This window comes from Ostrea edulis, chromosome 8 (assembly GCF_947568905.1).
Source record: "Ostrea edulis chromosome 8, xbOstEdul1.1, whole genome shotgun sequence".
NCBI classification, from domain to species: Eukaryota; Metazoa; Mollusca; class Bivalvia; order Ostreida; family Ostreidae; genus Ostrea; species Ostrea edulis.
In genome coordinates this window covers 63754253-63898431 of record NC_079171.1, presented here as the reverse complement: position 1 = coordinate 63898431, position 144179 = coordinate 63754253, and the positions used below count along the sequence as shown (strand labels likewise).

Sequence of the window (144179 nt, the reverse complement as noted above, 5' to 3'; positions counted from 1 at the left end):
TGTTCCTGGTAGTGATCTGTCTGGTTTTTTACCGTTTCCGTTTGTTTTATCGCCTTTACCTTTTGGACTTCCTTTCTTTATGACATCCACTTTAATGTCGACAGTTTCCGTTACTTTTTTGGGTTTTTTGCTTTCTTTTTTTGGCTTGGGTGGTGCTCCCCCTCCCCCTGCCCCTGGCCCTACATCCATAATCGGATCAAAAGGGCCTCCTACTAGACCACCCAGTTCTTGAAGAGCTGTCGGATCTAAGCCCACAGGCCCAACACCTGGAGCATCTACTCCGATAAATCCCCCACCACCATTAGCTTCAAGTCCTGGGTCAATTAGTTCTGGTCCATTAAGATCTGGTATAGAATCCATTAACGACAATTCAGGCTCCAGTAAATCTGGAATTCCTTGGGAACCGTCAAGAGGAATATCCAGTCGGTCTATATTCTGTAATTGTGAGAAATCCAATGGAACGTTCGAATCCAGTCCTAATCCTACCTGTGCATTGCTTGGAAAGAGACGAAAATCTCTGTCCGTTCCAGCCACATCGTTTGAGATTCCCAAACCAACGTCGTTTGGAAATGCCCCTAAAAAGTCACCTCTAATTCCTGTTCCACCGTTAAGTCCTAATGCACTTCTATCATCTATTCCATTTCCGAAACCATTTCCACCTCGTCCTCCACCTAGTGCACCTGCACCTCCTTCAAAAGCACCACGTACACCTAATGCACCTGCACCTGCTCCAAAAGCACCATCTACACCAAGCGCACCTGCACCTCCTCCAAGTGCACCATTTCCACCTACACCTAATGCACCTGCACCTCCTCCAAGTGCACCATTTCCACTTACACCTAATGCACCTGCACCTCCTCCAAATGCACCATTTCCACCTACACCTAATGCACCTCCTCCAAAAGCACCATCTACACTTAGTGCACCTGCACCTCCTCCAAGCCCACCATTTCCACCTACACCTAATCCCCCTTGGGTTCCTAATCTGTTTCCAAAATCTATCCCATTTTCAAATCCTACTCCCCCAAGGTCTCTTCCTCCATTTCTGACGCCTATTCCGCCTCCAAACGAACCTGGTATCATAGATCCCCGACCATTAACTCCATCTAAGTCAAAACCAATTTCCCTTCTAATTGATGGTTGTCTAAATCGTCTTGTATCGACACCATTGTCAATAATATCAAATCCTCCACGGCGTCCACCTTGTCCAGAAATAAACCCCATATTGTCATTGTTCGGAAATCCACCATTTCCCTGAATCATACCACCAGGTTCACCCCTTCGACCGACCCAAAAATTTCCACGGTCCCCTCTAAATTCACCTGGAAAGCCCCGACTTCTTCCAAACCCTTTTGTCCCTTTTTGGGATCCTCCAGAACGAAAACCATTAAATAGTTTATCAGCAACACATTGGCAGTTGCATGACATAGGACATATTCCATCTGCGCAGGCGCTGATACACAGAACATCTGAGGCCAAAGAATACTCGCGAGCCATGCATCTAAGACGATGAGTTTTGTCACAGAAAGGTATGGCCGGCTTTTTCCCTAGCGGAAGTAAATTGCTTTTCCCTACAGATCTCAAATTCACTCTTGTATAGGGGAGACACTTGCATGAACAGGGTTTATAACATGGCTTTCCGTTTCTGCATATGCTGAAGCATTTTCCTGAACTTTTATGGTATGCAACTGGGGAACAAACCAAAGTTTCGTATTTCTTGCATCGGGTCGGGCTTGGCCTGAAAGAACGGACTTGGGATGGACGAAGTTGGAGAGGGATTCTCTGGATAGGAATCGGTCTGATCCCGATCCCTACTGACTGAAAGATAGAATAATGTTCTTTAATGCTTCTTTGATATAGCGTTTATGTTTTTAAGATATGAAAAAGTGGAGATATCGAACAGTGATCAATCTCATAACTCCTATAAGGAACACAAAATATAGAGTTGGGCAAGCACAAACCCCTGGATATACCAAAGGTATGATCAGATGCCTAGGAGAAGTAAGCATCCCCTGTCGACTGGTCACACCCGCCGTGAGCCCTATAGTTTAATCAGGTACATGGAACAATCCGTAGTCAGAATCTGTGTGCCAAGAACGGCCTAACAATTGGTATGAAACATGTCAGACAATGTTTGACCCAATGACAGGTTGTTTTGGCATACTAGATCGTAACAAAGAATTTGCGAAATGCTGACTTTAAACGAGACTGTTGAAACCCCTGTAACATCAACTTATTTGTCAGTAGCCTGCCTCGATTTAAAAAGTAATCATACGCAGAACAAGCTCTTGCGTACAGAATCATTTGAGAGATATAAACAGCATATGCAGGTGATAATGGTAAATACGGAACGTTAAATAAAATTGACAAAAACAGTCAAACAACAAATATCATAACTATTTATCAAACTAAGAGGTAAACTCAGAACAAATGTTGCATTTTTAACCTTTCTATCTACATAGATCCTAGTCGGTGTTAATACTCTTCAAATTGTTCGAAAAAGACTCACCCCTTTGCGGTAATATCGGTCTCCTTTTTGATAACCATTTCGATAACGAGGCAATGACCTTTGAAGATAAACATCTCTCCCAAAGAATTGTCCAAGGGATCTGGCATACGGTCTCTGCCGCTGATACCCGGAATATCCTCGGTATTTATTAATATACTGTTGGTACACGGATCTGCGGACCGGCCGTAAGCGGTAATTAGCATACCCAGAAACCAAAGTCGCGCTGAGGACTAAACAGATAAAATTCCTCACGTTCATGGTTACTGTGTAGATTGTCCGCACATCTGAGCCGATTCCCGCCACTGCGGCCTGTCTCTGCGGCCCCTGGGGACTTTATAGCCTGACCCGCAGAGTTAATGACCTGGTGTGTGGTAACGGTCAGGCCATGACGTGTGTGTATACACACCTCGCAGGAGACGGTGTGAAGCGAGAGGCAGCAGTTCTACACCTGTCAGCGCGATTCTCACATTGTCAGGGCAATATCTGAAGCACGAGCCAAACTACTGCTATAATATCGTTATACCATACTATTATACCACGAGTCAAGCTCAACATCTGTCAGCGCGATTCTCACATTGTCAGGGGAATATCTGATGCACGAGTCAAACTATATAACGTAATACAGCATGCGCATTACTAAAGCACGCGTCAAGCTTTAGAGTCTCGTTATACAACATTACTATAGCACGCGTCCAATACAACATTAGCATAGCATGAGTCAAGCGATACAGTGTTGGAAATTCGTTTTACAATCTTACCAGAATATAGCATGTCGTTTAAATTTTGTCAATTTTTTTTCTCTATCTTCAGTATTTTTGTTTTTTATTGCTTAAATATTTTTTTTAGTGAAAATTGTTTTAAGTTATATATATGCATATAAGACACTGATTCAGTTTACATGAGAATATAGTGAAGAAGTAATGTCTATCAATGTTTACTATATGGTAATATCCGTCGATATTGACTTTTAGTGTGATATCTATCAATATTGACTTTTAGTGTGATATCTATCAATATTGACTTTCAGTGTGATATCTATCAATATTGACTTTTAGTAATATCTATCAATATTGACTTTTAGTGTGATGTATATCAATACTGACTTTTAGTATGATGTCTATTGATATTGACTTTATAGTAATTTCCGTCAATATTGACTTTTTGTGTGATGTCTATCAATATTGACTTTTAGTGTGATGTCAATTAATATTGACTTTCAGTGTAATATATATCAATATTGACTTTTAGTGATATCTATCAATATTGACTTTTAATGATATCTATCAATATTGACTTTTAGTGATATTTATCAATATTGACTTTTGGTTACGTCCATCAACGTTGGTTTGTTTGGGGGGGGGGGGGGGGGGAGTTGTGTTTTGTTTTTTGTTAACGTTTCTATACTCACTGATGTAAATATCATGATTTTGATGGTGGTTTTTATATTTTGGGTTTTTTTTTTTCTTGTTTTCTTTTTTGAATATATATATATTTATGATTTTTGTAGGGCGGTTGTGTGTGGGGTTTTTTTTTTATTATTATTTTGTTTTTTTATTTTGGTATTTGGTTTTTATATGGGAAGGGGTTAGATCCTATTCCAGAATGTTCATTCAACAGATAAAAACAATCAGACTGAAATATGAAAAACAAAATAACCAGTATGTATACCTTTTATTCCAAAAGAGCTGTACAAGTACAAAAATAATATTCCCCTCATGAAATAGCTGTACAAGTACAAAAATAATATTTCCCTCATGAAATAGCTGTACAAGTACAAAAATAATATTTCCCTCATGAAATAGCTGTACAAGTACAAAAATAATATTTCCCTCATGAAATAGCTGTTTAGGTTGTTTGCACTGTTTTGTTTTTCTGTTTTTGTTTGTTTTGACCTTTTTAGTGGAGGTCATGAATAAGTATTCCCCGGAACACTGTAGATATTTGTTTGTAGTTATTTTTATTTTCTCAGATTAATGTTAGACACCAATGTTATATACACAGTTTTTTATGCATAAACCTTGTAATTTATAAGAGGTTAGCATTATTTCAAAATCAGTGCACTTTATAACGTGTGTCTAAATGTTAATTTCCAATATTCTGCTTTCACTTTTAAAAGCAACATGAAATCAAATGTGGATACTTGTAATTGCTACACGATAAAATACATGCCACTGTTACTGGAAATTTTCCTTAATGATTTTCAGTAAAATCGAGTCAGTATACAGGAAATTTTCATTTTGATAATTATCATAATTTTACATGATATTATATATTTCATATAATTATTCAGTGTGTGTGTGTGTGTGTGTGTGTGTGTGTGTGTGTGTGTGTAATGAAAGTAATTTCCAACTAAATTATATACCGAGTTTAATCCCATTTTTACAAACTTAAGACAGCGAATGTGAATATTAAGACCTAATTTCGGTGGAATAAACAGATAGGTAAACAAATACATAGAAAGCAATAGTTGCACGCACCTGTTGTCCGCTGGTTCTTACCGGACACCTATATCGCGCGTTAGTTAATAAATTTGATATTAACAGTAATTATTTGTATATTAATCATGTCATATTATGAGCCACCGATGGCTGTACGGACGTTTACATTCAGTGATAGAGGGATCCGAAGTTACCGGTGAGTCATCGCCGATCTACCATCATGATGGCGCTGTACGGCACGAGACGGAGAAGCTTCCGGTCTGTCGTATGTGTCTCTTCCGCCATGAATGTCTGTATTTATGGTCCCCATTAATGTGTACATGTAATTAGTACTCTATATATTCTTACAAACGAACAGTACATCGTTCATCGTTACACGTGAGTCATCTCGGTGTATGTATATATCGGCTCATACTCCCCGGTCTCGTTTCTAACGTAACAGTTACATATCTCTCATAAAGTTTTTGCACCATGGATAGTTTCATAATTTAAGGAGATGTATACTTCATCGTTATAATGGCTGATTTCTTTTAAAACATGAAAGAAAAATATAAATATTAGCAATATCTCATTCTGTATATTCCTTTTAAATTTGATTGACTAGTTGGGTAGCTCGTTCGGTTAACGTGTCGACTGCTGATCTGTAGATTGACTAGTTGGGTAGCTCGTTCGGTTAACGGGTCCAATGTTGACCTACAGATGGCGGTTTCGCGTCCGGCAGGGGTTTAATTTTTTTCAGATTACGTTCAGCTAAAACTGCATATCTTGACAAAATAAAGTAAATTTGAAAGTTTCCAATTTCAAAACACATTGGTAAATATTTCCACTTTGTATCCACATCAAATTTCTCTGATGTGTTAATCCTCCTAAAATTTGCTCTTGTGTTATTCCTCCTTAAGGACGTCAAAGGTCACGGATGAAATGAAACCCAGCATGTGAAATACACACCACAGATTGCACAACTCTTGTCAATCATTTACCGCTTTTTCTCCAACTAGATGTTCGTTATTCCAAACCACTATGCCACCAGCACGCGCAACAAACAATAGATATATTGAGTAGTTATAATGCAAGGTGAAGATAACGAACAGTGATCAATCTCATAACTCCTACAAGCAATACAAATTAGATAGTTGGGCAAACACGGACCCCTGGACACACCAGAGGTGGGATCAGGTGCCTAGGAGGAGTAAGCATCCCCTGTTGACCGGTCACACCCGCCGTGAGCCCCATATCCTGATTTCTCTCTTTGTCTCTCTCTCTCTCTCTCTCTCTCTCTCTCTCTCTCTCTCTCTCTTATGGTTGGAGTGCGTGGAATCGAATTTTATGTCATGGAATTCTGGGAATGTGGTGTTAAAGTAACATGACATTGAAAACAATGCAAAATTGAAAAGGAATACAATAGTTTCCTGAATCTTCATTTTTAACCAATATGTTTATATCCTTTATTCTATGAAAATTCTGAAAAAAGTAAATATATATCTTTTACGAAATTGGCAACAGTGGTATATACATTTGATTTTTGGAAATAGTTCATTTTTAACTCCATTTTAAAAAAAAATGAAATATCAATTTTAATTCTATATAATCTCTTTCCTTTACGCCGTGGTTGCAATTCGTTATTTCTGCAATCTATGAAGAATATTCAATATTTTATTAATGGATATAGAATATATTCCACGCGCGAGTGAAGATTGTTTTTATATTTTCACGAATGCGAATACATGTATTGTGTCTTACGAATGAAATGAATTCTATATAGTCCCCGAGGGTCTCTACAGCCCGGTAGCAAAGTACTTCGTTACTAGCTTAAAAATACGGATGTATATTTAATTGCTGTGATAAACTTTGGAAATTCATTTCAAAATTAAGGAGTATCTCTCCCTCATACATAGCTCTTATCCTTAGACAAATTTGTCTTCAGTCTTTAGCGCTCCGGATTTTTATTATTTTTTTTTTTTTTTAGTTCTTACAATTTATTGTTATTTCGTATTTCTAATATATCGGCTTGAACATCACACTGAATAGACATTATTTGTCGAAATGCGCATCTGGTGCATCAAAATTGGTACTGTATAAGTTTTACACCCAACAAATTCTGTTAAGTACATCATCTTTTTTTTTTTTTTTTTTTTTTTTTTACTTCTTTCAACTATTTCTCTATTCACGTTCAAAACAATATTCTGCAAAGTTATATAGTAATAAAAATGCAGAAAATATCAGAATCGATGCATTGTACATTTGAACAATGAAACAGTTTTAATTAAATTTGATTATTTCTTTTCCTCATGTTTTTCAACAGTGGTCAACAATAAATATATATACAAAAAAGCAGACTTGTGAGTTTTAACAAATAAACTGTCATGATTCATTTATTTGGAACCCTTTGTAAACTTTTACAATAATCACACGACGAGTATTCTCAGTTGTGCTCGAAAATTCATCGACGAAAAAAATAAACAAATAGGCCACGAGATTTCTAATATAAACCCGTTAGTTTCCGAAATTAGAAGTCATAAGGACGCATTTAATTAATTGTCTTAATTAATTGTCAGATTGGCCTGTTAATTGGTTCCATGAGTAAACAAGCCGATCGTGATGACAGATCTACTAACAAAATGGGAACATTTATTGCTTACTGATTATGCAAATAAATTCTCACTGACCAATAAATGACATCGTTTTATAATGACCTGATGAATATGTATAACAGTATTATTGTATGTTTTATGAGCTGTCGCCGTTACTAGTAGACGGATGTGGTGTTCAATCGACCGAGGTTTTCACTTTGTATTTATAGAAAGGACACGCGGGAAACATCCGTGTAGTTTCTTCACAGTTTTACTGCTGTTTTATATTAATATGGGCTGTTTCATTTTAACGTTGAGTGATTATTTTCTCTCCTTTTTTTTCCTTTTCTTTCTTTTTTTATTTGCTTTCTTCTTTTTTTTTTTTTTGGTGTGTGTGGATATATATGCGGTTGATAACATGAAAAGCGCTGATGTACATAAATATCAATTTGTCAGTACATTGTTTCGTGTTATTTTTGTTTCGTATATTTTTGGGGTTTTTTTAATTTTTGTTTTAGATTTTTATTTTTTTTTCGGTTTATTTCATTACTCTTCCTTTTCTTTTTTTTTTTTTTTTTTTTTTTTTTTGGTTATTGTTTTTTTTTTATTATATTTCTATTTTTATTTTATTTCATTTCATTTTATTACACTTCATTTGTTTATTTTCATTTATTTATTTTTTTTTTTTTTGGTTGATGTCGTGATATTTGTGTTTCCGTTATTAGTTTTTTGTATGTTTTTTATTTGGAGGGGGGGGGGGTGCTATTTCATTTTTTTAATCATATGTAATATTGTCAGGTGATGTTAATAAATGAATGATAAGGATCAAAATAATTATCTATGATTCCCTGAAATTTGTTAAGCGTTTTAAAATGACTGAGCAAAAACAACTGGTGCAGTCTACATGATACTGGTTTTAACCAGTTCTGTAACGCGAAGAATCTCTGCTTGGAGTGTTTTAAGAGTGGCGGAGACGGGGACAACAACGACACCCTCATGAATATGATGAATATGTCAATTTATCGTCTGTACATGTATTGTGGGGATACACGAATCACGGGAACATGAGTGATTTGTAAATCTCGGTGAAATTATACAGAAATGACCGCGTCTTTCCATCGTCAAGATACCCCCATGTTATAAACAGACCTGTTGTATGCCTTCACATTTATACAGAAATGACCGCGTCTTTCCATCGTCAAGATACCCCCATGTTATTAGCAGACCTGTTGTATGCCTTCACATTTATATTTACGGCAACACTTACTTTTATTAGAAGTGGTTTTATTATCGTAAGTTGAATGCAAAATTAAGGGATGGACAAACACGGACCCCTGGACACACCAGAGGTGGGATCAGATAAACACGGACCCCTGGACACACCAGAGGTGGGATAAGACAAACATGGACTCCTGGACACACCAGAGGTGGGATCAGACAAACACGGACCCCTGGACACACCAGAGGTGGGATCAGACAAACATGGACTCCTGGACACACCAGAGGTGGGATAAGACAAACACGGACCCCTGGACACACCAGAGGTGGGATCAGACAAACATGGACTCCTGGACACACCAGAGGTGGGATCAGACAAACACGGACCCCTGGACACACCAGAGGTGGGATCAGGTGCCTTGGAGGAGTAAGCCTCTCCTGTTGACCGGTTACACCCGCTGAGAGCCCTATATGTTGATCAGGTAAACGGAGTAATCTGTAGTCAAATTAGTATGTAAAGAACGGTCTAACAACTGGTATAAAATATAAAACAACACAGCATTCGACACAACGTATATTTCGAGAAAATTCGGCATGAAAAGAACCAAGAAGAATTTATATGAAACGCGTCAGACAACATTCGACCCAACGACGGTCTGAATTTACTGATAAGTTCGAAGAATTTGTGATTGCGTAATTTGTCTATACAGTGGCGGATCTAGAGGGTAGTTAATTTGTCTATACAGTGGCAGATCTAGAGGGTAGTTAATTTGTCTATACAGTGGCGGATCTAGAGGGTAGTTAATTTGTCTGTACAGTGGCCGATCTAGAGGGTAGTTAATTTGTCTGTACAGTGGCGGATCTAGAGGGTAGTTACAACCCCTCCCCTTTTGATTGAATATTTTTAAGGTCATTTTGGGGTCTTTAACTCCCTTTCTTGCAAAAGGAAGTGGGTGGGTGGAAAAAGTACAAACTAAGGTCGCAAACCCCCACCCCACCCCCCTTTGAAATTTTTCTGGATTCGCCACTTTCGATCCATGTACTTGTTTTGCTGGCTTCCATTAAAGGGATAGTAAAGGTCATTTTGTTCAAATATTGAAGGAATTAAAATGACTCCTACAAGTTATTTTCTGTTTAGAATAACAATTCTACTAGGCATTTATCTGCATTTATTTCCAAATCTAAAATGATTATAATCTTCAAATCACGCTCCCTGAATTTTTGCTTCCTGAATCAGCTGCACAAGCTGGCTCCTAGTGTAACATTTTGACAAGCATGCAGTCATTTCAAAGTTGAAATGCATCATTCAAATGTCTTTTTAAATCATATAAGAAAGGAATAAGATGATATGGGATACCTGTAAAGTGCGAAACGAAATCTACCGAAACGAAACGAAACGAGACCCACCGAAACGAAACGAAACAGATTGTATAACCGAACTCTTTTAATTATAATAATTAAAATGGTATCTTAGGCCCCTGTGAAAGTTACCACATATAAATAAAATTCGCCTCCCCTTTGATGTAGACTTTCGGTTTGACTGTTACAAAGTTTTAAAAGTTGGAAGGGGGTGGGGGGAGTAAGCACAAAGTACATATCCATAGTTGATTAAATGCCATGTACAATTAGTTTCGGATCCATAAATTTCAGAACCGAGGGTTACAGTCTCAGAGATCTGAGGAAACACACTATACGAGGGGTGGGGTCGCCGACGTTGGATCCGCCTTTGGGCATAGATACATTGTTTGAAGAAGCTGGTGTCTGAGAAAATTGAAAGCAGGGAGAGCTCTTAACCTCTTATTTTATCTCTAACTGCTGAGGTGCGAGTACTTTCAATAATGGAAAAACTCTATACATTTGGGGTGTTGCTAAGACGGGGAATTGAAAACGGGACGGAAAACAGAATTTTTTTAATGCAATAATATTAGGAGGAGGTCGGCATTTTGTAAACTGAAAAGGCTTATGAACAAGGGAATTTTAAGCAGAAATCACAAAGAGAACGGGAGGACATACTCAGAATCCACCGTTTGATATACTACATACAAATACACAATATCCACATGTATACATATATTTGTCTTTAGAGCTAAAAATACTGATACATTTATTTATGCCCAAAAGCGGATCCAACGCCGACGACCCCATCCCTCGTTTAGTATGTTTCCCCAGACTTCTGACCTGTGAGACTGTAACCTTCCGTTCTGAAATTTATGGATCCGAAGCTAATTGCACATGGTATTTATGTACTTTGTGCTTACCCCCTCCCCCTTTCCAACTTTTAAAACTTTGTATCAGTCAAGCCGAAAGCCTACATCAAAGGGGAGGCGAATTTTATTTATATGTGTAAACTTTAACAGGGGCCTAAGATACCATTTTAAATTATCATAATTAAAAGAGTTCGATTATACAATCTGTTTCGTTTCGGTAGGTTTCGTTTCGCTTCGGTAGGTTTCGTTTCGTTTCGGTAGATTTCGTTTCATTTCGGTAGATTTCGTTTCGTTTCGATTTCGTTTCGCACTTTACAGGTACCCAGATGATATGGGGTGAGGATTTTTTTTTTTTTACCAAATTGAGCTTTACCATCTCTCTAAATCTTGAAACCATCCCACTAATACACCCTGTTTTTCCCACAATGCACTTGATCTTCCGCTTCAGTGGTCGGCATCTCTCTCTAGAGAGACGACATTATTAACGTCTTCCTTGGAAGACGGTATCATTTTATGTTTTTTGTTTTGTGTTTGTTTGTTTTGTTGTTGTTGGGGTTTTTTTTGGGGGGGGGGGGTTGGGGGTGGCTTTTTTTTTCTTTTCTTTTTTTGCACACAAACCTTAAAATTAATCTTGATAAAATTTGGACAATTCTCAGCTATTTAGTGGTTTTTGTTTCTTGCTTTGTCAAAAATTAAACACGCTGAACATCTGCTTTGCACTGTTTTCTTGAGGTAAAGAAGAAACAAAGCTTTCTATTTTTAGTACAAACATCATGTCTACCTCAAGGTCAAACTAGAAAAAACATTGTATAGTAGTTTCTCGTAGGTGTTTTTTAAAACTTGATTCTACGTAATATTTACCGTTTTAGAAAAGTTTGATTATAATAATAAAATCAAAATATAACACTTAAAGCATATGATACATTTATATCAGTCTACTTAATAATGTTGTTCCTAAAGACGGCAAGCTTTGTTTAAAAAAGCCGTACTTGTTTTTATTCTCGTCTTCCAAGGAAAACGGGGTTATATGGTTTTTTAAGTATTTTACAGTCTTCGGACAATACACTTTCTCACCTTTGTGATTGGTAGAAAATGTATGATGTAAAAATTCTAATTTATTTCATTGGTTGAAATTCTGTACAATGCAATGATGATCTAACTTACGTACGACTTAAAAATTTTACAGGATTTTCAATCTTAAAAAGGAGAGAGAAAACGAAAAGACAGAAAAAAATTGCAATTTAATGAAACTGACATTTTAATCTTATACATAACAATCGAGGGGAACGTTGAACAATATTCAGTTAATCAATATATTTGTTCATATTGTGTTTTCAGTCCTGTCTGATACACTTAGAAGTACGCACATGTGAATAGCGAGGGATACATGTACAATAATAATTTGATATAGAAAACTCTATACTAGAATCTACATTATTTAACATTCACATTTAGAAAACTCTAGAATCTACATTATTTAACTTTTACATTTAGAAAACTCTAGAATCTACATTATTTAACATTCACATTTAGAAAACTCTAGAATCTACATTATTTAACATTCACATTTAGAAAACTCTAGAATCTACATTATTTAACATTCACATTTAGAAAACTCTAGAATCTACATTATTTAACATTCACATTTCCAATAGTTTTGCCTTTGATATCTTTACAATTTATAATGATACATGAAGCCATCATTTTCTCATGAATACAGTTATGAATAATGTGAGTTTGAATCTCGATAAATATAGCATGTCTAACGACTGGGAATTCCCACAGAAATGAAAGTAGAAAGTAAATGTATAAAAATAAATTTCATATTTAGAAATACACAATGGTATAATAAACTACCATACTTCATGAAGTATTTTCTAAAACAGTATTTCATTGTGCAAGGTGAAGATAGCGAACAGTGATCAATCTCATAACTCCTACAAGCAATACAAAACAGACAGCTGGGCAAACACGGACCCCTGGACACACCAGAGGTGGGATCAGGTGCCTAGGAGGAGTAAGCATCCCCTGTTGACCGGTCACACCCGCCGTGAGCCCCATATCCTGATCAGGTAAACGGAGTTATCCGCAGTCAAAATCAGTGTGCCAAAAACGGCTTAACAATCGGTATGAAACACCTCAGACAGCATTTGACCCAATGCGAGGTTGTATTGACGAACTAGATCGTTATAACGACCATAGAATTTGTGAAATGCTGACGTCAATCGAGACTGTTGAAATCCTTGTACCATAAACTTGATAACATGATAAGGGTCAAGCAGTGAACAGCGTCTATATATAAGCCTTCTCCTTTAAGGTACAAGGTGAAGTCCACATAATGATGTACATGAGAAATTACAATGTAGATATGAAGTAAAAGGATAATGTATCATTCAAAGTATAATGATTATATAAGGAGTAGGAACTCTTGATATGAATAATAAGCTAACAAAAGAGAAATGTGGGGGGAGGTTAGTGGGGACTAAGGTACTTACAAAAGACAAAAAGTGAAATCATATGTATTAAGTGCATTTTCAAAATCTTTGCTTCCCGAAATGTATTTCTGAAAATATTCAAAAATCTTTTTGTTATCTTTGAACTCAAGAATCTCATAAACACTCAGCAATAACTTTAATGATATGGGAACTTGTAGTTGCATCGGATTTATTGACTCTTTGCACTGAGAACTGAAGACATTTAAAGAAAATATGATAAGCATTTTCAGCAGGGTGACCACACAAATCACAAGTAGTTGCCATTGACATATCTATCTTCAATAAAATATCTAAGAATAAAGCAGATGTGGAAGACTCTGAGTTGTCTTTTATTTGGAGATTGTTGGGATATATCGAATCGACATATGAATGAACGTCGTCGATATATCTAAACGTCGAGTTGAAGGCCACAGCGAGAGATTTTCTCTTTCCAAGTGTTTGAACAAATTCTGCTTCATAAGAATACAAAAACAGGTCACCTAATAATTTAGCTAACAAAGGAGCACAATTCGTGTCCATGGGAATTCCAACAGATCACGGGATAAACCTCATCACCAAAGAAGATATTGTCAATGTGGAACTCATATCAACTTCCGAGTACTTGTGCTGGAATCAGAGTGGTGTTTAACAGGGTAATTTTTGAATGACTGATCACTAGGCATGAATATTTCCGTTTTCCATTTTTGTCGAAGAAGCAACTGTCTATGATGTCAAAATGCCTAGACTTTAATTGATCATGAGGAATGGTCGTGTAAAGTGTTGAAAAGTCATAGGTTTTGATGCTATTGAATTGGGAAAAGTTTTGCGATTTCAAGTTGTGGTTTCATGTTGTGGCACAATACGTTTGAAGTTTCTCCTTAACAGCAGTTAATAATTCCGTGAGAAGCAAGAATAAGGACTTGGTAGAACATTTAATGGGTCCTGCAATGTATATTTCTTTGTAAGGATTTTTGTGTAGCTTTGAAATCCAGTATAGGTATAGTACGGTAATTCATATTCATTTGTCTCATTGACTGGAATATTAAATAAGTTTAAAAGTGAAGCGTGAATTTGAAGAATTTCGTCTTTGGAAAGGGAACTTAAGTATAAGTAGGATTACCAAATTGGAATTAAGGCCAAGACAAGTTCATATAAAATCCTGTATAACAATGAGTCTTACAAAGAGAATGTTGTTACAAGCTTTGTCAGCTGGAAGCAAAACATATTCCACATAAAAGGTGAAGATAACGAACAGTGATCAAACTCATAACTTCTTTAAGGAATACGAAATAGAGATTTCGATAAACACGGACCCCTGGATATGCTAGAAGTGGTATTTGGTGCCTAGGAGGAGTAAGCATCCCCTGCCGACCGGTGACACCCGCCGTGAGCCCTATATCGTGATCAGGTAAATGAAGTAATTCGTAGTTAAAATCAGTGTAACCTATCTAATCCGTTTATCGCATCTGGTTTACTAAAGTCAGAAGAATAGATAGTACGCACTTTTGTTTTGATGTATCTCATACGGGATTTTGATTTTCCTCCTATACTTTTTAATCCATTCTGACAAGTTGTAAAGTTCTTTTTCATATTTAGCCCATGTTCTGGCATAATCTTTGATAGAATTCATAAGAGATGAAGTTCTGTCGCCATTTGAAAGATTGGGGCTCTTTGAATTTTGGATCTTTTAAAAATACTGATTTCAGGTACTCATGTTTAACTATATCGACATCAACAGTAATGACATCGGCAGCTGGACTATAGTTAAAAGAAAAACAATTAAGAACATATATGCAGGTTTTGTATAAAATGATCTATATCTTGGCACTGTAAAGTTTGTAATTAAAACTTTGGATGTAAAAGTAGAAGTATATATTCATCGGAAATATAGGGTGTAGAATTGAACTTAAAGTATGGTGTTATAAGTATGAAGATAACGAACAGTGACAAATTTCATAAATTTCATAAAGAATACAAAAAAGGTAGGACAAACACGGGTCCCTGGACACACCGAAGGTTAGAGGAGGAGGAGGAAGAGAAAGAGGAGGAGAAAGAGGAGGAGGTGGAGAAAGAGGAGGAGGAGAGAAAGAGGAGGAGGAGGAGAGAAAGAGGAGGAGGAGGAAAAAGAGGAGGAGTAAGTATCCCCTGTTGACCGGTCACACCCGCCGTGTGTAAACGGAGTAATGCGTACTCAACGCTAGTATATAAAGAACGGCATAGCAGTTGGTAGAAAATACGTCAGACAGCACGGGACCTAACGACAGAATTCGCGAACTGCTGACGTCAAACAAACAAGATCATTACAACGACCATAGAATTCGCGATCTGCTGACATCAAACAAACAAGATCATTACAACGACCATAGAATTCGCGAACTGCTGACGTCAAACAAACAAGATCATTACAACGACCACAGAATTCGCGAACTGCTGACATCAAACAAACAAGATCATTACAAAGACCATAGAATTCGCGAACTGCTGACGTCAAACAAACAAGATCATTACAACGACCACAGAATTCGCGAACTGCTGACATCAAACAAACAAGATCATTACAAAGACCACAGGATTACTGATCTGCTGCCGTCAAACAAGACCATATTACTGAGAATATGAAGAAATGTTTTTTTTCTTAAAATGGCAGAAACGTCATGAATGACTTTTATGATGTATGTCAGTGGGATACCAGAGAAAAATCGATATTTTAAAATTTTGAAATTGACATCTGTAACACGTTATCCCACTGAACTACCCGGCAATAGAGGTTAAACGGACAAGCTATATACGGCTCACCATTCCTATGATATCCTGTTATTCTTTCTGAAGGATGTTTTTCACAACAGAGAGAGCTGTCATATCAACGGGGAGTGAAAAATATGTAGAATAACATAATATCGAAATTTACTTTATTCTAAATGTGGAAAAATATACGCTTTTAGTCGAAAGTATTCAAGGAAAAACTTTAAAAGCCGCTGTCATATTCTAACTTATGACCTGTGGATCCGCTATCTCGATAACTCACCAGGCAATGAAGTTTATGAAGACACAAGAAATATGTCTCCGATATTTTCGAAAGGAAGTCGGCCATTATGACGATATATACAGTCTGTACCACATATATTGAAGTCGCTCATATTGAGCGACCTGTTATATCGAAGTGAAAATAAATCCCAGGTAACATTATTCATGTTTTGGAAATTCATTTCCAAATTAAGGATTATCTCCCTCACGCATAGCTCTTATCCCTAGACGAATTTTACTCCACTTTTTTTGGCACACAGTTTTTCACTATAACAGCTCTAAAACTTCATTGTGATTTCGGATTTCAAACATTTTCGTTGAGCATCACTGAAGAGACATTATTTGTCGAAATGTGCATCTGGTGCATCAAAATTGGCACCGTATTTTAAGTTTTACATAAGTAGGAATGGACTGTATAAAGCGATTGTGACCACTTGGAATTTTTTCATCTTGCATTTAATTCGTACATAAAAACCTGACACGAAAATAAATGGACTAAATCTTAATGCTTTTCCTTGCTTTTTTTCCACAGCACCACTAATATCCGTCATGTGTGTTTCTGTGTGCACATTTGAAAGTCACGTGGTTTGGATATTTTCGAAAATATACACGAACTCTCCATATCGAGTAAATGAAAAACAATTTAAGAAAAAATTAGTATAAACATCGCATATAGCCATAATTACAACGACCATATAATTCGCGAACTGCTGATGTCAAACAAAACTATATTACAGAGAGGAGGAAGAGAAAGAGGAGGAGGAGAGAAAGAGGAGGAGGAGAGAAAGAGGAGGAGGAGGAGGAGAGAAAGAGGAGGAGAGAAAGAGGAGGAGGAGAGAAAGAGGAGGAGGAGGAGGAGTAAGTATCCCCTGTTGACCGGTCACACCCGCCGTGTGTAAACGGAGTAATCCGTACTCAACGCTAGTATATAAAGAACGGCATAGCAGTTGGTAGAAAATACGTCAGACAGCACGGGACCTAACGACAGAATTCGCGAACTGCTGACGTCAAACAAACAAGATCATTACAACGACCATAGAATTCGCGAACTGCTGACGTCAAACAAACAAGATCATTACAACGACCATAGAATTCGCGATCTGCTGCCGTCAAACAAGACTATATTACTGAGAATATGATGAAGAAATGTTTTTTTCTTAAAATGGCAGAAACGTCATGAATGACTTTAATGATGTATGTCAGTGGGATACCAGAAAAAAATCGATAATTTAAAATTTTGAAATTGACATCTGTAACACGTTATCCCACTGAACTACCCGGCAATAGAGGTTAAACGGACAAGCTATATACGGCTCACCATTCTTATGATATCCTGTTATTCTTTCTGAAGGATGTTTTTCACAACAGAGAGAGCTGTCATATCAACGGGGAGTGAAAAATATGTAGAATAATATAATATCGAAATTTACTTTATTCTAAATGTGGAAAAATATACGCTTTTAGTCGAAAGTAATCGAGGAAAAACTTTAAAAGCCGCTGTCATATTCTAACTTATGACCTGTGGATCCGCTATCTCGATAACTCACCAGGCAATGAAGTTTATGAAGACACAAGAAATATGTCTCCGATATTTTCGAAAGGAAGTCGGTCATTATGACGATATATACAGTCTGTACCGCATATATTGAAGCCGCTCATATTATATCGAAGTGAAAATAAATCCCAAGTAACATTATTCATGTTTTGGAAATTCATTTCCAAATTAAGGATTATCTCCCTCACGCATAGCTCTTATCCCTAGACGAATTTTACTCCACTTTTTTGGCACACAGTTTTTCACTATAACAGCTCTAAAACTTCATTGTGATTTCGGATTTCAAACATTTTCGTTGAGCATTACTGAAGAGACATTATTTGTCGAAATGTGCATCTGGTGCATCAAAATTGGCACCGTATTTTAAGTTTTACATTGTAATTGTAATTGTAATTAAAAGATTTATATAGCGCCCTATCAACATTAGTTCTCTAAAGCGCTTTACAAATGTGAAAGAAAAGATGATATAAAATCGATGTGCACATACATGTAAATAAAATATTCATAGTGTCAGAATTAAAATACATAAACATTATTATTAATATATAGCGATATGATATGATTACCCTAATAACATATGAAGCAATTTAAAACAACCCTTAGGAATAATTAAATACATAAAAAGGACATAGGCATAATATCAAACAGCAGGTTGTTGTTTTTTTTTTGGTTTTTTTTTTTTGTTGTTAACAGCACTGTAAGAGCTGTATGTAAGAGCACTAATTATATAAAAATAATCACAAATTAAAAGCTGATCTAAAGAGATGCGTTTTGAGGTCCACTTTAAAATTAGACAATGAAGTACATTGTCTGAGTTTAAAAGGTAGGGTAAGTACATAAGTAAGAATGGACTGTATAAAGCGATTGTGACCGCTTGGAATTTTTACATCTTGCATTTAATTCGTACATAAAAACCTGACACGAAAATAAATGGACTAAATCTCAATGCTTTTCCTTGCTTTTTTTCACAGCACCACTAGTATCCGCCATATGCGTTTCTGTGTGCACATTTGAAAGTCACGTGGTTTGGATAATTTTGAAAATATACAAGAACTCTCCATATCGAGTAAATGAAAAATAATTAAAGAAAAAATTGGTATAAACATCGCGCTTAGCCATAAAACATCTTCATTTTGCAACAGTCGTAAAGTGACGGTATCTATTTCTCCATAGTCGCATCCTTAAAGGGTCAGTATCGCATCCTTAAAGGGTCAGTATCGCATCCTTAAAGGGTCAGTAGCTGTAAATTTGTCACCAAAAATTGAATTCAATGAAAATGGCTGTATTCTATAGATTGCAGTAATAACACCAGCATCAAATGATTTCAAACTTTTTAATCTCAAAGCAGGCACATGAGGTTGTGATAGGGGTGATTAAATAATTATTGCAAGATAATAATTGTTCCGTATATAATAATTCCTTTGCACTAAAAGCGGTTATCTAAATTAGATTTATTAGGTTTGTTTTGTTTTTGTACAAAATAAATGTTTTTATTGGTCATTACTATATATTCCTAGTCCATTGAGAGATTTTGAGAGAAAACAACGTTGCCATCACTTTCACAGCTAGTGTTTCTTCAATCTCTACTCTGAATGGAGACTAGAGAGGGTTGCCTGCATGTCATTCCCACCAATTCTAATTCAGACATCTCTTTCAGATAACACCTCATGCTCTAAACAATTAAGGTTACTAGATATATCAAGAAAATTGAAGATAACGAAGAGTGATCAATCTCATAACTCCTATAAAGGTTAAGATAACGAAGAGTGATCAATCCCATAACTCCTATAAGCAATACAAAATAGAGAGTTGGGCAAACACGGATCCCTGGATATACCAGAGGTGGGATCAGACAAACACAGACCCCTTGACATACCAGAGGTGGGATCAGACAAACACGGACCCCTGGACACACCAGAGGTGGGATCAGGTGCATAGGAGAAGTAAACATTCCCTTCCGACCGCGGACTAAGCAGACAAAATACCTCGCTTGATTTCCATACGTGTTCCTAATTGTTTGAAGACCATTGCAAACACAATCATTGACATTTTGTCGGTCATTTCGATTTTTTAGTTACCGTGGAAGCACAATATTCAGCTCGTCCTTCGTGCTCGGTAAACATCATGCTGCCAAGGTTACAAAACCACTGCACTGACCAAGAAAATGTCAATAACTGTTTTACTACATAAATCAAAACATCGAAACTAGCCATTAGAGAGAGCATTTGATATGAAACGCGTTCGTTGTTTAGAGACTACACTGTTTGTTGATTACAGACTCGAGTGCTTGTTGATTAGAGACACGAGTGTTTGTTGTTTAGAAACGTGAGTGTTTGTTGTTTAGAGACGCTAGTGTTTGTTGTTTAGAGACATGAGTGTTTGTTGGTTGGAGACGTGAGTGTTTGTTGATTAGAGATGCGAGTGTTTGTTGTTTAGAGACGCAAGTGTTTGTTGATTAGAGACACGCGTGTTTGTTGTTTAGAGGCGCGAGTATTTGTTGTTTAGAGACGTGAGTGTTTGTTGATTAGAGATGCGAGTGTTTGTTGTTTAGAGACGCAAGTGTTTGTTGATTAGAGACACGCGTGTTTGTTGTTTAGAGGCGCGAGTATTTGTTGTTTAGAGACGTGAGTGTTTGTTGTTTAGAAACGTGAGTGTTTGTTGTTTAGAGACATGAGTGTTTGTTGTTTAGAGACATGAGTGTTTGTTGGTTGGAGACGTGAGTGTTTGTTGATTAGAGATGCGAGTGTTTGTTGTTTAGAGACGCAAGTGTTTGTTGATTAGAGACACGCGTGTTTGTTGTTTAGAGGCGCGAGTATTTGTTGTTTAGAGACGTGAGTGTTTGTTGTTTAGAAACGTGAGTGTTTGTTGTTTAGAGACATGAGTGTTTGTTGTTTAGAGACATGAGTGTTTGTTGGTTGGAGACGTGAGTGTTTGTTGATTAGAGATGCGAGTGTTTGTTGTTTAGAGACGCAAGTGTTTGTTGATTAGAGACACGCGTGTTTGTTGTTTAGAGGCGCGAGTATTTGTTGTTTAGAGACGTGAGTGTTTGTTGTTTAGAGACATGAGTGTTTGTTGGTTGGAGACGTGAGTGTTTGTTGATTAGAGATGCGAGTGTTTGTTGTTTAGAGACGCGAGTGTTTGTTGATTAGAGACATGAGTGTTTGTTGTTTAGAGACGTGAGTGTTTTTTTTTATTAGAAACGCGAGTGTTTGTTGATTAGAGATGTGAGTGTTTGTTGATTAGAGATGCGAGTGTTTGTTGTTTAGAGACACGAGTGTTTGTTGTTTAGAGACGCGAGTGTTTGTTGTTTAGAGACGCGAGTGTTTGTTGAGTAGAGACGCGAGTGTTTGTTGTTTAGAGACGCAAGTGTTTGTTGATTAGATACACGAGTGTTTCTTGATTAGAGATGCGAGTGTTTATTATTTAGAGATGTGAGTGTTTGTTGATTAGAGACACGAGTGTTCGTTGATTAGAGATGCGAGTGTTTGTTGTTTAGAGACATGAGTGTTTGTTGATTAGAGACACGCATGTTTGTTGTTTAGAAACGTGAGTGTTTGTTGTTTAAAGATGCGAGTGTTTGTTGTTTAGAGACGTGAGTATTTGTTGTTTAGAGACGTGAGTGTTTAGAGACGTGAGTGTTTGTTGATTAGTGACATGATAGTTTGTTGTTTAGAGACATGCGTGTTTGTTGATTAGAGACGCGAGTGTTTGTTGTTAAGAGACATGAGTGTTTGTTGATTAGAGACACGAGTGTTTGTTGATTAGAGACGTGAGTGTTTGTTGTTTAAAGACGCGAGTGTTTGTTGTTTAGAGACGCGAGTGTTTGTTGGTTAGAGACGTGAGTGTTTGTTGAGTAGAGACGCGAGTGTTTGTTGTTGAGAGACGCAAGTGTTTGTTGATTAGATACACAAGTGTTTGTTGTTTAGAGACGTGAGTGTTTTTTGTTTAGAAACGCGAGTGTTTGTTGTTTAGAGACATGAGTGTTTGTTGATTAGAGACACAAGTGTTTGTTGTTTAGAGACATGAGTGTTTGTTGGTTGGAGACGTGAGTGTTTGTTGATTAGAGATGCGAGTGTTTGTTGTTTAGAAACGCGAGTGTTTGTTGTTTAGAGACATGAGTGTTTGTTGATTAGAGACATGAGTGTTTGTTGTTTAGAGACATGAGTGTTTGTTGATGAGAGACATGAGTGTTTGTTGTTTAGAGACGTGAGTGTTTAGAGACGTGAGTGTTGATTAGTGACGTGATAGTTTGTTGTTTAGAGACATGCGTGTTTGTTGATTAGAGACACGAGTGTTTGTTGTTTAGAGACGTGAGTGTTTGTTGTTTAGAGATGCGAGTGTTTGTTGTTTAGAGACGTGAGTGTTTGTTGTTTAGAGACGTGAGTGTTTGTTGATTAGAGATGCGAGTGTTTGTTGTTTAAAGACGCGAGTGTTTGTTGTTTAGAGACGCGAGTGTTTGTTGAGTAGAGACGCGAGTGTTTGTTGTTTAGAGACGCAAGTGTTTGTTGATTAGATACACGAGTGTTTCTTGATTAGAGATGCGAGTGTTTATTATTTAGAGATGTGAGTGTTTGTTGATTAGAGACACAAGTGTTTGTTGTTTAGAGACATGAGTGTTTGTTGAGTAGAGACGCGAGTGTTTGTTGTTTAGAGACGTGAGTGTTTGTTGATTAGAGATGCGAGTGTTTATTATTTAGAGATGTGAGTGTTTGTTGATTAGAGACATGAGTGTTTGTTGATTAGAGATGCGAGTGTTTGTTGTTTAGAGACATGAGTGTTTGTTGATTAGAGACATGAGTGTTTGTTGTTTAAAGACGCGAGTGTTTGTTGTTTAAAGACGTGAGTGTTTGTTGTTTAGAGACGCGAGTGTTTGTTGTTTAGAGACGCAAGTGTTTGTTGATTAGATACACGAGTGTTTCTTGATTAGAGATGCGAGTGTTTATTATTTAGAGATGTGAGTGTTTGTTGATTAGAGACATGAGTGTTTGTTGATTAGAGATGCGAGTGTTTGTTGTTTAGAGACATGAGTGTTTGTTGATTAGAGACACACGTGTTTGTTGTTTAAAGACGCGAGTGTTTGTTGTTTAGAGACGTGAGTGTTTAGAGACGTGAGTGTTGATTAGTGACGTGATAGTTTGTTGTTTAGAGACATGCGTGTTTGTTGATTAGAGACGCGAGTGTTTGTTGTTAAGAGACATGAGTGTTTGTTGATTAGAGACACGAGTGTTTGTTGTTTAGAGACGCGAGTGTTTGTTGTTTAAAGACGCGAGTGTTTGTTGTTTAGAGACGCGAGTGTTTGTTGAGTAGAGACGTGAGTGTTTGTTGTTTAGAGACGCAAGTGTTTGTTGATTAGATACACGAGTGTTTCTTGATTAGAGATGCGAGTGTTTATTATTTAGAGATGTGATAGTTTGTTGTTTAGAGACATGCGTGTTTGTTGATTAGAGATGCGAGTGTTTGTTGTTTAGAGACATGAGTGTTTGTTGATTAGAGACACGCGTGTTTGTTGTTTAGAAACGTGAGTGTTTGTTATTTAAAGATGCGAGTGTTTGTTGTTTAGAGACGTGAGTGTTTGTTAATTAGAGACACGCGTGTTTGTTGTTTAGAGACACGCGTGTTTGTTGTTTAGAGACGCGAGTATTTGTTGTTTAGAGACATGAGTGTTTAGAGACGTGAGTGTTTGTTGATTAGTGACGTGATAGTTTGTTGTTTAGAGACATGCGTGTTTGTTGATTAGAGACGCGATTGTTTGTTGTTAAGAGACATGAGTGTTTGTTGATTAGAGACACGAGTGTTTGTTGTTTAGAGACGTGAGTGTTTGTTGTTTAAAGACGCGAGTGTTTGTTGTTTAGAGACGCGAGTGTTTGTTGGTTAGAGACGTGAGTGTTTGTTGAGTAGAGACGCGAGTGTTTGTTGTTTAGAGACGCAAGTGTTTGTTATTTAGAGACACAAGTGTTTGTTGATTAGATACACGAGTGTTTCTTGATTAGAGATGCGAGTGTTTATTATTTAGAGATGTGAGTGTTTGTTGATTAGAGACATGAGTATTTGTTGATTAGAGATGCGAGTGTTTGTTGTTTAGAGACATGAGTGTTTGTTGATTAGAGACACACGTGTTTGTTGTTTAAAGACGCGAGTGTTTGTTGTTTAGAGACGTGAGTGTTTAGAGACGTGAGTGTTGATTAGTGACGTGATAGTTTGTTGTTTAGAGACATGCGTGTTTGTTGATTAGAGACGCGAGTGTTTGTTGTTAAGAGACATGAGTGTTTGTTGATTAGAGACACGAGTGTTTGTTGTTTAGAGACGCGAGTGTTTGTTGTTTAAAGACGCGAGTGTTTGTTGTTTAGAGATGCGAGTGTTTGTTGTTTAGAGACGTGAGTGTTTGTTAATTAGAGACACGCGTGTTTGTTGTTTAGAGACACGCGTGTTTGTTGTTTAGAGACGCGAGTATTTGTTGTTTAGAGACATGAGTGTTTAGAGACGTGAGTGTTTGTTGATTAGTGACGTGATAGTTTGTTGTTTAGAGACATGCGTGTTTGTTGATTAGAGACGCGATTGTTTGTTGTTAAGAGACATGAGTGTTTGTTGATTAGAGACACGAGTGTTTGTTGTTTAGAGACGTGAGTGTTTGTTGTTTAAAGACGCGAGTGTTTGTTGTTTAGAGACGCGAGTGTTTGTTGGTTAGAGACGTGAGTGTTTGTTGAGTAGAGACGCGAGTGTTTGTTGTTTAGAGACGCAAGTGTTTGTTATTTAGAGACACAAGTGTTTGTTGATTAGATACACGAGTGTTTCTTGATTAGAGATGCGAGTGTTTATTATTTAGAGATGTGAGTGTTTGTTGATTAGAGACATGAGTATTTGTTGATTAGAGATGCGAGTGTTTGTTGTTTAGAGACATGAGTGTTTGTTGATTAGAGACACACGTGTTTGTTGTTTAAAGACGCGAGTGTTTGTTGTTTAGAGACGTGAGTGTTTAGAGACGTGAGTGTTGATTAGTGACGTGATAGTTTGTTGTTAAGAGACATGAGTGTTTGTTGATTAGAGACACGAGTGTTTGTTGTTTAGAGACGCGAGTGTTTGTTGTTTAAAGACGCGAGTGTTTGTTGTTTAGAGATGCGAGTGTTTGTTGAGTAGAGACGCGAGTGTTTGTTGTTTAGAGACGCAAGTGTTTGTTGATTAGATACACGAGTGTTTCTTGATTAGAGATGCGAGTGTTTATTATTTAGAGATGTGATAGTTTGTTGTTTAGAGACATGCGTGTTTGTTGATTAGAGATGCGAGTGTTTGTTGTTTAGAGACATGAGTGTTTGTTGATTAGAGACACGCGTGTTTGTTGTTTAGAAACGTGAGTGTTTGTTATTTAAAGATGCGAGTGTTTGTTGTTTAGAGACGTGAGTGTTTGTTAATTAGAGACACGCGTGTTTGTTGTTTAGAGACACGCGTGTTTGTTGTTTAGAGACGCGAGTATTTGTTGTTTAGAGACGTGAGTGTTTAGAGACGTGAGTGTTTGTTGATTAGTGACGTGATGGTTTGTTGTTTAGAGACATGCGTGTTTGTTGATTAGAGACGCGAGTGTTTGTTGTTAAGAGACATGAGTGTTTGTTGATTAGAGACACGAGTGTTTGTTGATTAGAGACGTGAGTGTTTGTTGTTTAAAGACGCGAGTGTTTGTTGTTTAGAGACGCGAGTGTTTGTTGGTTAGAGACGTGAGTGTTTGTTGAGTAGAGACGCGAGTGTTTGTTGTTTAGAGACGCAAGTGTTTGTTGTTTAGAGACGCAAGTGTTTGTTGATTAGATACACAAGTGTTTGTTGTTTAGAGACATGAATGTTTGTTGATTAGAGACGCGAGTGTTTGTTGTGTAGAGACCCGAGTGTTTGTTGATGAGAGACGCAAGTGTTTGTTGATGAGAGACGCGAGTGTTTGTTGTTTAGAGATGCGAGTGTTTGTTGATTAGAGACGTGAGTGTTTGTTGATGAGAGACGTGAGTGTTTGTTGATTAGAGACGCGAGTGTTTTCTGATTAGAGATGCGAGTGTATGTTGATTAGAAACACGAGAGTTTGTTAATTAGAAACTTTCTCATCTTAGTCAGTGTCAATCGCTGTGTCTCTAATTCAGAGCAAATGTTAATCACGGCTCTGACGGATGTTAGTCACTGCTCTGGTGGATGTTAGTCACAACTCTGACAGATATTATTCATGGCTCTGACGGATGTTAATCACGGCTCCGACGGATGTTAATCACGGTTCTGACGGGTGTTAATCATGGCTCCGACGGATGTTCGTCACGGCTCCGACAGATGTTAATCACGGCTCTGACGGATGTTAATCATGGCTCTGACAGATGTTGATCATGGCTCTGACGGATGTTAATCATGGCTCTGACGAATATTAATCATGGCTCTGACGGATATCAATCACAGCTCTGACGGATGTTAACTACCGCCCCTCCACATTTTGCTTCAGAGAATACCAGTACTTCCACTTTATGATACAGAGAACATCGATGCTTTGAAAACATATAAATGCACTTTGATTTCCTACGGTAAACGGTATGATAATATAAATGTGCTATGCTATTTTTGTTAGATAGTTCATCACCACTACCAGAATTTAACATTGCTTCTGATTCAAACCTGTCACGGCGACCCAGTGGTTAGAACATTATATCAGGTGGTCCGGAGTTCAAGCCGCGTTCGCACCCTGGCCTCATAAAACCTAAGTATGTAGAACACATGCAGTCTGATTGGTTTATTTTGACTTTATTATTAAACATTATTTATATCGTATAAACAAAGATGCCGTTAAACATAATGCTATATTGAACATTTCTATCTTACATAAAATACTGTACAAAGCATGGGAGATCTTATCAGTTTTACTATTTACACTGTACAAAGCATAGGAGATCTTATCAGTTTTACTATTTACACTGTACAAAGCATAGGAGATCTTATCAGTTTTACTATTTACAATGCTGTACAAAGCATAGGAGATCTTATCAGTTTTACTATTTACAATGCTGTACAAAGCATAGGAGATCTTATCAGTTTTACTATTTACAATGCTGTACTAAGCATAGGAGATCTTATCAGTTTTACTATTTACACTGTACAAAGCATAGCAGATCTTATCAGTTTTACTATTTACACTGTACAAAGCATAGGAGATCTTATCAGTTTTACTATTTACAATGCGTTCCCTAAACCCAGTTGTTCTTGCACTGATAGGAATACGGCCTACAGGGAAATATTCGCCCCCGTTTTATTTTCGTCCGTTTCGCCCTCGTTATCACTGGGCGAATCTAAGAGTGGGCGGAACTGTTTTCTCTCATATCTCTCTTATGACATAACTATGTCTGGGCGAATTTAAAACGGGGCGAAACTGTCTGCAAGCGTGGAAGGGCAACCCTGCATACAGTAGACAAAGGTGTTCTACCCAGTTCACCCGTATCATACAGTAGACAAAGGTGTTCTACCCAGTTCACCCGGATCATACATGTCGGGGTATATTTTTTAACTTTCAGTATATATTTACAAAATTCAAGATGCAATTTTTCAATATCACTATCTTCATAACCCCATACCTCTGATTTATACATCAAGATGGGAGCATGCAATCATTGAATCAAACAATCGTAATAGTATATCTACAGGTAAACTTAATTAATACGTAATAGTATATCTACAGGTAAGCTTAGTTTGTTTATATTTACATAATACAGAGAACATGGCTTTCCTTGCTTGTTGTACAAGTCTGTCTTAGTTAGATTCAAAACAACCCTTTCTTGAAAATTTAATACCAAAATATTGAAATTCATCAACCACAGACAGTTGTTCGCCATTAAAATTAATATTGTCTACATTACGATTCTTACCCCCCCCCCCCCCCCAAGAAAGAAGAAAACTTTGGTTTTCCTCATCATGGACCTTCAGATTCCAACTCTGACGATGAATGAACATTGCATTCAAAGAAAATTGTAGTTGTTCTGCAGATTCAGCTCATAGTGCAGTGTCGTCAGCGTAAAAAACAATAATGTAGCTGCAGAACTGTCCCAATATTTTCTCAGAGAGCGACAGTTCTGCAGCTACGATACATATAGATTAAAACATCAAACACTAAATGTGCAGTGTTACAAATATGCGACCACTGTATGTGTGTGACATAAATTCAACTAGATTAGAAAACATGACATTGATTAGCAAACTCGACATTGATCAGAAAACACGACATTGATTAGCAAACACAACATTGATTAGCAAACACGACATTGATTAGCAAACTCGACATTGATCAGAAAACTCGACATTGATTAGCAAACTCGACATTGATCAGAAAACACGACATTGATTAGCAAACACGACATTGATTAGCAAACTCGACAAAAGCAATACGAGTTGTCGAACTTTACTTCAGATTGTACCAGCCATCACCAAGCTGTCATATATTCGGTAGTGGCGGATCCAGATGGGTATTCCGGAGGTCGGAATCACACACACACCCCGCCCTTTTGTCAGAAATGTTTGCTTATAAAGGGTAAAAATAACACAGTTTGAGGATGAAGTCCTCCCCCCTCCCTTTGGAAACCAAAATTAAAGGCAGAACCCCCTTTCAAAAATTTCTGGATCCGCCCCTGCAGTTGATGTAGTATTTCCTAAAAATTGACCGAATCCAATCACCTGGAATTTTCTAGAAATAATAACAACAATAACATTTTCAAAAATGCAAGGTGAAGATAACGAACAGTGATCAATCTCATAACTCCTATAAAGGTGAAGATAACGAACAGTGATCAATCTCATAACTCCTATAAAGGTGAAGATAACGAACAGTGATCAATCTCATAACTCCTATAAAGGTGAAGATAACGAACAGTGATCAATCTCATAACTCCTATAAAGGTGAAGATAACGAACAGTGATCAATCTCATAACTCCTATAAAGGTGAAGATAACGAACAGAGATCAATCTCATAACTCCTATAAAGGTGAAGATAACGAACAGTGATCAATCTCATAACTCCTATAAAGGTGAAGATAACGAACAGTGATCAATCTCATAACTCCTATAAAGGTGAAGATAACGAACAGTGATCAATCTCATAACTCCTATAAAGGTGAAGATAACGAACAGTGATCAATCTCATAACGCCTATAAAGGTGAAGATAACGAACAGTGATCAATCTCATAACGCCTATAAAGGTGAAGATAACGAACAGTGATCAACTGAAGTGAAAAATTAAAGAAAATCACAATCCTTACAAATCATACAAAGGCACAAAACTCCTGCAAGAGAAGCCAAAATAGATCAAAATTGCAAAATGATCTAGACTGATTTTATCTTGTTTAACGTCTCTCTCGAGAATTTTTCACCCATATGGAGACGTCATCAAGACCGGTGAAGGGTTTCAAATTTAAGCCTCTGCTCGGCTCTTACGGCCATTGAACAGTGAGAGTTCTTTAAATAGCGTGCCACACCTACTGTGACACGGGACATCCGTTTTCAAGGTCATCTCCGAGGACCCATGACTTTCACACATGTTGTCGAGCGTTTGGAGATCTGTCGCGGCCGGAATTCGTACCCCGGCCTTCCGCATGCGAGGCGAACGCTCTAACCTCTAGACCACCGCGGCGATTCTACATGAACAAGAGGGATTCACAAAAAAGCTATAGCAAGTTTCAGCTTGTTCACATACTAGATAAAACAACACCGCCCCCTATGCACGACGCGTACTATTCCCGGCGGAGAGAAACAATATTAATATGTAAATATGTTTATTTTGAAAATCAATAATATTGTCTGTTCTCCTGACTTTTCGTCTGTTTTTAGTTATTTATTTATTTCAAACACTTTTAACTCCAAAGCATGCACATGAATATGTAATCAAATCATTGTAAGACGATAATGCTTCCTTATATATTTCTTACACTAAAAGCGATTTTCTTACGTAATTTCATTTTCTTGGTTTTTGTTGAGTTTTTTTTTTTTTTTTTTTTTTTTTGTTTGTTTGTTTGTTTGGGTTTTTTTTGGGGGGGGGGGGGTTGGTACAGAATAAATGTTTGTATTAGTCATTAATATATATTCCTATACCATTGAGAAATTTTGAGAGAGAATAAGGTCACCATCACTTTCACGGCTAATGGCGCTTTAACGGACGTCGCAAGAAGACCAACGACAATAGATCACCTGAGTGACTCAGGTGACCAAAAAAGCCCCTCCCCCTCCCCCACCCCCGATTCTACATTCCTGGTCCTCTTAGGGACATGCAGCAGTGTAACTGTGATAAAAGTGTTAATGGACGGTAGTACACTCTCTTCTGCCATTCAGAGGATAAATATTCATAAACTTTTCCAATTTTGTATACTGGTTAATATACTTTTTGCCACCTTACTCACCGTTTGTATATATGTCTGAATAAGAAATATAGTACAGGCACATAAAATTAGGGGTGGCCGGGATGAGGGTTGGCAGCCCCCTCAAAGAAAGACATTTCATTGTTTATATTTATATTTTCATGCATTGTTTCAGAATATAAACTAGATCTAAGTACTGAAATATCATATGGTTGACCCCTTCGTTACGCTAATTGAAACAGCCAATGCATCCTTTGACCTTGCTAACGCTCCATATTTGGTAATGATTGCATAAGACAGGTGGTAGTAAGAAACCGGATCGAACTAGTTTGCAACATGTATTCATTGTCCTAGATGAAAGCAATGTCTATTTTAATAGAAATATAAGAGAAAAGATTCAGTGAATGTTAAATAATAGTATAGAATGATAAGAACGAAAGTTTGAAATGATGAATGTTGTAAATGATGAACGCCCGTTCCAATTTTTAGGATTTTTGAAGTTTGGGTAAAAGAACTTCTTCACAGTTGATTTCTTCTTTTAAAAAAGGCAACCTGCCCACCGACTGCCCTCCCCCTTCTCAGTTTGTAAAACAATGCTACGAGCCTGTAATAACGTGGAGGAGTTCAACCTATCCGCTTGTTAAGAAGCTGACATACACAATCTACGATCTGCCAATTGCCATCTTTCTGTGACTTTTCAATTTATATTATTGTTAGTAAAACTGGCACCTTCATTATATATGCTGGAAACACGAGAGCTACCATTTCTTGCTTGATCCAAGTACATGAGAGTCCTCAGGAAGGCAACACTTCGATTTTCCAATGAAAATGTCATTTAAGGTAATTCGACCCTTCTAGAATTATAGGTTCAATCTTATATTTAATTATTGATTCTTCAAATAATACATGTATTTTACTTACTTACTTAATCCTCTTCGTGCATGTCTGCACATAAGGCTGAAATCAGCTCCCGCCACACTTGTCTGTCTCTTGTCTTCGTTTCTGCTTCTTTCCAGGTTAGTCCCATCTCTTTCAACTCTCCATCTGTCATTCTTTGCCAGGTTTCTTTTGGTCTTCCCCTCTTTCTTTTCCCTTCAGGAGTCTATCTGAGAGCGACATTTGCTGGGCATACTTTGTTCATTCTCATGGCGTGCCCTAGCCACCTCCATCTGCGTTGTTTAATTTCTAATTGGATGCTCTTTTGAGATGGTTTACTCCATAGGTCTTTATTAGAGATCTTTTTCGGCCAATATATTTTGCAGATTCTCCTAAGGCAGGTGTTATGGAAGGATGACAGCTTCTTAAGGTCCCTCTGAACAAGTTACCAGCACTCTGCTCCATAAAGTAACATATGAAAATGGTACAATAAGTATGCTGCGGTTTTAATACTTTTTTTTTTTTATCAATTAGCACACATATATCTGTTATCAACGTCAGAAAATTGCAATTTTCCTTAAACAGCATTATTAAAATTTCACAAACACTGGTTAAAACGATATACAGTGAAACTTCTCCAAACCGGCCCCTCAGAATACCGGTTCTCCCTGAATATCGGCCGATTTTCAAAGTCCCGGCAGAAATCTTAACATTTCCTTACAAAGAAAGTCTTAAAAAACCGGCCACTCCTGAAAACCGGACATCGGCCACTTTTTAAAGTACATTTGTTAACAAACATGTGTAATTTACCCTTAACATACCGGCCACTTTTTGAAGACAAGAAAATCTTGGCCAAAGGTTAATTAAGATCGTCCAGGTGTGCAAATTGACTGACCGACTGGCCAGGTATGAAATTATCCATCGGAGGTGTGAAAACCACTACTGGCCTCTTTAATTTCTATTGTTTACCTGTGCTGTCAAGGGTGTTAATTGACACTTAGCTAATCCAAGAGACCCTTCCAAATTCTGTACAAAATGTAAAACACAGTTGGGAAATTATTGAATGAATACCGTATCAAACGCCATATTGTTTCACCATACTTTCGTATGGATATAAGCGGTAGTTAATAAAGAACAAACACATGACTGTTAATGATAATTATTAAAAGATAGATTAATTTTCTTGGTTTCCATAGACTTAAAATTCCAAAGAAATATTCAAATTTCAATTTCGTATTTACTACTGTACTTTTTAAAAACGTCAAAACAAAATTGTTAATGACATAAGCGATGAATGTAAACAGAGTTTTAATAGGTAAGAGGATTCCAATAATAGGCCTCTGTGTTTTCTTTATGTATCCTTTTATAGATTTTTAGTTGAAAATTAGATGATTTCAGCGAGAATATTTCTTGTAATTCATAATTATCTTTAGGTACAAGCGGACTAATTTAATCTCCACCGATAATTTATCATAGATCACCAGATAAAGGTGAACAGTACCTACTTTGTGAATATTGAGATAAAATGTCTATAATTGCTAAATTCTCGGTATACCGGCCATCCCTCTAAACCGGCCGTTTTTTTCGGTCCGAGAGCCGGCCGGTTTAGAGAAGTTTCACTGTAATAGTATTCATAACAATTTCCTGAATTTGTTTCTTTTAAAAAAAATATATACAAAATGTTTGTGAACAATAAAGGGAATCTATCACATAATGGGCTTGATAAAGGATTCTATGAAAACGAGAGTTATTGCCCTTGAATTCAATGTTTTGAAACATAAAATTGATTAGTCATTATGGCTTAGACTTCTAAAATATTTTATGGTTAACAAGATTTTTTACAATAACTATTGAAAAAGACTCCAATTTTTTTTATGTTGTTCCTGCCATGCATAAATCTTATAAATCATTAACTTCGCGAAATCTTATGACTTCACAGGAGGGTGGAACTACCAGGAGGGTGGAACTACGTTAAATTGGTATTTTAATCACTGGTATCAATGATGCAAAAATAGTTATCAAAATTCCAATGAATACTAATTCATTTCTCATAGACCTCAACACTAACCTTTGACCCTCTCACTAATGAACTATATCAAATTTAGACAACTGACCGCCAACATTCAATTCCAAATAACTTCACTCGTCATATTAGCCAATCACGCAACATCTATTTATACCCCTGCTGAATCTTGGGGGTAAACTGCGTCCGGGTTACGCATCTGAGGGTTTGGTCCTCTAATTAACGTATCGCAAAAACCACGCCCACCGTTCCGACAAACATGGCGAGTAAGGAATCGACACCGGCTGATCTGTGCGACGTTCCCGATGATTTTGCCGCAAAGTACTTGCCGTATGAACAACGGACAAATGCATTTAGTAAAGGATCGTCCTTGCATTCTCTCAAAATTTTCAAAAATCACTGTTTGGGGAAATCTATCGTAACTTGCGTAAGTCAGAGTCACCGCGTGCTGTCCACATCGAAGTTGAAAAAGACATGAAGAAAATTATAGATGTGCATTGCGATTGTAAAGCTGGGTAATCAATGAATTATATCTACGATTTTTTTAATTTATATTTTATGCTTACTTGATAACACCTTCGTTAATATAATTTTCCATTTATAAGTCTGTAACTGTTATTTGTAACTTCGACCGAATTTGTTTTCTTCGTCGAGTTCTGGTGGGAAATGTGCACATATTTTGGCACTGGTAATGATGATTGAGTCTTGGAAGATGTGTGGGTATAAAGATATTCCTGCAGAGCCCTCATCAACAAGTCCTCCCCAACAATGGGATAAACCAAGAGGCCCAAAAATTCAAGCTGAACCAGTCTCCCAGATTGTTATGTAGCAAGACCTGGTAATATTATAATTAAGACTACCCTAACGACAATAGGTACAAGGCAAATGATTCTGGTCAATAGTTACATTACAGGAGCAATGTAGACTCCTGAAATGTTATTTCTGGGAGCCCACAACAAAACATGCTAGTCCACATCTGATGAAATGTTATTTCTGGGAGCCCACAACAAAACATGCTAGCCCACATCTGATGAAATGTTATTTCTGGGAGCCCACAACAAAACATGCTAGTCCACATCTGATGAAATGTTATTTCTGGGAGCCCACAACAAAACATGCTAGCCCACATCTGATGAAATGTTATTTCTGGGAGCCCACAACAAAACATGCTAGCCCACATCTGATGAAATGTTATTTCTGGGAGCCCACAACAAAACATGCTAGTCCACATCTGATGAAATGTTATTTGACTTGAATCCACAATCTACAGTTCTGCAGACGACGTGCTAACCCGCAATCTACAGTTCAGCATCCGACGTGCTAACCCGCAATCTACAGTTCAGCATCCGACGTGCTAACCCGCCATCTACAGTTCAGCATCCGACGTGCTAACCCGCCATCTACAGTTCAGCATCCGACGTGCTAACCCGCCATCTACAGTTCAGCAGACGACGTGCTAACCTACAATCTACAGTTCAGCAGACGACGTGCTAACCTACTGAGCTACTTAGCTAAGCGATGAGTTTTCAAATGAATAGGCAAATATTGCTGATATTTATATTTTCATCCATGTTTTAAAAGGAAGCCAGCCATTATGGCGATGTAGAGTACCTCCTTAAATTAAACTACATGTAGTAAATAACCCTCGAAAAAGCGCCTGAACACTAAAGATATACAGTGTATAGTGATGATCGAAACCGATACAATTATGACCGATTTCTCTTCACAGAAATCACTCGCCATGTTGGCGAGCGAGACAGCAAAATTTATAGGCGCCCACACAAAATTTTATTCGCAATATTGGCGAGTGGGCGAGTGCCAAGTTCACCGTGGCCAAACGACATTTGGATACGATTGTATCCTGCGTAGGAAAGGTTTCCAAATGACATTTGACAGCGTTGAAGTTTAAACCCTGCATTTTAGCATCAATACACACAGGCAGTGGCCTGAAGCATGGGTCAGTATTACTAACCCCTTCCCCTTTCTGATTTTTTGCGGCGATAATTTCTCTCCGAAATGGTTGGCTTTTCTGTCTATCTCATTCCAATTTCGATTTATGTATTCCTGAATCCACTCCTTTTGTTAGCTTTCTAACTGTGTAGCTCAAGAGGCTTCGCAATCTCGAGATGTGTACTCGAATCTCGAACCCGACGTTTAATATAGGTAGTGACTGTTCCTCCGCTAATGGCCCCGCATTAGAAGTGAAGGGCACGGATCTTCCGGATATGACCTAAGAACAGCAGTTCCGGTTCTTTAGTGGGTACGATAAAGAACCCTCACTGCTACGGATTTGAGCACCATGCATACGTTCCGGGTTAGAATAGGTCCTCAGTACCCCCTTGCTTATCGTAATGTAGTAGGGTGTAGTTTTATTCATATTCATTTTGCAATGGTACAATAGGTGCATTTAATACAAATTAATCGCCATTCCTACTTAGTGGTGAGAGAATGAAATAAATCATTTCAATATATTTGAAAGTGTTTTTAAACTAAATTATCTCACTTGATCATTATATACATATTCATTAGTATCATTTATATCATCAACAATATACACTGTTCAGTGCTACATACATACATACATACAACACCCTTTTACTCCCTGGTTCTTTATTGTTTGTAACCAAAGTTCTCTTTGAGTTTTGGGGCATCTATACCTGTGTGGCCACTTACAGACATGTGATTAAGGTCAGGTGGTTATCTAAACCAATAGTTTTACTTATTTTATTTCCCGCTAAAAAGTCCCTATATAGTCTTTGTTCATACCAAAGTCAGACTTCAGACAACTCTCAGAGAGGAAGGACTGCATTTTATATTGAGCATAACTTCAAATAGAATTGAAGATATGGACATTTTGGACATATTACTAATATACTGAATTGAAACCTAGAGCTTCATTAATTGACTGATGAGAGATTAAGTACTACCTTGTTCCACAAACAGGTGATTAAATCACATCATGTTTTTATCCTTTATATATGTAATAGTTATCATTTTTATAATTCCAAAACGTGTCTAAATTTCTTATATCTAACGTAAATAATGTTACCTTTACTATTCAGTTATTTTCCTGTCCACTTAGGCATTATGGGATAGCGATTTCTTAGGCCGCGTATACTGTGACGTCACTGTAGAATGACGAAAAAACATAACGTCAAACGTAACCAACTTTCAAAACAAGAACGTAAACATCAAATTCATTACTTTACACAATAATTTGAACAAAGTATCCCTACTTTTTAATGATCTTTTGATCATTTTATGTTTAAAATAAAATCCATACTTTTATATTAATGCTTTTAATATTAATATCTTCAGACTTTTAACTGCGAACTACTTCTTTAGTGTAATTTGTCTACGTGATAATCGCGGACTCACAATATACAAATCTGTATATTGTGGTGCGTCACATAGGAGTTTGCTTTCCTGTGTTCGAATATTTCCACATTTATTTTGGTTTGAGAAAGCACGTGTATTTGGACAGGAAAAGGTCCTCCATTTTGACAGTTCTCTCGAAGTTATTTATAAACAACGTTTCTGATTGGTCAAGGGTCTTAGCTTTAAACGTTTCAGATTTCATGTTTCACTTGTTGGGCAGGGTATTGTGAAGTCGAGTTTGATTGGTTAAAGGGGATATAAAAACGTAAACGCGGCTTGTTTAACTTTACTTTTAGGTTGTGGTAAAGAATCTCCAGGTTCGACCACTTTTCTTATTCCCTACTAATATTAGCTAGGCATTGTGCGAGCTTTTGCTGCACGATTTTCTCGCCTAAATTTCTATTACTGTCCCGTTTTGACAATGAATTAAATTCTTTTTGATATTGAAACCCAACCTTAAAGTCTGGCTCAAGGTGAAGTAGATCTCTTACCTAGGGAAATATTATTTATTTTGTTAAATACGATTCTCTCTACATAGGACTTATAACTTATAGGTAGTAGATTCATATTGCTACATGAGAGATAGTGTAGGATATTTTTGACATTATTTTGAAGGTTCTGAATCACTTTGAAGAGTATGGAGGTCCATTAATGTACTTTATAGATATAGTTTGTTTTTCTTGGGTCTACTCCTTCCCTTATTCTCAGGTTATTTTTCATTATTTCCACTTGTTAAGTTCTTCTAAGTTCACAGTTGTTATTCCTATATTACATTAACTTTTGATATGTTAATAAATTGTAAATTAACTCTTACACTTGTGTTTTAATTCAAGAATTCTGGTCTCATAAGGGACATAGTTCAAGAATACACGAACCTGGGTTGACAAATATCTTGAACCATTCATAGTATTTATACTATTTTGTATATGCAGTGTGCTCTGCTTGTGTTAAATTCATGGGCCTATGAATATATTTGGAATTGAATTTAGTGACATTCTAAAATAAATGATTATAAGTTTGTGATGGCCCTGCAGAGTTCGATATAGGTAGGGAGCACTGTGGGTATACAAACAGATTGGTTCCGGTTACATATATATGCATGTGTGTTTGAAACCTTTATCTTTTTATTATATCTTTCTTGTTATGTTACAGGGTTTCTTTCTTTCTCTCTCTAACAGAAATCCTTATTTCTATTTGTGTCAATAAATGTAGAACCCAACCAGCCTAGTTGTCATCTTTCATTCGACCACAACATAAACAGGCTATCACAGTAAGAGACGACTAAATGGGGCGGTCCTTCGGATGAGACCTCAAAAACCGAAGTCCCGTATCACAGCAGGTGTGGCACGATAAAGATCCCTCCCTGCTCAAGGACCGTAAGCGCCGAGCATAGGTCTAGATTTTCCAGCCCTTCACCGGCAATGGTGACGTCTCCATACGAGTGAAAAATTCTTGAGAGGAACGTTTTAAACAGTACACGAGTAACCCGCACCTCTTCTGCAGTTAATTGTTCTCAGTATATCAACACGGTATTTAGACAGTTCTGTGTGGTGTCTAAGATTGTCGCTGCAGGAGTGTATTGTAATGTTCGATTCACCTCTATTTCACTTAGCACGTGTTTTTAAAATGTCAATATGTTTTCATGGCGCCTAATTAAGTCTGTGCAATCATCTCACCTGAATACAAGCTTCAAATTGGTCGCCATCATCGCCATTGCGTCTCTATGGAAACATGATTTCTACGATAGTTATCACATTCTACGGTGGAAATTAATCATTTATGTAGTACAGCATGTTATGTTAAGAGGACAGTAAAGATTTCCGGAACACCTCGAAACACCCGACATAAAGGGGAAACGTGTGGGAGAAAGTACAAAACCGGAATCAGTAAAGCGGAGCTCCGGAAATTGAAGTAGGACCATACTATTGTGAAAACGGCGATCCGGAAATCGTAGTGGGGCGAATTATAACTGAAAAAGGAGTTTCTGGATCTGAGTTAGAGGGGAACTGTCCGTGAATCCTGAAGTCTATATATTGAACCCCTGTGAAAGTTTTCCTGCAGACGGAGGACCGGAAATCGACCTGGACCGGAACGTGAACACATACAATCAGAAATCAAACTTTCATTACAATTTTCCGGTAAACAAAAACACTACATGTTGAATTAATTCAGGAAAAAAGTTTGGAGTGCCAGATCGAACAAATCCGTGTGACCACTACCTCAAAAAATCACGGAGCATCAAACTAGAGCGGGGCAATCAGAGAAAACGACACGAATACAGATTTAAACGGATCTCACCGGATTGGACAAACTCCGTTAGAAGAGGGAGGTCATACACAAATGATATTGAATTAAAGTAGGAAAGCGGATCCAAAGAGAGTGGTTAGAAATCTACTAGAACGAGGTCATATCGGGTTACTGAAAGATTGTACTGCATTTTGTCATTTAGAACGGTCTGGGAACTTCCTGTTGATTAACACATACGTCCAGCTCCGGAAAAAGTATTTTTCCAAACAGAAATTATTCATTAAAAGTGAAAATTGAAAAGTCGATATGAGGAACTAAAAAAATAAGGTTTATGCGAGTAAAAAATATATATCTGGAAACCATCAGATTTCAAGATAATTCAAAAAATGTAGAAATATTGTGCTGGAAAATTCAAAATCGGGCTCTGAAAGTAATATAATGTGTTTTCTCCTGTAAGAAACTGGTATCTTTACCGGGTATATCCTACTTAACAGCAATAACATATAAAACGAAAAAAGACCGCTCTGTAAAAGTTTTTTTTTATTCTTCATAATATAAAACAACCACTAAACACTCTGAACCACGTATGCTCTTATGTTCTTTGGCTGTGGAATAGCGTCATATATTACACGGTCTAGTGAAACGTTTATAAAGGGCACAGTCGGAAAAAAATATTCCATGACCTATCTCTCCCGTTGAATAACAATTTTATGTAGAAGCAATTAGATATTGACATTTCCGGTGCAAAATCGGTGGGCGAAAGGTCTTTTCATGAAAACTGTGGGCGAGTGATATCCACCAATCAGCGACTGTAGAATCTGCTGTCTCCGAACCTAAATAAATCACGATTTGTGACTTTCTTTTATATCTCGAAACAAAATTCTTCTGTGAATTTGAAATTTTTACTGCATGGAAACAGTATACTTCTGTAGATAATCTGACATTCCGCCTACATAGCATGGGAATCTGAGCACAAATAACGAGTTTCATCGTCACGTTCTGTATCAGTTGCACCTGCGGTTTTTTTTTAGTAGTAGTCCTCAACTTACTTCCGGTTTCGCCAACTTCCGTTTTCAGGTCATCCCAATGGCATTTGGAGGAGTAGAACCGTGCAGTCAAACCGGCTACCAGCGGATATGTGACGCAATTGATGCTATTTTCAGTCAACAACCATGTACCTACAATGGATTTCCAGACTTCTGGGGTAAGGACAATGCTATTTTATTTGAATTTCAGTGCCATGTTCTGATTGGGTGAAAATGTGCTCATTTCAACTTTATTGATTGGCTGTTAAGTTACACAGAGCACGGGGATTGGTTCGTGTGACATCACACGAATAATGACCCGCACGGTTAAGATTTCGATATCACAAGTAGTATACCTATTCAAATTTAATAATTTTATTTTTAAACTTTCAATATTGACCATTGAAAGATGTAATAATATGATGAACAATATTCTATAAATACCTGCTGAAAATTACATGCAGCTACCTGAAGATGTCTGTTAGACGGGTTATTTCAAAATCATTATCCACGAAACTTTTCTGGTCCTCTGTCTGATGATTACGTGTTTGATACGTCATATCTAATGATATAATACTATAGAAATTAACTAAAGTGAAGATAACGAACAGTGAGTCTCATAATTCCAATGAAGGAAAAAAATTATGGAAAGGGCAAACACAGAGCCTTGGACATATCAGAGGTGAAATCAGGTGCCTAGGAGGAGTGAACATTCCCTGTCGACCGGGCACACCCGACGTAAATCTTTATCAGGTAAACAGGGTAATCCGTAGTCAAAATCCGTGTGTAAAGGATGGCTTATCAATTGGTATGAAACACGTCAGACAGCTTTTTAACCAATGACAGGTTGTATTGGCAAACTAGAAGGTTATAACGAAATACTGGCTTCAAACGAGACTGTTGAAACCCCTATACAATCTGCTTATTTGTCTGTATCATACCACAATTTCAAAACTGATCATATGCAGAACATGCTCTTACCCAATGACAGGTTGTGAAACTATAAAGCTAGGGCCTTAACCTCTCTCTACAGTAAACTGGATGCTTTCCTTTGTTAACAAGATGATTGGTTGTTGTTTTGTGTGATGTCATAATACACATTTCTGTATATATTAGACCACGCCTCCTTACTGAAACCTTAACTGGGCTGCGTTATTAACAAGACAGTTTTGGTGACGATCTCTTCTTTCATGTGAAGTAATATCTACGATATCATGCAAGGTGAAGATAACGAACAGTGATCAATCGCATAACTCCTATAAGCAATACAAAATAGATAGTTGGGCAAACACGGACCCCTGGACACACCAGAGGTGGGATCATATATGATCAATATTGATTTCACATCTCGATCAACCGTGGTTTATTTTGTCAGATTTCAAGCCCGAGCGATGGTTCGATTGGCTTCGTATTGTGGGGATGATGAATAATTAAGAGGTGGACGGGGTTAGAAAGTATTCGAATAGTATTCAATCTGACGCTTCCGGGCGAAAGGAGAAAGCCGAGAATTTTATTTTAACTTCTTGATTTCTGAATGATTTAATGAGTATCAAGCTAATCGGTTTGTGAATTCGTTGGTAATGGTGATGAGGGAAATTAGGTTAATGGGGATATGAAGTGAAGTGAATCATTTTGTAGAGAGCGACTGTTTGTATCGGACGTCACACAATACCCCCCCCCCCCTCACACCCCAACCCCCTTAAAAAGGACAAATAAGATAAAGATGATAAAAATAATAGATATTTGATATGTTGATGAAAGCGTTTTTAATTTTCATAAATATTTTTATTTAAAAAACTAGAACGGCTACCTGAGTTGTTTAGGCAAGTTTTTTTTTAAAGATATCATGCATCAAATCAGATCGAAATTTAGACTCTAGAACAAACAAAACAGTACTTTTTAGCATTGCGTTTTTAGCTCACCTGAGCTTTTCTGATCAAAATTTGTCCGTTGTCTGTCGTCGTCGGCGTAAACTTTTCACAATTTCATCTTCTTCTCCAGAACCACTGGGCAAATTTCAACCAAACTTGGCATAAAGCATCCTTGGATGAAGGGCTTTCAAGTTTATTCAAATGAAGGCCTATGCCCCCTTCAATGGGAAATAATCACAAAAATAGGATAGGGTCATTTAAAAATCTTCTCAAGAACTAATGGGCCACAGGATCTGAAATTTACATGACAGCTTCGTGACATAGTGCGGATTCACGTTTATTAAATCATTACCCCTGGAAGTATGATGGGGCCACAACAGGGGATCAAAGTTATACATACAAATATATAAAAAAAAATCTTTTAAAATGGGCCAAAGTAGTTTATATTTGCATGAAAGCTTCCTGACATAGTGCAGATTCAAGTTTGTAAAAATCATGCAACCCCCTCCCTCAAACCCACCACCACCCCGCAAAATATATAAGGAAAATCTTTAAAAATCTTCTTTTCAAGAACAACTGGGCTAGGAAAGTAGAAATTTTCACGAAATCTTCCTGACATATTGCAGATTCAAGTCTGTTAAAATCATGGTCCCCGGGGTCGGATGGGGTCACAATAGGGGGATCAATGTTTTAAAATACTAATGTATATAGAAAATCTTTAAAAATCATCTTCTCAAGAACCATTAATGGGCCAAAGAAGTTTACGTTTACATGACATAGTGCAGATTCAGTTTGTAAAAATCATGACCCCCCAGGGGTAGGTTGGGGTCACAATAGGGACCAAAGTTTTACATGCGGTGCCGTATATGAAAAATCTTTAAATATGGGCCAAGGTGACTCAGGTGAGCGATGTGGCCCGTGGGCCTCTTTATCATTTACAGCTTGTATTACTTTTTCGATGGTGAAACCCTGTTTCGTACGAGGTGCTTAAACGATGCATTGCATACACTTTTAATGTAATGAGCCACCCTAGTGTTATATATTATTCGATTCATTGATTAATAGTATCTTGCTTAAAACGTCTCGCTCGAGAACTTTTCACTTATATGGAGACGTCACCAAGACCGGTAAAGGGCTTCAAATTTAGGCCTACACTGTATGCTCGACGCTTGCGGCCATTGAGCAGTGAGGGTTCTTTAGCATGCCACACCTACTGTGACACGGGACATCCTTTTTAAGATCATCTCCGAGGACCCGTGACATTCACACCTGATGCCGAGTGTTTGGTGATGGAACTGTCACTACCTGTTTTAACGACATAGCGCGTTTCGTATGCTAGCCTATTGGAATCGGCTTCCGATATCGGTCTCCACACGTTCCGCCGACCGACCAGATCAGATATCGGTCTCCACACGTTCCGCCGACCGACCAGATCAGATATCGGTCTCCACACGTTCCGCCGACCGACCAGATCAGATATCAGTCTCCACACGTCCCGCCGACCAGATCAGATATCGGTCTCCACACGTCCCGCCGACCAGATCAGATATCGGTCTCCACACGTCCCGCCGACCAGATCACATATCTCCACACGTTCCGCCGACCAGATCAATGATCATGATATATGGAATGAGAATATAATATAAGAAATATATATACAGGTTATGAAAGATCTTAAATACTTTTGGGACATATTGTATAAGTCATATATTTATTAAGAGTAGGCCAAACTTGCAGATCAAGGTAACAACATCACACACTATTTCATCACATGAAAGGCTTTTCCGTTAAAAAAAAAAGTATGCACAAAATATGAAAGCCGCAGCTTAAATAGTTCAAGAGATATTTTTAAAGATTTTCCCCATATATCAGCATATAACAATTTGACACCTCCCCCCCCATTGTGGCTACACCCTACCCCCGTAGACCATTAATTGCACAAACTTGAATCTACTCTATGTCAGGAAGCTTACATGTAAATCTGAATATTTCTGGCCCAGCAGTTTTTGAGAAGATTTTCCCTATATATACTCCAATGTAAAACTTTGATCCCCTATTGTGGCCCCACCCTAGGGGGATGAATTAAACAAACTTCAATCTGCACTATATCAGGAAGCTTTCATGTAAATACCTACTCTTCTGGCTCAGTGGTTCTTCAGAAAAAGATATTAAAATATTTTCCCAATATACTTGCATGTAAAACTTTGATCCCCTATTGTCGCCTCATCTTACTCCCGAGGGTAATGATTTTAACTTTGATTCTCCATTGTGGCCCCACCCTACATCCGGGAAATACAATTTTACCAAAATTGAATCTGCACTATGTCAGGAAGCTTTTGTGTAAATTTGAATTTTCTGGCCCAATGGTTCTTGAGAATTTAAGATTTTTAAATAACCCCCTATTTTTGCGTTTTCGTGATTATCTCCCCTTTGAAGGGAACATTGCCCTTCATTTGAAGAAACTTTAATTCCTTTCACCCGTGGATGTGTGTACCAAGTTTGATTGAAATTGGTCCAGTTGTTCCAAAAAAGAAAATGAAAATGTGAAAATTTTACAGACGGACAATGGGTGATCAGAATAGCTCACTTAAGCTCTCAGCTCAGGTGAACTAAAAAAAAAAAAGAAAAGAAAAAAAAAGAAGATGGTTTTAATATGAAGCTGTATGTCCCAATCACTGTAATAATATCTTAAATCATTATTTCCATATTGCCCTTGGCAGTTGCATTGTGGGAATGAGTGTGTGTGTGTGGTGGGGGGGGGGGGGGGGGGTATGACAGGTGCATGCTTGATTTTTTCATCTGAAAGTATGCAATTGTAAAAATGCTGCAAAAATTTAGATATTTTATATATTCATATAATTAAACATGATATATGACAGCGAGAATCCTCCTCCCTTTATTTACTATTGATGTAAGTCGACCCCGACAGGTATATCTATATTTCTATAACAATAATTCTTATATCAATAAATAAATATATCAACGGCTAATAAGAGGTATCAAAATAACTCATTGATATATTTGTTATAATGAAATGTAAAACGCCCACAAGTCCGTCTGGATGGCTGTAGTATCAGACCCGTGTGGATGGCTGAAATTTCATTAGTGTGTGTGTGTGCGGGGGGGGGGGTGTTAATGTACAATGCACCGGGCCAGGGAATTGTGGCTTTCGTTACTGTCCCGCCCAAACATGCACACGTGTATCCTTTTTTATTTATTATGACAGATCTGAAAATTGTGTACATTTTTATGTATTGATATTTCACCCATTGATAGCTAATGGTGGATACTGGAGTGGATCAATACCTATGCATCATGCAGGCGCGGATCCATACGACCCCCACCCCCCTTTTACACACCAATATTCTTCTACGATTTGTCAAAATCCCACATTTCATGCAATTTCACTAGGATGTAAAATGCTACACTTAGGACTCTTGACAAAGCTCGGAAAGCCCTCATATTTTTTTTTTTTTTTTTTGGGCCAAGGACAGTTACACCACCACCACCCCCAAAATATCTCGATCTGCGCATGGTGTAGCCGACTCGTCATAAATATCCTTAGTGATCATATAATCGCTTGCATATCTATTACATATACAATGCAACCTATAGAGCTCCGTGTCCCTCCCTCTCACTGGGTTAGAGGGGGTGGGGGGGGTGGGGGAGGGGTCTCGCGTCGAGCTGTCTAGTACAGAACAGATGGACACGTCGCCGCTTTTAGAAGTCTCAAATGTGCTCCTGTGTCAAGTGCACAGAGATAGTGAGATAGAAAGGAACATCTACGGTATAGCATCTCCCCATAAAATAATGAGATCCACTCCTCTACCGGCAGCTGCGACACTTTTCATCTCGTTTAATCTCCTTATCATATAAGGTCACTCTAGCGATCTCGTCCTCGGGTGATTAATTGTGTCCAGCTAAACATATTACTTCTTACAATAAAACACATACGTCATAAACTAGATTAGCAATGTAACGTTGCTTAATCCTTGCAATCAATACACCACGAGAGTTGAATACCCTAATACACAATGAGTGAATGACCCGAAAACCAAGGCAAACCTTCATGTAACTTTAACAGCGCCACCTATAATGTAAACCGCCGACGGACAACTCTAAAAGATTACAACATTTCCTACGCAACATATAGCACTGAAATAAAAATTAATTTGTAAGAAGAAAATATTAGAAAATCTTACGTAAAATACTTTTTCCTTAAAATTGCATTAATTTTATGCCCTTTTCTGAAATGAAATGGTTAGAACGTGGGAGAACTTCATTTCATGGCTTCGAACTATTTATGCTAATTATTTAGATATCACTACGCCTGTGACCTGCTGGCACAATTTGTGTCTATTTTTGGACGTCGGACGGATGTATGTGTGTGTGATCTGTGAATTTAGGTCGAAGTAGGTTAAAATAGGGAAGTTTCATGAATGCTGTGGCAAAATTATGTCAAACGAAATGAAAGGTAAGAGGCGGTAAAATTGAGTAATAGGCACGGGAATTTTAGATATGAGCTTCGTTTGTGTGTTTATGCATACGTGTTTGAGAAAATGGCGCTAAATTTTCTCAAGCCATGTGTCGTGAGGGAGTTAAAAAACGCATACATTCTACAAAAACAAGAAATGCACAATTTTCGTGCAGATTTCAATGCAAGATTTTAATAATTGTTAAATATGCATGACGCCACGGAGTACCTGAAAACAGGTTCGTAAATGAAACAACAGGTGCAAAATCGCGTTGATTCATCGCTATCTCGACTGCAAAACTTGCTTTCGACACACCCCCCTTCTCCACGCGCTTTGGTTGTTACGAAGTTGATGCCGTCGAAGATGATTGATGCCAGTTTGTGTGCATTTTCTGTTTACTTTAGGGAGACCACCACACCAATGTCCAACGAACGTCGAAATTGTGAATGGTGAAGTTGTAAACAGTCCGTTATTTACTCAGATATGGTCTAAATAGAAATGACCTTTGATCTCAGACGAGTCCATCTACCGAAATTGGGGGGATAAAGCTTTGGTGTTTTATTCCGAAGCCTTATGATTTCTTAAAGTTCAATTTGGTAATATTGTCTTCAACTGGATAGTTGTGTATTTGCACAGTTCAGGATTTTAAAATGTTTAATATGTGTTTGAAATTTCAATTATATCTCGGAGGTTGAGTGGGGGGGGGGACTCTGGCTCCGGAGCACCTACCTATAATGTGTAATGCTGAAACAGTATTTTGTTACAGTTTATTTAATTAGCGCTTTTTTATATTTGTGGGTCTATTCTGCTAGCCAACACACTGAAAAGAAAATAGCTTATAAAACCTAGCTGGCTCATCAGAGAAGATGTAACAAACACAAGTCCTGTTACATGCACTCGATTAGAACCCCTCTATCATATATATATATATATTACATGCACTTGATTAGAACCCCTCTATCATATATATATATATATTACATGCACTTAATTAGAACCCCTCTATCATATATATATATATATATATATATATATATATTACATGCACTCGATTAGAACCCCTCTATCATATATATATATATATTACATGCACTCGATTAGAACCCCTCTATCATATATATATATATATTACATGCACTCGATTAGAACCCCTCTATCATATATATATATATATTACATGCACTTGATTAGAACCCCTCTATCATATGTATATATATATATATATTACATGCACTCGATTAGAACCCCTCTATCATATATATATATATATATATTACATGCACTCGATTAGAACCCCTCTATCATATATATATATATTCTTTACATGCACTCGATTAGAACCTCTCTCTATTATATTATGTTTTAATTCTTTACATGCACTCAATTAGAACCCCTCTATCATATATATATGCGTGTGTGTATATTTATATATATTCTTTACATGCACTCGATTAGAACCTCTCTATCATATTATGTTTTAATTCTTTACATGCACTCGATTAGAACCTCTATCATAACATTACAAATTCTTGACAGCTGTTAGTGTATCATACATCATGTATCAACATGACTGTATTGTGATACGTATTGTATCGCGAGGTAACTCATGATACTCGAGTCTAGTTCTTACTCTGATACTTGAGTCTAGTTCTAACTCTGATACTTGAGTCTAATTCTAATTCTGATACTCGAGCCTAGTTCTAACTCATGATATCCGAGCCTAGTTCAAAGTGTAGCCCGAAGAAATACGTAACTTCTAAGAATGCAGTGTATGCGATGGTGCTGCTTGCCCTAGCTCTGGGCAATGGGTTGATGCATTCGCTTGCCCTAGCTCTGGGCAGTGGGTTGACGCATTCGCTTGCCTTAGCTCTGGGCAGTGGGTTGATGCATTCGCTTGATTAGTAGAACACAGGTCCAGTGTTTGATTCTCAGCTGTAATAGAATGTGGATTTTTCAGATCTTTGGATCTAAAAGTTGATTCTACAGAAAATGTCATGGTTAAACAGGATGGAGATGAGTGCTCACCCACACGACGATGTGATTAAAAAGAAATCTGATTCTGATTGCCCATTTGGCGACCATGAAATTCTGACAGTAATTTTTCCTGTTTTAGTTCCTAGTTCTATGTTTATACTTGGTTCTGGCTAGGAGGCGCACAAGGCCGCGACACAATCTCTCTCCAAACCACTCTTTGTACCATCTTGACCTCATTCCAGCTTCTCCATCCTGCACTCCTTCTTCCTGCTTCTTCTACTGTCCTTCTCCAGTTTGTTTTCGATCTCCCTCGTACCCTTCTGGTGTCCATCCTCGTGCCCTTCTGGTGTCCACCCTCATGCTGGCTCACAGTTGTCACCATCCCTCTGTAGTCCTATTCAGTCAAAGTCAGTCGGATGCTCCTCATCACAAATCTCTAGAACTTGGATAAGATGCATGACCTCCACCTTCTGTATCCAACATTACACGAATCTTGACAAGTGTTTTTCTCTAGTTTGAGAAACACTTCATAAAGTGCTACACCAAAATTTTATTGTATCATCTAAAGCACCCTCAGGCCTGTCGATTATTATTTATTGGTTAGTGACATTTTTCACAGAAATACAGTTTAAGACAAACAGATAACAAACTTTTAAGATAAGTAGTATCCTTCGAACATTTTTTTTTTATTAATGAAATTTTACTTTTAACGGTTTAAATGCATTTTATATGCATAAGCATGACAATGAATGTGCAGTGTTTATTTGTAGAGTCCAGAGTGTGGTCATGAAATGAATTTGTGTACATCGGTAACTTCAAAGCATGAATTGGTGGTATACATACATACACATGTGTGTATATTATATAGTACAGAACAATTTTTTTTAATTGATAAAACATGTAAGATTATAGACTCTTATGAGTAACCATGAAATATAAGGTGATTCCACCTGAGGGTTGCAAAAAAACTGTGAAACCCGAGGCTTTGTTCAAGGAATGCGTATTTTTGTCAAATTTTGTGTCCGATCACATACACCTGCAGATTATCAGGAACATTACACTCTGTCATTTTTTGTACAAGAGATCTGTGGACGCTAGTGTTCGTCAGTCGAGGTAAGTTGCAGGCTAGTTGTGTATTGAATATTACGTCATGGAATATGAAAGATTAACGTCACGTGATATGAAAGATAGAAATATCTTTCATACCTTTCTTTTATAGAAAATCTGTATCTAACAAATGTAGATCGTGAGAGAGAAAAAATGTAATTTTGAATTTGGCACTTAAAAAATTTTTAGACTGGGGGGGGGAGGGGGGGGAGAGAAAGAAGGGGAGTAGAGACACTTGTCTCTAATTTCATCCATGGTTAAAAGGTTGCTTTGAACAGGGTAGTAATTAACTTCGAAATAATTATTTATTAAATGATTGATCAATATATTATTATTACATAGGACATCTTGTCTCTCAATCTTGTGGACCAGTAGAAAGCCAAATTTGGAGGCGAGGATGATTTAACTTGGGTGCACATGTTCCCAATGATAAGAGTAGTAAATATATCCCACCCCCTCCTCTACATCCCACCTCCTCCTCTACATCCCCTTCTACATCCCAACCCCTCCTCCACATCCCCCTCCTCTACATCCCACCCCCTCCTCCACATCCCACCCCCTCCTCCACATCCCACTCCCTCCTCTACATCCCACCCCCTCCTCTACATCCCACCCCCTCCTCTACATCCCCCTCTACATCCCACCCCCTCCTCCACATCCCCCTCCTCTACATCCCACCCCCTCCTCCACATCCCCCTCCTCTACATCCCACCCTCTACATCCCCCTCCTCTACATCCCCCTTCCTCTACATCCCACCCCCTCCTCTACATCCCCCTCCTCTACATCCCCCTCTACATCCCACCCCCTCCTCTACATTCCTCCTCCACATCCCCCTCCTCTACATCCCCCTCCTCTACATCCCCCTTCCTCTACATCCCACTCCCTCCTCTACATCCCTCCTCTACATCCCCCTCCTCTACATCCCACCCCCTCCTCTACATCCCTCCTCCACATCCCCCTCCTCTACATCCCCCTCCTCTACATCCCACCCCCTCCTCCTCATCCCACCCCCTCCTCTATAAGCTCACAACTGCATCGTCAAAAATTCCCTTTAAATATGAAATGGGTATTAATGTCTAAAAGCAGAATAAAACCCTGATCACTGGTGAAATCACACTCCATATAAAGAGATACTGTATAGTGTAAAGTAAATGAATTTTTGGTGTAGCAAGTCACCCTAAGTACTTATAATTATGTATTTTGATTTTTAATTAAGTTTGTGACTGATGAAGATATACTGCATACATCAATTAAAATGGAGGAGTAAAGTTAAAATCACACTAGGTAAACAAAAAGTAAATGTAAGTCTGATACACCGGAGAATTTTCTTTGATAAAGAAATAAATGTACTGTTGATACCTAAAACAATGATGAAACCCAAAGCAAACAAATGAATTATTTATTGTTTCCAGTCGAGAGGTAATATTGCCATCATGTTTCGGTTGTTGAACCTTGTCTTGATAGCTGGCTATTGTAAAACATGCAGGAGAGAAATTATTGATCCATAGAGAGAAGAAGGCTTCTGAAAAGTGCGCGGTTGATTGAACCCGAGTCAGTGACTCCTCGGTCATTGACCAGCTCCTGAGTGGTTTTTCTCTGTGAATGTGACTATTGAGGCTGGAGAGTGTGTATTCGGTCTGTTCGCATTCAATACACACAAACTACACAATGCCATTGGCAGTTTCTTTTTATTTTTGAATTTTGAACTGAAATTAAACTGGATGGATGTTTATACATAAACACATTGTTTTCACTTGGGATTATTTTTTCACTTGGGATTATTTTTAAACATGAAGTTTTTGATATGTTGTTGAAAATATAGACCTATAGATTAACTGTGCATGTATTGGTCAGGACCGGGAATATGTGTGTCTATAAGTGCATGTTTTGTAACTGTTAATAGCAAAGCTTGGAAGAAAGAAAGGATTTTTCAAATGGTAGATTAAAGACATTGCTTTTAAAAAGGAAAATGATATTTGAGGATTTTAATTGGCCGGAAATTCCGACAGAAGTGTGGAATTATATATTTCCGCAAAATCCGAGTAAGTAATGTTTTTATTTTTTTCTTTCTATAAATTTGTTTTCCTTTAGATTTTGTGACATCACAATACCTGTAGACTAGGTCTTTAAGAAGGAAAGTAAAAAACAGAAACATGGAGAATAATCCGATATAGAGGGGAGGGTGGGTGTCTGTTCCCATTTATGCTTTAGAGTGTTCATTTCAGTGTAGGGAGTAGTGAGGGCTTTAGAATGTTCAGTGTAGGGAGTAGTGAGGGCTTTAGAGTGTTCATTTCAGTGTAGGGAGTAGTGAGGGCTTTAGAATGTTCAGTGTAGGGAGTAGTGAGGGCTTTAGAGTGTTCAGTGTAGGGAGTAGTGAGGGCTTTAGAGTGTTCATTTCAGTGTAGGGGGTAGTGAGGGATCTGAGGACAGTGTCAATAGACCTAGTGTGAAAACAAATTTATCAGCAGTATTCTTTCCACACACCCACTTGGGTCATCAATCTTCCTAAATTGGGTCTGATGAAAGAAATGAATCCCCATTTCAGTTGGAAATTTCATGATTGGTTGTTTAGAAATCCCCAATTTTGAGACAATGAAAGTAAAGATGTGTTTCTCAAATGATCAACTAGTGTCAAAATACAGAAAAATACAGCAATTCCTAGAGTACACTTTATGTAGTGTGATGGGGGGGTTGTTGACAGAATGAACACTTGTAATGAAGTTAGCTCGAGTCTGTCTTTATTTAAAGAAAATTAAACACAGCACTTAACCCAAACAAATATGAGAGTGATTGTATGTTAATTTAAATATTCCCAATCCAAAAAAAAAAGAAATCCAATATATTTCCAAATCTAAGTACTGCCCCCCCCCCCCCCCCCCCCCCCCCCCCCCCCACACACACACACACACACACACACACATCTGCTGTTCATAATCTTGAAACCTGTGTTTGATAATGTTCCTTACAGCTCTTGTATCCAAAGTAAACGGTGTCCTTAACAAGGGCGGGCTGATCTTGTATAGCGTGACCTCGCACATGACCTCATAGTACACACCACAGTACATGTGTAGCAGTTATATGCTTGTTAGTCCTGTAAGCTTACATGGGTTTTTATTTTTTTTTTTTCCTGCTATGCTAGCTATTTTCATAACATGATAAAACAACTGTTACAAAGAAAGCATTTAAATATTCTTATTTTCATCCATGTTTTAAAAGGAAGTCGGCCATTTTGACGATGTAGAGTACCTCCTTAAATATCCACTAGAGTTACAGACTTTTCTAATGCTTCGTCCACAAGAACCCAACCTACCTACCCTATTTCTGAAACAGCGTGTGAAACCACGTGATTAATTTTTGTGTGGCTCTTCACTATATATAATGGTGATAAATCTGTACAGTGGTGTACAGGTCTGAAACCTGCTCTTCTGGATTATAGCAGAGCTGATGATGCCTGTAGAACATACTACATAAGTACACCTGTCCACTGTTACCTGTCCACTGTGACCTGCCCACTATTACCTGATTAACAAAAATGAATGGTGACTGGGAGTTTTATAATTACTCATATGTATGTGTTATCAAAGTAGGGTTTTCTTCTACAGTAGGAGAATTGGACCGCTTGGATTCCTTTTCAGTTGGAAAAATGGCATCAAAATAGAGCATACTGGGAATTTTCTCTCATGTCAGCAAATGGCATAAACTCCGAGCTGTTATGTTGTTATCAACTTTTAATTCCCCCTCCCCTCTTCGGTTCCACCCATGAGAGGGGAAAATCCTGGATCCACCCACATCTTTCACACGTTGAATGTATCAGTATAGCAGTGTGGTTGGAATGAGTGTCAGTATTTTTCTACCCATGTTTACGGAGCATTGCAATCTACTATAGCATGTAAAACAGAGATAGTTATGAACATTACAATCTACTATAGCATGTAAAACAGAGATAGTTATGAACATTACAATCTACTATAGCATGTAAAACAGAGATAGTTATGAACATTACAATCTACTATAGCATGTAAAACAGAGATAGTTATGAACATTACAATCTACTATAGCATGTAAAACAGAGATAGTTATGAACATTACAATCTACTATAGCATGTAAAACAGAGATAGTTATGAGAGACCGACGAAGCTTATTTACACCTCGTCATGTACAAACACGGAAACAAGACCATTACAGACAGACAGCAGAATACAAATCTCTATGATTAGAATAGGAATTTATACAAGGTTTTCTCCTGTGGATGAAGGGTGGCCATGTGGATGAGGGGTAGCCATGTGGATGAGGGGTGGCAATGAACTAGGCCTCTTCATGCTGGAAATATGTAGCCATGTCCTCAAAACTATGCTAGCCATATTCTTATCAGTTTGGTTTAATCCACTAAGTGTTCAAGGACAGGGCACTGAGGAATGAAATTGTAGGGGTGGATCATGGTTTTTCTAACTTCAATCTCATGGCATGTGTGGAGAAATAGTTATTTTATCTATTCTGGGATACCGGAGTACTTAGAATGACTGTGGAAGGGGGGTAGTCTAGAAATATTTAAAAATCGGGGGATCATTTTCTCCATCTGTATTATTCAACGCTCAGTTGAAGGGGGGGGGGGGGGCAAACAGGATTTTTTTCTTCTTTCTGTTATTCAAAATTCACTGTTGAGGATGAAGAAAACACCAAACTTTATTCCTACCGCCAACAATTTTGCCGGCGATGATTTGATTGGATTATCTAAAATTCATTCTGATTTGACCCCATACGTGAAGTCGTCAGGTCTTTATATCATGCAGTGACATCAGAGTATCGGAGCAGATAGAAGATCTTGTTTTAATTAGTTGTTGATTTAATTATTGTTTTAATTAACTGTTGCATGAAGGACAGCCAGGCTGTTTTGCTTGATTTGTGATGTAGTGGTACAAGTTTATGAAGTTTCATTTTTTCTTGACAGACTTTTCTGCCACATCCCTTGACCAATCCTCGCTTTCCTCCCTTGACCATGGTTCAGTGAACATGTCCTCAGAGGGCATGATGCAGATCATCCCACCCCCAGCGGTCAGCGTGAATAAATCTCCACATCGAGGTCCACTGGACAATCTCAAAAGTGAGTATGATAAACAGGAATCATATCAAAGTTAAGCTTACAGCTTACAATGGACAGTCTCATAAGTGAGTATACATGATAAACAGGGATCGTTTCAAAGTTGAATTTAACATTGAGAATCTCAAAAGTGAGTGTATTAAAAGATAAATTAAAGTGTTCAAAGTTGTATCAAAGTGAAGCTTGATAAATTTACATGTACAAGCTCAAAAGTGAGTAGATATTACGGTAAATTTTTGAGGACCATTTCTCAAAATGGAAAAAAAAACTTGGCCATGGATAAAAATTTGAAATATAAAACGTGATGTACATCTCATGTTGCTGTGGTTTCTGTACCATTGCCAACACGCGTTGTTTTCCTTGAGATGTGTTATTTATCTGTATTTTACTGTTTGTTATGAAGGTAAGTAAACAATAGACCTGTCACCTGCCCGGGGACAAGTGAATAAAAAAATGTTTGTCTCTCCCTGAAGTCATTAGGCTGAACTGACATTATAACAGGCTGTAAACTGCTGTTACCATGGTTACAATGGCTGTAAGCTTTGTATATTTATACTGACATTATAACAGCTGTATACTAATGTTACAGTAGATGTAAAGTTTTTATATATTTATACTGACATTATAATGGCTGTTACAGTGACTGTAAATTGCTGTTAACATGGTTGCAATGGCTGTAAACATTTTACTTTATTTGCAGTGATGCCAGGCTCTGATGGCCACACAGAAAATATGATTCATGGCAGCCCCCCTCAGAAAGCCAAACTGGACAGCAGTCGGAAACCCTCAGAGACCACCAAAGGTAACTATTTACACTGGACAGCGATCTGAAACCCTCAGAGACCACCAAAGGTAAATATTTATACTGGACAGCGATCTGAAACCCTCAGAGACCACCAAAGGTAAATATTTATACTGGACAGCAGTCTGAAACCCTCAGAGACACCAAAGGTGAATATTTATATCGGACAACGGTCGGAAATCCTTAAGAGACCAATGTTTTCACATTTCTCTTTATTTAATCGCACTCCCTCCCTACCGTTATACCCCAAGACAAAGCGGTGAAATTCTTTTAAGTGTATTCCAACCAGATTACAGGGTTCGAAATTAACTTTTTCAAGCACTAGTCCGTACGAACTAGTCACTATTGATGTTCACTAGTCCACAAAGCATGTCACTAGTCTGTCATATTAATATACTAAATGATCTTCATTTTTTTTAAATAGTAATAATTAAACCAAACACATCACAGTTGCAAGCAATTCAGTTTCTGACACCTACAGAAGAGAAAGACCACCATACTTTATTTTGCATTCAAGATCCATAGAAGCATACAGTAACCTCCGAGTTAATCCTTTTATAAACGTCTATAACTACATAAGTGCGTTCGAGATCGACATTCCTGTTATTTTCATGCTCAGTTCTTAGAGTCACAGGTGTTTGAAATTTTATCAATAAATTCAATAAAATTCACTCGATTGACCAAGCCATGAGCTTACGAACTCCTGTGTTAGAGTCGTGAATGACGAGAACATGTGCGCACAAACGTGCATGTTCTTAGACCACACTATTTGCAGTTCTTGAACCTGTTCTAGTGATGCATACTCTGCGTTCGGAATCGACAGGAATTTGTGCTCGTTTGAAGAACGGCGGTCTCGAACGCACTCCATGTGTTTGGAAGATCAGGATGTCATAGTCATGCAAACACTTAACCATGCAGGTAATCGACCATAAGTTCAAACATCTAAGAGACTCGGACAAATCTTGCTAAAATCTTAACCAATTCAAGATTGATTTCCAGATTTTCACTAGTCCGTACGGACTGGTGCTATAGAGAATTTACTAGTCCGACACGTTTTTTACTAGTCTCGGACTTACGGACATGAGGTAATTTCGAACCCTGGATTAGACTTAATCAATATTTTAAGGATGTAGTGACGTTGATGTTTTTCGTGTTTCAGCTCAGATCGAGGTTATTGCCTGTAAGGAAGTTTAGTTAGGATGTAGTGACATTGATATTTTTCGTGTTGCAGCTCAGATCGAGGTTATTGCCTGTAAGGAAGTTTAGTTAGGATGTAGTGACATTGATATTTTTCGTGTTGCAGCTCAGATCGAGGTTATTGCCTGTAAGGAAGTTTAGTTAGGATGTAGTGACATTGATATTTTTCGTGTTTCAGCTCAGATCGAGGTTATTGCCTGTAAGGAAGTTTAGTTAGGATGTAGTGACATTGATATTTTTCGTGTTGCAGCTCAGGTCAAGGTTATTGCCTGTAAGGAAGTTTAGTTAGGATGTAGTGACATTGATATTTTTCGTGTTTCAGCTCAGATCGAGGTTATTGCCTGTAAGGAAGTTTAGTTAGGATGTAGTGACATTGATATTTTTCGTGTTGCAGCTCAGATCAAGGTTATTGCCTGTAAGGAAGTTTAGTTAGGATGTAGTGACATTGATATTTTTCGTGTTTCAGCTCAGATCGAGGTTATTGCCTGTAAGGAAGTTTAGTTAGGATGTAGTGACATTGATATTTTTCGTGTTTCAGCTCAGATCGAGGTTATTCTTTGAATGTAATGACATTAAGTGACGTTGATGTTTTTCGTGTTTCAGCTCAGATCGAGGTCATTCCCTGTAAGGTGTGCGGGGACAAGTCCTCAGGTGTGCACTACGGGATTATCACCTGTGAAGGCTGTAAGGTAACAATTCATTTCATTGTCATCTCTAAATATATATGTGAATGGTAATTTTAATTTTACAATCATCAGATTTATTTTATTTTAACAATTATCAGATTTATTATAAATGTGAATGTTAATATTATTTTAACAATTATCAGATTTTTTCTGAACAGTATTTTTTTTAACTATTATCAATATGTGATCTTTTAAGTGGTATTGACTCAGTGATTTTGTGATTTTTATTTTAGGGATTTTTTCGTCGAAGTCAAGCAGGTCCGGTTAATTATCAGTGTCCTAGAAACAAAAACTGTGTCATTGATCGAGTGAACCGGAACAGATGTCAGTTCTGTCGCCTTCAGAAGTGCCTGGCACTAGGGATGTCTCGGGACGGTAAGTAGACCGTGACTAGTCGCTGAGTGTTGTCTGTTTTAGGACATAATCGCGATAATCCAGGGTGCTTGATAAGTGAATTGAACTGATGAGGAGGGGTGGTATTGATTTTGGAGAATGCACGAGGAACTACTACTTTCACTACTTCTGTCCATCAGACTTTTGCTCAGATTGGAGAAGGAGTGAGATACCTGTTGTACATATAGACGTACTTAGCTTACATTAAAACACGGTTACAGAGAACACTCTTATAATGAATTCACACTTACATTAAAACACGGTTACAGAGAACACTCTTATAATGAATTCACACTTACAGTAAAACACGGTTACAGAGAACACTCTTATAATGAATTCACACTTACAGTAAAACACGGTTACAGAGAACACTCTTATAATGAATTCACACTTACAGTAAAACACGGTTACAGAGAACACACTTATAATGAATTCACACTTACAGTAAAACACGGTTATAGAGAACACACTTATAATGAATTCACACTTACAGTAAAACACGGTTATAGAGAACACTCTTATAATGAATTCACACATACAGTAAAACACGGTTACAGAGAACACACTTATAATGAATTCACACTTACAGTAAAACACGGTTACAGAGAACACACTTATAATGAATTCACACTTACAGTAAAACACGGTTACAGAGAACACTCTTATAATGAATTCACACTTACAGTAAAACACGGTTACAGAGAACACTCTTATAATGAATTCACACTTACAGTAAAACACGGTTACAGAGAACACTCTTATAATGAATTCACACTTACAGTAAAACACGGTTACAGAGAACACACTTATAATGAATTCACACTTACAGTAAAACACGGTTACAGAGAACACACTTATAATGAATTCACACATACAGTAAAACACGGTTACAGAGAACACACTTATAATGAATTCACACTTACAGTAAAACACGGTTACAGAGAACACACTTATAATGAATTCACACATACAGTAAAACACGGTTACAGAGAACACACTTATAATGAATTCACACTTACAGTAAAACACGGTTACAGAGAACACACTTATAATGAATTCACACTTACAGTAAACCATGGTTATAGTGAACACACTTATAATGAATTCACACTTACAGTAAAACACAGTTACAGAGAACACTCTTATAATGAATTCACACTTACAGTAAAACACTGTTACAGAGAACACCCTTATAATGAATTCACACTTACAGTAAAACACTGTTACAGCGAACACTTATAATGAGTTAAGGCTTATAGTGAAATGATTTTCATTCTCTGTAATTTTGACACTTATTCAGTATTTTATATAATGACTAATTGGATAAATGTAGGATGACTTACATTTTGTAATGAATTAAAATTGTTCACACACCCCCCCTCCCCCCCCCCCAGCTCTTCACTATAAGTATGTTGTACTGTACAATTGAATATGAATTATTTTATCCAAGAAAAAGTTGAATTTAAGTGTACAATGAATCGTCATAGCTTGAGATTTTGTCCTGATGACGACACTGTTTAACCTCTGATTTTAACAAGGTGGAATTTTGTGTTACAGCGGTGAAGTTTGGTAGAATGTCGAAGAAACAGAGAGAAAGGGTGGAAGATGAGGCAAATTATGTAAAGCAGTCACGCATGAACGGGTACGATACCACGTGTGGAATGCCTCCTAGCAACAACAACAATCAGTTTTCTATGTAAGACTTGTATCCTAGCAACCCTCATGTTGTTGTATCCTAGCAACCCTCAAGTTGTATCCTAGCAACCCAAAAGTTGTTGTATCTTAGCAACCCACAAGTTTAAGGCTTGTATCCTAGCAACCCACAAGTTGTATCCTAGCAACCCACAAGTCATAATCCAAACAGCTTTTAAGTTAAAAGTTGTAACCTGTGTCCTAATCTCCTGAAGTCATAGAAATGTTGAACGCTGTGACAGATCGAAACCGTAAATGGTATGTACACAAACTTTATCTTAGAAATGAAACTCTCTAACTGATAACCAAAATATTAAACAGAGCACATATTCTTTCCATGCATATTCTGTAAAGTAAGGTAGGGGGTGTTAAAAATGGGAATTTGTTTTTCACATTTCATTTGATTTCTCATGGGGAAAAAAATCAATGTGAAATGAATTAAACTAATGTTTTCTGATATATATCTACATTAGAGGAGAATTAAACACCAAAAGAAAAATAGGGGCAATATGCTTGTTATTGAGCTACAAATGTAAACTTTAAACTAATTTGCACAGGTTAGAAATTCCTTTTGAGGTATTTAATAATTACTGCTTGTTGACCAAGCAACACATATTGCTACATTATAAATGTAATATAGATATGAAAAGGTTGTATATTAGTTAGGGATTTTTTAGGGTCTGCAGGGGGCCGAAATAAGGCCCCATTCCCAATGCTAAAAACCAGGTATTTTTCCCAATTTTTTGCTTTTAAATTCCCAAACAATGAAAACGTAGCAGGGTAGCCAAATCGTTCATAAATCTTCTTCACAGGCCCACAAATTACAATGTTTGCTTCAAAATTGTTAAGTAACCCTAATTTTTTTGCCTTTTCTTATTTGAATGAGGTAAGCTTTGACCAAATTGTAAGTCAGAAGGAGTCCAATTAAACCTTAATGCACTCTGAATTGGTTTTCTCCCGACTTCTTTGAAACATTTTCCCCAATTTCAAGCAAATTGTTATTTTTCCCAATTGGAAAGGCCCAGACCCTTGAAATCAAGACCTTAAAAACCCCTGCTAGTAGATAAAAAACTTCAAATGTACAAAATTTCATCATATAGAAATGAGTTTTTTAAAGTAGTCTATTTAAAGTATTATAAATTCCCCCAAATAGATAGATAGATTTTAAGGAGTGGCTAAACAGTTAAAAAATTAGAGAAACACTCTATCTGACAGTTTGGAATGGCTACCTGATGAAGTTTGCATATACATGTACGTAAACATTTCTATGTGAAATTATTGATCATGTCTAATTAACAATCTCGGCCAGTGACACCAGGTGTTAATATTAGTGGGATGTAGAAGATAACATATCTTTCTAGGGGAGGTAAAACTTACCTGTAGCAGTCGAATTTATTATGTCGACTAAATGTTAGGTATATTGTGAGCTGACAAGATTCAGCAAATCACAGAGTTAAGAAGTCATCATGGAGATCATGGAAATGTAGGCGGAAATTAAAACAGAAAGTGAAAATAGACAAATGACTGTACGTTTAACTGTTCTTAGAATCAACAGTCTTTTATTACAAGATTTGATTTGATAGAGTTGTAAATAACCTAGGCTACAACAAATCTGTGACCTTTTTCTCAAGAAATCTTGTGATGAGTGTCAAAATTTAGACAGACTATTATTTTTTGATATCTCGCATCTTAGCAGATTTTCTGAATCATAAATTATATTTACAGCTTACCCTGGAAACAGAGATTTCGGGAACATATAGTTTGTGGTCTGTCTGTTTGTCTGCTAAGACTTGAACCTTAACCATAACATTTGAATAGGTGGTGGTAAGGCTTTCAGATTTCACATGTGTATTCATTGTGACAAGACCTTTGTTTTATTACCAAAATTGTGACCTTGATCTGGGAGTTTGACCCACTTTTGGAAACCTCTTAACCTAGGCCGTTATCAACTATGCAGCCATACGGGGCCTCAGAGTTTCAGAGACACATTTTGTTGATGTTTTTTTGGTGTTTTTTTTTTTTTTTTACTTTGTGATGTGTATTGCATTGGAAAGCAGAAGGAAGTTTGTTTCCTTCATATTAAGATACAGTTGAACTTGGGTGTCTTGAAATCGATATTTCAAATACTATGGATATGCCAAAGTGAGTTAGAAGTCCCATGTGTAGTTTAACCTCAGTATTTCCAACCCTTGGATATCTCGGAAGATTTTTCTTTGTCCGGTTGTGTTTGCAATAAGAAGGTTTGACTGTACTTGTGAGAAATGAAATTGATTTTTGTGCTGGCCATCATGTGTGTTTCCCCGTTTCTCTCCCACATAGATCTATTAGTTCCCATATTAACACTGCAGCTGTTGATTTGTAATCGACCCACACAAAGCAACCCACATTTTTCCTGCTCCAAGAACACCTGCAAAATGTCTTGAACAAGATTCAGAAGATTTTCTAGATAATTAAATTACATGTATTAGCCCCCTAGCAGAATGTAAAACTGTTGTGTATTGTCAAAAAACTGTACAACATGTACTTTGATATGATTGATTCATTGATATGGTTGTGTGATGGACAGTTTATAGAAATCAAGAAGAAAAGATGGACCTCATATATACTCTCATTGGTTTACGGCACAACTACCGTGGTCAGGCTTATTGCCAGATTTTCAGTTAAATAACCTAAATTGTCAAACTTGTTTTTCATATTGGATATAAGAGACTTGTTTTTATATTGGACATGAGAGACTTGTTTTTATATTGGACATGAGAGACTTGTTTTTATATTGGACATGAGAGACTTGTTTTTATATTGGATATCAGAGACTTGTTTTTATATTGGACATGAGAGACTTGTTTTTATATTGGATATAAGAGACTTGTTTTTATATTGGACATGAGAGACTTGTTTTTATATTGGACATGAGAGACTTGTTTTTATATTGGATATAAGAGACTTGTTTTTATATTGGACATGAGAGACTTGTTTTTATATTGGACATGAGAGACTTGTTTTTATATTGGATATAAGAGACTTGTTTTTATATTGGATATAAGAGACTTGTTTTTATATTGGACATGAGAGACTTGTTTTTATATTGGACATGAGAGACTTGTTTTTATATTGGATATAAGAGACTTGTTTTTATATTGGACATGAGAGATGTGTTTGGTTCAATATTTGATCATGTTACAATATTTGATCATGGTACAATATTTGATCCCTGTTACAAACTGTTATTGGACAGGAACCTTTGACATACCTATATAGGTCAGTGCAGGTGTATATATCTATTTTTAGATACAATGATTGTCACCTGATGTATACCTCTAATGGCTACGCCTACACCCTCCCTTCTCCAGCAGCCTCGGAGAGTCAGCCAGAAACCCCCGTCTCCCCGGAACCCCCTGCCTACAGCTCTCCCCAAGTCACCTCTCAGCCCCATCCGATCGCTCTCCTGAGGGCCGTGGATCTGATGGATCCAGGTAAGTGTTGAGGACGATGACACATATATACTTGCACATGTTACTGTAGAATCATTTAAATTCATGGGGGCCAATTTTCATGGATTGCTGAATTTTTACGGGTTCGTGGGGACGTAATTTCGTGGATTTATATATTTGTAAGAAAGATAACTCTGGAATGTAATTATGATTCTTTATTCGTTAAGGATGTAAATTCGTGGGTGAGGGGTACCCACGAATTCCACGAAAATTGAGCCACCACGGAATCTAATGATTCCACAGTATTTTACGTGAACATGCCACCAGAAAGAATCGATGCATCTTCCATTCATTCGATTCCTTTGGGTTCAGGTTGATGTTTCTTTGTCAAGTTCAGTTCATAAAAAGTTGCAGTCAGACACGAAAAATACTTGTTTTGGTTTCTTTTCTTTTTTTAAGTATTTTCAATAAAAGCCTGTAGAAGATATTTTGCCGGCTATAGGATTTCCCATCTATTAAGTGTAATGAAATGTGTATTGAAAATAGTGTGCCGAAAGCCTACCTTGCAGTCAAACACCTAACAGTACAAGCTCTGAATTGACACTGATTATTAACTGGTTCCCATTGGTCAAATTTACCTTGATGAAAACACTGCTATACCCACGAGACAATGAATCGCTATAATCTTCTTCGCATTGATTGATTGTTTAACGTCTCGCTCGAAAAAAATTTCACTCATACGGAGACATCACCAAGAACATTGACGGGCTTCAAATTTAGACCTACACTTGGCACTTACGGCCATTGAGCAGTGAGGGTTCTTTAGCATGCCACAACTACTGTGACATGGGACATCCATTTTAAGGTCATCTCTGAGGACCTGTGACATTAATAATAATAATGTGCGGCATTTATATAGCGCATTATATAATTTGTAATTACTTTAAGCGCTTTAACAATGTAAAATGTAAAACATGATAAGATTAATCAGAGCATAAAATATAACATCCAAATAAAATAAAACAATTTAAACATTACGATTTCATGTGACAAACCAGCCTTTACTTTAAAAAAGAATATATTACAAAATATGGTTATAAGATTTCCTAAAAAGATATGTTTTGAGGTTTGTCTTAAAACTTTTGACAGTGCCACACGAACGGATGTCTATCGGTAAACTGTTTCATAGTGTGGCAGCTGTTACATCAAACTTTCGATCTCCATAGGTCTTTGTACGAACGCGGGGTTTTTCTAGCAATCGTGACATTCACACATGATGCCAAGCGTTTGTCGATGGAACTCTCACTACCTGTTTTAACGACCTACATCTGTTGCGGCCAGGATTCGAACCCTGGCTTTCCGCATGCGGGGCGAACGTTCTTGCCTCTAGACCACTGTGGCAGTAATCTTCATAGGAGTATCGTAATATTCTTATGTAATATTGAAGAGGGGGGGGGGTTGCTTCAGCTCCAATATTTCAAAAATAGGTAAAATACACGGGGTACTTAAAGCTTCATTCATTTAGAAAATCATGCAGTAAGATAACTTCTCTCTCTTCTCTTTCTCTTCCCCCTCTTTATCAATCTCTCTCTCCCTCTATATATTTTCTCTCTCCCTCTCTCTATCAATCTCTCTCTTCTTCTCTATATATTCTCTCTCTCAATTTTAAATGTGTTTGACATTACTTTCTGATCTGAATCATGAACATGTTTGACAGTGATGCTTGATCTGAATCATGAACATGTTTGACAGTGATGCTTGATCTAAATCATGAACGTTTTTGACAGTGATGCTTGATCTAAATCATGAACATGTTTGACAGTGATGCTTGATCTAAATCATGAACATGTTTGACAGTGATGCTTGATCTGAATCATGAACATGTTTGACATTACTTTCTGATCTGAATCATGAACTTTTTTGACAGTGATGCTTGATCTGAATAATGAACATGTTTGACAGTGATGCTTGATCTAAATCATGAACTTTTTTGACAGTGATGCTTGATCTGAATCATGAACATGTTTGACATTACTTTCTGATCTGAATCATGAACTTTTTTGACAGTGATGCTTGATCTGAATCATGAACATGTTTGACATTACTTTCTGATCTGAATCATGAACTTTTTTGACAGTGATGCTTGGGAAGGCTGTGACGGAGGCTCACATGAGGACGTGTCTATACACTAAAGACCAGATAGAGCATATTAAATCCAGCATGACCCCTCAGGACATTATAGAGACCTTCAAATCTATGGTGAGTAGTACTCAGGACATTATAGAGACCTTCAAATCTATGGTGAGTAGTAGTCAGGACATTATAGAGACCTTCAAATCTATGGTGAGTAGTACTCAGGACATTATAGAGACCTTCAAATCTATGATGAGTAGTACTCAGGACATCATAAATACCTTGAACTCGATGACCCTGTAAATACAACATACATGTCATAGACACCCACAGATCTATTGTAAATGAATGCATTAGTTATATCAGTAACTGTAAATTTATACCCAGCATAGCGCATCAACTGTAAATTTATACCCAGCATAGCACATCAACTGTAAATTTATACCCAGCATAGCACATCAACTGTAAATTTATACCCAGCATAGAGCATCAACTGTAAATTTATACCCAGCATAGAGCATCAACTGTAAATTTATACCCAGCATAGCACATCCAACTGTAAATTTATACCCAGCATAGAGCATCAACTGTAAATTTATACCCAGCATAGAGCATCAACTGTAAATTTATACCCATCATAGCGCATCAACTGTAAATTTATATCCAACATAGCGCATCAACTGTAAATTTATACCCAGCATAGAGCATCAACTGTAAATTTATACCCAACATAGCACATCAACTGTAAATTTATACCCAGCATAGAGCATCAACTGTAAATTTATACCCAACATAGCGCATCAACTGTAAATTTATACCCAGCACAGCACATCAACTGTAAATTTATACCCAACATAGCGCATCAACTGTAAATTTATACCCAACATAGCACATCAACTGTAAATTTATATACAACATAGCACATCAACTGTAAATTTATACCCAGCATAGCATATCAACTGTAAACTTCAATCCAGTATAGTATCAACTCTTCATTTAGACCCAGCATAGTAGGGGCCTCCGTGGCTGAGTGGGTAGAGCATCACACTCAAAATCACACGGCCTCTCATCTCTGGTTCGAATCCCACTCACGCCGGTAAGTGAGAAAGTTTCCCTGTTGCGGAAGGTCGATGGTCTCTTCCCAGGTACATTGTATCTGGGTTCTCTCTTCCACCAATAAAAACTGGGCGCCACCAGATAACTGAAAAATTGTCAAGTGTGGTGGAAAACATCAATCAATCAACCCAGCATAGTATGTCAGTTCTTAACTTCATGAATTGTTGAATCTATTATACCACCATGTGACTTACTAGACACCTGTAAATTTAGGATTTTGAAGTCCCGAGGTTACAGTCTGATGAAGACTGCCTTGTGGTCTTAAAAGTTAAAAATAGAATTGATCAGGTGATTTCTATTTTGAACAGACGCGGAGCCAGTTGTGGGCAGAGGTGGCAGAGAAAATTACGATTGCAGTGCAACAGATTATCGAGTTCGCCAAAATGCTGCCGGGATTCATGGACCTTTCTCAGGACGATCAGATCATGCTGCTGAAAGCAGGTCAGAGGAGGATCTAGTTATTTATTACTTGATTCATGTATTCTTTAGGAGTGGATCAAACAATTGATTTAATGTAGTAAACAGCAGGAAGGATTCGGGGAAATTATTTGAACGTAAATATTGAAAGTTTTCTATATTTTGGACCATAATTTATATGTGCTGTAAATGATGTGTGTAGATTTTAAATGTCAGACCTAGGGATTCATACCATTATACTGTGTATAGAATTTAAATGTCAGGCCTAGGGATACATATACCTGTATACTGTGTATAGAATTTAATGTCAGGCCTAGGGATACATATACCTGTATACTGTGTATAGAATTTAAATGTCAAACCTTGACATTCGTCTCTCGGATTTTTGTGTGATTAACGTTTTTTTCTGGTCTCTGATGACGTTTTTTCTGTGATACAGGGAGTTTTGAGCTGGCTTTAATCCGAGCCTGTCGTGTGATTAACGTTTTTTCTGGTCTCTGATTGACGTTTTTTCTGTGATACAGGGATTTTTGAGCTGGCTTTAATCCGATCCTGTCGTGTGATTAACGTTTTTTCTGGTCTCTGATTGACGTTTTTTTCTGGTCTCTGATTAACGTTTTTTCTGTGATACAGGGAGTTTTGAGCTGGCTTTAATCCGAGCCTGTCGTGTGTATGATGAACAGATGAACAGCATCGTCTTTGGAAATGCCGTAGTACCTCTTTCAATCTTCTCTGCGTTCAGTAAGTATGACATTACAATCAATCTTCTCTGCGTTCAGTAATTATGACATCATTATCAATCTTCTCCGCATTCAGTAAGTATGACATCACTATCAATCTTCACCGCGTTCAGTAAGTATGACATCACTATCAATCTTCACCGCGTTAAGTATGACATCACTATCAATCTTCTCCGCGTTCAGTAAGCATGACATCATTATCAATCTTCACCGCGTTCAGTAAGTATGACATCACTATCAATCTTCTCCGCGTTCAGTAAGTATGACATCACTATCAGTCTTCACCGCGTTCAGTAAGTATGACATCACTATCAATCTTCACCGCATTCAGTAAGTATGACATCACTATCAATCTTCACCGCGTTAAGTATGACATCACTATCAATCTTCTCCGCGTTCAGTAATTATGACATCACTATCAATCTTCACTGCATTCAGTAAGTATGACATCACTATCAATCTTTTCCGTGTTCAATATGCCATCACTATCATATCACTATCACTCTTGTCAGCGAGGATCTTAATTCTTAAATTTGAAGTAGATAGCTAGCCCCATTCCCAATGAGAGAAAAGTTTTTAGCTTACCTGAGCTGAAAGCTCAAGCAAGCTTTTCTGATCGCCTGTTGTCTGTCTGTAAACTTGTAAAAAGTTTATTACTAATTACATTATCTTTAAAAATCTTCTTCTCAAGAACTACTGGTCTAGGACAAATTTACATGAAAATCTCATGACATAGTGCAGATTCAAGTTTTTCTCAAAATGGAGGTATGCTGTTCTACAGTAAACAAATTACAAATTATTACTTCATTTTGAAAAGAAATCCAAAGCGGTTTATAAAATTACGTAAACTGCCCAAACTTACTTTATATCGTATAAAACAAATAAGAATTACATTTCATTTCTTATAATCTAATTTAGTAAATTGTGTTTGATATTTATTTGATGAATAATTCTAAAAAAAAAAAATATCAATTTTATATGATGCGGACCAATATCGCCGTAGCAACAAAATGGAAACTGAACGTTCAAACGTATTGTAACGTCATATAGCGGGACTATAGGGGAACTTTGTTTATACGACAGAAGGAATGTTGATTAAGTGAAATGAACCAATCAAATTGCGCGTAACAAGTAAAATTAAATTATTTGCACTTCTTTTTTCAGATGAAGAGGAGTGCCATTTACGGGAGCGAGTATTTGAGTTCGTTCGGACCATAATGCACATGAAGCTGACAGAGAGTGAGCTGGCGTTATTTAGTGCTGTCGTGTTAATCAGGGCAGGTTAGTGCAGGACTCTAATCTTAAGGAGGGATGACACATTAGAGAAATTAGTACAGAACTCTAATCTTAAGGAGGGATGACACATTAGAGAAATTACTACAGAACTCTAATCTTAAGGAGGGATGACACATTAGAGAAATTACTACAGAACTCTAATCTTAAGGAGGGGTGGCACATTAGAGAAATTACTACAGAACTCTAATCTTAAGGAGGGATGACACATTAGAGAAATTACTACAGAACTCTAATCTTAAGGAGGGATGACACATTAGAGAAATTACTACAGAACTCTAATCTTAAGGAGGGGTGGCACATTAGAGAAATTAGTACAGAACTCTAATCTTAAGGAGGGATGGCACATTAGAGAAATTAGTACAGAACTCTAATCTTAAGGAGGGATGGCACATTAGAGAAATTAGTACAGAACTCTAATCTTAAGGAGGGATGACACATTAGAGAAATTAGTACAGAACTCTAATCTTAAGGAGGGATGGCACATTAGAGAAATTAGTACAGAACTCTAATCTTAAGGAGGGATGACACATTAGAGAAATTAGTACAAACTACTAATTAACACACCAAAAATCCCAATAACAAAACTGTCAAATCCCAACAACAAAATTACATCTCGACAAACCTATCAAATCTTGATGATGTATGAAAATTAACCCTGGCAAGTGGCAAATTAAATGTTAAAGCCAGGGTATTGAACATTAAAACCCAATGAACTAAACATTAAACCTAGAAGAATTAAATATTAAATCCTGGAGAATTTAACATTGAAACCTGGAGAATTTAACATTAAACCTTAGAGAATTTGAATGACACCACAGCTTTCACTTACTATGGTTAAAGAAACCTTGGAATGATAAAGGGATAGAATTTGCAGTTAACCTTGGTCATAACTTTTGAATGATTAGTGATAGGGCTTTCATATTACACTTGTGTATTCCTTTTGACCAGACCTTTCTTTTGGTACCAATACAGGGGATGCTTACCCCTTTTAAGCACCTGATCCCATTTCTGGTGTGTCCAGGGGTTCGTGTTTGTCCAACTCTATTTTGTATTGTTTATAGGAGTTTTGAGATTGATCACTGTTCGTTATCTTCACCTTTATAGGAGTTATGAGATTGATTACTGTTCGTTATCTTCACCTTTATAGGAGTTATGAGATTGATCACTGTTCGTTATCTTCACCTTTTATAACATTTTTGAGATTGATCTGGTAATTAGCAAATGTGGGGGAAATTACATGGAGAGAAATAATTTCTTCTGCTATTAGGTTTAGGGTGAGAAATTTATTTTGTGGATAAATGTATGTGTCCGGTATTCTCAACAGTGATGTCGATCTTGCACTCACTTTGCTTTGAATGCAGTTCTAGAAACCATGTTTTGAACAAGGTGTTGTAGATACTGTAGAATCAATAGATTTCATCGGGCAGAGTAAGGTGTCCCATCGATTTCAAACCACAACATGATATACAGTTATATGACATTTCCCGGTACAGAAACAATATCCTTGAAATTATAACAAAGCAAGGAAATTTTAACAATCCACAAAAATTGGTCCCCATGAATTTGAATAATTTGCTAGACAATTTTACAAATGTACAGTTGAAGTTCGGTGTCCTGAACACTGATATGTCGAATACCATGGATATGTCAAAGTGATTTGGAAGTCCCAACCACTTATGCTTTAAGTATTTTAACCTCGATATCTCGAATCCTCGGAGATCTCAAAGTTTTTTATCGGTCCCATCAAGTTCGAGATAATGAGATTTGACTAGATATTCTATGCACTTTTTTTTTATACAGGTCATCATACAATTTTACAAGTAGATATTCCATGCACTTTTTGTTTTATACAGATCGCCCTGGATTGAAGGACATTGCCGATGTACAGAAACTGAACGAGAAGGTTCTGACAGCATTAAAACAGGAGTTAAGTAAAACCCACACAGACGAGAACCTCCTGACGCGTTTAATGCAGCTGACATGGAGTCTACGGCAGCTCAGCTCGCAGCATATAGTGCTTCTTAATAAATACAAACAGGCTAATCCCGATGTAGAGTTCCCTGCCCTTCATAAGGAACTCTTCAGTGTGGAAGGTTTGGAAGGTTCATAGAGTCCTTTCTGAAAGAATCAACATTGTTCATTGAGGAGAGTGGGTTTTTTTTTCTAAGTCGACAACACATTGCTTATGTTGTTTGATGTTTCAAACAGAGTTTTAAGATTCGTGTCGTGCTTTGTTTGAATTTTAGGGACAGCATTGAAATAAACATCCTTTTTTATGGATGGTATGTATGTCATTTGAAAAAAAAAATATAAGAAAATATGGTCATATTTACATATTTAGTTATGATTGTTTTTACATCCGATTTTGTGCATGTAGCATGCTCACTATTGTAACACATCGCATCTATACGGAGAGAAGTTAATTCTTAACATTGGGCCAGTTAGAATTAATTGATAGATTATCATCACCACCCGCCCCTCAAAAAAAAGGGCCCACCCCGATTTTTTTTATTTTCGCAAAAATTACGATTTCAAACAATCTTGCTTCCCAGTGATTAAAGTCACAGAATGTTGGTTTTGTATCTTCTACCAAGGATTCCTTGAATGTTAACTTGATTAACACTTTGTGTGGTGCCTTCTGTCATTAATTTTTTTTTCTCGGGAAATATAAATTAAAAAATAAAATCCTCCAACCCGCCCCATATTTTTTTTTTTGTGACCCCAGATGATAATCTACTAATTAAGTTGAATTTGCCTTACAAAAGTTTCTTCTGATTATTGCCCAGTTCTAGCAGTGTATCGGGGAAGCTCGTTATGAACAAGTCGTGATGAACAGTTCTAAATCAGCATATAAACTATAAATGTTCAAGTCGTTAAAGAAATTTTTATTGTTGTGAACAGTTTGTAGCAAACACGATGGAGAGAGAAAAGTTTATTGTGAATACAACTTGTATCATTGCAAATTTGGAAATTGTAGAAGAAGAAAAAATGAAATAGAATTATATCGTGGCATGAGTTGGCCGGAGAAACTCGGTGACGGCTGTTGTGTGGGAAACAATATGTTATGATTTCTTTCCCGCAACTAAAATGATTTTTATCTATATCAGTATTTTTTACTTTTTAAGAAGAACGCATTACATGCAGAGTACCAACAGGCTTCCATTTCAGATCTGAAAATTTAGAACATTGAATTTTCAAGTGAGATGCAGTAGTGAGTTGAAGTATTGATTTAGTTTAAGGAGTCAATTTAAGCCCCTTTATCCCCCTCAGGAAATATTTTAATGATATATGATGTGTTTTTTTTGTTGGTTTTTTTTTTTTTTGTGAAGGAAAAACTTGTTTAATGCAGGAATCAAAAGAAGCTTGTTGTTTTAAGTTTTGTGTCTGAATTTTTCACCTTATTTTGGGATGAGAAAGGGTGAGTCTATCTGCCCGTGTTTCTCAATGTTGTTTCTGATGTTCTTTGTGTGACGATCACCAGCGTTTGAAATATTCTGTGTTAGTAAAACGAATTTCTATCAGAAAGCTTTCAATTTACACATCACAGAAACAAATTGTATTTTTTTTTAATGCACTAGTTTGACAATTTTAAAAGTATTATTTTTTTTTTTTTATTAGGACATTTTTGAGTGGGTTTTTTTTGGGGGGGGATATTGACTTGCATAAAGTTTAGGAAAGATCTGTCAAACTGGATGAGTATTATTCATATTTACAGATAGCATTTTTCTTTTATATAGCTGAGAAAGGATATATATATATATAATTGAAGCATTTTTAAGAATATATACATGAAGCTGTGCTTGAATTTTGAATATTTTTGTTGTGAAAACTAGTACCTCTAACTGGTCGCCATAGTAATGATTCAGTACATATTAAGATTTAATTTTCAGGCCAAATAATTTTAAAATTCAGCTCAACACTTCAACATTTTCATTTAAACATATGCAGTAGATAATTTTCGTTCTTTTAAAAAAAAATTACCCCCCCCCCCCCCCTCTTGCTTATCGTGTACTTCATGGAGCAACATGTTAACATTCATTCTGGGATTTCTTGAAAAAATCTCTAACTAAGTTTAGGTTTAACTTTTATTTGAGCAGTCAAAATTTCAAACTTAAGTCCAAGTTTCGACTTAAGTTTCTTTCGAGAAATCAAGGCCTGAATTCCCTCCTCTGTATCAATGTGACTAAGCTTTAAATCTATTCGTGTGTGTTACAGTGAATTCAATATTTAGTCAGATTAGCATTGTTGTGAAGCGTTTATTAAGGAGGAAAAGGGGGGGGGGGGTGATAAATAGAAACTTTAAGAAAAATATGGAATATTTTAAATGATTGATAATGACCTGTACATACTTTCCTCCTTGGAAAGTGAAGTGAAGTTTGGACAGAGAGCTCAAGTAATTGCTTTAGAATCAAAAATACGACTTTGATATTTTGTTTGTAATATAAAGGGAACATTCTGGATTTTTTTGTTCTTCTCTTGTTCACAAGTTTCCCACAACCACAAGACTTACGTATTGCACTGTGCCAAATTTTATTTCACTCTATCCCTTAGCCACCAAGTGGAATATTTTTTTTTTTTAATTATTTTTTTATGTATTTTTTTTTCTTTTTTTTTTTTGGTTGAAAGATACCCATATTGCAATAAAAGTTTTATACTGTACCTTTCCAACAAAATTGGAGGCGAGTCCCATGGACATAGATTATTAATGTAAGAGTTGTCTCTCTTGTCAGAGGGGTGTTTGAATGGTAGGAGTTTTTGATTGACTTTCCCTCTTCGATTTACACTGATATCTAAAAGGATGGTTAAATTCAGGGAACTATCCTTCACTACGTTGACACAACATTTGATTTATCGGTATTTCTGCATTTTGTTTCTCTACGATAGAATGAGAATTCCTGTTGGGAAGGGTTTTGGACACTTATTTCACTAATGACCACCATTTCTCAGAAATGAAAGGTTTTTTTTTTTTGTTCTTGTCACTTTCAAATGATTGTAGATAATACCAAATAGTTGTCAGAAGCGATGGAATTGGCTGACATTAATTATACATAGTTTCAGATAATTGTAAATAATTTCAGATAACTGTAGATAAATTAGCCTGGGATCTTCACTGGTACCTTGATTTTGTTTTCTGTTTGGAGGATGACTAACATGAAGTATAAACAGATTTATAGTTACACTGGTACCGGTTTTCCTGTGGAAATATTGAAGGTTGTTTGATGAAATGGGCAGCAGCACAGCAGAGTACATTTAGTTTGTTAAATAAAGTAATACATTGTTAAAAGGTGATCGTGATGAAAAAATATTGTGGCGTTGATGTTGTTTTCAGAGGAGGGTTGCAGAATATCCTAAGGTTTATAAATTTCAAACAATGGCGTTTTTGTTATACTTCTTTATTATTTGCTGTTGATTTGTTATGTGCATGGTGTTTTGTTACAAACTGCATTTTTTATCCCTTTTTTTTTTTTTGTTGGTCAAATCAGTTGTGTACACAATGTGTAAATATGTACAGTGTATACCCCCCAAAAAAACTACAGACTATACCAAAATCATGTGTCAATATTATTTTCACTTCGTTAGTCAATGTTAGCCACATGTCTTATTCACTTACAAATTATTGTTTTAATTAACATCATTTGATAATTGACATGTTCGTGGCAATTTATGTGTCCAAGAAATTTTACATTCTTAATTTTACCAGGAAGCAAAATTGATTTTTAAGAGAAAACAATCATTTAAGGTCATAGGATACCACGATTTTGGATAAAATGAAGTCGGATTTTGCCGAGTTTACATGGGATTTTCTATTATTAGATGAAGCAACATTATATAAATAACACGAAATGCATCAATTTAAAAAAAAAATTTAAAAATTTTGACAATGTACATTTTTCCATTGAATTTTTAACTAAAGATTGGTGTGAATTTGGCAAAAATAGATGTGGCTTCATCGAAAAAATGTTGTGTTAAATATGAGTTTTTAGCAATACAAAAACATTTACAAATAGTTTTACAAACTTTTATAGTAATTTTCTAGGGGTATCCTGTGTCCTTAAAAATAGGTTTAGACCTATTACGTTTCCATGGTGATATATTAGCTTATTAGAAGATCCACGTTTCGGGGTCTTGGATATTTTGTTTGCCACGTTTATTAAATGCGATCGTTCATCAGTGTCCTACTGGCCATGTTAGATTTCTCGTACATTAGACTGGGAATCGGGCATAGGTTTCTTCTTAAGTCATTCAGATACAGGTTTGTTTAAAAAAAAAAGCTTTCATTACACACACACACATGTATATCTGTTTAACAAAATCTGATGAAATGTATGAATTGTAATTACTGTCTGATGCAATCGGATCAAGATCGTCCTTTTCCGTAAGCGGATTGCGGTTACGGAAATAGCCGAGTAGTTACGATTGTGTGCGGTGATCAGGCCTGTGGACTTGATGTAGTTTTGTACTAATGAAGGTACAGCCACTATAACACGGTGGAAATGTATGATGTACCTGCATGTATTATGTATTTCATATTTTTACAAAATCTCACTAAATCAAGGGGTTAGACAAGGAGCATGCATATTCGCGGGCAATTTGTTGCAAACAAATATTTTTGCCTCTAAAATTGAAGAGTTCCATTGTAGTGTGTTGGATAATTGTACTATTAGTACTATAGTAACTTGTGACATTTACAGTACAATCTGAAGTGCCTTACAAGTGGTTAAAATTTTAATTAGATGGGGTTTTTTTAATTGCCCAGCATATTTAGAGGGATATTTAGCTGTCTGTCAGTTTTGTTAATATCAACTTTGTTTGCAGCAAATACCCTCAGGTTACAAGGTGCAGTAAAAGTCTGTGTAATTATTTACCAATGATTCTGTTCATTTAAACTTTAAAAAAAATTCTGTTGATTTAGGGGGACAAACAGTGTTGTTGGTTCTGTGAAATTAAATTCCTCATTCTTACGAAATGTTTAGGAATGTTTTTATTTTGGTGTAAATAGCTCTATTGCGGTGTTGTAGGGTGTGTAAATCCACTGCTTTTGTGAGCCAATTCGTGCTTAGAAATGATACAGAGAGCCTGTCAATTCAAGCATTGGACTTTTATTTTCGCTAAGTTTATTTTTATAAAAGTTAGGAAATAAAAACCAATTGGACACACTAAACTTACAGATCAAACTTACAGATCAATTTCATAAAGTGCTGAAGCCATCGCCCCGCCCCCCACCCCGCCCCCCTAGACTTGCATTTGCTCATCATTAAAACTTCACGGCATGTTGTCTTGTCCGGTATCATTGGGCGTCTGAGGACTGTTTATCAGTCAGCAACACATGAAATCATATTTTCATAACACATTTATCCAATGAAATATTTTTTTTCGTGATTTACATGATAAAAATGTTATATATATATATAAATATATGTATGCTGTACATTGATGTATCTCATTGATTTATTAAATAAACATCAGTGTACGATAAGGAATGCTTGCTTGTATCTTGTTTTACGTCTCTCCTGAGAATTTTTTTTTACTCGAATGGAGACGTCACCATTGCCGGTAAAGGGCTGCAAAATTTAGACGTATACGCAGCACGTACGATTATTTTTATTGTACCACACCTGTGACATGTGGCCTCGGTTTCTGTGATCTCATCTGAAGGAATTGCCTCTTACGACAAGCAAGGGGTACTGAGGACCTATTCTAACCCGGATCCCCTCGGGATGTGTACAACAAAGAATGCTTTAACAATTCAACAAAGGTCTGATTCAGTGGCATTCGACATTTCCGGATCTTCGTTCGCTGCACAGTGATATGGAATCGGCCGAGTTTAGCCGAGCCATCGTACGACATTTGTGATGCAAATGTTGGTATAACCTTGCGCCTTTGTTTTGTGTTATCACATCTTTCTATTGCGATATCACGTGTTTGTATTGCGTTATCACATCTTTCTATTGCGATATCACGTGTTTGTTTTGTGTTATCACACCTTTCTATTGCGATATCACGTGTTTGTTTTGTGTTATCACATCTTTCTATTGCGATATCACGTGTTTGTATTGCGTTATCACATCTTTCTATTGCGATATCACGTGTTTGTTTTGTGTTATCACATCTTTCTATTGCGATATCACGTGTTTGTTTTGTGTTATCACATCTTTCTATTGCGATATCACGTGTTTGTTTTGCATTATCACATCTTTCTATTGCGATATCACGTGTTTGTATTGCGTTATCACACCTTTCTATTGCGATATCACGTGTTTGTTTTGCATTATCACATCTTTCTATTGCGATATCACGTGTTTGTATTGCGTTATCACATCTTTCTATTGCGATATCACGCGTTTGTTTTGCATTATCACATCTTTCTATTGCGATATCACGTGTTTGTTTTGCATTATCACAACTTTCTATTGCGATATCACGTGTTTGTATTGCGTTATCACACCTTTCTATTGCGATATCACGTGTTTGTATTGCGTTATCACATCTTTCTATTGCGATATCACGTGTTTGTTTTACGTTATCACACCTTTGTATTGCGATATCACGTGTTTGTATTGCGTTATCACATCTTTCTATTGCGATATCACGTGTTTGTTTTGTGTTATCACATCTTTCTATTGCGATATCACGTGTTTGTATTGCGTTATCACATCTTTCTATTGCGATATCACGTGTTTGTTTTGTGTTATCACATCTTTCTATTGCGATATCACGTGTTTGTATTGCGTTATCACACCTTTCTATTGCGATATCACGTGTTTGTATTGCGTTATCACACCTTTCTATTGCGATATCACGTGTTTGTTTTACGTTATCACATCTTTCTATTGCGATATCACGTGTTTGTATTGCTTTATCACACCTTTCTATTGCGGTGTCACGTCTTTGTTTTACGCCTTTATTGCGTCTTTTGTTTGCAATATTATTAATTTCATTCGCGTTATTAACTTTTCTTTTGCTTTATAACGTAATTACGTCTTTTGTTCGCGTTTCATGAATTCGCGTGATTAGCGTTATAACGCTAGATGCAGTGTGTTCAAGTGTTTAATCTTTATGAGGAGGGGGGTTAGATCTGAATCCGAATTTCAAGCACCTGTCTTGTGTTCAAAGTAAACAAACTGCGTGTCGTGTTGGATGACGATTGGTTTTTGGTTGTTGTTTTTTAATCATTTATTTTTATTAAATCAGTTATGACTGAGTTTTCACAGTAGACTGACATGTACGTAAAGTCACGCAATTTTAGTGAGAGTAGTATAAGGTGTATGTACAGCTACCTCGATCAATCTTCACCCGCTCTCCAGCCAATGTCCATCACCCGCTCTCCAGCCAATGTCCGTCACGTTCTGTGCAGGTTAAAAATGTATGTTTTACAACAGCAGCGCCATCTGTCAAGCATCCGCACTGTACACAGGACTAGTGCCACCACACATCTAGCAGAAGAAGAGCAGAACTCGTTATAGAATTATCGATTCACGCACACACTACTACACGCTGTAAATGACACTTCAGGTTAGCAGTTTACATCAAAACTTACTACGTGGTAAGATGATTGGAAGCTGTTTGGTAGATGGCGAGTTTATCGATTTTTTTTGTTTTTTGGTTTGTTTAAATATGAATGATATAAATTATTTTTGCATGTTGATGGGAGATGGGCGATATCCTTCACAGATAGTGATTTCAGTATCCAATCGACGTCGCATATATTGAAATATGATGGACACATCTTACAGAAATATGATACTTCTGAAATTAAGTGCAGGTCTTTATAGCGCTCATTATAGAAAATCAGTAAAAATGAATAGAATATGTAGTGTTGTGTTCTATATATAGTACTTAGTGGAAGATTTACTACACACACCCCTCCTGCCAGTCACTATGTGGAATCGTCCATTCTCAAATTTTGCATCGTTATATGCGCGTGATTCCGCTCGTAGCAAAGACTTTTCATATTCAGTAATTAATAATGCATGTTCGAAAACAGATGCGCGTGCAGAAGGATGCGTTGGGACCACCTGTTCTCACACGTGCGTATATCCTCTCGCGGTCGTAAATAATTTGACGCTGAAGGAATTTTGTTTAAAGATCCTCGAGTTCAGGTAAGACTGTTCAAATCTGATACTGTATGAGGGGTTTGAATATTTAAAGAGATTTTGAAACATTGTATCCAGTGGTCTTCTGTATTTACACTGTATATTACACGCGTGTGTGTGTGTGACGGTGTGTTTATCTGACCGAGGCTGAGGGTAGGGGGGGGGTCAAAGTGGAGACACTTTCACGCTTCAGTATACATGTATATAACAACACGATGACATCACCTTGAAGGTGTATTCATTATTCATACATAGATATTTCACACAGTATACAGACAGGCGCACTGATTTAAGTTAAAAGTTTATACAGTACTTGCACACACTGAAGGGCCACCGGGCGAACTGAAGTCATTAACATGTAAATGTGTTTAATCACGAATTTGATCTCTATCGAGACGTATAAAGGACGTAATGTGTGGAGCTGTGCTCTAAGTGAGTATTTTTTACTGTCGTGAAAAAGTGTTGGATCACTAAAGAAATCTGTTATCTTTTTTATTTTACAAAGAAGACCCGGGCACCTGTAGAGAGAGTAGTGATGTGTAAGTTCAGCCGGGGAAAATTAATTAAAATTCACGTGTTTTCTGCCTCATTACGACTGACGGCGACAGTGTGCACGGTGATGTGATTGATTAAAGCTCCGCAGGTCTCAGTTTCTCAAGGACGATAGTCACTGTGTGTTATAGTACCAGGTCTGATAGTCACTGTGTGTTATAGTCTGATAGTCACTGTGTGTTATAGTACCAGGTCTGATAGTCACTGTGTGTTATAGTCTGATAGTCACTGTGTGTTATAGTACCAGGTCTGATAGTCACTGTGTGTTATAGTCTGATAGTCACTGTGTGTTATAGTACCAGGTCTGATAGTCACTGTGTGTTATAGTCTGATAGTCACTGTGTGTTATAGTACCAGGTCTGATAGTCACTGTGTGTAATAGTCTGATAGTCACTGTGTGTTATAGTACCAGGTCTGATAGTCACTGTGTGTTATAGTCTGATAGTCACTGTGTGTTATAGTCTGATAGTCACTGTGTGTAATAGTCTGATAGTCACTGTGTGTTGTAGTATCATGTATAGTATCAGATCTGATAGTTCAATCTCTTTCTTTATTCGCCTCACCAATAGTACAGAGGTACTGTTTAACCGGTTCCCCAGTGATCGGCATTATTAGCCACTGTTTCCGACTGTTTCATATAACTAGTAACATACTGGTGGCGGATCTAGGGGGTAGGGGACACACGGACTGGTGGCAGATCTAGAGAGTAGGGGACACACAGACTGGTGGCGGATCTACAGGGTAGGGGACACACGGACTAGTGGCAGATCTAGAGGTGGGGGTTGCCCACACCCTCCCCTGTTGAACATTTTAAAGAAAACGGGTTATTTATTGTTATTTTGGGGTTTTCAATCCCCGGGGGTTGGGGGGGATAAGTGCGAACTTGGGTTGCACTCCCAACCCCCACTTTTGGAGGGAAAAAATCTGGATCCGCTGCTGCGGACCACGTGTGTACACTTGAGGCATCAGTGATTTTCATTCATTTTAAAAGTTGATAGTCTTATGGTATTAAAAAAAACCAATCCCTTTGTCGCTAAATAAACTCGGATTTAAATTCTATCGGGGCTTTTTTGCCGTAACGCAGCTGTTTATATTTGTGTATTGAGATAAATCTGTATTAACCTTACACCAAGCTTAAGAACATCACGAAAATAACAGACATAGAGAATGGTCGCTTGAAAAAAATATTTGTACTTGAAAAAATGTAACTTGGAGAACTCTAGCCTAGAAAAAGAAAAAACAGGGTTAGCGCCATATATATATATATATATATATATATATATATATATATATATATATATAATTATTATTCCATACACACACACACACACAAAATAATTATGTAATTTTAAGGGTTCATCACATCATATTCAGGGAATATATTGTGCCGAGAAGATCACGGAACCGTATGGTTTTGACACTGCGGGAGACGAATTACCCTGCTTTGGGGGTTATTTCTGAACGCCGCGGGGAGGGGCACACGCCGTCTATTCAGCGTTTGTTGTGATAGTGAGTAATCGCCTGATATCATTCCAGTAACGAAATTACTGAGTTATCGCACAAATGTGAGAATGATGTACCGAGCATGAATCAGATTCCTCAACCCTATCTCTCCTTATCTCTCTCTCTTCATCTCTCTCTCCTTATGTGTCTCCTCTCTCTGTATCGCTATATCTCTATCTTTCTCCAAATGTCCTCTCTCTCCCCTTCTCTCTCTCTCCTCTCCCTCCCCTCTCTCTCTCCCTTCCCCTCTGTCTCTCTCCCTCCCCCTCTCTCTCTCTCCCTGCCCCCTCTCTCCGTCTTCTCTCTCCCTTCCTCCCTCCCCCTCTCTATCTCTCTACTCCCTCTCTTCTCTCCCCTCCTCTCTCTCTCCTCCCTCCCTGCCCCCCTCTCTCTCCGTCTTCTCTCTCCCTTCCTCCCTCCCCCTCTCTATCTCTCTACTCCCTCTCTTCTCTCTTTCTCTCTCCTCCCTCCTCCCTCCCTGCCCCCCTCTCTCTCCGTCTTCTCTCTCCCTTCCTCCCTCCCCCTCTCTATCTCTCTACTCCCTCTCTTCTCTCTTTCTCTCTCTCTCTCTCTCTCTCTCTCTCTCTCTCTTATTTTGAGATGCACAAGAACTATTAAAACACAAATTGATTTAGAAAATCCAGATAGACCTACTAGTAAAGTCTCAGGGACGGAGTTTGATGTTGAGAATCAGTAATCACCAAACTAAAAGTTGTGTTACACATCGAATGGGTAATCATTAAACTAAAAGTAATGTTACATATCTTATACTCAGACAATCAGTAATCATTTAACTAAAAGTTAATTGTGTTTCCTCTCCCTTTTGCTATACATGTATACACCGATGTGTTGTTTTTTTTTACACACTGTGTCCGCATCATGGTCAAACTAGAGATGTACAACTGAGAGCGCCCCGACAAGAGGGACATCTTATTTATACCAATATTCTGTAACTACGTCATAATACAAACTATTATTTACATTTCTAATGTTTTCACGCATTTCCTCATGAATGCGAACATTGAGTGTATGAATCATGATAAATATAGTCCCACTATTTTAAAATCTGAAGTATGCTGGCATAAAGCGTCACAGTCCATGCTCTTTTGTATTTTCAAAATTGTAATTTATTTTTTTAAATAAAGCCTCCTTTACTTACCTAAGGCATAATTTATTGACTGAATGCGAGTCCGTATAGATCACTAAAAAAAAAAGGAGGGAAAAAAGAGGCGCGTATCTGAGAACAGGACGCCATCTGTTGTGCGATAATAACGATCAAACATCAGGTATCTTTGGAAAACTTTGTTATCAGGTTCGTCAGAGGAAATATTCTCACGGCGGGCGAGTTCCCCAACCTTTGTACAGAATTCCAGCGTGCGGAGATAACTGCCGATGATCGTGCGTACATGTTGATAGATAGTTTTTTATTACGGCGGTATCGGGCTTAATTAAACCCCAGAGCGAGGAAGAGTGGGAGGGTGGTTACTTGCTAACTTCGCGATCAAGGTGAAGGTTACATCATCACATGTATATATATAAAATATAAAAATGAAATTGCTCACAGCTATACAAGAAGCCATTAATTGTCTTCATAACGATCCCTGTCCTCGTCAACTTCACCTCTCGTGTCTGTGTGAGTACTGTCTGTACGGAAATAGTGTTACGTCGTCAGCTTAACCTCTCGTGTCTGTGTAAGTACTGTCTGTACGGAAATAGTGTTACGTCGTCAGCTTAACCTCTCGTGTCTGTGTAAGTACTGTCTGTACGGAAATAGTGTTACGTCGTCAGCTTAACCTCTCGTGTCTGTGTAAGTACTGTCTGTACGGAAATAGTGTTACGTCGTCAGCTTAACCTCTCGTGTCTGTGTAAGTACTGTCTGTACGGAAATAGTGTTACGTCGTCAGCTTAACCTCTCGTGTCTGTGTAAGTACTGTCTGTACGGAAATAGTGTTACGTCGTCAGCTTAACCTCTCGTGTCTGTGTAAGTACTGTCTGTACGGAAATAGTGTTACGTCGTCAGCTTAACCTCTCGTGTCTGTGTAAGTACTGTCTGTACGGAAATAGTGTTACGTCGTCAGCTTAACCTCTTGTGTCTGTGTAAGTACTGTCTGTACGGAAATAGTGTTACGTCGTCAGCTTAACCTCTCGTGTCTGTGTAAGTACTGTATGTACGGAAATAGTGTTCGGTTTGGATCGTTCGTTTCTACAGAGATTGAAATTGACATGCGACAGACGCTACAGACATAACCACGCTGTGAGCGGTTCATCAGACGGCGAGCAAATGTAAGAACGTGAGGACAGAGGGGGTCAAGATTAAGGCCTGGTCACTGTAATCTGTAAATCCAGTGAAATGACCACTTGAAGTCACACGGTGCGCTCGTTTCCTAATGCTGTGTATACAAATCCGATATAAGAAGAGTAATCGGGTTAGAAAGGGATTACAGCTTCATGCTTGAAGAGGTTAATGTTTCTGTTTTGTCATTTTGACCTGGATAGTAGGAAGGTATAGGTAGGCGGGTAGGTATAGGTAGGCGGGTAGGTAGGTAAGTATAGGTAGAGTGGGTGGGTAATTAAGTATAGATAGGTGGGTGGGTAGGTAAGTATGGGTAGGTAGGTAGGTACTGGTAGGTGGGTGGGTAGGTAAATATAGGTACTGGTAGGTGGGTGGGTAGGTAAATATAGGTACTGGTAGGTGGGTGGGTAGGTAAGTATTGGTAGGTGGGTAGGTAAATATAGGTACTGGTAGGTGGGTGGGTAGGTAAATATAGGTACTTGTAGGTGGGTGGGTAGGTAAGTATTGGTAGGTGGGTAGGTAGGTAAGTATAGGTACTGGTAGGTGGGTGAGTAGGTAACAGTTGTTAGCTACGGGGGCCGATCACTGACATCGCTACACAGGGTTATACAGTTCCTACTTGAATGTAGGGAAGTGGCGATACTCGCCCATCATCTACACAATGGTTTCGATACATGACAGTGTTATTGTATGATGGGGTGGACAAGGAAGCCGTTCTCCTTTCTGTTATCTCTTCCAATTCCTTGCCTCCCCCCCCCCCTGCACCCTTCATCCCCCCTTTAGCATGTTCTCACCACTTACGTACATGGTTTTGTCAACACCGTCTTGGGTTATAAATGTTAAAAGGTTGCTCTCCGAATTTTCACGGTATCAGACAAATAGAAATCCGTGAACCAATTCAGTATAAGTCATGCTTTAATTAGTCACGTGACCACAAGGAGATCGCATGTGGAAATAATTTTGACCGTCCTTCTGTCCGCGAGGCTATGCACACTCTCCTTAATATCGGAGTCAATGATTTACCAGTCTGTCAATCTACCAGTTACACTGGAGTCCTTGATTTATCAGTGTTTAAATTGATTCATGTCTTCTTTTTTTCTTTTTTCAGGTAGCTGAATTTATCGAACACGTTCTTTGATTTACTCTGAAGCTACCATGTGTTACGTCATCGTCACGTGTCGCTCCTTAGGGTGGACGCTTCTCAGTGTCACTGTAACTTTAGCAACGGTCGCAGCAGTCATATCGCCACACTGGATGATCGGGACCCCTCGTGAAACTGCCATTAAATTAATCAATGCGTCCGAGGAGTTTATGGACTCGGAAACTTTCAGACCAACCCTAGGAATTTTTAATAGGTGTACAAAGCTTCAGCTGGACTTTCAGATAGCCAAAGTGAGGGACAACTGTGCTACATTCGTTGTGTCGTTCACAGCCGAGGATGACTTTTTTCCGCATGCCTGGAAGGCGTGCGTGATACTGTTCGCTCTCGCCGGAACTCTTCTGCTTTTTTCCATGCTGTGCTCTGTCATGAGTCTCTTCGTTCGATCCATCTGTGGCAAGAGTATTTTCACGGTTGCAGGATTCATCCAAAGTATTGGAGGTATATAAAAATCATAATATATTGTAGTGTCAGGGGCGGATCCATAAAATCAGAACATTCTGTAGTAGTATCAGGGGCGGATCCATAAAACCAGAACATTTTATAGTAGTATCAGGGGCGGATCCATAAAATCAGAACATTTTATAGTAGTATCAGGGGCGGATCCATAAAATCAGAACATTTTATAGTAGTATCAGGGGCGGATCCATAAAATCAGAATATTCCGTAGTAGTGTCAAGGGCGGATCCATTCAAATTTTAAAGGTGGGGGAGGGGTTCTCTAGCAGATGGCACTATATATGAGTTCCAAAGTGGGAGGGGTGGCTGGTGTCGTCTCTACGGTGGTGCTAAATATCCTAATTTTTGGTAAACATTTTTCTGTCAAGAAGGGAAGTTTAAGGGTAAATAGACTGTAGATATTATGCAGGCCTGTGGTTATGGAACCGAAAAACAGTTCGATTATTCTAACCCTGTGACCCCCACTAGATCCGCCACTGACTATATAAAACATTTTTTAGGCCAATAAGGTATGTTAATGTTAATAGAATTTTAATGATTGAAGGGGGGATTGTGGGGAATGAAGAAAGACAGATTCTGCTACAATCTCCATCATTTTTTCTGTTTAATGATGTCTTATAAATATTGTGATCTTACATGAATGTTGTATCCTATTGTATGAATGCTGTATCATATATATGAATATATATCGTATTATATGAATATATAACATATGAATGTGCATTATATTATATGAATATGTATCATATTGTATGAATATGCATCATATCATATGAATATGCATCATATTATATATATCATATTGTATGAACATTGTATTATATTACATGAATATGCATCATATCATATGAATATGTATGCTATTGTATGAATATTGTATTATACTGTATTGTTTTACAGGGTTATTTTCCGTGATCGCTCTTGTTATATACCCTACTGGATGGGGCACCAAAAGGGTGCGCGATTTATGCGGTGAATACGCGGAACCTTACGTCATAGACAGCTGTACAATAGGTGAGTTTACAGAACCTTACGTCATAGCCAGCTGTACAATAGGTGAGTTTACAGAACCTTACGTCATAGACAGCTGTACAATAGGTGAGTTTACAGAACCTTACGTCATAGCCAGCTGTACAATAGGTGAGTTTACAGAACCTTACGTCATAGACAGCTGTACAATAGGTGAGTTTACAGAACCTTACGTCATAGCCAGCTGTACAATAGGTGAGTTTACAGAACCTTACGTCATAGACAGCTGTTTACAGAACTTTACGTCATAGACAGCTGTACAATAGGTGAGTTTACAGACATCCCCGATAGGACCTCTAGTATTATTTTTTTCATTTTAAGGAATAAATCTAATGTCAGGATTGTTTATGTTAACAGTAAACTGATTGTGCAGAATTCCCCCAACCTATTGGTCAAGACTCCTCACCTCTTAATGATCTAAGTCTTTTAAGTGTTACGTCAGATTGGAAGGTGGATGACGCGTCACTGCCTGCATTGAAAATGATGAAACATCAAAAGTTTATTCCTTCGAACAACTTGATTAAGGAAATCTAGACATGACGCATTAAATCGGCCATATTATGACGTAATATGGGTTTATTAAGGTGTGGAAATCTGGGATAGGGTTGATGCACAAAAGAACTATGTGGTAGGCCTATTATTACTTGTGAGGAGATTTAAAAAAAAAAAAGAATAATATTTTAACCAGGCCGAACGTGCATGCTCCGAGAGCTGTCAGTTCTCGTCCGATCTCGGATTTAATCTCGCATGTAGTTTGTTAAATGCGTTCTCCGAGAATGACTGACACGTATATTGAGACGTCACCAGCTGTAGGTAAAGTACCACACATTTAGACCTAGGGGCTATATGCTTAGTGCCCGGGACCGTATCTGTAACCTAAGATGTTTGGATAAAATAAAAAGACCTGTAGAGACTGCTCCGGTGCCAAACGCTCGGCATTTAGATGTGATTGATAGATTGTATTTTGTTTAACGTCCCTCTTGAGAATTTTTCTCTCATATGGAGACGTCACCATTGCCGGTGAAGGGTTGCGAAATTTAGGCCTATGGTTGGCGCTTATGGCGTTTGAGCAGGGAGGGATCATTATCATACTGCACTTGTTGTGACACGGGACCTCGGTTTTTGCGGTCTCATCCGAAGGACCGCCCAATTTAGTCGCCTGTTACGACAAGCAAGGGGTACAGAGGAATTATTCTAACCCGGATCACCACGGCATCATTTCTATGTAAGAGTCGTGGGTCCTATGGAGGTCTCGTATCACGGCAGGCGTTGACAAGTTAAGTAACCCTCACTGCTGCAGTCGTGAGAGCTAAGCACAAGTAAACTTTTTCTACAGATGGCAAATTATCAATACGAGTGAAAATTCCTGGAAGGGAGCAAAAAGAAAAATACCCCTTTTAGTCTGGATCATCCCGACGTTTGTGATGAACACCGTCTCGTGAGGGGCCTTAGGGGGGTGGGGAGTCGGCTTATACACAAAAGTAGGGATGATCTGCGCTTTATAAAACTTCCTGCACCGTGGTGAGTATAAACAAACGTCTGGAAGATCCAGTCTACTTTTGTATTTTCTGTTTATTTGTGATGTGGGTTTCTTTCTTTTTATGTGACGTAATTCTATTTTCAGGCTGGTCGTACTACCTGGGTATAGGGGCTACCGTGCTGGTGTTTGTAGCCGCCATCCTGTCCGTCCCCGCCGACAGATCCACAACCAGCCGCAAAGTGGAGGAGGAGATGCTGGAGGGCAAAAATCTCATTTGTGTTTTATGACGTCATTCAAGGAAACCCACCAGTATTACTCGGAACCCTTCAGATGGTTTCTTCATACTTTACCCTTCGATGAATATTTCAATTGCAAATTCAAACAAGTTGAAGGTCAATTCCTACTTGCGAGGTTGTATGTTTCAATGCGAAATGTAGCGTAGATTTTCTAAGCACAAAATTCTAATTAGAATTTTACATGTATAGGCCTCGCCGGCTCCTCTACGCTACAGTACAAGGATGTGTTGTAGAGAAGTTTGAATATAAAGTCCGACTTCATTTGTCAAACCGTCGTACGCCGGATGCGCTGGTTGGAATGCGATTTTCAGTATGTAGAAATGCAAATATCATTACCATGCAAATAACGTCAAAAAGTAACAAAACGTTTGAGTTTTTCATTGTGTCAAAACAGAATCCACGTTTATTGTTAGTCACGTTTTTATGGAATTTTCGTGAGATATGTCAAGGATTTGGACGATTTGAATTTATTTTAAAAGTGACAAGAAGGACAGCATCGTGTTCCGCCAATGTTTCTCGCCCGTTTATTTCATTTGTTAGTGCGGCGCTTTACGCCCGCTCATACATGGTCGGTGCAGTGCGGCACTTTACGCCCGCTCATGCATGGTCGGTGCAGTGCAGCGCTTTACGCCCGCTCATGCATGGTCGGTGCAGTGCGGCGCTTTACGCCCGCTCATGCATGGTCGGTGCAGTGCGGCGCTTTACGCCCGCTCATGCATGGTCGGTGCAGTGCGGTGCTTTACGCCCGCCCATGCATGGCCGGTGCAGTGCGGCGCTTTACGCCCGCTCATGCATGGTCGGTGCAGTGCAGCGCTTTACGCCCGCTCATGCATGGCTGGTGCAGTGCGGCGTACACCGATTTTGGACAAATGAAGCCTCCCCTTTGTTTTGTCCTTGGTGTTTCACTACATGGACCAATCTTAAACCCCACAGTGCCGTAAATATTTCTCGATGTCCATGATTGATTTCTCTGTCAAACTTCATTGTGCGGTATAAATATATTTCACTCCCCTCTAGTATGCAATTTTATGTTGACTGATGGGCTATATACTGGTCCAAAGACTGATTGATATTATGTATATTTAATACTCAGAATGATTGCCTTTCTTGGCGATACCCAGAGAAATTTAGAAATATTCCATTATTTATTGATATTTTTTTTATATGAATAAAGAATTTGTCAGTGAATCAAATTTTCATTCACTCTTCCACTTAATGGTGTATAGTGAGTGATGTTCGAGGATCACGTGTAGGATCAGGCGTAGAAATATTGAATTGAAGCAATTAATGTCCAAAACTGGTGAAAATCCACGAGGATGCGGGTTACTAATGGTGGATTAGCAAAAATCGATACCCATGCAAGAAAAAGTTGCGAGAGTGAGTCATCGGCCAACTTATGTCCACTATCCTATTCTCATTCTTAGGGGCGCCTAGGTCGTAGGATTATATACTGGTTCTCTGCCCTTGATTCCAATCGCTGCCGCTAGGAGGCGGAGACTGATGTTTAATTGTACACACATGTATGTTCTATGTTTTGTAAGTGTCTTATACTATTCTCTCGTTTATGTTAATTTATTCCCTACTGATTGGATTTATTTCACGTGTAATACTGATTTCTGTTATTGTACATTTTTTGTTCACCTCATTCATGCGAAGATTTTATGCATTGTACATTTATTCAGGATAATTTATGCGAGCATGTTTCTAATTATTCTTCAAAATAAAATGGAAAAATGTTTCTATAGCTTTGAGATTACATACAGGAAGTCCTCACAGGGGGGGGGGGGGCGAGCTGGCCTTACCGGCAAGTGGAAAAACAATATCCAGTGTGTACACCAGCCGTTCGACTCATTGCATTGAGGTGACTTATACGATGACCTCCATATTTTATCAGACTACCCATACTCATAATCATAATAATATTATGTCATGTTTTAAACGGTGAAAATGTTAATTTGCCTGTTGATTTTGTCAAAAGATTATTGTATCATTTTTTGCCCTTAGAAATCTGAGGGAGAGAAAGGACCGATAACTCTGTGGAAGAGAAATGCCGGTGAACGAGGCGTTTTTTTCCGAGCTTGCCGGAAAGACCCGAAAATTAAGTTGCGACTATCCCCTTTGTTGATCTACAAAAGAAAGTCAGTGTTCTCCTATTTAGGGTCTGTAACTGGGCAGGTATTATTTTGGATCACTCTGTAATAATTGTTGGATCCGCCCTAGGTGCATCGTCTGGATCACTTACGATCACCGATCTCAGGAATGCAAATGTGTGGTGGTTTTTTTCAAGAGTTAAACCATAAACTGGGAATAGACTTAAGTCAAAATTTATTTAAACTTTTCAAATTTATCAAGCACATATGTTTAAAAACCCAGTTGGTTTATAAAATAAAAAATTTGTTAGAGTTCCTCATTGACAATATCTTCGTGGTCTTTGGTGATCAGGTCTTCCAACAGTCTGTTGAAATTCCCATGGGCACGAATTGTGCTCCTTTGTTAGCTGACCTGTTTCTATATTCATATGAAGCAGAATTTATTAAAAAAAACTTCTACGTGGGAAGAAAAAAATCTCTCGCTGTGGCCTTCAATTCGACATTTCGATATATCGATGACGTTTTGTCTATTAACAATAATAACTTTCATTCATATGTCGATTTGATATATCCCTGTGAGCTCGAAATAAAGGACACCGCAGAGTCGTCCACTTCTGCTTCATACTTAGATATTTTATTGAAAGTAGACATTAACGGCAAATTGACAACTCAACTGTATGACAAACAGGATGATTTCAGCTTCTCTATCGTCAACTTCCCATATTTATGTAGCAATATTCCATTATCACCTGCATATGGCATGTGCGGGTCTAGAGGGGGTCGGGGGTCCGGACCCACCCACCCCCCTCCCCACCCCCTGGAATTTGCAAAGATAAAAAAAATTAAAATATAACGATTTATAAGAAAAATGAGTTATATCACAGGTTCGATTTTGTGAAAAGGATCGACCACCCCCCCCCCCCCCCCTGGAAAAAATTTCTGGATCCGCGCCTGTATGGTGTTTATATATCTCAACTGATTCGATATGCAAGAGCTTGTTCTGCGTATAGTCAGTTTTTAAATCGAGGTAAGCTACTGACAAACAAGTTGATGGTACAGGGGTTTCAACAGTCTCGATTGAAGTCAGCATTTCACAAATTCTATGGTGGTTATAACGATCTACTTCGTCCATACAACCTCGCATTGGGTCAAATGCTGTCTGACGTGTTTCATACCGATTGTTAAGCCGTTCTTGGCACATTGATTTTGACTGCGGATAACTCCGTTTACCTGATCAGGATATAGGGCTCACGGCGGGTGTGACCGGTCGACAGGGGATGCTTACTCCTCCTAGGTACCTGATCCCACCTCTGGTGTGTCCAGGGGTCCGTGTTTGCCCAACTATCTATTTTGTATTGCTTGTAGGAGTTTTGAGATTGATCACTGTTCGTTATCTTCACTTTTCATGCAAATATATTATGAAAATTTTATTTGCTTATAAAAAGCATTTCAAAAGTTAGTTGGATTGGAAATTTTGACTTTTAAGAGTATATTCTCAGTTTATCGTCTTTAGGTTAGAGCTGTTGTTTTTCTGAGCACTTTTTGTCCTTCGTTTGTCTATCTGTCCGTAAAATCCGAACATTTTTGACTTCTACAAAATTGCAGGGCTAATTTCAGCAAACGTTCTTAAGTCGTGTGTATTCATGATTTGTGTTACGCCCTGCGACTAAAGGTGGGGGTACATATTGTTTTTCTCCTACCTGCCTGACTGAACCTTCAACCTTGCTGACGACGTTTGAATGGTGAGTGGTAAGGCTAAAATATTTCATATCTGTATCTTTGTAACATGACATTCCATTTTGGGAACCAAAGGTTTTGACCTTGGATTTCGGCGGGCTATTTCTAAAAAAAAAAAAGAAAAAGAATTAACTTACGCAATATCTTCTGAACTGTTTCGAGTAGGGATTTCATATTTAAATTTGCATATAGGTTCCTTGACGAAACCCTACATTTCATACCATGATTTTGACCTTGAATCATGGTTATGGCGTGACCTTTTGGGGTCAAACATTTCGATGGGGATGAAGACTGCATTTAAAAATTTTTTTTTTTTACAATAGCTGAACAGATGATCTAACATGACACAGCTGAGCTCTGTGGACCGTGGACCTCTTGTTACATGGTTCGTTCTGCGCATGGTCAGTTTTTAAAATAGAGGCAGGCGAATGACAAACATGTTGATGTTACATGGGTTTTAACAGTCTCGTTTAAAGTCAGCATTGCACAAATTCTATGGTCGTTATATTAACGATCTAGTTTGCCTATAGATGTAACCTGTCATTGGGTCAAATGCTGTCTGATGTGTTTCATATCCATTGTTAGACCGTTCTTTCCGAGCTGGATTTGGCTGCAGATTGTCCCGTTTGTCTGTATAGAGCTCACGGCGGGTGTAACCGGTTGATAGGGGATGCTTACTCCTCCTATGCACTTAATCCCACCTCTGGTATATCCAGGGGTCCGTGTTTGGCCAGCTCTTAATTAAATTGTATTCTTTAGCGTTTTCCAACTTTCCAAACTATTTAACCCCTAACCCCCCCCCCCAAGTCGATTACAAAATCCAAATATGTGTGTTCTTAAAAAAAAAAAAATCTCTGAATTACTAAAACTAGAAATATATAAATAAAATGCTCTGACTTCTAAATAGATAAATGACAACTTTCTTGATGACGAGAAATTATTTAAATGAGAAATCACCTTAATCCTCTAAATACTTAATCCTATTTTAATTTTAATGCTGATATTTTGACAACGCACACGTTGTGCATGGGTGGTTCAACTCCTCAACCATAAATGTTGTTTTCATTAACAGCAGGCACGTAGTAACATGTTTGACAACATACTTTAAATGCAAAGTCCGTTATTGCTACAGAAATTCAATGTTTTACATAGCTGAAAATGCTAATTAGTGAATGGTAGTGGAAATTTACGTTTGATCCCTTGAACTGATTGATTAATCTTTGCCTCACTCCCTTCCCCTAGAAAATTGAGTCTGGGCTTTATATCCATTTTTGTCCTGTTTTGGTTTTTAATTCTTTTTTTCCCATTGGAGTTTGAAAACGATTAGGTGCCGGGCTTGGATTTCTCGAGCACTGAGATTTTTTTCCCCGAGAAATCCAAAACCTGAACAGATGAAAGCATAATTCAAAATAAAAATTGATATTAATATAAGCAATATAATTCGCATAAAAAAAAGAAGAAAATCTGATGAAAAAAAAAATATATATATATGCTTGGAATCGAATCATTCGCCCTACGACTTATTAATACAACATAATCCGTCCATCGTACGAGTTAGTGATACAATATGGCCAGCGTCGGGCGAGGGAGGGGGAGAGGGAGGGGCTTAATGATGGCAAAGGTTGGATCCGCGCCAAGACCTGGACCTGAGAGTGATAATGACGCGCCCAAAGTAGGTGATCAGGTAGTGTTCCGTTTCTGTACCCATATTTTGTTTCATCGCCCGAATTTCCTCAGTAACAACAACAACATAACATATTGATGTATAGTTTCTAACATCGTTCATAAAAAATCAATCGTAATGAAATAATGTAACCAAGTCATGTAACCACAGGATGTTAAAATATTATTTCAAATTGGAGATAAACATTAATTAATATTTTACGGCGTGACCGTGTTTGAGGGCGAAGCAAAAAAGTTCATTTAGTATCTATTTCCAAAACAGGACAAAAACAACTGGAAGTTAGCATCCTGGACATTTGATCCGCCTATATATTGAATGTGGGAAATATAACACAATTGATGTCAACAGTACATTGTGACGTCATATTCAGCGTCGTTATTTAGCAAATTTACAAACATAGCGTTTGAACCACAACAAAAAACATGGCGTTAATCGTGGAGTGAATATATATGATTAAGAAAATAAGATTTACATACCTTTACGGATTTTATGTAACATCTCAGAACGACGTGAACTAGGATAGACGAGATTCAAAATGGAGGAATACATGTCCACGCGCTAATATTCGAATTGACGCCATTGGTACCAAACTTTTTAAGTTCCATAGGTATGGTTTAATTTTTCTTTATTTTCCTTTTAAACATGTATATACGTGTTACCTATAGGGAGAGCTCCACTCTCACGGCCCTTTGGGCCATGAGAGGGCTTCACCCTCTAATAATTAAATTCCTTTTGGAAAATTGGACAGGTGTAGCAGTCAGTCAGGTTCAATCGTCTTTAGCCAGATAACTCAGTCGGTAGAGCACCTGACTAGAAATTCCGGCAGACGGGGTTCCAACCTTGGTCTGATTCATTGCATTTATCCCTGTTACATTTGTTACTGTTTAGATCTGGCCCCTGGATATGCGGGTGAAATTCCTACCAGGGAGCAGAAAGAATTTAGGTTGTGTGTCTTCGTATTCGAAGACATTTAAGGAGGGAGGAATGTAGCGGTCAACTGGATTCGATCACTGATAGGCAGATAGCTCGGTAGAGCACCTGACTGGCGATTCAGGGGGCCCGGGTTTGAAACCCACTCTGGTCCATTGCATTTTTTCCCTATTACACAGGCATAGCCTACCTTCACTTCTCTTCGCAATTCTTCATGTTTTGATTCTGAAAAAAGTGTAAATGTCGGAACTGGTGATGGTTGACATATGCCTGGATTTACATAAGACACAGCTGTTAATCCATTTTCTCATGTTCTCTGTCTCGGGTTTTAATATGAATTTTTCTCTGTTGGTGGTAAGGAAAATAATTTGAAATCCAATATCAGAAAATTTGGTTAAATAAGTAAATACACATTTTATTTCTTATAAAGCTGTAGGCTATATGTCTGTACATAGCTCTGAAGAGAATACTACAACCAAAAAGGAAAGAATCTAAATTTCTCTGTAGTTTTCCCTGCTCTTCTTGTGGATTTGTTTCCACTTTTTTAACTCCCATTACAAAAGAGTTCCAAGTCAACAGTGATAGACTGGAGGCCTGAAAGTCTTTGTTTTAAAAAAAAAAGAGAATTTTGGTTTGAATTTTAGATAATATTTTTAATAATTCATTAATTTGATTGATATCACCAAACATTCGATCACATAAGACACGGAATTACAAGAAAAGAAATGCACAATCGGACTAATAGGTTTGTAAGAAGTTGTAACAAATATATAAGTACATCACTAAGGTCAGGGGTCACAAATTCTTCAAGCCCGAAGCCTGGAACTAGCAAATTCTGTATTTGGACTTGGCAATTAGAAATGCTGGAAGTCCAAGGGACTTGCTTATTACTGTATAAATAATTGATGAACGAAAATAAAAATGACTGCATTTCAGATTAGAATACAAGTTAAAGTTCATAACTCTAAAAATTTTATTATATAGTTATATAAGTATACCACTAAGGTGCTGCATCGGTGTAGAGAAATATTGAGATACATCTGTATTTATTATAATAGACTATCATTTCTTAAAAATTATGTAATTATACAGGCTTTGAAACAGACAGAAAGCTCCTATATATATCTATATCTAACCCTAGTGTTGGTATTCTACGTATCTGTGTGTGTACCTCATGCTACATCTCCCACAATCACTTACCTGCTTATCTTCTCTTAGTATTCTGTGTTTTGTATTTACCTGCTTATCTTCTCTTAGTATTCTGTGTTTTGTATTTACCTGCTTATCTTCTCTTAGTATTCTGTGTTTTGTATTTACCTACTTATCTTCTCTTAGTATTCTGTGTTTTGTATTTACCTACTTATCTTCTCTTAGTATTCTGTGTTTTGTATTTACCTACTTATCTTCTCTTAGTATTCTGTGTTTTGTATTTACCTACTTATCTTCTCTTAGTATTCTGCATTTTGTAGTTACCTACTTATCTTCTCTTAATATTCTGCATTTTTTAGTCACCTGCTTATCTTCTCTTGATATTCTGCGTTTTGTAGTTACCTGCTTATCTTCTCTTGATATTCTGTGTTTTGTATTTACCTGCTTATCTTCTCTTAGTATTCTGTGTTTTGTAGTTACCTACTTATCTTCTCTTAGTATTCTGTGTTTTGTAGTTACCTGCTTATCTTCTCTTAGTATTCTGTGTTTTGTAGTTACCTGCTTATCTTCTCTTAGTATTCTGTGTTTTGTATTTACCTGCTTATCTTCTCTTAGTATTCTGTGTTTTGTATTTACCTGCTTATCTTCTCTTAGTATTCTGTGTTTTGTATTTACCTGCTTATCTTCTCTTAGTATTCTGTGTTTTGTATTTACCTACTTATCTTCTCTTAGTATTCTGTGTTTTGTATTTACCTACTTATCTTCTCTTAGTATTCTGTGTTTTGTATTTACCTACTTATCTTCTCTTAGTATTCTGTGTTTTTTAGTCACCTGCTTATCTTCTCTTAATATTCTGCATTTTTTAGTCACCTGCTTATCTTCTCTTGATATTCTGCGTTTTGTAGTTACCTGCTTATCTTCTCTTGATATTCTGCGTTTTGTAGTTACCTGCTTATCTTCTCTTGATATTCTGCGTTTTTTAGTCACCTGCTTATCTTCTCTTAATATTCTGCATTTTTTAGTTTATACCTGCTTATCTTCTCTTGATATTCTGTGTTTTGTAGTTACCTGCTTATCTTCTCTTGGTACTCTGTGTTTTGTAGTTACCTGCTTTTATTTTCTTGGTACTCTACGTTTTTAATTACCTGCTTATCTTCTCTTGGTACTCTGCCAGAGTTGCGTTTTGTAGTTACTTGCTTATCTTCTCTTGGTACTCTGCCAGGGTTTCGTTTTGTAGTTACCTGCTTATCTTCTCTGGGTACTCTGCTAGGATTGCGTTTTGTAGTTACCTGCTTATATTCTCTTGGTACTCTGCCAGGGTTGCGTTTTGTAGTTACCTGCTTATCTTCTCATGGTACTCTGCCAGGGTTGCGTTTTGTAGTTTCCTTCAGTATTGTGGATGGAATCTCGTCATCATTCAGATAAATTATATGATATACGTGATATTTGCATGTATTGTTTTCAGTTATGTCTCAAAACCACACAGCTGACGAGGACCACTAATTTGTACTCTGTCTGTCCATCCGTCCGTCCGTCTGTCATTGATTTTGCAGATTATCTGTTGTTACTTATACCTTTTTGTTTTCTTTTTTGCCTGTTTTTAGTTAAATATTAATCTGATTCAAAACTAAGTCATATGCACAGTGGGGTTAAGGTGTCCCGAGTAAAATAGCAAATAATAACAGCATATTCATATGCAAGTAAAGTTCTTTCAAGCGTTGCATATTTTTAGTAAAAATCCTTTGTCAATACATAAACAAACATCGTATCACGAGGGGAAATCCTTTGCTTAACTATTATTCGTCATACAAGTGACGTAGAGCTATTTTTATCTGCTAGACTTTTAGTTGTTTATCACCTCGGTACAGGTGAAAGATGCACTCAAATCATTTGCAGTTTGGGCTTGATATGTTGACATTGATATGGTAAATTTAAAGAGTGATACGGATCAGTACAATATCCTCTCAAATATAGCAATTTCCATAATTTCAACTCAAATGTCGGGCATTTTCCACATTCACATCCAAATCATATCTAAACAAGGCAAAATATTGTACCTTCCGTATCAAAATCCTAAATCTGCAACTAGTTACCTTTCTGAATATGCCTTGATCAAAATAAAATATTGTCATCTTTCACCTGTACTGAGTCCATATGTACATGCGTTGGTTTTATTTATTCCAAATGACGAGTATAAACATCGGGGGAGATATCAAGGTCACAAAGTGATGTAAAGATTACTTTAGTCTTTCGTGCACATACTGTATATATAAAAATATGAGACTTATATATTATCGAAGAAACTGGGGGAAAATCATCTGACAAACAGATTTAAACACATACAGCTTGAACACTAGATAACGGCAATAAATAGTGAGAAAATATTATGACATTTTCCCCGCGATACAACTATAGACATGTACATCATGACGTACTTTTATATTGTGACATCATATAGTATGAAGTGCACCGAGGTACATTTTATGATGTTTGTTTTAACTTTACTCGGGACACCTTAACCCTGCTGCGTGAATGTTTTGCCCACTTTATTTTCCCAGACCTTGGAAAATGTGGGTGTAAATTTATCTTATCGAAACTTTTTGTTAGAAATCTCCATAATAGTTTTGAAAATGTGTAATATGCACTCTTCTTATCATGACAATGTTTTTTTTAACCAAATAGATCTACAATGCTCTTAAATGTTTGGAAATCAGTGCTTGTTTTTTTTTCGTTGAACAGAACAGAAGTTCCCCACCAGGTGGCACTGTCCAGGATCTTGAAGATTATCTGGAGAAACTGAATTTCGATCTGACGGAGGATAACTTAGAGGACATTATGACCTTGTCCAAATCAATGTCTACTGAGGACCACATGAAGAACGTGGCCAAGCGCATTTACAACAAGAGTTTGAAATACCAGGAGTTTGCCAAGTGTGGAGCATGCATTTGTGACAGATTGTCTAATGTGGAAGTTCAAGGGTCAAAGTTCAGAAATGTTATTCTGAGATTTGTGCAGGAAGATTTTAAAGGTACATTGTTTCTGATGATTTATATTGAACTATCTGTTATATTGAAGTCGCTTGAATTGAACTATCTGTTATATTGAAGTCGCTTAAATTGAACTATCTGTTTTATTGAAGTCATTTATATTGAATTATCTGTTATATTGAAGTTGCTTATATTGAACTATCTGTTATTTTGAACTATCTGTTATACTGAAGTCACTTATAATGAACTATTTGTTATATTGAAGTAAAAGTAAATCCCCAATAACATTATTTTGATAGTTCAATATCAGTTGTATTGAACTTTGCATATAATGAACTATTCAGGTTGGTCCCCTGAATTTCAATATATAGTGCTCCCTTGATACCGGGGGGGGGGGGGGGGGGGATAAATTGAGGGAGCACTGTATCTGGAGTAAACTGTTAGATGCATTCTGACATTTTCTAAAGCAGTAAGTTGTAAAATATAGAAAGAGAGAAATTAATGTAACCCTGGTTACTCTAAGCTCTGTTTACTGAATACACATGTGAGAAAGTCATTTGTGATTTTTCTCTCTCCATTTCTTTTTTCTCAATCAGTTAAAAGTCGAACAACACCAAAAAAAAAATCCCTCAAAATAATCAGACGTTCAGTGCATTTATTGAAGTGATGACATATTTTTTGCAGGTAAAGAAGAAATGCGTAAATCTGAGAATGCACGCTACCTGGGCTTTGTGACGTTTTTGTGTCAGGTGTTTGGTAACGTTCGTCTAGCTACGGGCGACACGATGAAGCCGCTTGTGGCCCCGGTTTATGAGTGCCTGGAACAGATCTTACAGGACACAGCTTCTAATGAGAATGAATACGAATGCTTATCTCTACAGGCAAGAGCTTTAACTCCGGAAAAATTTAAACAGGGACAGTCAAAAGGGGTCATTGTTTAAAAAACAGGGATACTGAAAGGGGTCATTATTTAAAAAAAAACAGGGGCGATGAAAAGGGTCATTATTTAAAACACGAGACATTGAAAAGGGGTCATTATTTTAAAAGAAACAGGGACAATGAAAAGGGGTCATTATTTAAAAAACAGGACAGTGAAAAAGGGTCATTAATTTTAAAAGAAAAACCAGGGACACTTACAGTGAAAAGGGGGTCATTATTTAAAAACGGGACAGTGAAAAGGGGTCATTATTTAGATTTTAAAGATAAGACACTGGTGGTTTTAAACTGTCAGCAAACTTCCAGCTCAAAATATAGGAATATATTTAATAGTCGTGCATATTACCCATTGAAGAGCTTGGTTTTCAGAATGTGTCAAAGATTCTGCGGGGGGCATTCAATCCTGCACACCGAGAGGACTGGGTTTTTTTTCATGTAGAACAAGATTTGTTTGCGAGTCACTATGTCCCTAAGCATGTGCCATGAGTTCAGCAGTTTGACCTTAACCATGATGTATGACCTTGAACTTTATCTGTAATAGTAGCTCTGACCTTACACTTTGACCAAGTATGGTGTCTGTTCAGTATAGTTTCAAATTGATCACCAAGGTTTAAGTTGGAGGCAGGCAGACAGATGGACATACCAATGTCTGATCAATGTCTGCCTGTGACTGAACTTCAGAATTTATTTTCTAGTGATAAATTAAGAATGAGTTATAGGATTATAGTTCATTTAATATGATAACTAGGAATAGAAGTGTGTGGTGGGGGTTAGATTGGAGGGGGGGGGGGGGGGGGGGGCTAGTCTTAGAACTGCTGTAATAATTGAAACATGAAGTTTTGTAATGCACCAGTATATATCACCAGCTACAAGAACTGTCCTAAAATTGTGAATTCATTTGAAATTAATGGCATTTCCCCTTGTATTAAATCAGTGTTAAATCTAGGATCTAGAAAGGGCACACATATCATATGTTCAAAAGGGCACTTTTCTTCACGGCAAGACAATTTCGGGGCACTTTCATTGTATCATACTATGATAGTAATAGAATAATCATTTAGCCTCTTTTAAATTTATTACCTGCTGCCTTGATTTTAAACTTTTCAATCAACCTTGTGAAATAAAGAACAATTGTTTATATTTACAAATATTTTTAAAGATTTTATGGAGAAAAAAGGGCATGTTGCAATTAAAAAAGGCATGGCACCAGCCAAAAAGGGCATGGCGTGGTGCCATGCTAGTTTGCTTTAGATTTGATACTAATTAGATGCACATCATTTGAAAAAAAAAAAATTTGGTTGAATTTAACAGCTGCAGTCGATTGGGAAAGACCTTGAACTTCAGGATCAACCACGCATGTCCACGCTGATCGATCAAGTGCGAACACGCATCATAAAAGACGGGTAGGTTACGTTATCTCCATCGAAGTGCAACAAGAGACAAACACTAGTGTACACGGAAATTCTCGCTCTATGTTAATTTTGTCCAAGTGCGTAGGAAAATGATTTCCACCAGTTCTATATTGTTCAAAAGTCATCTTTTTATGCTTTAAAATAATGAATAAATTGATGTACACCCAGTTTTAATTAAAGGCAAAAATCAAATGTGAATGAACCGGAGAACAGTGGAAAGTTGCTGGTATGTACATAAGCTTCAGGAACAGTGATGCGGATGAATTTCAAATTCTGCTGCATGGCTGTCCACTGTCCAGTCCATTTAGGTCAAGTCAAAGTCAGTTGTAAGCAGGACTTTCATTTGTAGCAATATCCTTGTATCAGATGTTAGAAGGAAGTCCTTGTATCAGATGTTAGAAGGAAGTTCTTGTATCAGATGTTAGAAGGAAGTCCTTGTATCAGATGTTAGAAGGAAGTCCTTGTATCAGATGTTAGGAGGAAGTCCTTGTATCACATTGTCCTTGTATCAGATGTTTAAAGGAAGTTCTATCACAATGTTCTTGTATCAGACGAGGAAGTTCTATCACAATGTTCTTGTATCAGATATTAGAAGGAAGTTCTATCTCAATGTTCTTGTATCAGACGAGGAAGTTCTATCACAATGTTCTTGTATCAGACGAGGAAGTTCTATCACAATGTCCTTGTATCAGAGGAGGAAGTTCTATCACAATGTCCTTTTGTCAGGTGTTTTTACCCACAGATTCTTGTTTTGCCCATCATTTTGGCCTGCAATCCTAACTTTGTTTTACTTGCACTCAGTTCGCTTAAAATGCTACTTTTGATCGTCCTACAAATATGACATTCATTTCTGTAAATATATTCCCAGGCGTTGAAATAGTCGCCCTATATATATCAAGATTCATATGCACTTTGTTCACATTCATGAGGAAACGGCTATCATTTCAACAGATAAAGATATAAAAGGTGAAAACATTGGAAATGTAAATAGTTATGTTAACTCCCTCCCCCCTCCCCCACAGACTGACAGCATGGGGGCGGAGCATGCTGCTGATAATGTGAATATTTATGTTTCTTTTTCTCCCCACAGACTGACAGCACGAGGGTGGTACACACTGTTGATAATGTGAATATTTACGTTTCTCCCCACAGACTGACAGCATGGGATGGTACACATTGCTGATAATGTAAATATTCAAGTTTCTCTTTTCTCCCCACAGACTGACAGCACGGGGGCGGTGCAAACTGCTGATAATGTGAATATTTATGTTTTTCTTTTCTCCCCACAGACTGACAGCACGGGGTGGTACACATTGCTGATAATGTAAATATTCACGTTTCTCTTTTCTCCCCACAGACTGACAGCACGGGGGCAGTGCACGCTGCTGATAATGTGAATATTTATGTTTTTCTTTTCTCCCCACAGACTGACAGCACGGGGTGGTACACATTGCTGATAATGTAAATATTCAAGTTTCTCTTTTCTCCCCACAGACTGACAGCACGGGGGCGGTGCACGCTGCTGATAATGTAAATATTCACGTTTCTCTTTTCTCCCCACAGACTGACAGCGCGGGGGCGGTACACACTGCTGATAATGTGAATATTTACGTTTCTCTTTTCTCCCCACAGACTGACAGCACGAGGGTGGTACACACTGCTGATAATGTGAATATTTACGTTTCTCCCCACAGACTGACAGCACGGGGTGGTACACATTGCTGATAATGTGAATATTTACGTTTCTCCCCACAGACTGACAGCGCGGGGGCGGTGCACACTGCTGATAATGTGAATATTTATGTTTCTCTTTTCTCCCCACAGACTGACAGCGCGGGGGCGGTACACACTGCTGATAATATGAATATTTACGTTTCTCCCCACAGACTGACAGCACGGGGGCGGTACACACTGATGATAATGTGAATATTTATGTTTTTCTTTTCTCCCCACAGACTGACATCAGGGGGGCGGTGCACGCTGTTGGAGCTACTGGAGTGTGGCTCACGCGGCTGGAAGCCATTATCTAATGACCTGACCCGATTCTACTGCGACACCATGGTGGAGATATTCACCACGAGCATCGAGTGAACGACACAGCCTGGTCGGAGTTCCGCACTGATGATTCTGACGGTGAATTCATCGGAGCGTATCTGTGGCCATTCTGTTTACTGAACCACGGCGTTAGATTTGAAAGCAATGTCATGTGGCCACAATGTGTTCTGTTTTTATCGAATAGAAACATTGCTGTGGAGGAAGACAGGGTATTGTTGTAGGAGTAAGAAATCACATTTTCTGTCAAATGTGCATCATATTCATTAAAACGAAGTTGGGGTGTCTTTACAGAAAAATTTAGAAACGAATATTATGAAAAATTCATTCCCCATGGACAACAAAATAATGTTTTGTTATTTTAGTTATGGCAGTGACACGGCATTTTAATGTCATTTTAATCTTTTTAGTACGGAGATTTGCAATATTTGTTTTTTAACACAAAACCATTGTTTACAGAAACCAATGAATATTATCCTGCAGTATTACATATTGATACATGACATTGTGCATACACACATATCAGGAAAACTATACATGTGTTAGGATCTGAGAGTTTATGAACAAGATCATTATTCTTCCATAATTAATTCCTTTTGTCCCTGGAATCAATCCTAGATAGCCAGCAGCTTAACAAATTTAGAAAATGCTTTTATCTTTTGAACTTTACAGTGAGAGGGCTTCTATGTTATTATATGCATGTTATTCTTTCTAACCTTGACCTTTGACCCACTTTTGAAAAACCTTTTCTTTTGAACTTGTAAGTGTGAAGGTTTTAATGTTATGAAGTTAGTATTATTGTATCTAACCTTGACCTTTGACCCACTTAATCCTTGCTTTTAAACGATAGTAGAAATGACATTGATATTTGGTAAATGTTGGTGTAAGCCTTGTAAGTGGAATTTTTTAGAAAAAAGGGGGGATAAAAGATACACTTGTGTATATATGTATTATGTACAGTTGAATTTTGGTATCTCAATCATCGATATCTCCAATACCATACCCGCACTGAAGATGGTCATATTTTTATTTTGTAAGAGGTTTTGACCTCTCAGTGAGACCGACCTGTCCCTCTGTTACCTGTAGCTGTATATGTTCGTCTTCGAGTTTTAGTTTTGGTTTTGTCTTGTATGATACATAATCATCCTTCCTCGTTAGTTAATGATCAGCACAGTGACAGAAATCCAGCGTCAGTCGTAGATTTCTGGAATAGACGTTCACTAGTCATGGAGAGCGTTTTGTATGTAGCCAAAATTTTGCCTCGAAAGAAATTTGTACAAAGTTTGTTTTTTTTAGATATATTTTTATTATTTCACCAGTCGACACTGGACTGTGTGATGAGGTCGATGTTTTTCCTGTTTTACATGACGGGTATATATTTTTTTTTTCGTGGATGGGCATTACGGAGCCATTGTTAACAGAGTTCGAGGACTTTGTCATGACTTTACTTCCATCAGAAAAATGTAACATGTTCACTTGAATTTGTTGACACAGCCATATACAGGATTCACACAACATTCACAACATATGTGTAAACGATATACCGTAGATTCTTTATTGTACGTTTTTCCAGTCAAAAACTTTCCGACCACCAAAAAAACTTTTTCAATGTTCTCAGACTGCTTTTAGTGCATGTAGAACTATCATTTTAGTATAGATTTGTTCCTGAGAAAATTCTTCAAATGTTGTTAAAAAGTTTTGTAACAATTCCTTATTGATAAAGGTGTTACATACTGGTTTGTATATTCCCTTGTGTTGACTTTCATTGTCATTTTTCTGGATATTAGGTCATGTCAAAGTCATGTGATTCACCACCGTGATAATATTGCGAGATGAATTGGCCAGTAGTCTTTTGATTAAGAACTTTTGTATTTTAGCAATATGAAAAGAAAAGTGAGTAATTTGATTTTGCAAAGTGATGCTTCTTGTGAAATTATACATTGATAAGTTTCTTGCTTCTATATTTAGAAATCTACTGTATACATGATATACATTATATATACGATATGCACACCATACATGATAACAAATTACTAGATATCTTGCCAGTTGTGCATGTCCTTCATTTGTGTCAATTTTGTGTAGAATCTGTCGACTGAAGTCATATTGGATTTTTGTAAGGGGAGACAACTCCCTAGGTTGTTTTTCCTTCCATTTCAAATGCCAATTCATACTCATCAATCTTGTTCATTTGACTGGCATTGTTCGTGCTTCAGCTGTTTTATTCTACATGTAACAAAGACGGTAAAAAGGAGATTCAGTTCTGTGGTGATTATTGCTGAAGTTGCACACTTTGTATTTGTATAAGTTTAACATAAAGGTATGAACTGAGTTTCTTATATTTTTATGAATAAACTCTTGAAACAGTTTTAATTACTATGATTTTTTTTTCATTACATCATTTATAGGCCAAAAAGCTGGGACATACTCTTATTAAACAGTATGGTATAGTGATATTAGAGAGAGGGGGAGGAAGGGAGAGAGAAGAGAGGAGGATAGAGAGAAGAGAGGAGGATAGAGAGAAGAGAGGAGACAGAGAGGAAGATAGAGAGGGAAGAGAGGAAGATAGAGAGGAAGAGAAGGATAGAGAGAAGAGAGAAGGATATAGAGAAGAGAGGAGGATAGAGAGAAGGATAGGGAGGGAGGGAAGAGAGAAAGATAGAGAGGGAGGGGAGAGAGAAGGATAGAGAGAAGAGAGAAGGATACAGAGAGAGGGAGAGAAGATAGAGAGGGAGAGCGAAGAATAGAGAGGAGGTAGGAGGGGAGAGAACTTTTAGTGATTCAGTCTGATGAATATGACGGAGAGTGCTGGACCAGCATGCTGACGGGCCTGGGTTCAAATCTTACTCAAATTCATTACATCTGTAGTTATCATCTGGGTGTGATCGCTGATGGCCAGATAGCTCAGTTGGTATCTAGAACACCTGACTAGAGATTCAGGGGGCCTGGCTTTGGATCCTGGTCTTGTTCATTGCATTTTCTCCCTTCCTTTTACATTTGGTTTCGTAGACCAGTTCGATAGGTGAAAATGCCTGCCAGAGGAAAAGGATCCTGGGTTGATGTCTTCTGGGTGTGAAGGCATTTAAAGAGGGAGGAATGTAGCGGTCAGATTGGTTTGATTGCTAGTTGCCAGTCAGCTCAGTTTGCAGAGCACCTGACTAGAGATTCAGGGGGCCCAGGTTTGAATCCTGGTCTGGCCCATAGCATTTTCTCCCTGTTGCAGATCTTTGGGGTTTTAAAACAATCTACTGAAGAGTATATTTGGTATGATGAATGTCAAATTTGTGTTGAAGTATCATTGGAAAAGGGCACGCAGACAGTGAATCAAGGTGAAGGCTATTGAAATAGATCACTGGAATCCAGCTACTGCGGCCTGATAGACCGATATATCATCATATCAATATTACATGTGATTATATTCCACATATCCTGATATCAATAATCTGATTAACAAATCAACATCTATAGTACATTACAGTGGTATATGACCTTTATTACTAGCTGTGACAAGTGGTTAACCCTTTAACTAGCTGTGACAAGTGGTTAACCCTTTATTACTAGCTGTGACAAGTGGTTAACCCTTTAACTAGCTGTGACAAGTGGTTAACCCTTTATTACTAGCTGTGACAAGTGGTTAACCCTTTATTACTAGCTGTGACAAGTGGTTAACCCTTTATTACTAGCTGTGACAAGTGGTTAACCCTTTATTACTAGCTGTGACAAGTGGTTAACCCTTTAACTAGCTGTGACAAGTGGTTAACCCTTTATTACTAGCTGTGACAAGTGGTTAACCCTTTAACTAGCTGTGACAAGTGGTTAACCCTTTATTACTAGCTGTGACAAGTGGTTAACCCTTTATTACTAGCTGTGACAAGTGGTTAACCCTTTATTACTAGCTGTGACAAGTGGTTAACCCTTTATTACTAGCTGTGACAAGTGGTTAACCCTTTATTACTAGCTGTGACAAGTGGTTAACCCTTTAACTAGCTGTGACAAGTGGTTAACCCTTTATTACTAGCTGTGATGAGTGGTTAACCCTTTAACGAGATCTGTCAAGTGGGTAAACTCTTTGTGACAGTTTTGATTTTTATTGCATTCTTTTTCATTCAATATAATTCATAGCCCTTAAATATCAAATTACTTTTACTTTCATTCCATTTAAGTCTTACTGCATTTCTCTATAATTATGTCTTAGTCAACCCTATTTGGTAAACACATGCTAATACACATGACTTTTTTTTTTTGTATGTTGTTTTGAAATCACTTATTTTAGCCATGTTTCCTAAAGTATATGTTAACTTTGTTTTTGTAATTTCTATTGGCTAAAGTTATTTTTGTTAGCAAATCAAAATCTGTCTTAGAAATTTACATGGTCACTTTTACTGGTCATAGCAGGGACCTATATACCAGTTTATAGGTCCCTGGTCATAGGTACTACAAAAGCCCATTCAGTGGTAAATACGCATCACTTTGGCAAGGGACAAAGAACCTAAAGGTTCGCTCTCTGATCTCTCTCTTTCTGAAAAGGCCTCAATAATCTGTGAAAGTCACACTTTTTACTATTCTACTCACTGTTTTGGATCCCTTTGCTCTCCTCCCTCTCATTTCTTGAGACTCATTTACATTTGTATTTCAAACTATTTATCTTACTAGTTAATTTTTTTATATTTACATTTACAGCACAGCTTCAAATTTATTTATCTTAAGACTAGCTCTTTTTAATATTTATTTGTCTGTTATCACTTGCATTCTTGGCCAAAATACAGCAATGAATTCTTTATATCAATAAATTTATAAAACTTAACCTTTGTCTTTATTGAGGTGTTGAACATAATCAAGGAATCCAAATATTAAACCTGGGATTGGACCAGATACATGCACAGTATTAGCCTTAAAGTAATTGGTTCATTAATCTGGTTCCCGTTACACCTTTTATTACCTAGCTCTGACAATTGGTTAATCCTTGAACATTGGACTGAACGTGTCAGATGTTCAGGGTTTGAACATTGGACTGTTGTGTCAGAGGTTCAGGGTTTGAACATTGGACTGTTGTGTCAGAGGTTCAGGGTTTGAACATTAGACTGTTGTATCAGAGGTTCAGGGTTTGAACATTGGACTGTTGTGTTAGAGGTTTAGGGTTTGAACATTAGACTGTTGTGTCAGAGGTTCAGGGTTTGAACATTGGACTGTTGTGTTAGAGGTTCAGGGTTTGAATTCTCAGCAGAGACTTACTTTGTTACAGCTCGGCTGGAAAACACTAAAGCATTTGTTATGACTGATGCCCAGACTCCATACTAATTGTTATCTGATGTCATGGAGGACAAACCTTCATAAGAAAGACAAATAAATCCGTGAAAATTATTTATTTCATGATAACAATTCAGCAATTCCTTTTGAATAATTTTTTTTTTTTCAATTTCCGAATCCGCCGTATTTCGGAATTTGTAGGTCCATGCATACCGAGTTCTGTATTATATGTTATCAAGAATAATTTCCTGTTCAGGATGGTTTTTTCTTTGTTTGAAATGCAGAAAAAATGATAAAATGAAGGCTCAAATTTTACATAATTTTAATGAAAAGGATGCATTTACTAATTAACTTAACAATGACGTGTTAAAAATTAGGAATCCTTTCACCGGAGAGGTAGATATGGCGCCATATGGGGGTGATGCAGTGACTGGGTTTTAAAGAAGATGTTGATGGCAGAAAAGGTTCGTTTCTTGTCAGTGGGTGCATCTGACGTATACATAATCACCATAACGCTTAAGTATAGCAGTCCCCATTGTCTTGTGTAAAAGATAACTCGAAATCATGGAAAATCGGACTGCTCATTTTGACATATTTCCGAATTTCCTCCAAAGTGGAGGTAATGTTAGCACTAACCGCCATTAAGAGACTAGTTGTGGGCGGTATTGAGTTCGGTCGTAGAACTGAAATACCTTGTAAGTGCAAGTATTGATTTATATTCAAGTTGTCAAATCTCTGATATTGATGTATAATATCAATACAAAATTTGAAATAGCCTGATTAAGCTAGTTTAGATTGAATTTGTAATAGGTGCAATGGCACAATAATTTTTGAACATGTTTGTACTTTGAACTGACCACAACACTGTTCTAATTAGAGTTTGTAACAATACTCCTTTTAAGAACTTTCTGGTAAAGAAAACTGTTCACTGTCCTGTGTGCGCTGAAGCATAGAGAAGTCTTGATGACTTTACGATGTGGAATCTGACTGCCAATCCATTATTCTTTTGATCCTCATTGACTTTTACTCTTTGCTGAAGATTGGATAACTGTTCTATAACAACTTGTTAATTCCCAACATTTGACAATTTGGAATCAAAATTCTTCCCAAGAAACGTAGTTTTAAAAGTATTTTTTGTTTACAATTGGCAATAGCTAGTGTTGTTCTGATGATCGATTATAATAGAAAATCGATCAATTATTTTATTCTTGGCGATAATCAATTTTTAAATTTTTTTTTTTATTTTTGATAAAATTTTGTGTCACAACCTGGTGCGTGCGTGCATCGACTCATACACATTTACTGTAGATCAATATTTCGTGTGTATTATTCAAGAGGCATATACAACATATCATTTATGTCTCTGGTTATTCTTACACGATGTATACAACATAGCTTTTATCATAAATCACTTATTATTATGATATATTGTGAAAACTGTATTTCAGCAGATTGCTTTTCACCGTCTCTCATGATTTTATTACATAAACACATCATCACATTTTTCAAAGAGTTCACTGAAGAATCCTGTTTTTATCTTGAAATCCAGAATGACAAGGTGGTCCTTTAGTGAATATCATCATGTAGAGGAGAAGGGACTTCAGGAAGTCTGAAATAAATTTTAAATGGCTTAAGGTGATGTGAAGTCAAAAGCCTGGCAATTCCAGAAGAGCCTACAATTTTGCGCTTCCACATGGCCATTTTCTAAATAAATTACACCAAAGACCTAAAGAATGATGCAATTTCCCAACATTCCTCTATATATACACCTATACTACCATCAAATGATAAGGCCAACGATAAAAATTGTTGAGTTTCCGCTAACATTCCAGAAAAAAATAGGGTAGGTAGGTAGGAAATAAATTTTATTTTTTTAAAAATTTTTATTTTTTCAAAGTATGCAAAAACATTGTAAACTCGTAACAAGTGTAGTATAGGAAGGAGGAGAAAAATCTTTGTTTGTACCGGGAATCGAACCCGGGACCCCTGCATTACTAGGCAGGTGCTCTAACCACTGAGCTATCCAGTCCGTATAGCCCTAATTACTACATTCCTCCCTCCTTAAGATCAATTATAATTTTATAATTGTCTTTCAATATCAACCCAGGTTCTTTTCGCCCCTGACAGGCCAACCTGCACCACAAGGGGTGGTCAACGGCACCAAATGTAGTATGGGAAGGAGAAAATCTTTGGCTGGACCCCTGTAAAACTTATACGGTACCAATTTTGATGCACCAGATGCGCATTTCGACAAATAATGTCTCTTCAGTGATGCTCAACCGAAATGTTTGAAATCCGAAATAACTATGAAGTTTTAGAGCTAAATATAGCCAAAAAACAGCGTGCCAAAAAAAGTGGAGCCAAATTCGTCCAAGGATAAGAGCTATGCATGAGGGAGATAATCCTTAATTTTGAAATGAATTTCAAAATTTTATAACAGCAATTAAATATACATCCGTATTTTCAAGCTAGTAACGAAGTACTTAGCTACTGGGCTGTAGAGACCCTCGGGGACTAACAGTCCACCAGCAGAGGCCTCGATCCAGGGGTCATAATGTAAAACTTATACGGTACCAATTTTGATGCACCAGATGCGCATTTCGACAAATAATGTCTCTTCAGTGATGCTCAACCGAAATGTTATACTTTCAAAATAAAATTTTGCTTAAATTGCATTGCATGTAAACTTTCAATCGTAACATTTCACCCGTTGTTGGCCGAGGATTATTTCCAGATGTTTTATAAGAAACTATATTTTTCAATGAAACATATCTAGCATAAAACACAAAAGTTAACTCCTCTATGCCACTATGCTCTACAAGTACCAGATATATTGTTTCTACATTTAGATTGGTTGTCATAGGTCAGGAATACTTCTATTGGATATGTTTGACAAGAAAATAATGTGATGGTTTTGAAAAAATATATTAAATCATCACCAAAATATCAACATCATTAACATATTTTAAGTTTATTAATACATTTCTGAATGTATTTTCACTATCTAAATGGAACAAGGGTAGGAAGACAGTCTGGGCAGATCCCACTTATCCTAATGGGATCCAACTCTCTTCCAACTAAAACTTTTTACCGGACATAAATTTTTATTTTAAAAACAATCTGCACATCTTTTTTTCCTATCGGCTCTCACCAGCCATCAACAACTTGGATGCGCTCAATGCTTTATTTGCAGCTATTTTCATAGTGTTTTCAGTTAGAACTGCAGCAGAAACCAAGGATGTGCATACAAATTTGACAGACTGGACATTCATGTCTGTCACTCTGCATCATGACCTCCATATAAAACTAGGGTCCCCATGTATACACAGTAATGCCCGCTGAAATGATAGCATAAGACAGTGCATGGCTATAAATAGCCACCGTCTAAAAACAACATAGGAGTTGGCAATTTTAACAAAAGAAAGTCTTCTATGAAAACATGACACTTGGCAGAGTCTCTCGACCGTCTGTTAACTTCAATTGTTAAATCACCGTTGCGTGAGCACGCATGGAGGTACTAGCCACTAGGTCATGCTGTTAATTAGAAACATTATCAATGTTGTTTAAACGCTTGACCCAATACCATGCAGTTTTGTATATCATTAAAGCGTTTGAATGACTTCATCTCAATGTCTAACTAAAACGAAAACCAAGAACCGGGAATATATTTTTTCCTGGAAAATGACGATTTTTTTTTTAAAATATCGAAAAAAAATTCTAGGGTCGGGGCTATAATTTAGGGTCGGTCGGGTTAGCGGAAACACAACACATTTTATCAGTGGCCTAAATATAGCTGAACACTCAATAGTTTAACCAGAGTTCTTGAAATTTCTTTTGAAGTGTCAGACATTTGGTCTGACACTGTTAGAAATAGTGTCAGCCCAAACAAAATTTTGTCAGTCCAGATAAAAATGCTTCGCTTTTGAGGTTTTCATATATTTTATTTAAAATCAACTACATGTGTAATTGTATTCAATCTCCATCTCAGCTATAAGTTTAAAAATTATCTTTTCATACCCTTTCTCATCTTCCTTACACTCTGAATGAATCTTCCTCACTTTCACTATCCGAGTGACTTTCTTGCTCTATTTCTCTCTCACCCTCCACTTCTCTCTCATCCTCCATTTTTCTCTCTATCCTGTATATTCCTCTCAACTTCTTTCTCATCTTCCTCTGTAATCGTTGTAACTATTTTTTCTCTCACTTAAGCCCGAGTGTAGTTGGTATTTCGTCAGTTTCGACTTCGAGCAGATTGTGTCATCAAGCAGTAGGTAAAAATGCTGCAAACAAAAGCCATTGTCTCCCAGATTGCCAGGCGGAGATACAATCGGTTTCTCTTCTCCTCGTAGTTCCTCACAACTGATTCCTCACGTTTACGTTTCAATGTGTTGCTGGATTTAGTATCGGTTTGAAAATTTATGGGCCACATGGCCGCCATATTTCCCGGTAAAAAACGGACTTCGATCCTGATCTTATATCGACCATCAGGACCGACAATTAAGTAACTCGTGTCGGACATTTACTACTTTTATCGGATAATCCGACATTACCGACACTTTTCAAGAACTCTGGTTTAACTTTCTAGATGAAATCGTTTTTGTACTGTGATGAACCGACAAATTACATTTTATATATATTTTTATTAACACGGAAGTATCTTCCATTGACTAGCTTGTGTGCACAGTCACACGCTTTTTATTCCACTCAGTCCAAAACAGGTAGCTCCCCAGTAATGACTCCGGTATCTCCCCAGTAATGACTCGGGGTATCTCCCCAGTAATGACTCCGGTATCTCCCCAGTAATGACTCCGGTATCTCCCCAGTAATGACTCCGGTATTTCCCCAGTAATGACTCCGGTATCTCCCCAAAATGACTCCGGTATCTCCCCAGTAATCACTCCGGTATCTCCCCAGTAAGGACTCGGGGTATCTCCCCAGTAATGACTCCGGTATCTCCCCAGTAATGACTCCGGTATCTCCCCAGTAAGGACTCGGGGTATCTCCCCAGTAATGACTCCGGTATCTCCCCAGTAAGGACTCGGGGTATCTCCCCAGTAATGACTTGGGGTATCTCCCCAGTAATGACTCCGGGTATCTCCCCAGTAATGACTCCGGGTATCTCCCCAGTATATTACAATATGTACTGTAGGCAACATACACTTGCAAAGTTCATTTCATTCACACCTATCTGCAAATAGAGGATCAGCCCTTTGTCTTGTGTAAATTGCAAATAAACAAGACCCCTTAAGTCTTATTGTTCCCATGTGACAGGGTATCCACATTCTGCACAGGTAAAACAGCCTTGAGGCTGTTTGGATGCCAACAGATGAAATTCAAAATGGCGCCACAATTTCAAAAATATGAAATGTCCGTGTCGCATTTCCCGGATTTATGTCACTTTTTTTTTCTGAAAAATCGCAACATGCGACAAATGCGATGGGCAGCATGAGTCCTGAGGGGGTCACATCCACATGACCTTTCGCTTGGAATATTCATGAGAACTATCAGCCAGTCAGATTGCACCATACAATGATGGCTATTTAGGCGATTCCCAGCAATTCATAAACAAGTTGCAGTAATTATATCTTCTCTCCAGGGTTTGACATTTATATTTTTGAGCACTAGACCAGTCGGGCTACTTCAAATGATTTTTACTAGACCTGACTTTATATCCACTAGCCCTGACCAACTTTCCAGAAAAAAACTTATAGTTTCTCCATATTTTAATACTCCATGGAAATGACAAACATTAAGTTTGAACCAAAACGTATTAAATTGTCTCAAAAATACCTCAAGTCTCGTCATTCAATTGGATTTTCAAATACGTTTTCTGTTTCTTTAAATTCTACCTGGTACGGATATTCTTTAGTCTATTCAGTATAAAATGACCTCAACCGGCTTTTTATTTAATTTATATTTCATAAGCTCTGCTTTGTTTCTTTCCAACCTTTTCTTTTTTCTCCTGAGAAGTCTTTCATTGAGGACAAGAAGTCGTATTTAAATATAGAGACATTCCCGCACATATGTCAACACCGATAAATAGCTGTTTACGATGTAGTTTATTAACTTGATAAACACTTTTATTATAGTCAATTCAAATAAACTGTTTAAAATGAACATCGAGTAGATGTCGTAAAACATCACTTCCGACCGCGACTTATTTATTAGAACTAAAAAAAATAGACATTATCCCATCACACGGTTCAAGATTGCTTGCAAACTCTTTACAGTTAAAAATGAAATATCTTACGGTTTAAAGTAAAGTTCCTTGTTTATTTTTTTAACACGACCAGTCGGACTAGTAAATCGGCATTTTACCAGACCGGACCTATCATCTAGTAGACTCGGTCGGTCGGACGTGCCTTAGTGTCAAACCCTGCTCTCCGCACTGCATAATAACAATAATAGCAACAATAATACCAATAATAACAACAATAATAATAATAACAATAATAATAACAGTGATCAGTCGTCTTTATCTACACAAAGTATGACAAAACGAAGAGAATCCAGGAGTAAATCATGGGAGGGAAGTCAGTCTAGGCTTTATCATATTGATAGTTAGGAATGAATTGATTTAATAACATACAACAAGATTGAACAATTTAACATAGTTTTATTTATGTCTTAAGGTGGGGCAGGTGGATTTTGTGGTAGGGCAGGTGGACTTTGTGGTGGGACAGGTGGATTTTGTGGTGGGGCAAGTGAATTTTGTGGTGGGGCAGGTGGATTTTGCGGTAGGGCAGGTGGATTTTGTGGTAGGGCAGGTGGACTTTGTGGTGGGACAGGTGGATTTTGTGGTGGGGCAAGTGAATTTTGTGGTGGGGCAGGTGGATTTTGCGGTAGGGCAGGTGGATTTTGTGGTAGGGCAGGTGGACTTTGTGGTGGGACAGGTGGATTTTGTGGTGGGGCAAGTGAATTTTGTGGTGGGGCAGTTGGATTTTGTGGTGGGACAGGTGAATTTTGTGGTAGGGCAGGTGGATTTTGTGGTAGGACAAGTGAATTTGGCGTTTCTACCTGTCTTTCGGCAAGTACTTTAAAAATCTATTTGTGTACTCCTGGAGAAAAAAAATATGAATGTCAAAATATTATCAAAAAAAAACACCAGGGAAAAAAAAAAATAAACCAACGAGATATTCACACTGTATAAGAAAATCTGAGACTTGATATTTCATTACAGGTTATTGATTGCTGAAATTTCGCCTTTATAGCTTTTCTCTTCCATAACTTTGATACGTAACTTTCGTGATGTGCCGGAACGACCGATTAGACTTAACATTTATACACCGCGGTCATGTGATAGTAAGCAATTGTAGGGCAAAGTTGACATCCATACAACTGGTGTTTCGCTAGCAGAGATTCCGTAAAGAGCTATGCACAGTCCCACGATGACGATCCAAGTCAATATTGGTGTTTAGCACCTGGGTGTGAATTAAATGGAAGGAAAAGGGCGCATTTAGACGTATCCTTGGATGGAAGGCGTAAAGTTTTACCGATATCATTAAGATATTCCCTAGATTTATTTTCCTCGCCAACTCACATAATTTAATTAGGCTTAAAAGCATTTTCCTATAAATATGGTTGTAATGATTCCTTCCTTTGAAAAATAATATTTTAATACATAGCAATTGAAGTACTCCATGCTTGTTTACTTAGTTGTTATTGTAATCCGGAAGTCACATGCCCTACAAATTACGTTTAATGGGCGATAAAAGTCAGATTGGATCCGTATCTCGAAAGTCTTGTATTGGAACTGTTGGTAAGGATATATATTGGAAAAACTGAATACTGTCAATAAACTTTAGTTTAATATCGCAAGTGGAGTCAATTTTGGTTGTTTGTTTGTTTTATGCCCCATCGAGAATTTTTTGACTCATATTCAGATGTCGCCACAGTACCATGCTTAACACTTAGGGTCATAATGTTCAGTGAGTGTTCTTTAACGTGCCAATGTCTGTCGCGACATGGGACCTCCAGAAGACCTGTCTCACTTCTAAATCCTGAGGGTTTGGCAAAGGAGCAATCACTACATCTTAAGTTTGACACAGACATGACATGAGCGAGGCTCGACCTCCTGGTTACGAATTGAATGCTCTACCACTGAGCCACTGCAGAAGCAACTTCTCCAAACACAATTCAATATGCATCTTAAATACTGTGGAATCAATAGGATTCGTGGTGGCTCAATTCTCGTGGAATTCGTGGGTACTCCTCATCCATGAATTTACATCCTCAACGAATAAAGACAACTATTTAAATTCTAGAGTTATCTTTCTTACAAATATATAAATCCACGAAATTACATCCCCACTAACCCATAAAAATTCAGCAATCCACGAAAATTGGCCCCCACGAATTTAAATGATTCTACAGTAAAATATAACTATAGAAAACAAGCAAATTACTGATGACTTATCCAATGTCAAATTGCAAAAATTCAAGGGTCACACATTCAAACTAACTCAAACTCATCTGTTAAGGTGTGACAAGAGAGGTAACTCTTATATTGATTGACGATATACTGTATTATCTTGATTATTTATGACTGAATTGATTAAAACTTGTAAAGTGAACTTGCCTAATTTATGATTTCTGTTAAATTTATCATAATAAATGAATTATTGATATTAATTACATTTTGAATTCTTCAGAGGCAATATTCATTTATATTTATTATGACAAGGATTTTTTTTAAGGGTCTGTAGGGGTCCAAAATAAGGCCCCATTTCCCAATGCTAAAAAGCAGGAATTTTCCCCAATTTTTGCTTTGAAATTCCCAAACAATGAAAACAAATCAAGCAGGGTAGCCTAATTGTTCATAAATCATCTTTACATGCCAACAGGTTAGACATTTTGCTTCACAATTGTTAAGTAAACCTAATTTCTGACCTCTGCTTATTTGAATGGGTTAAACTTTGACCAAATTGAAAGTCAAAAGGAGTCCAATTATACCTTAAAGCATTCTGGATTGGTTTTCTCCCTACTTCTTTGTATAAAACATTTTCCCCAATTTCAAGCAAATGTCGCTGTTTTTCCCAATTGTCAACGATTGATAATACAAGTGGTTTTTTTTTTCTGTGCTTTCGAACGCAAGTAACTACCTCTTGAAGAAAAAAGTATAACAAGTTGGACGATCTAGTTGTTTTGAGTTAACTCTTCCAAACTTTGAAAATTATGATTGTTATCGAAACATATTTTATAGCACAAATTAATTAATGATATCATTTACATTTTGAATATTTCAGAAGCAATATTGATTATTGATATTAATAACATTTTGAATATTTCAGAAGCAATATTCATTAATACATATTTATGATAAATTCTTGATATCAATTACATTTTGAATATTTCAGGAGCAATATTCATTTACATTTATTATGATAAATGAATTAATGATATTAATAACATTTTGAATATTTCAGGAACAATGTTCAGCTGTTGAAGGGACCACCAAACCAAAGGACCAATGAGCTGAAAACCAATGACACAGCAGAAAAACCAAAGACTCTGTCAGCCAGTTCTTTACAATGGAAAGCAACCAAATCCATCATACCAGCATAGCTTTAACCAGCAATAGTAAGAGACAGTGTTATAAAAGACTGAAAGCCATACACAGTACACCATCCTTGTGATGTTATTTAGTTGCTTAGGAACCTGCTGATCAAATCTTGTGTATACTTGTTACCATGGATACAAACCAGTGTCAGGTGTGTGGGAATTTTTTCATCACCCTCACTTCCCTCAATAATCACATAGAGACTCACAGCAAAAAGGAACTGTACCACTGCATTCTGGGACTGAGAAACACCATAGCAATGTTGTCAAGGCAACCATTGCCAGAGACAACGTACCAGGAGACAGTCAATGTCACGGCCACTGACCTCTCGCAGAACCACCATTCTCACAACAGCCCACCCGAAAAATCCATCGCCAACATGGCTGCCCCAGCAACCTCTTCTTCGTACGAAATCCTCACTAGTGCTGAAAGTTCACAACCAGGGCTGATGCATATCAAATTTTCTTCCATAGACAGCCCCGTTACAAATACACCACCAAACCAGATTCTCGTTAATTCGGAGCCACACGCCGTGGAATCTAGCTCAGAAACCGCCCAGAGTGCAGGGACCCTCGGTGGTACGGAGTCTGGGAACGCAGGTCCTAGTGAGGGGGATATGTTGACCTGTCCAATTTGTAAGAAAAAGTTGACTTCATCGTATACATTGTATCGTCATATGCAGAGTCATTACGACAAGCAGGCAGACACGTGTCAAGTGTGCGGCAAGGAGTTTGTAGGTATGTGTCGGGGGCAGGGGAGGTTTAATTCATGCTGTAAAGCATTTTTTATTCGCGATGACTTTATTTCACGATTTATGAGTGAAAACCTGGTTTGATGTGACTAGTTTTCACGAGCAAGATAATCTTGAACAAATACGAGAGACACTTAAAGGACTGGTTCACGGCAAGAAATATTTGCGTTGACAAGGTTCTATTGAACCTCGCAAAAATTTCTTGCACTCAAAATGAAAGTAGGTTTAGAGAACAATGCAGTTGCCATATCATGCTCTTTGATATTTTGTTAAAAGAAATTTACAAATGTCATGAAAATACTTAAATTTCTAATTGAAATGATTGTTTGCTTATTCATCAATATTATTAAAATGCTTTACCATGCAAAGAGATTCCCTTAACTTAAAACACTTTGGTTATAGAAACAAATTAAACTAGTTCCCAGTCAAAAAGAAACCAGTCTATATATAGAAAACGAAAGTAAACAAACAGGAATTTTTTTATTTTACTGTATGTTTTAGACTAACAAGAAAACATGAAAAGGAGTGATTTACAGAATATTTTATTAACATGAAAAGGAGTGATTTACAGAATATTTTGTTAACATGAAAAGGAGTGATTTACAGAATATTTTATTAACATGAAAAGGAGTGATTTACAGAATGTTTTGTTAACATGAAAAGGAGTGAATTTACAGAATGTTTTGTTAACATGAAAAGGAGTGATTTACAGAATGTTTTGTTACACTAAGAGAGAATGTTGTTCTATTGTAGGCAAGAGGAGTTTGGTTGTTCACATGAGAACACACACAGGAGAACGTCCGTACAAGTGTACCACCTGCGGGAAACAGTTCGCTCAATACGGGACCCTGTATCGCCATCGTCAAATTCACAACAAGGGGGACACTACCACCAACCTCACCCCTGTGCCCGTCCCTCCAGAATCTACCCCAGCGGAGGACCCAGCCAATCAAAAACATCTACAACACAGCACGGCTAATCATAAACTTGTACCCAATGCGGCATCTGCAACAGCAGGTCCCGAAGATACGCAGGAATCTCCCGAGATCAGACCAGAAAAAGTCCCTGAAAACAGGGACCTCTCAGAAGTTGCGCGTCCGCCAGAGAAGACGACTATTCTTAGCGTGCCCAGTACGGAGAATATGACGCAGGACCCGCCGGATCTGGGTGACGGTGCCACGTACCCTCCCCCTCCTCACGCATCAGACACTGAGGCTATAAATAACCTACTGTACCAACACGTGTTCGGGGACCAGCAGCAGTTTTTACAGGGCTATCTACAAAACCAGCTGTTCGCGCAGACTCTGGCCAGGTTTCCTAACTGGGGATCCGAGTTCGCCCTCATGGCGGGGTACCCTGGTTACGCTGGTCTGGATTACAAAAAACCGGAGACGGATCAAAATTATGACATATCTGCACTTCCAAATCCGCAGGTGGAGAAAACTCGGACCGACCCTTCCACGGAACAACTGCAGGACACCTTCAGTGACAACTCTGTCACGTCGTCCAAATCGGAGCGTCTGGAGTCGTTTTCTAGTCTCACGGAGTCCCTGCTACGTAGGAGAAACCAAAGTCCGGTCGTGACGACTGTCAATTCAGTGGTAGGACCCGGAATATCGGCAGCCCCTACACTGTCTGACCCCACTAATTCAGGGTATCCGTCGTCCCTAGGCATTCACCCACCGCCTCCTCCGAGTTATGAGACCGCGGTGCAGCAGTCGCTGGGATCACCGGCCCTAATGAACACACCCCTGATGGAAAATGATCAAAGCCCGAGCTCTTCTTCAATGGCTGTTAACATGACCCTTGACCTGTCATGTAAAGTCTGTGCTCAAAAATTCCAAACCTCGTCAGAACTGACCAAGCACATGACACAGCATAACGAGAAGAGCTTTGTCTGGTGTCAGATTTGTCACAGTAAGTTTACAACGCCGTTCTCTCTGCGTCGTCACATGAAAATTCATACTGGAGAACGGGACGAGGTTTGTGGTGTGTGTGGGAAGAGGTTCATTGACAAACCCAGGCTCGTGGTGCACATGCGGACTCACACCGGAGAAAAGCCCTACGCATGCTCCATCTGTCCAAAAACATTTTCGCGGCGAGAAGTACTTAAGCGTCACGAGAAGACGCACTCTTCATTTAGACCCATGGACTCATCAACTCCCAAGCATGCTTACGACAACACGCCCCCGAAAGTGGAAATCAGAAAGCATGAAGCCGATCACTCGCAGCTGGATTCCGGGATGTATCTGTCGTTCGATGAAGACAGAGGGGGCGTGTCCACTTACCTGACCAGCGAACAGCCGGAACAAGCTACAATGGTGTCGGAACCGGAAAAACATGCCAACAATTACATGTACACCGGGGACGACATCAAATCGAGCACACTACCAGGAAATGACATCACATACCACCAGGAGGACATACCCATCATGCCACAGCAGGAGGAAGTCGCGGCGGAATTCAGCGACACTGATAATTCATCTCCCAAAGTTATAGAGAACCAACAGGAGACGTCGACGGACGTTCCCTCCGATTCCGGGAGTGGAAAAGATGGGGAAATGGACCGGGACTCCCGTACCATGAATGAGATCAACGACATGTTGATGAGGAATTTTACCAGTAAAGTCGATGGCGCCAAACCGTATCAGTGCGACGTGTGTAACAGGAAGTACACGATGCAGTCCTGTCTGCGGAGACACATGCTCGTACACACGGGACTGAAACCGAACCGATGTCAGGTGTGTGGGAAGTCCTTCGTGGAGAAACAACAGCTACTGGTTCACTTCAGGTGAGTTTGTTACCTTCAGTTCAGGTGAGTTTGTTACCTTCAGTTCAGGTGAGTTTGTTACCTTCAGTTCAGGTGAGTTTGTTATCTTCAGTTCAGGTGAGTTTTTTTTTTATCTTCAGTTCAGGTGAATTTGTTACCTTCAGTTAAGGTGAGTTTGTTACCTTCATTCAAGGTGAGTTTGTTACCTTCATTCAAGTTGAGTTTGTTACCTTCAGTTCAGGTGAGTTTGTTACCTTCAGTTCAGGTGAGTTTGTTATCTTCAGTTCAGGTGAGTTTGTTACCTTCAGTTCAGGTGAGTTTGTTCCCTTCAGTTCAAGTGAGTTTGTTACCTTCAGTTCAGGTGAGTTTGTTACCTTTAGTTCAGGTGGGTATCTTACCTTAAGCAGCTGTTGGTTCAATTAAGGTGAGTTTGTTACAGAAATACATGTAGATTGAGCAGGATTGAATTGTTTATGTCTTTGAACCCTCCATAATTGTAATTATGTTAACTTGTAATTTGTATTTGCAAAACCGAGCGATTCTGGTGTGATGAGCAAAGTCTAAAGGACTGCAAGTATGTTTAAATCTGTGAGGGTTTATTACAGTGAATTACAAAAGACTGAGTTTTCAATTTTCTGCTGGATTGATCAATTTGGTCTGCCAAGTATCACATTTGGTCTGAATTTAGGTAAAAAAAAGTTACTGAAGCGTAGATTGCTTTTACAGGTAAATCTGAGTTGATTTCAGTGTCTTTTGCAGGTATTTCCCTAGTTTTTTTTTAAAATGAACATCAATAAAATCAAATTTGATTATATTTCTCTCTCAAATATACATTTGATTACTTAACATGTTTAAGTAAAAAAGAAAGTGCTCTCTCTCTCTCTCTCTCCTCTCTCTCTCCCTCTCTCTCTCTCTCTCTCTCTCTCTCTCTCAAATTTGAAACATTATTTCAAGTGTATCTAAATCAATGAATTTGGAATAAAATTAAATTTGATCATATTTCTCTTTAAAAAATACTTTTGATTACTTTCTCTCTCTCTCTCTCTCTCTCTCTCTCTCTCTCTCTCTCTCTCTCTCTCTCTCTCTCTCTCTCATACAATATTTTTGATTGTTGATTAAATTGAACTTTACTAAACTCTCATCAATTTCACTTTAGAAATTTTCAGTAGACATCTCACAGTGTCCCCCTGTATAGAGTGCATCATTCATCTGTTTGTGATCTATATTTGAGGTCAGTCCATTCATATCACACAAAGAAAACTTCCAGAACACTCTTTTATTGTTACTGTTTCTGACCAATAGAATTCTTGTTCTTCTAGCTAAACCATTCAGGTTCAGTCTTCTATTGTTTAGTTATTCTATTTATAGTTTTCAGTGTTGGTTAGTGCACATCTACCTAGCAGTGTTTTTACAACACCTATTCAGCTTACAAGCTTGAAAAAAAAAAAATGAAATGAAAAAATAAGATGGGGAGATATTTTAGAAATGGAAAAGAAACTTCTGGAGAAACAAAGAAATTATTGACCGACACAATGAGAGGAATTATTTTCCTGAAATAATCAGTAAAACTGGAGTGTTAAATTATTTTATTTACATTGTTGTCACTCACACTGAGAAAAAAAAGTTATCAATTCTTTGTCATACCTGAGTAACTTTGTGACCTAAATTCAGACCAAATGTGACACTTGGCTGACCAAATTGTAAAGTCTATTGATCAATCCAGCAGGCAATTGAAAACTCTTTTATAATGGTCTTTTATAATTCACTGTAAGGGCTGTTGTGGTGAGTGTGTTTAATCTGTGAGGGTTTATTAAGGGCTGTTGTGGTGAGTGTGTTTAATCTGTGAGGATTTATTAAGGGCTGTTGTGGTGAGTGTGTTTAATCTGTGAGGGTTTATTAAGGGCTGTTGTGGTGAGTGTGTTTAATCTGTGAGGGTTTATTAAGGGCTGTTGTGATTTCCTTTACAGAATTCACACTGGGGAACGACCTCATCAATGCTCCGTGTGTGGTAAACGCTTCACGCAGTACGGGACCCTTCACAACCACATGCAGGTAATTGTCAATATTTTGTGTTTATGTCTCTCAACTGATTCGATACACAAGAGCTTGTTCTGCGTACGATGATTTTTAAAATCGAGACAGGCTAATTGCCAATATTCTAATCTGTCATATAGGGAGCTTTATTTCATAAGTAACCAATTCTAAATTTAACGATATTTTTTCAAGCACTGTACCTGTAAAATTACTTGACTTTCTGTATTGGTGTGTTGCATTGGGTTCGAACTCACGACTTTCCGGTGTGTTGCATTTTCAGGTGCATCGTAAGCAGCAGTTGAGTCAAGCTTTGGTGGGAAATAAAGGAGAGGAAGGAGAAGTGGACTTTACGATAAAGCAAGAGCCATTAGAGGAAGGTTTCCCGAGTCAGTCTGAGGAGTTAGTCAATGGTGAAGCCATGTCTGCTGAAATAGACAGTGCAATAGAGAGAGAGCAGGTGATGGATGTTCCGATCGCGAAGTCTCCGAGCGTGTCAGAAGAGAGCAGAAATATCGATATGTCTGGCAAGATGAGGCCATACTCCTCAGTGGTAGAGGACGGCCAAGAAGCACAGTCGGTTCCGGGGGAAATGGACGGAGAGAACTCGAAAGAGGAAGAGACTTCGGAAGTAGAGAAAGTCAGCACGCACGGAGAGGAAGCGGAAACTTCTGAAAGTAGTGAGAAGACGGACGGAACGGTATCCAAAATAGACAGACCTGCTTATGACTTCCTGTACGGATACCCGACCACCAGCCTCATGTCACTGAATCTGCTGGCCAACACGTCAGAAGTCCACCAGAGTTTGATGGAACACATGGCCCAGCTTCAGAGGACACCTGAGATGCACCAGAGCCTGCTGGAGTATATGGCTCAACTACAGCGAGCTCGAATGGTGGGTCTGACGGACTACAGCACGGCGTTTACGCGCCCGCCGGTTTCCTCGACATATACGTCGTCTAGTGATGTTGGTCTGAATCTGACGACGTCAGAAAACCACGCCAAAGTCCTGGGTTTGAACTGTGACATGTGTGATGCCAAATTCTCTGATCAGGAGTCACTTGATAGTCACGTAAAGACACATACACTGAAGAACGGAAACGACGCAATGCTGAGTCAGGCGTCGGAGGCCATGTCGCCAACTAAAAACGACAAGTTCCACACGTGTAAAACCTGCGGGAAAAGTTTCAGCGCTTCATTCTGTCTTCGGCGTCATGAGATGATTCACAGCGGCAATAAACCGTATAAATGTGAGTACTGTCCAAAAGCGTTTGTCGAGAAGCAGCACCTGACGTGCCACGTGCGTATTCACACGGGAGAGAAACCGTATTCGTGCAGCACATGCGGGAAAGCGTTCACACAGTATGGGACGCTGCACAAACACCTACGCACCCACAACAAGAACAAACCTCACAAGTGTCAGTTTTGTGAGAAGGCGTACTACGAGCGGCGCCAACTCACTAACCACATGTTGACTCATTTTGAAAACAAAGGGAAGTAACTCGTCCGCGTAATAAATTATTTTAAGAAATGATAGCCTTTACTGTAGAAAATGTCTTGTAGGTAGCTGAGCTTTAGAACTCCTATTTTTTTGTGGTTGTAAATTTGTCTATAGATTGTTTCGATAGTAGGGGGCCAATTGTTTTCTAGATACCCTGTAATATTTTGTTTAATGATAGCGAAACCAGTACATTGTACCTGTAGCTTTTTAAGAACTCGCTGCGGTGTGCATTTCCCCCCATTATATATATAAAAGTATGTTGATTTGACTGTAGAAATCGTTAGGGATAAAATTCTTCTGGAAGAAAAAAAAGGGAATTTGATTCATCTTTAAACCGCACATCGTTATGGAACATAAGCTTAAAACGGCACATCGTTACAGAACATAAGCTTAAAACGGCACATCGTTACGGATCATAAGCTTAAAACGGCACATCGTTACGGAACATAAGCTTAAAACGGCACATCGTTACGGAACATATGCTGTATATTTCAAGTTGTGGGTAAATGTGTTCTTTGTAGGTTACGAAATATCAAATTTTACGTTGTCCATCGATGAAATTGTCTAGAAGGCTTTTGTTCTTTTTTCCTGTCTATATTACTGAATAGATTTGTATGAATATTGAATATGTTTGCATTTTAATGTGTACCCAAGTTTAGAAAATGCAGGGTGGTGTGTGTATTGTCCAGTATAACTGTGTATGTTTTTTTTCTCTTTTTGACAGAGGACTTAATTTGATATATGGTTGTTTTTTTTCCATTTTAGAGTTAAACTTACAAAAATATTTCAACAGTGCTTCTTTTTATATCATTATTTTTCAATGATAGATACATGTATTATGTGAAAGATCCTCAATTTTATGTGAAGTATGGGGTCTCACAGTTAAACACGGTTATAGAGAACCTCAAGGGAAAAACGATTCATTGTAGCCAAACTTCATTATACAGTTAAACATGGTTATAGTGAACCTCCAGGGCCAGCAAAAATCAGTTCATTATAACCCAACTCCTTTATATCCAATACAATGTTTGGTATTTTCCTCTCATTATAAACGTGAATTCGTTATAAACGTGAATTCGTTATAAACGTGAATTCGTTATAAACGTTCCCATTATAGTCGTGTTTTGCTGTACAGAGTTTATACATATGTTTGTACTATCACCAAAGGGTGCAAATGAGCTTTTCTGATCCAAAAACTGAGCCAATTTTAACCAAACTTTGCATTAAGCATCAGAAGGTACGAGGAATTTGTTTGTTCAGAGGGACCATGCCAACTCTCTGTAGGGACAATATGAAAATGAGAAAGGGGTCATCTCAAAATCTTGTTTTAATTACTAGAAACGTGTCCAGTGTACTGTAAATTCAAGTTTTGATCAGGCCCCCGGTCACAGGGGAAAGATGGGGCCACTGAACAAAAAGTTTACGGATTTGAATGATAGACAGTGTTCGTGATATTTGTGAGTCCAAGTCTCAACTGATCTTTTCTGATAGACAGTGTTCATGATATTTGTGAGTCCAAGTCTCGGCTGATCTTTTCTGATAGACAGTGTTCGTGATATTTGTGAGTCCAAGTCTCGGCTGATCTTTTCTGATCAAAATTGATCTGTTATCTGTGTTTCCTGTGACACTGACCACTCTTCAGGTCGGACTTCTTTCAGGAACCTCTGGACCAAATTCAACCAAACTTGGCACAAAGCATCTTGGGTAAGGGAAATTCAAGTTTCTTCAAATGAAGGACAATGCCCCTTTTCAAGAGAAGATAATAAAGAAAAATAGGGTTGGTTTTTTTTTTAACTTTTACTCGAGAACCACTGAACCAGAAATTGTATGAAAGCTTCCTGTTTAAACCATGACAAATTGAGTAAGTTCAGAAGAGGAATATGAAAATTTACGTCTTTAAAAATCTCGAGAACAATAATGGTACAATTTGTAAAATCAAGATTTAAGTTTGTATACACTCATAGGGTTATGATGGGGGCACAGAATAGGTTTAAATTACTACCGTTCTAGGATTAAAATGGGAGGCACAAAATAGGTTTAAATTACTACTAGGATTAAAATGGGGCACAAAATAGGTTTAAATTACTACTAGGGTTAAAATGGGGGCACAGAATAGGTTTAAATCACTCCTAGAATTAAAAAGCTTTATCATATTAGGATTAAACATTCTTTTTGAAGAATTTATCAATGTGTAAACTCTGGACATTTTACTCACAAACTGAATAAAAGTGGGAATCACTTTTATGTTAAGTTTGTGAGTGAAATGTCCAGAGTTTACACATCGATAAATTCTTTAAAAAATGTTTGATTCTTATAATTCCAATTCGTTCCCTGTATTATCAATTTCAGAAATTTGAATAGTTTCCCCGCTCTATGTTATTTGTTTTCAGGCACATGTGTATACATAGCGTTTTTGGATTTATTGATGTGTAAATTCTTGTTAAGAATTATTTTTGTCCAATCAAAACAATTGTAATCAATAACGTTGAAATTATATAGGATTACATAAGAAAAATTTCATAATGGGGGCATAACCATACACTCAGGTGAGCAATGTGGCCCATGGGTCTCTTGTTCAAGAGTGGCCATCTAGTGCTGTGAGAGACTCCCAATATTGTTTAGATATATTACGGATGTTCAAACCAATATTTGGTCAAAAGAGGGACACAATATTTTACATAAATATCCTCTAAAGAAATATCAATGCAATATAAAAAACACAAAATTTCCCTCTGATGTAGATTTTTAATGGCCTCGGGCACCATGGGGCTGTAATACAGGTGCATATCTATATTTGTGAGGGAGGAGTGGTGACCCCTGCTGGCCTCTGTCACATGATCAGAATTAAAATTCCTGCAGAGTGGCAGTTTTGTAGATTTTTTTGTAACAATTTTTTCCCCCCATTTTATATGTGTAAAGTGACATAAAGCTGTGTGAGAGGAAATAGGAAGTGTCCATTATTGTCATTGAGATTGAATGCTGCAAATTTTATATTGAGTGTTGAGTGTGTGAGGAAGAGCACCGATGTTTTTATTGAATAAGTTGTACTGTTATTGCTTGAAATACCTGTACTGTATGGATAAACAAAGAGGGATTCCGAAGTGTATTGGAATTTCGATAATCTCTGTCGTCATCTGTATATAGTTGTAGTGTAGAGAGTAGAATTTTATCCCCCCCCCTCCCCACATTCATCAAATCCTCAAGCTACCTGTATCAGTGTTCCGCTTTAGCGAAGAGAGTGGGAGTATTCATTTTATTAATGGTGCCAAAATTGTTAACATGAATGATTTTTTTGTTTGTTTCACATATCTGTAGACATCTGTGTATATAACCTATACGAAACATCGCCTGAGTAAACTTACCACTACCAAGTCACCCGTGACGATTTGTGTATCACGTCATAGAGGATCGCTATACATAGCAGATGTTAAAAGCATTTTATTGGTTGCTATTTATAGCTCAGCCATTGATTGGTTGCTGTTTACAGATCTGTTACTTCAAACTTGTATGTATTTTTCATTGTATTTAGAAGTGTGCTGGGACGCCCCTAGAAAACTGAAAACTTCCCATTTCATCGGATCACCCGTATTTTTATATTCATTCAGTGTACAGAGAGTCTTAATATATTTTGTTTGCATGTCTCATTTCAGGAAGTAGTGATCATTACATTGTGTATATTATATATATAGTTATATATTTGCAGCAATATCTCATCAGTATTTGTCAAAATTCATTTTCTCCCATGTGCCTATTGAATTCATTTCTGCGAGGGTAAAGATTGATGTGTGTGAAGCTAGCTTTAGGGTTGTAGGTATTTGGAGGTGGGGGGGGGGGGGGTGGGATTTTCCGTAGTTCTTTTCTATTCGGCTCATTTCCCTGAAGGAAATGAAAGGATGCATTAAGCTAGCTATATGACTATAGCTTTTTTTGGAGGGGGTGGGTGGGTTGGTTCATCCCAGGGGGTGGGGGGGGGGGGGGGGATTTTTCATAGTTCTTTTCTATTCAACTCATTTCAAGAGGGAAATAAAAAGATGCATTAAGCTAGCTGTATGTAGCTTTTTGGGGGGGAGGGGGGATTGGTTCATCCCAGGGGTTTTTTTTTTTAACAAGAGAGTGTTGCAGTCCAAACAAATGGGTTATATCCTCATCATATGATAGGATTCTGCTATTTTTTATCCCTCGCAATTCAATGTGAAAGAGGTTATAGTAAGAGGATAGTTCGTGTGTGTGCATGTGTAAGACCGAGTTTGTAAACACTCTGAAGGCCACGTGTGTGTGTGTGTGTAAGACTGAGCTTGTAGACATTCTAAAGGCCACGTGTGTGTGTGTGTATGTGTGTGTGTGTAAGACTGAGCTTGTAGACACTCTAAAGGCCACGTGTGTGTGTGTGTGTGTAAGACTGAGCTTGTAGACACTCTGAAGGCCACATTTTTTACTCATTTTGATCCTTGATTGATTTCATATTTCACATGTAGATTTGTTATTAAGAGGGGATGAACCCTATTAATTTTTGGGGTCAAAATTCAAGGTCATAACAGAACTTCATAGAAAAAAAGCTTGGACACAATCTGCAGGCCACATTTTTGGCTCGATTGATTTCATACTGTAGCTTTCTTATCAAGAGAAAAAGAACCCTATTGATTTTTTAATCCAAAGGTCAAGGTCACTACAGAACTTTATAGAAAAAGCTTGTAGACACTCATTTCGAGGGGATATGCACGCCTTGCGGAACTCTTGTTATATCATAATAGGACACTACACCTATGAATAGTGTATAAATGTCATTGCGTAGCTGTGGATATTGCTGTCAATAAAAAATTATAGCATTCAAAATTTAATTCATTTAAAAATCCCTCATAAATGCAATGTCCAGCATTTTGATAAATCATTTGAAAATCTAATGACATTTTTCATTTCCCCTCGAGACTGCACAATACGCATATATATATATATATAAATCTGTATTTTTTCTTCCACTATTTCAGCAATTAAACGTACGCAATAGAAGTCGGTGTAATACGTCACAGTTAACGCGTCGCAAGTGAAATATTATGTGTTCAGTTTTTTACGTCATGTTGGGGGGAAAACGTCTCAATTACTGCTTATACTGCCATTGTACTAGATCTGAATAACGACATGCGCTTATTGTAGTGTATATTGTGGTGCTATTCTATGCTATTTTTAGACAATGACTGCATTTTCTTGAAATTTTAAAAGAATGGAATAGGTATATGTATTTGCATTATTTACAGTGATTTGTTTTCCCCAGCGTTTTATTTTATGATTTTTAATTTTTTTTCTCCGGGGCGTCCCAGCAAGCATACATGTCAGTTGTTTGCTTTGATGTTAGGTAAATGCATGCTGTAAGTGCCATGTACTGACCGAGGCTGAAAACCGAGGTCTGAAGCCAGTGCTAGTTAGATGTTTGTGATGTAATCATTGTTATCAACCATTTAGATCTAGTTGTCTCCTTATCAATTAGATATGAATAAATATTAAGAAAATGTTCAATTTCTTTTTGTCGTTTTTTGGAGAAATTGTTTGCTTAATGTAACCAGGTTTTTATAAACCCGTTTAAGACGGGACATATCGTATTGCGATCGTGTAAGTCCGTCTGTCCCGCTTCATGCCCGTCCATCCCGCTTCATGCCCATCCGTCCCGCTTCCTGTCTGTCCGTCCGTCCCGCTTCATGCCCATCCGTCCCACTTCATGTCTGTCCGCCCGTCCCGCTTCCTGTCTGTCCGTCTGTTCCGCTTCATGTCTGTCCGTCCGTCTGTCTTTCCATCTGTCTGTCCCTCTTCCTGTCTGTCCGTCCGTCCCGCTTCCTGTCCATCCGTCCGTCCCGCTTCCTGTCCATCCGTCCGTCCCGCTTCGTGTCCGGCTCATAACTTAAATACTATGAGACCTAGAATCATCAAACTTTGTCAGCTGATGCATCTTGGGTAGAGGGTGTGGGTTGCACTTTAAAATTAGGTCACTGTGACCTCCCATAAAAAGAACTATGTTTTAAGGGAGGTAATCCCTACATATGAAAGAGAGTAATGCAGTGTAGTAGTTGGGCATTCTGCCACTACTATTGATATGTTCTTTTTACTTTGCGTTGTGTGGTTTTTTTTTTAATGATGATACGTGTTATGTAAAGTATTCAACCCTTTAGATTTTTCCAGGTAAGTTTGAGTCCGCCTAGAGTGAGGCTAGCAATAAAATAATAAATAAATAAAGTTTTAAACCTTTAATAAAGTTCAACAATTATATGATAAATACCAAAATAATAATCCCGGGGAATGAATGTGGCTTGAAAGAAAAATATAACTAAATTGGAAAAATAAAGAAACAATAATCAAAAATACAGGGTGAGGCAACTCCTGATATTTACCTTGTTGCAAGGTTTGGCTCAGAAAAAGCCCCGAGCACGGTTGTGCTCGGGTTTAAATACTATTCTTAACAAAAGAATGAAAGTAAAAGTTACCTGTAATGTGATTTGATAATAAATTTAGAAGTAACCAATGAAAAGTTTTGTAATAAAATACGTTTGAAAATAAAAGATAACTCTCTTCCTGTTTCATGAAATAAACAACTCGAATACGAAGATAGGAATTTACGTAGACAAGTAAGTAGAAAATAGTGAAATGGAGATAATAATTATAGGTTATAGACTTTGTATGGGAAAATATGACGACTGAGTTTTTTGGCGCGTAGACGGACCGAGCTTGCGAGGTCCGTCCGCGACAAAAATCGAGGTCGTCATATTTCCCATACAAAGTCTATAACCTTTTTATTATATGCTTTCAATTTCATTTAGAAACTAACAATAATTTTATTTTTAACAATAACTTTATCAGTTTAACTGAGTAAAAGATGAAAAACACGAAAAATTTGAAAATTAACGGCGTAAAATTTTGATTGTGACGTAATGTTTGCGGGCCGGGATGTTTCCGGGCATATATCGTGTGCAAACTTCCACCAGAGTTTGTTTGCTCACAAACCAAACTCTTCCACTTAGGCATTATGGGATAGCGATTTCTTAGGCCGCGTATACTGTGACGTCACTGTAGAATGACGAAAAAACATAATGTCAAACGTAAACAACTTTCAAAACAAGAACGTAAACATCAAGTTCATTACTTTACACAATAATGTGAACAGAGTCTCCATACTTTTTAAAGATATTTTGATCATTTTATGTTTAAAATAAAATCCATACTTTTATATTAATGCTCTTAATATTAATATCTTCAAACTTTTAACTGCGAACTACTTCTTTAGTGTAATTTGTCTGCGTGATAATCGCGGACTCACAATATACAAATCTGTATATTGTGGTGCGTCACAGGAGAGGTCTATTCGTAGGTGACGTAATGAGGCCTCGACGGGGAGTTTGATATCGTGTGATATATGCCCGCAAACTTTTAAAGAAAAAAGAAGAGATGAAATTGAAAGTATATAATAAAGACCGATACTACCACAGCAGTGACCCTATTCAATAACTCAAGAAATACACAGCTGCATAACAATATGAATCATTATTTTGTTTCTAACATGAATGGTATAAATATATGCAGTATTGCAAATACTTAACAAGCACAACAGATAGAGGAATTGTCTCGTGGGATTAATGATCTAAAGTCATGATGTTTCTAGGAGTCTAGTTGTACATACAAAGAGACAAATTATGTCTGTCTAAGATTCCATTTGTCCTTTGAGAGTAATGATCTAAGCCATGGTGTTTCAAGGAGTTAAGCTGGGACATACTGAGATCATTTTGATAAGAGTCAAATTGAATTTGTCCTGTTGAAGATTAATTAATGAATAATATGTTTTACGGCGTGACCGTGTTTGAGGGCGAAGCAAAAAAGTTTTGACATTAGTATCTATATCCAAAACAGGACAAAAACAACCCGAAGTTAGCACGCGGACGGAGCTGTATCAAAGCATCCTAATTTTTGGACATTTGATCCACCTGTATATTGAACGCGGGAAATATAACGCAATTGATGTAAACAGTACATTGTGACGTCATATTCAGCGTCGTTATTTAGCAAATTTACAAACAAAGCGTTTGAACCACAACAAAAAACATGGCGTTAATCGTGGAGTGATTATATATGATTAAGAAAATAAGATTTACATGCTTTTACGGATTTTATGTGTAACATCTCAGAACGACGTGAACTAGGGTAGACGAGATTCAAAATGGAGGAATACATGTCCACGCGCTAATATTCGAATCGACGCCATTGGTACCAAACTTTTCAAGTTCCATAGGTATGGTTTAATTTTTCATTATTTTCCTATATTTTCCTTTTAAACATGTATATATGTGTTACCTATAGGGAGAGCTCCGCTCTCACGGCCCTTCGGGCCGTGAGAGGGCTTCGCCCTCTATAATGTAACAAAGCTGTGGAAATAATTCGTCACTCTTAATTATGAAGCATTTATCATTAGCTACATGTAATAAAATGCCACAAAGTGGTCGGGTATATGGTTTTGCCCTTGTCCAGCCTTCCGCGACACCCAGTTTTCCTGACTTTTTCCAAACACCTTGAGATGTTGAGTTGGTTTTTTTTGTAGGCAGGTGTATATTGAGGAGTTACAGGTCGAGTTTGAGTTTTGTTCCGGTCCGTTGATTTTTGATGGAGTTGTGCCCCATTAACGTAGACATATTACTGTTACGACCGGCTTGTCGGACTTTTTACTAAAGGCCTTTAGATATTGAACTCAGGCTGATTTTTTTGTAGTCAGGTGTATATTGATGAGTTACAGATTGAATTTGAATTTTGTTCCGGTTCGTTGATTTAATACCACAATTAATGCTACACATCGATAAATTTCCTACATTTGACTGTACTGCAGGCGGGGGCATTCGTGTCGTGTCGACACATCTAGTTTGAAATGTAGTTGTTTGAACAATTCAAAAGATATCTTGACAAGTGAATTGTTGTTCCAAGGTTAACAAGTGAAGCGGAAAGCTGTATTTCTTATGTTATCTTTATTGCGAGAGTTATCGCCCTTGTCATTTTAATTGCTTATTAGACATACTCAAATAAATATTTCATGATGGTTAGTTTTGAATTAAAGTACATACAATTATAATCATTGTGTGTTTCTATAGTAGATTCTATAAAGATTAGTAAGTTTGGGTATGATTAGTATTTTGTTTTAATTGATAAGTAATTATACACTACGGATCATTATGGTACTGCGGATATATAGGATTCTGCTAGACGATGGGTGCTAAGAAAAGATCGGTTCTAGAGGTAAAACTCGACAAACCCTGTAAGGAACGTATAAGTGTGCGGACTTCCGTACTTATATTGTAGGTCTTAGTAATAAGTGTGCGGTCATCCCTGCTTATTACTGCCAGAGTGTGTGGTCAATCCCTGCTCTGGATTTGGCATCTCATAGCTACAAGTGTGTGGACATCCCTGCTTGTTGCTGCGCAAGATCAGGTGTGAGGACATCCCTGCCTGTCTTGTGGTAGAGCTGTGGTGTGCGGACATCCCTGCCAGTGTCTCTGATTAGAACCGGTATTTATATAGTGATAGGTGTGCGGTCAACCCTGCCTATCACTGCGCAAGGGCAGGTGTGCGGACATCCCTGCTTGTCCTTGTGGAAGTGCGCTGGTGTTTGGAATTCCCTGCCAGTGCACTTGTTCGCTACCAGTCAATGGATCCTATATAGGCGCAGTACAACTGATTAAGTCTGCGCATTGTACATATTGCAGCATCTCAGGGCTATCCGTTTCTATCACGGGTACGAGCCCGCGGGGGTTCACAGGCAGTGACCTCCCTTGCACGTTACACAAGATTGTACCCCATGCACGCTCCTCTGTGATTGATAAACATCATGTGTCATGGCGGTGCACCTCATTTAAAAAGTATAACGCAAGGGAAAAAATAATACAGAAATTATAGAAACACAATAGATTGAGTAGGAGGGTTTTCAAGGTCATTAGAAAAGAGGAAATAGACCTCTCTACAGAGAGGATTTTGTTCATTAAGATTCAGTTGTAGCTATAAATAGAAATGACTGAAATCATCTAGTCATGTAATAGTAGGGTTTTAAATCCCAGATTCAGGGGAAAATAGGGGATTTTGGGGGTCTGTCTGTCTGTAAAACTTTCATTTTGACCTTAACCATTTAATGGTTGGTGATGGAGTTTTCGTATTTCACATCTGTATTCATTTTGACAAGATCTTTCTTTAGGTAGCAAAATTCTTGTGCCTAGAGGTTCACCTTTAAAAAGCTTTAACATTGGCCGTATCCTGTAAAAGGTTAATTCTTGAGCTTTCATATTCCACGTGTGTAGTCCTTGTGACAAGATCTTTCTTTAGGTACCATCATTACTTTGCTGCCATACGGGCTGGCGTCAATGTTTCACAAACTAATCTTGTTGGTTTCTTTTATTTTGTTTTCTATATGAAACATGTGTTTATGATAGGAGTGTACAGTGGCGGATTTAAGGAGGGGGGCGCAGCCGGTGCGTCCCCCCCCCCCCTAAAATTTTCAAATTTAAGGTAAATTGTGGTATCTTGTTTAGGAAAACGTACTAAACGATAAAAGAAGCAATAATTTCTTCCACTCCCGGAGAAATAAATGACAATTTTTTTTTGGGATATCTTGAATGACTTTATTGGGAGAATTAAATTTTTTCCAAAACCCCTTAAAATTTGCGTCATTTTACTAATTTCACCTTATTGAAAATGATAGAAAATAGTACAAATGACTTAAATAGGAGACATATTTCAAACCCTATAAAATCTGTAAAATCCAGGAGCCCTAGACCCCCTGCCTCATAAGGTGGCGCCCCCAGTAACCGCAATTCCTGGATCCGCCCCTGATGTAATTATACACAACTAATTGGGTCTTTACGAAAGCCCTACACGACCAGGTTAGCTCGTCCACCCACGGCCTATCCCGTTATCTTTTGCTTCATCCATTCCTGAAATTAAAACCATCATAATTCATATAAGAATGGAGTTTGCTAACACAATATATGAAAAGGTGTACAATTTATGGATGTATAAAATAAAATTTCTCTCTCTCCAAATTTTTTAAACTATCCTGCCGCTTTCCGGAATCGATTCGTCAACGCTCCTGTATTTAGAATTCATTGTTTAGTGCATGGATACAATGTAAACAACGCTCCCTTTGGCGTATTTCATGGCTCAGGGCCAATGAATAGGAAAGTCGGAGGTAAGCGCACGATTAGCTTTCTTAAGGTTAACAAAAGGAGTGTACTCTTACACGAAATCAAGGTATGCATTCTTCTACAGGGGCGTGATTTTAATAATGCTTTAAACATTAATTAGATTCCATTCATACCCAGGTCCGTCGCTTTTTGACAATCGATATATTTGTACAGATATTGAATGTGAAAGGTATTGTCAAGTGCCTGTTTAAATATTACCTGTATTGGAGGTTTACTTGTGTTGGACGTTTTTTTTGGGAGATGTGGCAGCAGCACACCGCTCGGCTTTATGCATATCTATCTATATATTGTTATGGTATTATATAGAGTTTTAATGCAGACTTTTAAAAATCCATTTAGAAATGGCCAGAAAAGGTTTAAAAGATATTAAATAACTCATATAGTACGCATGCATATTTTGTTTTCAATAAATAAATTTTAATATTGCAGTGCACATGTATATAACCTTGATGTGGGTATGATCTGAATGTATACCTTAATAACGGTATTAGGGAGACCAGTGAAGTTGAAGAAGGAACTTAAGACATACCAAAATGTCCCTACGCGTACAAACAAATATTTTGAACATGCGTTTTAAAATCACCAGGTCGCGTGCAGTAATTCACAAAGTAGAGAGGATTTATTTTGATCTTAAACAAAATATCTTTGACAGAAAACAATGAATTATCTGTCCCCAGCTCGGCTAATTATAGCAAGTTCTGGGTTTTAAATGACACGCGGTGATCAGGTTCAATCAGATTAAAATAGACCTTAGTTTATGTGTAATTGAAATCCATACTTCAAACGCTCAGGGACTATAGTCTTAAGTGGAGGGACACACGACACGTTTGTCTCCCAGTAAAATAAAATTCCATACTCCTCGAGTCCTAGATCTTGATGCGACATTTAATATGATTAATTGATTGTGTGGGGTTCTACAGCCCCTTCAAGGACATTTTACTCATTGAGAAACATAGAGAAACACAGAACACAGAGGCGGATCCAATCGGTTCGAACCCGCGACATTTTATACTGTCTATGCTGCGGCGTTGTAATCTGACGGGAGCTCGAACCCACGACATTTTACTCGCGACTCTCTAGCGTACAGTTGTTCCAATTTTTAATACCTATTATCTATAACTATATTAATCATTTGCGGATCTAGAGGGGGTATGGCGATACATCCCCTTTGTTTGAGCAATCTTAACAAACGGGGGATAATCGCGATCGTTTGCTATCTTGAGGTTTCAACCACCCAACCACCCTTTTTAAAGTAGAAAATGTGCAAATTTGGGTCGCTCGCTCGCACCCACCCACCTTCTCCAACCACCACTTTCTGAAAATTTTCTGGATCCGCCTTGCGTATTATCTACATTTTTTTTTTATTGCAGTATGCGATGTTCATTTAAAGTATGTCAACCAGACCCAAAAGCACGCAGAGGGTGAAATCACAGACCGTGACGTTAAACACGACTGAATCAGATTCATCATCCAAAAATACACCACACACGAATTCCCAGCGGCGTGTGCGCCCCAAAACAGTCCCTGCCAAAACACAAAGTGAAAATGTCAAGTCCAGTCACCTCTCCACCGAGATTAAAAGTCGAATCGGTAACGGACAGTACAATCCGGACAGGAAACCGACCAGAGACAGAAATAACGGTGTCACAACAGGAACAAGTACAACCAAGGTTTTCACGAAAAGAGTGGTGAATGTCAACCAGAAAACCGCGGGGGCGGGACCCAGAGCTAGCGACGTAGACACGGGAGGACATACTGAGACAGAGAAAAGAGTGGTGAATGGCAACCAGAAAACCGCGGGGGCGGGACCCAGAGCTAGCGACGTAGACACGGGAGGACATACTGAGACAGAGAAAAGAGTGGTGAATGGCAACAAGAAAACCGCGGGGGCGGGACCCAGAGCTAGCGACGTAGACACGGGAGGACATACTGAGACAGAGAAACTAAACGTCACCGGAAACCAATCCTCCTTAAGTTCCCAAAAAACATCCAGTAACGAGGAATCGGAATATTCTACGAAACACGGACAGTCTCCGGACCGTAGTTCATACTCCAGTAGCAACGGGTCAGACAAGGTCAAGGTCAATGAAAACCACAGAGAAGAAAATGTCGAGGAACACATTATCGAAAACGTTTTTGATGGGCGATATTTTAGTTGTTCTGTGGATTCTGACGTCACCACTCCGTGGCTAGTTGGACTAGCTTACGTTAGAAGCGGTGACGTCATCTGTCTGGATTTAAATAACGAGCGCATTAAACGATTCGACAAGAATTTCAAGATGGTTTCGAGCATTGAGGTTCCATTTGATTGTTCTGGAATGACCATTACGTCACCGGATGAGGTAGCAGTCACGTGTCTGAACGAGATTCATTTCTACAACGTTGGAAAATTCGGAATGAATAGAACTGCAAGATACATCACAGTAAATGGAATGGCACATGGTATTGCACACGACCAAAACTGGTTCGCCGTGACGTGTGATATTACAGAACCGGAAGCGAGCACAATACGGGTTATTGATGAAACCGGAAGTGAACAATATATCATTGATCCATCAATAGTGTCCGGACTACCATTAAAGTTTGCATCATTTTTAACACTTGACAAATCACTCGATCGAATATTCATATCAGACTCTGCTCCGAGCAGGGTCGTCTGCATAAATTTCCGAGGAGAACCCTTATGGGATACTTCCATACCTGGTGGGTCACGTGATATTGTTTCTGTGAACGTCGACAATATCTTAGTGTGTGACCAGTTTAGTGAAAAAATCCGCCTGTTGACGAAAGATGGCGTTCTGAAATCGGACGTCATATCCGCAGAGGACGGACTTTGTAACCCGGATATCGTAGCTCGCAGACCAGGTTCTAATGACGTCATCGTATCTTATGGCGGTTTTGGGACTGTTGGGTTATTTTCCGTTCAACTGTAATGCGCATGCCGCAGTTAGATATATATAATGTAGAAGCTGTTATTTACCAAGAAATCAAAATGAGGTTATTGGGAAGTGTTACTCTAACAGAACTCCTGTGTGTGTCTGCCATAAATCACGGTGGCGAATCACGTGACTTTGTCACGACATATTACCCGGAAAAATGACGGCAAAAGTCAACACATGGGGAAATTTAAAAAAAAAAAAAATAAATAAAAATTCGACCGCCAAAAAACTGTTAATGTTCTTTGCTTCTTTTGCACCTAGAACTACCATTTTAGTATAGATTCGTTCCTTAGAAAATCCTTCAAATGTTGATTCAAGTTATGTGACAATTCGCTATTGATAAAGGTGTTACTTATTCATTGGGATTTTCCCTTGTGTTGACTTTCGTCGTCATTTTCCCGGGTGATAGGTCGTGCCAAAGTCACGTGATTCGTCACCGTTATAAACGTTCGTTTTAATGTACAAGTAACACGAAAGAAAAATATCACGTTTACTAATCGAACGTCACACCATCAATATTGAAAGCGAATAATGGGGAATATTATTTATATTTATGACGTTTTAATTAAGAATGTCATCATACAAGCAGGGCTTACTTAGTCTAATGAGAAAAATAATTAATCATGAATTCAAACGTCATCATACAAACAGGAATGACCAAGTCTAATTATTCAATTATTAATCATCTACTAGAATTTCTTTATGAACATTTCTGACAGAAAACAAACCTACCCTTTGTCATTACTTGATACGGTGTATTATAGGTCGGGGTAGCTCAGTGGTCAAGCGTTTGCTTTGTAACCTTGAGGTTGTGAGTTCGAACCCCGCTCGTGCTGTAGCCGCGTAAATCCCATGACCTTAACAATGGTAGTGATTGCTCTTTCGCCAAACACTCGGCATCTACAAGTGAGAGCCACAGGTCTGTCCGATGACCATAAAAACGTAGGTCCCGTGTCGCGGCAGGTGTTGGCACGTTAGAGTACCCTCGCTGCTACGGCCCTGCGCGCTAAACATACGTAGTCTAAGTCTGTGGTGAGGTCTCATTATAGGCCTAAGTAAAAAAATATCGACGTGACGTAAAACCCACAACTAGGCTAGCTTTAAGTTCCCCGAGACTGTAACACCTATTGAACTAGCGAGTTTGTGGTATAACACGAGAGAATGGATTAACAGCGCGGTTTGGGGTCCTGTGTGTGTGGCTTTGAAGGTAAAATACTAACCTATTGTGTTCAGTTCAGAAATATACTGCAATTATTATACTGTTACAGTTTTGTGTTGTTTTTATGAGGGACCTTTCATTACAGTTACGTTATATTGGTGTATTATTAAGGATTCGGTGTAAATAAGAAAGTGAAAATAACGTAGTGGCGGATCCAGACAGGTGGTTCCAGGGGTGGCGGATCCAGACAGGTGGTTCCGGGGGTTGCCCCCCCCCCCTTTTCGTCAGAAAGTTTTGCTAAGAAAAGGTCAAAATAACGCATTTTGAGGATGGACCCCCCTCCCCTTTGAAAACAAAAATTAATGGTAGAACCTTCCCCTCTTAAAAATCTTGGATCCACCCCTGTAACGAACAGTGATCAATTTCATAATTCCTATAAAGAATGCAAAATGAAGAGTTGGGCAAACACGGACCCCTGGATATACCAGAGGTGGGGTCAGATGCCTAGGAGGAGGAAGCATCCCCTGTCGACCGATCACAACCGCTGTGAACTCTACATCTTGATCAGGTAAACGGAGTAATCCAGTGTTTAGAGTAGGGAAACAGCCACCTGTTTTCCAGATAATTTTAACAAGAGGTCCATGGGCACCAACGCTCACCTGAGTCACCTTTGTCCCTGCTATTCTTCAGAAGTTATCCCATAACAAATTTTGACCCCAGTCTTGCCCTACGAGGTTATGATTTAACGGAACTTGAACCCTCGTTATCAGTATGTCTGCCTCACTCTCTTCTGGAGATCATGTGCTATGTAAAATTTGATCCCCAACTTTAGTCCCACGCCCCAACGTCCATGAAAAAACGAAATTACTTTACACAACTTGGGATCGTTTCCACATTAATGTCATCAAGTGTGGCCATTTTTTCCTTCTTCAAATTTCCTAAATATTCTCGTGTACAACTTCAAAACCCAACCCTAAATATGATTCAGCACTGCATTATATAACTAACCACAACCCTAAATATGATTCAGCACTGCATTATCTAACTAACCACAACCCTAAATATGATTCAGCACTGCATTATCTAACTAACCACAACCCTAAATATGATTCAGCACTGCATTATCTAACTAACCACAACCCTAAATATGATTCAGCACTGCATTATATAACCACGGCCCGTGTTTTTCACCTGAGGATGCCTGCACTTAATACAACTAGTCCTGCTGTCTGATTATTTCCCAGTGTATCCCCATGTAAAACTTCAATCCCCTGTTGTGGCCCCATATCACCCTCAAGGGCCATATTAACAAACTGGAATCTGGGCTACCCAAGGATGCTTGCATATTAATATGACTAAGCATGGGCCTGTTGCTGTTCTTAAGAGGAAATTTTTTCCAAGACATTTTCTATAAATACAGTAAAACATGGTTATAGCGAAACTCCAGGATCAGTGACCAAAAAGTTCGTTAAATCCAGTGAAGTTTTTGTGATGTTCCTGATACGGGAATAATTATCACTTCGTTATAAGCGTGAATTCGTTATAAGCGTGAATTCGCTATAAGCAGGTTTTACTGCATCTTATGAAAACTTTGATCCCCTATTGTGCCTCACCCTACCTACGACGGCCATCATTTGGACATTTCTGGAACTCCAGCTTTGTCTTTTCTGGTTCAAGATTACAAAATTAGAGGTCCCTTTACCCTTTATGACAAGTTTGGTTGAAATTGGCCTGTGGTTCTGGAGAATTCGAAAATGTGTAAAGTTTACGGACAGATGATGGATGAACTCTATAGCTCAGGCGAGCTACAAATCTGAAATTACTGCACAAACAAATTTTCTTCTTTCTTGTCCTCTTGAGTAACATATAAACATTTAATCACTTCCCCGCCCTGAGTCCACTTTTGGAAACATATACCGCATCTTACTGCGTAGAGAGCAACTGAACACCTTCGTGAAAAATCGAGTATAAATATCTGTATGTATATATTGTATATTAACCCGTGAATGACAACACATATTGTATTTTATATATTGTATATTAACCCGTGAATGACAACACATATTGTACTTTATATATTTATTACACTTCTTCTACGCTAAACATACACAATGTAACGACTGGTAAACAAGGCAACATCTGATAATATTATCAGACAATATCTGCACACGAATTACAATGTCATGTGTAACAAAAATGTCAACGCCTGCTACTCCAAGTCCGTGAATATTTACAATGACATATGTATCTATATACAGCAATCATGAGGCGAGTCATCTCTCCACGCATAGACATTCATATTGTTACGTAATGTATATAAATATTCATATTGTTACGTAACGTATATATTCATATATATAAATATTCATATTGTTACGTAACATTTATGAATATTTATATTGTTATGTAATGTATATTAATATTCATATTGTTACGTAACGTATATAAATATTCATACTGTTATGCAACATATATATTTATATTGTTACGCAATGTAAATAAACATCCATATTTTTACGAAACGTACATAGACAAGGTTTCTTGCCAAAATGTCACTTGAAATTTCTTATTTAATTGAGACCATGACAAACAATAAATAAAGGATAGCAAATGAGACAAAGCATGAGTGAAAAATGGAAATGTGCCTGAAGCTAATTTATATGGCAGTAGAGGTGAATCTGAAATGGAGGGCAGGACTTGCCATTACTTACAGTACACAGTATAGAGTGAACCTATTTATACTTCTTAATAAAAAATATCATTTACTAGTGAGAGTCGGGGAAACACATATATAAATATATACAACATCTCCAACCTAATTCTGAGACTCGACAAATGCAAGACTGAGTGATCAAAATATTACATAGCTAATGTACATGTTATAAAAGTATTACATAAATAATGTAATAAAATAGTCAAAAGCTAATGTAATATACAAATACAGATTTTAATCAGAACACGAATAACAGGAGTTACACATTTTAACATCTGTAACACAGACAACGCTGGTCGCTTGTAAATACTCACAGAACCAGAAGTCCAGGTATGTCACACGCCTCTATGTACAATCTGTAACACAGACAATGCTGGTCGCTTGTAAACACTCACAGAACCAGAAGTCCAGGTACGTCACACGCCTCTATGTACAATTTCAACTCCGGGCCATATATTAAATCTCGCTTAAAAAATATTTCTTTTTCATTATGATCACCAAACTTTGGTACACAAGTCAATGTGAACTTAGACCTACAGGTCTGTACACATGTCCCCCACCCCCCTCCCCCTGTTCAAAGTGAGGTGAAAATTCATTCATTGGTTCTCATAAAAAGAATAAAATATCCTGCCGCGAACGATGACAAACGTCGGTTAATCGCACGAGGACGAAGAACCATTACACATCAAATTTTGTGTAACCGTCTTGCATTGTGTAATTTTCACAAGTAACTTTTACAAACAGTGTACCACAAAAGCTTTAACTGGTGGCCTCTTTAGCTGGTTCTGGTTCCCCTGCCTCACTCTTGGTCTCGTATTCGTACTCCACGCGGTACTTATTGTAGGGGAAGTAAGGTGTGGTATCCTCTGCGCCGCACTGCTCCAGCGTGGTGGTACACGCCACGAGATCATCCCCGTCTCCCATCAGCCACCTCTCGCACCTCTTTTTCTGCTCTTCCGTCAGATTTTCCTGACGCCAGCGACTGATCCATGTGGAGAATTTGTCATGAAGCTTCACGGACACTCTCTTGTGAGACTGTAAAAACAATGAAATACTTGTGACGTCATTATCAGTCTTAAAAACTTTTATTCTAGTGTAGCATAACCTTTATATCTGAAAAAATCTAAATTTCACTGCAAATTTTCAGGACACACTTTTCAAATACATCAGATACACATCAACAATAGAGGTTAACAAATTTCTTGTTCTATGAGTAAAATTTGAGAATAGCTACACTGTTAAGCAGGGCTGTGGAGGACTGTCTTATTCTCAGATAATTACACAATAAGGTTATAAATTTGCAAGGCTTTTATTTGTGTATAATTTCACTCAATCAAGAACTTAACAATAGTTTACTTCACGTGATATTTATCTGAATGACCTCTTTGACCTTTGTGAGTTAGATATTCACCTGACTGACCTTTGTGAGTTAGATATTCACCTGACTGACCTTTGCGAGTTATATATATTATTACTACAGTAACTTGATCCAAAGAGTCAGATCACGTCGAGTTGACAGGCGCAAATCATCAGATTACACGAGTTTGATCTGATGATCCGCGCCTGTCAATGAGACGTGATCCAAATCTTCGGATGAAGTTACTGTAGTAATGATAAATTTATTATATACCCCCTTATGCATTTAAAATCCACATTTATAAGATAATAAATGTAATCCAAATTATCAAAAACACAGACATACCATGAAATTATGTTTTGTGTACGCAGTTTCGTTTGTTATGCGGTCAATATTTTCCACAAATAACGTTGCGTTGATGCATTGTGACGGCATCAGTTTCAAATCAGATCAGAGGATACTGATACGGAATCAGAAAACCACAGTGTGGTGATCCGGAAAACCGGATCATATGCTGTGAAATTCACAGTATCAACGAACGATACATTGATGGGTATATAATAAAGATATTTATCTGACTGACCTCTGTGAGTTAGATATTCATCTGACTAACCTCCCTGGCCTTTGTGAGTTAGATATTCATCTGACTGACCTCTGTGAGTTAGATATTTATCTGACTGACCTCTGACCTTTGTTGAGTTATTTATCTGACCGACCTCTGACCTTTGTGAGTTAGATATTTATCTGACTGACCTCTGACCTTTGTTGATTT

The 144179-nt window shown here is 37.8% G+C and overlaps 7 protein-coding genes and 1 long non-coding RNA gene across 24 annotated transcripts in view; 5 read left to right on the top strand and 3 right to left on the bottom strand.

The window, feature by feature from the left end:
• The window catches only part of LOC125663442 (uncharacterized PE-PGRS family protein PE_PGRS46-like), a 4482-nt gene extending 2985 nt beyond the window's left edge, over nucleotides 1-1497 (bottom strand). Inside the window, exon 1 of the mRNA XM_048895724.2 lies at nucleotides 1-1497. This exon is cut by the window's left edge and continues 676 nt beyond it. Coding sequence (XP_048751681.2) covers nucleotides 1-1497 — 1497 coding nt within the window.
• Nucleotides 1498-39398: 37901 nt separating this feature from the next.
• On the bottom strand, nucleotides 39399-41543 carry LOC125662864 (uncharacterized). 3 transcript variants are annotated; one of them, XR_007365565.2, is made up of 3 exons: nucleotides 40878-41543; nucleotides 40365-40756; nucleotides 39399-40049 (listed from the first exon to the last, which is right to left on the bottom strand). It is a non-coding gene; the product is annotated as an uncharacterized LOC125662864 (long non-coding RNA). The 3 variants fall into 3 exon arrangements; XR_008797745.1 differs by having other exon boundaries at nucleotides 40341-41543; XR_008797744.1 differs by having other exon boundaries at nucleotides 40365-41543.
• A 4562-nt stretch (nucleotides 41544-46105) lies between these two features.
• LOC125661857 (probable nuclear hormone receptor HR3) lies at nucleotides 46106-75803 on the top strand. Of its 2 annotated transcripts, none has more exons than XM_056146644.1 (12): nucleotides 46106-46241; nucleotides 54274-54426; nucleotides 55124-55225; nucleotides 57026-57111; nucleotides 57342-57483; nucleotides 59059-59143; nucleotides 62482-62666; nucleotides 64762-64883; nucleotides 66182-66314; nucleotides 66924-67031; nucleotides 68195-68311; nucleotides 70180-75803. In XM_056146644.1, the coding sequence occupies exons 1-12, from the start codon at nucleotides 46223-46225 to the stop codon at nucleotides 70434-70436; spliced, it is 1509 nt and encodes a 502-aa protein (XP_056002619.1). In that variant the 5' UTR covers nucleotides 46106-46222; the 3' UTR covers nucleotides 70437-75803. The 2 variants fall into 2 exon arrangements, with proteins under 2 accessions (XP_056002619.1, XP_056002618.1); XM_056146643.1 differs by having other exon boundaries at nucleotides 59059-59197.
• Nucleotides 75804-77744: 1941 nt separating this feature from the next.
• LOC125662451 (LHFPL tetraspan subfamily member 2 protein-like) lies at nucleotides 77745-88928 on the top strand. Of its 10 annotated transcripts, none has more exons than XM_048894673.2 (4): nucleotides 77745-77839; nucleotides 83877-84368; nucleotides 85286-85399; nucleotides 87039-88928. In XM_048894673.2, exons 2-4 carry the CDS (start codon nucleotides 83924-83926, stop codon nucleotides 87179-87181), a joined length of 702 nt encoding a protein of 233 aa, XP_048750630.1. In that variant the 5' UTR covers nucleotides 77745-77839; nucleotides 83877-83923; the 3' UTR covers nucleotides 87182-88928. The 10 variants fall into 10 exon arrangements, with proteins under 10 accessions (XP_048750630.1, XP_048750628.1, XP_056002615.1 ...); XM_048894671.2 differs by lacking the exon at nucleotides 77745-77839 and adding an exon at nucleotides 77846-77870; XM_056146640.1 differs by lacking the exon at nucleotides 77745-77839 and adding an exon at nucleotides 78214-78426.
• A 3611-nt stretch (nucleotides 88929-92539) lies between these two features.
• Nucleotides 92540-104540, top strand: LOC125662415 (CBP80/20-dependent translation initiation factor-like). Of its 4 annotated transcripts, none has more exons than XM_048894623.2 (5): nucleotides 92540-92689; nucleotides 97520-97808; nucleotides 98452-98648; nucleotides 100015-100106; nucleotides 102071-104540. In XM_048894623.2, the coding sequence occupies exons 1-5, from the start codon at nucleotides 92585-92587 to the stop codon at nucleotides 102204-102206; spliced, it is 819 nt and encodes a 272-aa protein (XP_048750580.2). In that variant the 5' UTR covers nucleotides 92540-92584; the 3' UTR covers nucleotides 102207-104540. The 4 variants fall into 4 exon arrangements, with proteins under 4 accessions (XP_048750580.2, XP_048750579.2, XP_048750581.2 ...); XM_048894622.2 differs by having other exon boundaries at nucleotides 92543-92701; XM_048894624.2 differs by lacking the exon at nucleotides 102071-104540 and adding an exon at nucleotides 101610-102063 and having other exon boundaries at nucleotides 92565-92701.
• Nucleotides 104541-107311: 2771 nt separating this feature from the next.
• On the top strand, nucleotides 107312-127679 carry LOC125662129 (zinc finger protein Xfin-like). Its single transcript, XM_048894308.2, has 5 exons — nucleotides 107312-107878; nucleotides 116840-117710; nucleotides 118478-120515; nucleotides 122462-122546; nucleotides 122809-127679. The coding sequence occupies exons 2-5, from the start codon at nucleotides 117104-117106 to the stop codon at nucleotides 124024-124026; spliced, it is 3948 nt and encodes a 1315-aa protein (XP_048750265.2). The 5' UTR covers nucleotides 107312-107878; nucleotides 116840-117103; the 3' UTR covers nucleotides 124027-127679.
• A 7298-nt stretch (nucleotides 127680-134977) lies between these two features.
• Nucleotides 134978-139440, top strand: LOC125662729 (uncharacterized). 2 transcript variants are annotated; one of them, XM_048895057.2, is made up of 2 exons: nucleotides 134978-135223; nucleotides 136610-139440. In XM_048895057.2, the coding sequence occupies exon 2, from the start codon at nucleotides 136631-136633 to the stop codon at nucleotides 138170-138172; it is 1542 nt and encodes a 513-aa protein (XP_048751014.2). In that variant the 5' UTR covers nucleotides 134978-135223; nucleotides 136610-136630; the 3' UTR covers nucleotides 138173-139440. The 2 variants fall into 2 exon arrangements, with proteins under 2 accessions (XP_048751014.2, XP_048751013.2); XM_048895056.2 differs by having other exon boundaries at nucleotides 134978-135285.
• Nucleotides 139441-141401: 1961 nt separating this feature from the next.
• The window catches only part of LOC125661882 (paired amphipathic helix protein Sin3a-like), a 30219-nt gene continuing 27441 nt past the window's right edge, over nucleotides 141402-144179 (bottom strand). Inside the window, exon 26 of the mRNA XM_056147759.1 lies at nucleotides 141402-143085. Within this exon, the coding sequence (XP_056003734.1) occupies nucleotides 142810-143085 (276 nt within the window). The 3' untranslated portion in view covers nucleotides 141402-142809. The remainder of the gene's footprint in view (nucleotides 143086-144179) is intronic.

Bases quoted from the DNA above. Each gene is read 5' to 3' on its own strand.
- LOC125661857 (XM_056146643.1), top strand. The intron at 66,315-66,923 runs GTCAGAGGAGGA...TCTGTGATACAG, and splicing joins GATCATGCTGCTGAAAGCAG to GGAGTTTTGAGCTGGCTTTA. The intron at 67,032-68,194 runs GTAAGTATGACA...TTCTTTTTTCAG, and splicing joins TTCAATCTTCTCTGCGTTCA to ATGAAGAGGAGTGCCATTTA.
- LOC125662451 (XM_056146639.1), top strand. From the start codon at position 83,924: ATGTGTTACGTCATCGTCACGTGTCGCTCCTTAGGGTGGACGCTTCTC. The intron at 84,369-85,285 runs GTATATAAAAAT...ATTGTTTTACAG, and splicing joins ATTCATCCAAAGTATTGGAG to GGTTATTTTCCGTGATCGCT.
- LOC125662415 (XM_048894622.2), top strand. From the start codon at position 92,585: ATGGCCAGCGTCGGGCGAGGGAGGGGGAGAGGGAGGGGCTTAATGATG. The intron at 97,809-98,451 runs GTACATTGTTTC...TATTTTTTGCAG, and splicing joins TGTGCAGGAAGATTTTAAAG to GTAAAGAAGAAATGCGTAAA. The intron at 100,107-102,070 runs GTAGGTTACGTT...TTCTCCCCACAG, and splicing joins ACACGCATCATAAAAGACGG to ACTGACATCAGGGGGGCGGT.
- LOC125662129 (XM_048894308.2), top strand. From the start codon at position 117,104: ATGGATACAAACCAGTGTCAGGTGTGTGGGAATTTTTTCATCACCCTC. The intron at 120,516-122,461 runs GTGAGTTTGTTA...TTTCCTTTACAG, and splicing joins CAGCTACTGGTTCACTTCAG to AATTCACACTGGGGAACGAC. The intron at 122,547-122,808 runs GTAATTGTCAAT...TTGCATTTTCAG, and splicing joins CCCTTCACAACCACATGCAG to GTGCATCGTAAGCAGCAGTT.
- LOC125662729 (XM_048895057.2), top strand. From the start codon at position 136,631: ATGTCAACCAGACCCAAAAGCACGCAGAGGGTGAAATCACAGACCGTG.